Genomic DNA, 106,976 nt, shown 5'->3' with positions numbered 1-106,976 from the left:
TGCCTAGTTGGTGTTCTGTTCTATTATCCTCCTCTTGGTGGAGAAAGGTGAGTCTCTTGTGCCCAATGTCTGTTTGTCCTGAAAGGTGGGAAGAAGTTTTCTTCTCCTGCAGTAAAAATAAAACATTAATGGGCCCTTGCCCCGAGTCTGGGTGAGTTTGGAGATTAAGACATCAGGACTTTTCTTTCAATGGAAGGATACTCAGCACTGAAACAACATTAATATGGGCAATGAAATGGATGAGTCTCAAAAATATTATTCTAAGTGAAATAATCCAGACACACAGAGCACATATATAATTCAATTTAAATGAAGTTGTAAAACAGGCAAAATGAACGGGGTTAAAAATCAAAACAGTGGTTGCCTATGGAGGAATGACTGAAAAGAGGCAGGAGGACGTTTTGACGGGGGGAATAAAAGCATTCTTCATCTTGATTGGGGTGGTGGTTACATGAGTAGGTACACTAGTAAGAGCTCACCAAATTGTATTCTTAAAATCTGGGCATTTTCTTGTAAGATCATTATTCCTTCATTAAGGAAGAAATATTGGAGTAGGAGATGGCAAGCCACTCCAGTATTCTTGCCTGGAAAATTCCATGGACAGAGAAGCCTGGCGGGCTATGGTCCATGGCTCACAGAGTCAGAGACGACTGAACATGCATGCATACAAGGGAAAAGCATTTTAGAACTAAGATTCTTATCGTTTCCTTTTAGTAAGTATTTAAGGGTTTCAAAGGGAAGGTGCTGTCACAACGTCTATTGCACACATTCATGTGAATTCTTATGTAACTAGAGAAACAGAACCATTCCTTTCTCCCTTGCTTCCCTACCAGCCCATGGCAGAGTCTGAATCCTTCTGTGCAGGGCTGTCCTGATAAGTGTTTAAGAACTAGCTTTCTAGGAAAAGAAAAACCCTGATTCATAGCAATTGCTGATAAATGTGGTGTAAATACTCTCATCAGGGCTGATTTCATTGCTGCTGATGTGATGTCAACGAGCGTGGACTTGAGAAGAAATGGGTACAATTGAATTTCGCAAGCCAGTAGGAGCCAGCTCCAGCACACCCCTGCGACAAGCCTTTATTGCAAAACTTCAGGAGAGTCTTGGCAGAGCTGAGAGAGCAGCTGTTAAAAGTGGTGTGAGGCTCTGGGGCAAGCAGTCATTGCCTGTTAGCTTGAATGTGAAGGGTGTCAGGAGGAAGGGACACTGCATTAAAGTGGTGGTGTGAAAGACCACCCACTTGTAAGAGTGGTCAGCCTTGCTAGATATGGTGGTTTAGCAGCCATGTAACTGGGGTTAGCAACCTGTTGGCAGCATCAGGATTTTTAAGTGAAAATATGGATTAATAGATAGCATCACTGACTCAGTGGACATGAATTTGAGCAAATCCAGGAGATCATGAAGGACAAGGAAGCCTGGTGTGCTGCAGTCCATGGGGTCCCAAAGAGTTGAACATGACTGAACAACTGAACAGCAACAACATCCATTAGTTCATTTAAAGTTCCTGAATTCTGATTTCTCTTTGGAAGAGCAGAGAGGAAAATCTGGCACCACGGGGCCTGCATTCCCTCCTGAAAAGAACAGGTCATAACAGAGTGAAAAGCTGCATCTCAGCAACACACCTACTGCAATCCAGGGTTTGCCTGCATGGCTCTGGTTGGCATGTGAGTTTGTAAATCCTGCTTTAGGTTGTGCTGCCTCTGAGAATTGGTTTGGTTTCTGGTAGAACTGTGCGTGTGTAGATAGTTACCTACTGGATGAACTGAAGAATACCCATGCACAGCCACAATTCTCCAGTTGGAGGATCTAGACTTGATGTCTTAGGGCACCCATGTTCACTCTGGGCACTCTTGGGACCCCAAGGGACAGCAGCACCTGGCCAGGGCATTGCCTGGACCCCTCATTCTCTATTCTGGCAGAACATTAGGATCACTGAAGGGAAGTGAAGTCACTCAGTCATGTCAGATTCATTGCGACCCCATGGACTGTAGCCTACCAGGCTATTACTTGGATGGAGAATCACTGAAGGAGTTTAAAAAAGAAAAAAAAAAAGCTCAGCTCTCAGCCCAGACAGTTGCCTAAGAATCTCTGGGGACAGAGTCTGGAAATTTAAATGTTTTAGAGAAGCTCTGCAGACAATCATAATATGTTTTTTCTTTGTTTTGTTTTTAAGGAAGGCACCACTTAAAGGTGCTTTTTCCTTGGACCAAAGGAAGAATCACATGTAGCCTCCAGCTTACATTCTCTTTCCTCCCCAGGTTGTAGTTCCTGTTTCTTCCTCAAAGAGGGACAGGGCAGTAAGGGAGGTGTGGCTTGCTCACCCCACCCCTGCAGGGAACCAGGTAGAAGTTGTATCTTGTACAGAAGAGTAGGGCCAGGGTTCTAGCAGGACCCAGAGGCAGAATGAACTTTGGCTCACAGTGAAGCTAAGTGAGAGTTCAGGAGGGACAGAAAGTAAAAATGTCCCTTGAGTCCTTCAGCCAATATGCATAGAACACATCCTATATGGCAAGCACTGTTGCAGATACTGGAGATACAGCAGAAAGCAAAACAGGCAAAAATGCCTGCCTTCATGGAACTGGCATCCTTATTTATTTTTAATTTTGTCTGTGCTGGGTGTTTGTTGCAGGGCATGGGCTCTTCATTGCTGCTCACAGGCTTTCTGTAGTTGTGACGAGCAGGGGCTACTCTCTAGTTGCAGTGCATAGGCTTCTTGTTGCGGTAGCTTCTTTTTTTTTGCGGAGCATAAAAATTAAAAGATGCTTGCTCCTTGGAAGAAAAGCTCTGACCAACCTAGACAGCATATTAAAAAGCAGAGACATTACTTTGCCAATAGAGGTCCATCCGGTCAAAGCTATGGGTTTTCCAGTGGTCATGCATGGATGTGAGAGTTAGACCATAAAAAAAGCTAAGCACTGAAGAATTGATGCTTTTGAACTATGGTGTTGGAGAAGACTCTTGAGAGTCCCTTTGACTGCAAGGAGATCAAACCAGTCAATCCTAAAGGAAATCAGTCCTGAATATTCATTGGAAGGATTGCTGAAGCTCTAATACTTTGGCCACCTGATGTGAAGAACTGACTCATTGGAAAAGACCCTGATGCTGGGAAAGATTGAACGCAGGAGGAGAAGGGGATGACAGAGGATGAGATGGTTGGATGGCATCACCGACTCAATGGACATGAGTTTGAGCAAGCTCCAGGAGTCAGTGATGGACAGGGAAGCCTGACATGCTGCAGTCCATGGGGTTGCAAAGAGTCAAACACGACTGACTGAATGGGCTCTAGGGTACTTGGGCTCAGTCGTTGTGGCACAGAATGCAGGTTCAGTAGTTGTGGCACATGGGCTTAGTTGCTCCACAACATGTGGGATCTTCTTGGGCCAGGACTCAAGCTTGTGTCCCCTGTATTGGTAGATGGACTTTTTTTTAATTTATTTTTATTAGTTGGAGACTAATTACTTTACAATATTGTAGTGGTTTTTGCCATACATTGACATGAATCAGCCATGGATTTATGGTAGATGGATTTTTAACCACTGGACCACCAGGGAAATCCCAGAGCTGGAATTCTAATGCGGGGGGGGGGGGGGGGGGTGGGGGGTGGGTGGGTGGGCAATAAACATGATTAGAAAATCAGTGTAACAGAAAGCAATAAGTGAGAAAAATAAAGCAAGGGAGGGGACTGGGAACATGTTGTGGTATTGCACTTTGGGGAGTACGCAGGAATGAGGAAAGGCCTTGGTGAGAAGGTAACATGTAAGCAAATACGTGAAGGAGGTGAGAGGGTGAGCCAGATAGGTATATGGCAGAAGAAAGTTCTAGATAGGAAGAACAGTCCAGCAGGTTGGAGGGGAAAGAGGTCACTTGCCTAGAGCAGAGGGAGAGGAGGGAAAACAGTGGAAAGGAGGTCAGGGAGTTGAGCCTTGTAGGCTATTGGCTGTGGGCTTGGCTATGACTCCCCAGGTGGTGCAGAATTTGCTTGTCAATGTAGGAGACTCAAGATCCCTGGGTCAGGAAGATCCCCTGGAGAAGGAAAAGGCAACCCACTCCAGTATTCTTGCCTGGAGAGTCCCATGGACAGAGGAGCCTGGTGGGCTACAGCCCATGGGGTCGCAGAGCTGGACATGACTGAGCCCAGCACAGCAGCAGCAGAGATATACACTGGATATATCCCTAATGTAGACCAGACAAAAGGTGGCCCTTGAAAAGAGTGGGGAAATTGAGGCTAGAGTCATGGGCGTTCAGCTGGCTTTCTTTCTCATTTGCCCTATAGCAATCAGAAGGGTCAGCTGGGACAATATAGGGGGCCGGGACTGTGGTGGTGGCTTGCTGAGCCCTGAGATGGGTGGAAAACTGCAGGATGCATGTATGTGTAACCCTGAAGGGTGGGGCCTGACAGAGGAGGCTGGACAGGGCTGGGGCTTGTTGGAATTCGGTCAAGGAGGAAAGAGGACCCTCTACTGTCCCCAAGTGCTTCCTACGCACTCCAAGCATCCTGCTCCCTATTCAGGAAAGATTTGTGGAGGGCCTGCTCTGTGGCGGGAACTGTGCTACCTTCTGGGGACACAGAGACACAGAAGCCGAGATGCTGTCCCTCTGGGTCTTGTAAAGACTAAAGCCTCTGGCAAGATTTAACAATGCCATTTGCGGGACTTCTCCAGTGGTCCAGAGGTTAAGAATCTGCATGCCGGTGCAGGGCATATGGGTTTGATTCCTGGTCCAGGAAGATCCCACATGCTGCAGAGCCACTAAGCCCATGTGCCACAACTACTGCGTCTGTGCTCTAGAGCCCCATGCTCTGCAACAGGAGAAGCCATTGCGATGAGAAGCCCGCACATCACGCTAGAGAGTAGCCCCTTCTCTTGGCAACTAGAGAAAGCCCAAATGCAGCAGCAAACACCAGCGTAGCCAAGAAGATTTTTTATAGGCGTCATTTGTTGCATTTCCTCACATTCCTAGCACCGTGCCTATTTGTTAAAAGAAAAGAAGGAAGAGAGAATCCTGGTGGGAAGAAAGAAGAAATCACACAGCTCTTTGATGGAAGGAGTGGATTTTAGTGGTTTGTTATGTAACTCTCCGAGTTACAGCTCTCCCAGAAAGATGTAAAACAGGAGCTCTGTGCTGGAGAAGATGAACTGATGGTATATCTCAGATGGAGAATCACTGCTTCTTGGATAGAGGCTGGCGTGGGGTTGTTGCAGGGAGGAAGCCAATTCTGACTCCATGTTGGAAACTGTTTCTTTGACTTGCTTTTCATCGCTTTTATTGCTATAATCATACTCTGTGGCTTGCCTGGAGGGCCCTGCCCCTCTGCTTGACTGTAAACTAAAATGTCTTTGTTCAGCTCATGGAGAGATGGTTTGTCCCTGCCCACTAGTGAATAGAAGAGATTAGCCTACCCCTTCCAAAGGCTGGCCAGTCCCTTGGAGATGCCTTGCAAGACTGAAGACCCTTTCACTTTACTTCCCCACTGCCTTTTGACTTTGGTTCCTCATTGCTTCTTCCTCTCTGATCTATAAAAGAATCTGGCATCCAGACACCAATAAGATGGTTATTTTGAGGCACTAGTCTGCCATCTTCTCGGTCTGTCGGCTCCCCATTTAAAGTCTCTTCCTTGCCTCAACACCTGTCTCTCGGATTCATCGGGCCATTGTGCAGCAAGCTGAGCAAGCTTGGACTTGGTAAACAGGAGAAGATGGGCAGAGTAGCTCAGGCTGGGAAGTGCTCACAGGAGAAAGGTCACTGGGACAGGCAGGGCAGCTGGCTGCGTGCAAACAATCTGTCCTTTCTCCACTTGGAAACCTCCAAGCTGCTCATGTTTCTCCACGAGCTGCTGTGGAGGGCCCTTCAGGCCTCAAGAAAGGCCCAGAGCTGTTTGGAGATAAAAGAGAGCCCGACCTTGGGTGTGAGGCCCCACCTGCTGGCCATGTGCTCGCCCTCTGGGCGCCTGGGAAGGAGCCGCCTGGCACCGTTCCAGGGCTCAGGCCCTGTGTTGCTGGCTCCCATCTGGCGCCTCTCTGCCCAGACCCCTGCCTTGGCTCTGAGGGTGAGGGGTGGGGGGGCTCTCCTCCCTAAGAAACATGATCCCTCCTTCTGCCCCCAGCCGGCCCCCCTCTCCTGGGGGCTGGGGGTGCAGCTCAGCCTCCTGCTTGTTCCCTGTTAGGCCAGGCGCCACCCCCCACCCCACCCTGCTGTTGTTTCACGCAAGGGCCTCCGTCCTCGTTCCCAGGACGCCTCCCTGGGCCCCCCCTCCATCCCCAGGCCAGCCTCTGGTGACCTTGAGGCCTTCTGGAATAAAGAAGGGGCGGGGCCCGAGCCTTGCACAAGCCTGGCTCAGTCCGCGAGAACGCCAGCTTTGAAACTAGATCGTTCACAAGCCAAAGAAGAGCTGTTTACAGTGCTCACTGACGTCCTCCCGGCCACCCGCGTCAGGACGGACACATCTGCTGTCTTGTCTTTCAGAGGGATTCTCCCCCTGCGGAGGGCAGGTGGTTTCCTGCCCTGGGTCCCTCCAGGCGCCAGTCGGCTCTGGGAATAATCACATCCCGCCGACTGACAAGTTAGGAGCACCCGGGGCAGATAGGGGCCAGGGCGCACAGAAGGGGAAATGTGGGGGGTTTCCTGGGACGGTGAAGGGCAGAAGCAGGGCTGCCTGAGCCTGGCACTCACGCCCACTGACAGGCAGCTGGCAGCACCAAGCCCTCCCAGGAGGCGGGAGGATCAATACTGGAGGGACAGGATGGGGAAATCCTGGCTGTTTGGAGGAGGGAACAGGAGAGACTGGTCTGCGAGGGAGGCGAGCTTTCTTCATCCCTCCTCCTCCAAAGCCAGGGGCTGGCGGGGAAGGCCCACCCCTCCACTGGCACCTGCGGTTGGCCTCTGCCTATCACATGACTACCCAGACAGCCCACCCCTCGCTAGAAGACTGCAGGGGGGATGGGGAGGCTGTGAGGGGAGGAGGGGGAAGGGCAGCGTCCACCGCAGGAGCAGGTTTCAGCCAGCTGCCCGAATCACCTCTGGAGCCACGTCAGCCCTCACTCCCAGGCCTGACGGTCACAGGCGACTAAGCTCTTGGCAGGTGCTGTGCTTGACTGAGGCTGCAGGCCGGGTTGAGGGGCAAGGGGGGGTCCCAGGAAACATGCCAGCCTGTCCCCTCCGGGCCTTGGCTCACTGAGAATAAATGCTTCTCCGGAGAGTCCTCACTCGGCCCTGAAAACCCCCCTCACAAACCCCTGGAGATCTCACGGGTATTTCTCTCTCTTACTCTCACACACAAACACATACACACACCATCCAGGTCCCAAATGTTGACATTTCCTCCCTAGCAGCCCCCAAATGCCCTCTGATGCTCCAGGACTGCCCATGAGGAGCCCTTTGGGTGCCCCCGATCTGCACACAAAGCCGCCTTTGCATCCCAGGGCAGAGATTTTTTGCCAGAAAGCCAGTCTGCCTATCATGTGACTGCTCAGCCCTGCAGTGCCTGCTTGGGCACCCCTCCTTCCCTCTTTTCCACTGTGTGGGCTACAGGGAACTAAGTTCTTCCATCTTTCTTATGGCTTGAAAGCAGAACTAAGAAGAGGAAAAAACCATGAAGATTATCCATGCCAAGGACCCCCAAAAGCCCTTAAATAGATGCCCCAGCACTCAGAGGGAGATGTGTTCATGACCATTGGATCAGAGTGTCCTGTGTATAAATAAAATTCTGTATCCACTTCCCTTTGTTTGAAAGAAACACCTTAGCTCAGCAGACAAAGCCTGCCAGGGCCAGGCTCCTGTGGCCCCCTCCTCCCAGGTCCCGCCATTCCCCAGACCCTAGACACCAAACTGTGTGGGACTCCCTGCTCTTTTTCCTGGTCTTGCCCTGGTCTCTCAAGCCCATGTCTCTTCTGCTTTTAATGCCTTTTCCCACCTTGTCAACCTGGGGAGTATACTCATCTTTCAGGCTGCCTCTGCTGGAAGTCTTCCTTGAAGGCACCCTCTGCTCTCTGCAGGCTTCCATGCCCCTTCTCTGAATGTTCACAGGCCCCTGTTTAAAGCATTTCCTACATTATATTTCAGTGGTTAACAGGCCCATCTTCCTCATCAGGCTATGAGCTAAGTGGCAGTTTAATCCATAAGCTCATAGGGCTGATGCACATAGCATATACTGTAGTAAATGCTCAAGATATACTTGCTAACTGAATGCATTAATTTAATGAATGGGGCAGAAGAGACCAAAGTGAACAGAGGAGCACCAGGTCTCTGAGGAGGGAAGGGAATTCCAGCAGTGGATATTAAGGAAGACTTCTTGGAGGAAGTAAACAAGTTATTGACTAGGTGGAGACATTCCAGGCAAAAGGAGCAGATTAATCAAGAGTAGGGGAGTGGGGCGGAGAAGGCAATGGCAACTCACTCCAGTACTCTTGCCTGGAAAATCCCATGGATGGAGGAGCCTGGTAGGCTGCAGTCCATGGGGTGGCGAAGAGTCAGACACGACTGAGCAACTTCACTTTCACTTTTCACTTTCATGCATTGGAGAAGGAAATGGCAACCCACTCTAGTGTCCTTGCCTGGAGAATCCCAGGGACGGGGGAGCCTAGTGGGCTGCCGTCAATGGGGTCGCACAGAGTCGGGCACGACTGAAGCGACTTAGCAGCAGCAGTAGCAGAAGGGGAGTGGGGAAGCCACAGAAGAGGTCTTCTGTCAGGAGTAACATTCACTGAGCACCTCCTCTGTACCAGGCCTTACTCTTAAACCCTTACACCTGGTATTATCTTATTTAATAGTCACAAACAACCACAGGAGATCGGTACTATAAATATCCCCATTTCACAGATGAGGAAAGTGAAGTTTAACTACTGGCCCAAGATATTGAAGTCAGATTTGATGAAAGAAGCAGATCAACCAGAAGTGATCAACAGAATATGGAATTTGACTTTAAACAAGGGGTCAGCTACTTAAATCACTGATGCTGGGACTTCCCTGGTGGTCTAGTGGTTAAGACTTCATGTTCCCAATAGAGGTTGCTCTGGTTTGATCCCTAGTCAGGGAACTAGATCCCACATGCCACAGCTAAGACTCGGCTCAGCCAAATAAATAATTTTTAAAAAAAGAAGAATTGATGCTTCTGAGTCCAAAATCCTCAGGACAAGTAGTGGGGAAGGGAAGATGGATGTGAAGTTGCAGGGAACAAGAAGGAACAACCAGTGAGAAAGGGCTAAGACTCTAGAGGATGAACAGGCAGCCACGCCAAGACAGCAACTTCAGGGACACAGGTGACCTAAAGGAGAAGTTGGCATCCTTTGTCCTGGAGCTAAACACACACACCCAGGCCCGGACTAGACAAGCTGAAGGAGGCTCATAGAGAACCCCCAGATCTCCATCAACATGCGTGAGCTGCAGCAGTGGTGGAGCCCCACGCCGACCACAGGAGTGAGCAAGGTTCTCGTGTCCCGTCCTGCCTCCATGGTCAGCTTCCAGGAAAGGCAATCCTGCGACCGTGGTTCAGCTTAGCTCAGCCGGCACAGCCCAGAACTGCCACTCAGGGTCGCGACCCAGACCTGCGTATAAGGAAGAAATGACTGGGAAGTCAGCCAGAGCCAAACCAGGAGGGTCTTGGCAGCACACCAAGGAGTCCGGGATGTCTTCCGTGTGATCACCATGCTGGTTTTCCAGATTGTGTGTTGAATTAGAAGCGAAGGTGGGACAAGCCCTTGGTGATGTCCTGAAGGTGTCGAGCGTACTCGGGCTGGGGTGGGAGGCAAGAAGAGATGCCCATGGATCCCTGGGATAGATTCTAAATTGGGTGGTAGAGGCTGCATGTAAATGAGGGGACCAGAAGCTGAGCCTCGGGTGGTGCCCGCAGGCAAGAAGCAAGTCAGGCAGAAAGCCTGGCAGAGTGGTATGGGCCGAGGTCAGGGAGGTGGGAGGACCAGGGAAGCAGAGCCCTGGAAAATCTGGGGGAGGCAGGGGCATGTGGGCATCTTGAATCCTCTGTCTTGGGCAGCTCAGGTGGTGCCTGGCCCCGGTTTGGAGTTGGGCCAATTTAGTGTAGCCTCCTGTCAGTGCCCCTGCCCACTCTGCCCCCCCCACCCCCACCCTGGTGTGAAGGGCAGGTTCAGATGTTCAGCCACTGCTCTGGAAGCCCAAGGCTCTGGCAGCTGAAGGGTGAGATAAGCCTCTGGGCTCAGGGTGTGACGTTTGTCCTTCCTGCATGCCTCCCTAGGCTCCACTGTGTGCAAGACACTGGGCTTTGCTGGGGACGGGGCCCTGCCTGTCAGGGGCCTGCAAACAGTCTGGTGGGAGGCAGAGGAGGAAACTGGGCCCTGCTGCGGAGGGGAGAGGAGCACCAAGGAGGGGGGCCTCCCCAAATGTGGGAGGAATTCAGGAAGAAGTGGTATTTACATATGTTTCCCATCAAGCCCCTAGATCTAACCACGGGGACAGGAGATTCAGGGGCCAGCTCTGCAGTCAGCAGACCGTGGGAGCTGTAGGCTCAGCGACCCAGCATCTTCCTAGTCCAATGGTGTGAGAAAACAGAAAGAACGAGGTGAACCTGTGCATGAAAAGAGAGTTGATAGACACAACAGCCCATTGTAACATGTGGACCTTATTAGGATCCTAGTTTTTTTTTTTTTTAAATGATGATCAGTTAGTCTGTTCAGGCTACCATAACAAAATACCACAGACTGAGAAGCTTAAAAACAACAGAAATGTATTTCTCACAGTTCTGGAGGCTTGAAGTCCCAGATCAAGGTCTGGCAGTGTTCTGTTTCTGGTGAGGATTGTTTTTCTAGCTTCAAGACGATCACTTAGTCTCAGGTGGCCTTTCCTGGGAGTGCGCAGGGGTGTGTGTGGGAGTGGGGGAGTGGGGGTGGGGAGAGAGAGAGCTCCTCACCTTCTTAAAAGGCCACCAGTCCCATCAGATTCCAACCTCACTCTTAGGACCTCCTTTAAACTTTGGCGTGTGCTAAGTCGCTTCAGTCATGTCTGACTCTGCGACTGTATGGACTATAGCCCGCCAGGCTCCTCTGTCCATGGGATTCTCCAGGCAAGAATACTGGAGTGGGTTGCCATGCCCTACTCTGGGGATCTTCCCAACCCAGGGATCAAACCTGAGTCTCCTGTGTCTCTTGCATTGGCAGGCATGTTCTTTACTGCTGAGCCACCGGGGAAGCCCCATTTAACCTTAATTACCTGGTAAAGGCCCTCTTTCCAATTTCAGTCACCCGGGAAGTTAGGGCTTCCAAATGTGAATTTAGGGGGGACACAAGTCAGTTCACAGCAGGTGACATTTGTGAGGCATTGGCACTTTGCTGACTAGGCATTTGATTATATTAAGGAACTACTGCAAATTGTCTTCTGGGATGGGCTTCCCAGGTGGCGCTAGTGGTAAAGAACTCACCTGCCAATACAGGACACATGAGAGACCCGGGTTCAGTCCCTGGGTCGGGAAGATCCCTGGAGGAGGGCATGGCAACCCACTCCAATATACTTGCTTAGAGAATCTCATGGACAGAGGAGCCTGGCGGGCTAAGTCCATGGGGTCACAAAGGGTCAGACACGACAGAAGTGACTTAGCACGCAACACATCTCTTGGGATATAATAGTATTAGTGTTTCCTATGTATACATATGCATATACATATGCATGAAGCAAAGTGAAGTCCCTCAGTCATGTCCGACTCTTTGTGACCCCATGGACTGTAGCCCGCCAGGCTCCTCCATCCATGGGATTCTCCAGGCAAGAACACTGGAGTGGGTTACCATTTCCCTCTCCAGGGATACGTGTGCATAACATGCATAAAATATATGTTAAGTGCGTGTGCATGTGTAGTGCAATATTCCCAGTGTATATATTGTGTGTGAGTATATATATTTCCTTACTTTTTATCATAGAAGCACACCGAAATACTTGTGGGTAAAATCCCCTGATTAACTTCAACCTGGTCTGGGAAGGGGCAGGGCGACTGTGGCTGTAGATGGAACAAGGCTGAGCATGAGTTGATGGTTGCTGGGTCTGAGTTATGAGCTCATAGGGGTGTGCTATATTATTCTGTCTCCTTTTGCATATGTTCCAAATTCTCCATAACAGAAAGTGAGGAGAGTTAGTGAGGTTTAGGCATGAGAGGAGAAGGCATCGGCTAGAAGAAATTGCTCAGGTGAAACTCTGAGGGAGGGAAGCTCTTGGGCGTGGAGGGGGGGGGCCCATGTTTCACAGGCGCTGGAGCGTGAAACTGCCAAGGCGCTTCGGGTACCAGAATGACTGAGGCTCAGTCCCTACCCTCCAGGACAAAGACCAGTCTCAGTGGAGGGCCCTGGCTCCGGGCAAGTGAGACCAGAACCCAGTGGGAGAACCCTGAAGGGCCTGTGAGACTTGAATAAGGGGAAGAGAAGCAGAGATCATTGTTCTGGAGGGGCTGGGAGGCCAAGTCATCAAGGAGAGAGGCAGAGACCACCCAGCGGGCTGGGAGCAGGGAAGCCCGCGGATGGAGCAGCAAAATTGGTCATCCATGCTCCCAACCAAATCTGCTGAAATTGTAGGACACTGACCTCTGGTTTAGAAATCTGACTTCTTTTTTTGTGTGTTCTTCCTGGGTAGTCACTTCCTTGGGCAAGTTACTTAACCTCTCTGAGCCTCAGTTTCTTCTATAAAATGGAGGTCGTAATAGGGCCCACCTCATAAGATTGTTGTGGTGTTAAATGAGAAAATAGTTGTACAGCACTAAGAAAGAGCGTGTGTTCGTTATTATTAACATCAGAGTTTCGGGGAGGAAGTTGCCTTCCCCTGGGGCAAGAAAGTGGAGACAGCAGTTATTAAAATGAGAGAAGCGCAGGGAGGCAGGAGGAAGGAACAGCACATTACTTCTCTCTGCCAGCCCCTAATAGGCTTGTAATTTGTTTTTACTTAAAGAAGCTGTTTTCTTACAGCAGTGAACAGGGTCAGATGCAGAGAAGTTGTGGAGAAAGGACCAAATAAAATCCCCCGGGAACCCTGTGAGAGGCAAAGTGTGGCTGGCCAGAGCGGTGAGCATCTCAGGCCAGGAGCCCTGTTCCGGAAGCCACCTCTAGCCCCTTGTTGCCCCCTTGGAGTGGCTTCTGGAACCAGGGGTCTACAGGAGTCAAAGATCAGCATCCGTAGTGGGAAGGAAGGGGCCCAAGCAGGCTCCTCCCTCTGCGGGAGCCCTGGCCTTTCCCCTTCAGGGCTGTGGCTCTGGGACCACTTCCTCTTTCTTCTCTCTGAAGCAGGGAGCAGGTCTGCTGAGCCCTCGGGAGAGACGGGACTCCAAGGATGCTGGAGCCCACCTGTAACCCCAGGTGGGGGTGACTGAGTGTGCTGGCTGGCGACCTCCCGCCCTGCTTCAGGGGGAGCTGAGGGCTGCCCTGGAGGTCTGCAGGATGGAGGGGGCGAGTGAGGAAACTCTGGCATCTGTATCCAGTCTGGTGACTGTGTTTGAGAAGAGCAGGTATGGGCTAATAGAGGTGGGGAGGGTCATCAGGGCTGTCTGGCATCCCTTGGGCCCTTGGAAAACCCAGGTCCTCCCAATCTCCTGGCTGAGGAGCAGGCTTGGGGCCGCCTTGAACCCTGACAGTGAGCAGTGTCCTTGTCCTGGACCCCACCTCCTGTCTGGACAGTGCCCACATCACAGGCTTCTCAGGGTCTGGAAGAGTGTCTGGGGCACCAGGTTTGGGCAGGGATGAGTGTGTGTGTGTTGGTGTGTTGGAGAGAGACCTGACATGTGTAATTAGATATGTGAGTGTGGGTGGACCAGATGCCCTGTTTGGGCTGCAGAACTCCACCTACTATCCCTCCAGCAGAAATAGTAGCTAATACTTATCAAGAGCTTACTCCCTATGAGGAGGAGGATAACCATACCATTTATCATTCAAACCAGGACACAACTGAAACTGAAAGAGGATGCCATTACATCTTTTTGGTAGGAGGGAGGGGACCATAGGAGAGGTTGAGACCATCGCAGGCAAAGCAGATTGTGTGGTCAGCCTATCTATGGCTCAGTGTTCTGAGTGTGTTTGCTACTTATTTCATTTAATCATCTATCAGCCTATTGGGGGTAGGTTCCATCTCTGTTCCTATATTATAGGTGAGAAAGGGGAGGCACAGAGAGGTGGTGGGGGGGGGCGGTTTAAGTGTTTTAAGTTCATGGGCAAGGGGCAAAGCAGGGGCTTCCTTCTGAAAGAAACAGGCTGGAAGTCATTGTGTGTGCCTGATGCTGCTGCTGCTAAGTTGCTTCAGTCGTGTCCGACTCTGTGCACCCCCATAGACAGCAGCCCACCAGGCTCCCCCGTACCTGGGATTCTCCAGGCAAGAACACTGGAGTGGGTTGCCATTTCCTTCTCCAATGCATAAAAGTGAAAAGTGAAAGTGAAGTCTCTCAGTCGTGTCCAACTCTTAGCGACCCCATGGACTGCACCCCACCAGGCTCCTCCGTCCATGGAATTTTCCAGGCAAGAGTACTGGAGTGGGGTGCCATTGCCTTCTCCAGCGTGTGTCTGTGTGTGACATTAATCCACTCTGCAGGCATTTCTTAAGCCCAGGATTGTGTTAGAGGTTGTGACTGTTGTAGGTGGGGTTCTCTGGAAATAGACTCTGGGATAAGAGATTTGCTTCAGGAGGTTTACTGGGGAGGATTTGGGGTCAAGCGAGGCAGCACTGGGCACAAGTAAAAGTTGAACTGCCATGCATTTGCCAGAGGACGTAGCCTGTTCCAGAGAGTTCTGGAGTTAGAGGCCCCTCTGGCTGTTGCAGTCGAGGCAAAGGGCTAGGTCTTTGTACCCCCACATGGACTAGTCATTGGATGTGGACTTGACCTTATATGAGGCCGCTCTCTTGCAGAGAGGGCAGTTCCCAGGGAGGGACCCAGTCAGCAACCTCTCAGCCACCGTGCCCTAGCAGCTAGGGGAAGAGTGCCTCCGTCCTGAGGGGTGTGGGTGGCACAGCACAGCATTGCACGGGACCTGTAGCAGACGCTGGAGCCTAAAGAATGATCCCTGCCCAGAAGACTTCTGTCTTTGGTGCTAAGCTCATGGAATGACCATGATGCCAGGTCATGACCAACAGATATCCTGAGAGGGGCCTAGACACTCTGCTGAGGGCACTCAGAGCAGACAAAGCCTCCTGTGTGGGCTTCATGGTGGAGGCAGCATCAAGCGGACCTAGAAGGGCTGTTCAGCTTTCACAGCAGGTGACCTGACCCCGCCTCTCCCAGAGGCCTCAGCCAGCACATTCTGTTCAGCACCAAGGACAGCTCTAGGTGCCACCTTCCAGGACCACCATCCCCTGGGGTGTGCAGAGATCACACCAGCCCCACTCCACACACCAGGCATGCCCAGTGGAGACCCTCAGCACATGTGCTCTGCCTCGGAAACATCCCTTGCAGGAGGAGGCAGCCCTTGACCACAGTGGGATCAGAGGAGGTCTCGTCAGCAGGGTGAGAGTCACCCCTCACTCTCACGAGAGGGGCTGAGGCCAGCTGCCTTGGCCTGGGCTTTCTTGTGAGGTCTTTCAGTGCCCTAACTGATCTGAAACTGAGGGAGTGAAGAGGAAACAGAAAGTGGTCTGGGGCGCTGGGGGAGAAATGCAGAAGCTGAAACCAAACATAGAACAGAAAGCCTGAGATTCAGCTAACTCCATAAGCTGCAGGCCCAGGGGCTGAGGAACTGGCTGTTGGGGTGCAAGAGCCAGTGAGGAACCACAGGGGACTGGGTCACAATCTTCTCTCTGCCACCAGCCAGTGTGTGATGTGGGGCAAGTCACATTGACTCTCTGCACCTATTTCTCCCTGACTCACATGGGGAAGGGCAGTTTAGGGCTCAGGCTCAGGAGCCAGTGAGCCTGGTCTGAATCCCACCTCTTCCCCCTCCTGCTGCAAGATCCTCTCTTTCTCTAGTTGTGGAATGGGGGTAATGAAGAACTTTGTCACAGAGCTTGGGAGATTTTGTACCTGTCTAGTCCTCCATTTCCCTGTCTGCCTTTCTTATAAGGGTGCCCACCCACCCTGTACTGTCACCACAAGCCTTTCCACACCAAAGGGAATGGGGCACAATGTATGTCATTGGATATATCCCTTGCTGCTGGCCTCTGTTATCTACTCTGCAGATCCAGTAGGTAGGATCAGAAAGCTACACTATGAAAGCTTGTGCCTGGAGGGAGAAGGAAACTGACCCTAGACTGGCTTTTTATCACCGACTTGATGGACACGAATTTGAGCAAGCTCTGGGAGGAGGTGATGGACAGGGAGGCCTGGCGTGCTGTAGTCCATGGGGTCACAAAGAGTCGGACATGACTGAGTGACTGAACTGAACTAAACTGAGAGGTGTGGAGGGCATAGTTCCCACTGAAAGTTCAGTTCAGTTGCTCAGTCTTGTCCAACTCTGTGACCCCATGGACTGCAGCACACCAGGCCTCCCTGTCCATTACCAGCTTCTGGAGTTTACTCAAACTCATGCCCATTAAGTTGGTGATGCCATCCAACCATCTGATCCAACCATCTGATCCAACCATCTGATCCTCTGTTGCCCCCTTCTCCTCTTGCCTTCAATCTTTCCCAGCATCAGAGTCTTCAGATGAGTCAGTTCTTCACATCAGGTGGCCAAAGTATTGGAGTTTCAGCTTCAACATCAGTCCTTCCAATGAACATTCAGAACTGATTTCCTTTAGGATGGACTGGTTGTTCTCCTTGAAGTTCAAGGGACTCACAAGAGCCTTCTCCAACACCACAGTTCAAAAGCATCAATTCTTCGGCGATCAGCTTTCTTTATAGTCCAACTCTCATATCCCTACATGACTACTGGAAAAACCATAGCCTTGACTAGATGGACCTTTGTTGGCAAAGTAATGTCTCTGCTTTTTTTTTTTTTTTATGTCTCTGCTTTTTAATATGCCTTCTAGATTGGTCATAACTTTTCTTCTAAGGAGTAAGTGTCTTTTTATTTCATGACTGCAATCACCATCTGCAGTGATTTTGGAGCCCCAAAAAATAAAGTCTGCCATTGTTTACACTGTTTCTCAATCTATTTTCCATGAAGTGATGGGACCGGATGCCATGAACTTTGTTTTCTGAATGTTAAGCTTTAAGACAACCTTTTCACTCTCCTCTTTCACTTTCATCAAGAGACTCTTTAGTTCTTCTTCACTTTCTGCTATAAGGGTTGTGTCATCTGCATATCTGATGTTATTGATATTTCTCCCAATTGATGTTGATTCCAGCTTGTGCTTCATCCAGGCCAGCTTTTCTCATGATGTACTCCGCACATAAGTTAAATAAGCATGGTGACAATATACGGCCTTGACGTACTCTTTTTCCTCTTTGGAAGCAGTCTGTTGTTCCATGTCCAGTTCTAACTGTTGCTTCCTGACCTGCATATGAATTTCTCAAGAGTCAGGTCAGGTGGTCTGGTATTCCCATCTCTTTCACAATTTTCCACAGTTTATTGTGATCCACACAGTCAAAGGCTTTGGCATAGTCAATAAAGCAGAAATAGATGTTTTTCTGGAACTCTCTTGCTTTTTCTATGATCCAGTGGATGTTGGCAATTTGATCTCTGGTTCTTCTGCCTTTTCTAAAACCAGCTTGAACATCTGGAAGTTCATGGTTCACATATTGTTAAAGTCTGACTGGGAGAATTTTGAGCATTACTTTGCTAGCGTGTGAGATGAGTGCAATTGTGCAGTAGTTTGAGCATTCTTTGGCATTGACTTTCTTTGGGATTGGAATGAAAACTGACCTTTTCCAGTCCTGTGGCCACTGCTGAGTTTCCCAAAATTGCTGGCATCTTGAGTGCAGCACTTTCATAGCATCGTCTTTTAGGATCCCACTGAAAAGTCCCAGCTTTATGAGCTCTACCCTCCCTTTAGAGTGTTCCATGGTTCCTACTCTTCCCTCAATATATCAGTTACTAGGGTTTTAGGGGATTTCCTGCTATAGAGAGACTAAAACCTGGGGTGAGGCCCAGGGTGATCTGGGAGGGTACATAAAATCTTCTATGTGCAACTAAGTGAAGTAAGTCAGACAGAGAAGGAGATATGTTGTATGACACCCCTTATATGCAAAATCTGAAAAGAAATGATACAAATGAACTTATCTACAAAACAGAAACAGATTCACAGAGAATGAATTTATCGTTGCCGGGGGGAAGGGCGAAGGGAAGAGAGAGTTAGGGAGTTTGGGATAGAAATGTACACACCTCTGTATTTATTTATTTTTATTTATTTATTTATTTTTTATTTTATTAGTTGGAGGCTAATTACTTTACAATATTGTAGTGGGTTTTGTCATACATTGACATGAATCAGCTATGGATTTACATGTGTTCCCCATCCCGATCCCCCCTCCCAGCTCCCTCTCCGCCCAATCCCTCTGGTTCTTCCCAGTGCACCAGGTCCAAGCACTTGTCTCATGCATCCAACCTGGGCTGGTGATCTGTTTCACCCTAGATAGTATACATGTTTCGATGCTGTTCTCTTGAAACATCCCACCCTCGCCTTCTCCCACAGAGTCCACAAGTCTGTTCTATACATCTGAGTCTCTTTTTCTGTTTTGCACATAGGCTTATCGTTACCATCTTTCTAAATTCCATATATATGAGTTAGTATACTGTAATGGTCTTTATCTTTCTGGCTTACTTCACTCTGTATAATGGGCTCCAGTTTCATCCATCTCATTAGAACTGATTCAAATGAATTCTTTTTAATGGCTGAGTAATATTCCATGGTGTATATGTACCACAGCTTCCTTATCCATTCGTCTGCTGATGGGCATCTAGGTTGCTTCCATGTCCTGGCTATGATAAACAGTGCTGCGATGAACATTGGGGTGCACGTGTCTCTTTCAGAACTGGTTTCCTTCACACCGCTGTATTTAAAATAGATAACCAACAAAGACCTACTGCATAGCACAAGGAACTCTGCTCAATGTTATGTGGCAGCCTGGATGGAAGGGGAGTTTGGGGGAGAATGGATACATGTCTATGTATGGCTGAGTCCCTTTGCTGTCTACCTGAAATTATCACAACATTGTTCATTGGCTATATGCCAATACAAAATAAAAGGTTAAAAAAAATCCTTTATGTGCAGAAGGAAGGGTTCCTCACTGCATTTTAAACAGGGAAGTGTGTAGTTCCCCGGAAAACAAGACACAGTCTTCACTGACTCATTTTGAAGACTGGGGTTCCCTCCAAGAAAGGTGTTCGGGAGAGAAGTAGACGTCTCTGTCAATTCCTTCTGTGTGCCAGACACTCAGAGGCCAGTGAACATCTCTGATTTGCATTGCTGTTTTTCAGCCACTAAGTCATTTCTGACTCTGCGACCCCGTAGAGTGCAGCATGCCAAGCTTTCCTGTCCTTCACTATCGCCCAGAGTTTGGTCAAACTCCTGTCCATTGAGTCGGTGATGCTATCCAACCATCTCACCGTCTGTCGCCCCCTTCTCCTCCTGCCCTCAATCTTCCCCAGCATCAGGGTCTTTTCCAATGAGTTGGCTCTTCGCATTTGCCTTAATTGCCCCCAAATCCCCACCAGAGAGGTGCAGCTCTTCTCCCTACTCTTGACTGTTCTCTTCTCCTCAGGACGACAGGAGCAGTGCCCAGAGTCCACGGCCTGGAGGCCGGGCATCAGCAGCCTGGGTGCAGGTCTCCTACACCCGCAGGGCCCTGGGAGAAGCCCACCGTGGAGGAGGCCCTGGAGTCCGGGTCCAGGACAGTCAGCAGGAGGTACCTGAGCTCCCTGAAGAACAAGCTGTCCAGCGGGGCCTGGAGGAAGTCTTACCAGCCCGAGACCTGCCCCGGCTCAGGGACACAGGTGCCGGGGGGCTGGGGAAGAAGTGGGGTGCTGGGGGGCCATCCTCTGATCTCCTCCCCACGCATTCTCTCCCAGCCGGAGCCAAGTCTTCCCGTGGGTGGGTGGGGTCTTCTGTGTCCAGAGATCAGCTGAAAGCTAGATTCACACTGCCCCCCCCCCACCCTTAATGGCCTTTGATTAAGTGCCTACTGGGCAACCTGCTGCTGACATTATTTCTCATACCCCTGACTGAGGGAGTCTTTTAAATTTTTAATTATTTATATATTTATTTTTATTATACATTTATTTACTTTTGGCTGTGCTGGGCTTTTGTTGCCATGCGCAGGCTTTCTCTAGTTGCGGAGAAATTAGCACTCTGTTGTGGAGCTCAGGCTCCAGGCACATGGGCTTCAGTAGTTGTGGTGCACAAGCTTAGTTGCTCCAGGCATGTGGAATCTTCCCGGATCAGGGATTGAACCTATGTCCCCTGCATTGGCAGGCGGGTTCTTAACCGCCTGGGAAGTCCTGTAGGAGTCTTTAAGGCATGGAGATTGAAATTCAGACAGCCTAAGGAACTTGTCCAAGAACACTCAGCTCGGGACCTGGTTCCCTCTCAGGTGTGGCCTCAGGTCACCCACTGAAGGAGGCAACACTGCCAGCTAAAAATAGAGGTCAACTGATTCCCGCCCTGAGGCTGGCTCTGGGTAGCTCACCTCCCTTTTCTGGGCTTCAGTTTTCTTGTCTATGGGGTTGAAGAGTTCAGCTGCAGGACGCCCTGCACCCTGGAGCCAGACCACCAGGGTTCACGTCCCAGCCCTTCGGCTCACTGTGTGACCTTGGGCAAGTCTCTGCAACCCTGCTATACTTGTTTCCTCATTGAGAAAATGGAGATGTGATCACAGGGGTACATACTGTGTATACTGGTTATCATTTGCTATGTAACAAACTACCCCAAAATGTAGTGGCCAAACAGCTTGCTGTTTCTGACAGTTTTGTGGGTTGATTGGAATGTTATTGGATAGGTTTTCTGTTGGTCTCACTTGGGATTGGTTTCACTTAGCTCGGGCTGCCGTAACAAAATAGAACAGCCTAGGTGACTTCAGGGCTTCCCTGGTAGCTCAGTTGGTAAAGAATCCACCTGTAATGCAAGAGACCCTGGTTTGATTCCTGGGTTGGGAAGATCCCCTGAAGAAGGGATAGGCTACCCACTTCAGTATTCTTGGGTTTCTTGGTGGCTGAAACGGTAAAGAATGCACCTGCAATGAAGGAGACCTGGGTTCAACCCCTGGGTTGGGAAGATCCCCAGAGTAGGGCATGGCAACCCACTCTAGTATTCTTGCCTGGAGAATTCCCATGGACAGAGGAGCCTGGCAGGCTATAGTCCATGCGGTCACAGAATCGGACACGACTTAGCAACTAAGCATAGCACATAGGTGACTTAAAGAGCTTCCCAGGTGGTGCTGGTGGTAAAGAACCCACCTGCCAATGCAGGAGATGTCAGAGATGTGGGTTCGATCCCTAGGTCGGTAAGATCCCCTGGAGGAGGAAATGGCAACCCTTCTCCAATATTCTTGCCTGGAGAATCCCATGGACAGAGGAGCCTGGTGGGCTACAGTCCATGGGGTCACAAAGAGTCGGACATGACTGAAGCAACTTAGCATGCACAGGTGACTTAAACAACAGAAATACATTCTCCCACAGCTCTGAAGACTGGACATCCAAGGTCAAGGTGCTGGCAGGGTTGATTTCTGGCAAGGCTCCCTTCCTGGCTTGTAGATGGCCATCTCACTGTGTCCTCACTTGACCTTTTCTCCTACACATGCTTTCCTGGTGTCCCTCCCTCTTCTTATAGGGGCACCAGTCCTGATGGATTAGGGCCCCACCCTCTGCATCAGTTAACTTAATTACTAAATATAGTCACATGGGAGGTTAGGGCTTCAACATATTAACTTGGGGACACAATTTAGTCCATAACAAGGGCTCCCACACGTCTGAAGTCAGATCTTGGCTGAGGCAGGAATGCCCATGATAGCTCATCTCCCAAGCCTAGTGCCTGGGCAGGGACAGCTGGAAAGCTTGCTCCTCTGGGATGCTGACATGGCTGGGCCCCTGGCTTCCTGTGCATGAGGTCCCAGGGCCTCTCCTCTCCCTGTGGCCTCTCCCTCAGGGCAGCTAGGCCTCTAGATATGGTAGTTCATGGCTCCCAAGAGAGCGCAGGTGGAAGCTTCCAGGCCTCTTAAAGCTTAGGCACAGCCTCGCTCTGTTCCATTCTCTCAATCCCAGCACCAACTCAGATGCACCTGCAGCATGGGATGAGTCTTGGGAGCTATGCTCACTGGGGTATCTTTGGATACTGCTCCCATCAGAGGAGACCAAAGCCCTCCTTCTCCTCCTCCCCCCAACTTCCCTGCAGGAGCCTGAGGAGAAGAAGATTGTCCGGGAGCTGCTGGAGACTGAGCAGGCCTACGTGGCACGCCTCCACCTGCTGGACCAGGTCAGTGGCCAGGACACCCCCCTCCCACTCCTTGGCACCTGGGTGTCCGCACCCTACCCCTGCTCTCCCTTCTGGCCCACCTCATAAGAGCTGAGAGTTAGGACCTCAGGTCTGATCCTAGGAAGCCTTAGTCCTTTAACTGATGACTGAAGTTCGGGCAGAAACCAGGATACAGCTCATTAGCACTGCTCCTGATTCCACCCTTGGTACCTAGGCTTGTCTCACAGGAGCGGAGACCATGCCAGCAGGTCCTTCCAGGCCCCACACAGCATCCTCATCTATCACCCCAGCTCCCAGCATCCTCACCATTCTTAGCCCTTCACACTGTCTTCAGGAGCTCTAAGGCAAGAAGGTTGAATCACTGAAGTGGGATCTTGAGCCTGGTGAAGTCCAAGGCCTTGACAGACACAAGATGGGCCCATCCCTGGCATTCATCAGCTCCCAGCTTCTGGCCCAGTCATTTGGTTTGCCCACCTGTAAAGTGGCCAGAATAATCCTTGTCTCTCTTCCCAGGGTTTTTTGAGGATGATGGGAGGTTAAGGAGGCGGAAGTGTTCTGGAAGCTGGGAGGGGAGGGATCCCCGAAGCCCCCAGGACTGTGCTTGTCACCCCCGAGCTGGTGTCAGGGGTGGGGGGCTCCTTCTCTGCCACAGGCTCAGTGACCCAGCGGCGGCTACAGGTCTTCTTCCAGGAGCTGCTGAAGGAGGCCCGAGGCAGCAAGGCCTTCCCTGAGGATGTGGTCAGGCTCATCTTCTCCAACATCTCCTCCATCTACCAGTTCCACTCGCAGTTCTTCCTCCCAGAGCTGCAGCGGCGGCTGGATGACTGGTAAGGTCCAGCAGGAGCCCCTGGGGCCCCCTGACTACAGCCCTGGCCAAGTCGAGGTGCAGCCTCCAGGACACTGGGTTTGGCCTGTTAGGTCTCTGCCCTTGTTATGTGGCCATGACTCTACTCCTCTAGGCTTGCTCTGTCTGCATAGTGAAGGGCTTGAATGAGTCATGTGTGTGTGTGTGTGTGTGTGTGTGTGTGTGTGTGTTCTGGAGAAGGGGATGGATCAGGTCCTCACTAGGCTGAGTGACTTAGGAGGCAGCGGAAGCCGCCAGCACTAACTGAAGATTTCCTACTTGCCTTGCCTTGGGTTTCACACCTATTAACTTGCTTAGTCTTCACATTAGCTCACTATGTGCTAATGGCCTTGTGGTTAGGCCAGAAACCCTCTATGCTTTCAGAGATACCCACGAAAGTATTTAGTGGTGAAATTAGTATCTTGCCAAAGAAATGCCATGATGTCTGGCATGTCCTTTAAAATTTCTTGGCAAAAAAGAATCTTTCAGTTCCGTTCAGCTCAGTCATTCAGTCATGTCCAACTCTTTGTGACCCCGTGGACTGCAGCATGCCAGGCCTCCCTGTCCATGACCAACTTCTGGAGTTTACTCAAAATCATTTCCATTGAGTCGGTGATGCCATGCAACTATCTCATCCTCTGTCGTCCCCTCCTCCTCCCACCTTCAATCTTTCCCAGCATCAGGGTCTTTTCAAACGAGTCAGTCCTTCGCATCAGGTGGCCAAAATATTGGAATTTCAGCTTCAGAATCTTAGTAATTGTTAAATCCTGTGATGTATCTATAGTTAGCATTAGATGCTCAGTCGTGTCTGACTCTTTGCAACCCCATGGACTGTCATCCACCAGACTCTTCTGTCCTTGGAATTCTCCAGGCAAGAATACTGGAGTGGGTAGCCATCCTCTTCTCTAGGGGATCTTTCCGACCCAGGGATCGAACCCAGGTCTCTCAAACTGCAGGCAGATTCTTTACCATCTGAGTCCCCACGGAACCTGATGGATCTATAAGGGTTCATTATTATATTCTTTTTACTTTATGATCGATCAACATTTTTTTCAATAATTTTTTCCCAAAAAGACAACCCTGTAAGGTTGCCTACCATCATGCCCAGTTTTTTCAGATGGGAAAGCTGAGGTATAGTGAGGCTAGGTGATTGGCCCAAGAACACGTAGCTGGAGTAAGTGGTGCGGTTGGAAATCAGACTCAGGCGGGCCAGGTCCAGATCACTGACGCTCTACTGTAACAACTCCAGGGTTTAATGACCTTTCCTTACCTCTCTTAGCCTGGATTTCCTCCTCTCTAAGATGGGCCACTGACTGTCTGTCCTTCCTGCCCCGTGCAGGGTCATAAGAATTAAATGAGATGAGGCATGCAGCGTGTCTCGGGCAGTGCTGGGCATGTGGCCCTTGTTATTGTTATGAGAACAAGCATCAGGTGGTTATTGAACACCTGTTGTGGGCCTGAGCCTGTGCTGGGCCTTTAGGGGAATTCTATCCATAGAAGAGGTCAGCATCTGCCCTCTGGGGGCCCACAGTCTAAGGGTGTGCCCAGGTGTGCCCACCCCATCCCATACCTGCGCCCAGGAGTGCCGCAGAAAGGCTGCGTTGCAGGGGTTTGAGGGGAGCCTCACCTCTCCTGACCCTGTGTGGAGTCAAGAGAAGAGGTCCCCAGACCGAGGGCAGTACCTGGTGCCCCTCCGGCAGGACCACCACCCCCTGCATCGGTGATGTGATCCAGAAGCTGGCGCCCTTCCTGAAGATGTACAGTGAGTATGTCAAGAACTTTGAGCGAGCCATCGAGCTGCTGGCCACCTGGACAGACAAATCCGCACCCTTCCAGGAGGTTATCACCCGCATCCAGGTGAGGCTGGGGTGGGCGCGGGGTAGAGCCCTGCCCGGCCGCCCCCAGCCTGCGGTGGCTCCAGTTCCCCAAGCGATTTGGGGCACTTTGCCCTCTCAGCGGCTTCCGCAGCCCTGCCCGCTCCCCCGATCCTCAGGGGCAGCCTGACCCGCCCCTTCCCCCTTTGACGCCCCCTCTTCTCCCCCTTTCCCTCCCCAAGAGCAGCGAGGCCTCAGCTAGCCTGACCCTGCAGCACCACATGCTGGAACCTGTGCAGAGAATCCCACGCTACGAGCTGCTGCTCAAGGAGTATGTCCAGAAGTTGCCAGGCCAGGCCCCAGACCTGGCTGATGCCCAGAGTGAGGACACCCCAGTGAATCGGGGGGCGGGGGGGCTCTGGGAAGGCTGGAGCCACTCCCCTAATTTATGGAGCACCTGCTAAAGATGGTTTTGATGACCATCAACCATCAATGTTGACTGTTGTACTTCATAGACATTGTCTATAGCATTAGTTATTTTTTTTCCTACAGACACTAAGGCCCAGAGAGGTTAAGTGACTTGCTCAAAGTCACACAGTGAAAAAGCAGCAGAGCTAGGATTTGAAACCATGCCCTTACTCCTGGATACGGCAGGCAGTGAAAATCACAGAGGCCAGCCGCCTCAGTCCTGTCTTTCAGGGGCCTCTGGTCTCTTCACCCTGGGTGGGAATCGGCCCCCATCATCCAGACACTGGATGCGCCAGGCTACAGGGGAAGGGCTGCCCCTGGGGTGCTCAGGGCAGGCTCTGAGGCCACTGGGTTAAGTCTCAGGGGCCTCCTGCCTCAGCCACCAGCCCCATACTTTCAGGGGGTAACTCCAACCCTGCCCCCTTTTCAGAAGCCCTTGACATGATCTTCTCTGCTGCTCAGCACTCCAACGCAGCCATCACTGAAATGGTGAGCGCCCCAATCCTCTGAGAAGGAGCTGTGGGCATCCCCAGGGCCCTGTCACCTCCTCCTGCAGCTCTCAGCCCCTGCCAGCCCACCCAGATCTCTGTGTCTGCCTCTCCTCTGATCCTGCCCATGACACCCAGCCCCCTGCCGCCCTCCTCCCCACTCCCCATCTCTGCCCACGCGAGGCCAGCCTTCCAGGAGCAGGCAGGGTCTTGCTTGACCTTGGCTGAGGGTGGCCCTCCTGCACCCAGGAGCGGCTGCAGGAACTGTGGGAAGTGTACCAGCGCCTGGGCCTGGAGGACGACATAGTCGACCCCTCCAACACCCTGCTCCGCGAGGGCCCCGTCCTCAAGATCTCCTTCCGCCGCAGCGGCCCCATGGAGCGCTACCTTTTCTTGGTAGGGCGGTGCTGGGGGGCTGGATCACTCCACACTGGGGAGGGGCATCCATAGGCATGGGCGCTCTGCCCCAGGTCCTGCCTGCCTGGCACCTTCCTGGCTGGCACTGCAGGAGAGCAGGGACAAGCCTGCTTCCCTGTCTTTATGGCTTTGGCGCCGTGGTGACTTGGGACAAATCACATGCTGCCTCCAAGCCTCAGGGATTTCCAGCTAAGGGGGTTCCCAGGCATGTCCTAGGAAGCCACAGAGTCAGAAGCTGAACCCAGTCTGTTTGGCTCCAAAACCTGTGGTATCAATCTGTGCTCTAGAGTGGGCAGGCTGTTGTTGCTGTTGAATCGTTAAGTCATGCCCAACTGTTTCATGACCCCGTGGACTGTGTAGCCCACCAGGCTCCTCTGTCCATGGGATTTTCCAGGCAAGAATACTGGAGTGGGTTGCCATGTCCTTCTCCAGGGGATCTTCCTGACCCAGTGATTGAACTCGCGTCTCCTGTGTTGGCAGGCAGATTCTTTACCACTGTGCCACCAGGGAAGCCGAGAGCGTGCACATCAGGAGGGCATTAGGTTAGCTGCTAGGAAGAACTGCCCCGGTTTGCAGTGAGGAAGCCAAGGGGTCTCCTGGAGATCTGGAGGCTGGTCCCACCTGGAGGTTTGGGGGAGGGAGCTACAATCTCTCATAAGCCTCTGCCACCATTGACCCCCGTGAGAAAGGCCTCGTAGGTCTCCAAAGCCTGCCGTGGTCCCCTGAAGTCCACAGGTCGGGCAGCCCCTCGGTGAGCACCCCAGGTGGAGTGGGGCTAGAGCGCCCCTTGCTCATCACGCTCGTGTTGTCCTGTGAGCCGGCCCAGCGCGTGGTGAGAGGGGAGGGAGGCCCGGGGTCTCAGCCCACGTGCGGCGAAGCCCGCCCGCCTGTCCTTGCCGCCCCTGCCGCTGTGCACACACGCCCACACTCGTGTCTCCCGCAGTTCAACAACATGCTGCTGTATTGCGTGCCCAGGGTCATCCAGGTGGGCGCCCACTTCCAGGTCAGGACCCGCATCGATGTGGCCGGCATGAAGGTGAGAGGGCTTCACCCCCAGGGTCCGACCGAGGGTGGGGAGCAGCAGGAGGGGCCGACCGGCAACTCAGTCCAGGAACCCAGGTGCAGCAGGTCTGGGGCGATGTGAAGGTGAAAGATGGGGCTTAGATCTCTCCCACCCGGGCTCCCAGCCTTCCTGTCCAGGGCCCTTCCCAGCGCCCAGCTTCACTTTGCTTTCCCTACCATCTACACCAGGGCTTTGAAACCTTTATGACTGCATGAATCCCCTGGGAGTCTTGTTAAAATAATGGGTTCTGATTCAGTAGGTCTGGTGTGGGGTCAGAGATTCTGCATTTCTGAGCAGCTCCTGGCAGATGCCAGTATTGCAGCTTTGAGTAGGAAGGGTCTCCACAGCTCAGTGGCCAACTTGGATGTGTCCACATCCAGAGATGTCCACGAATGAGCAGGGACAGCAGCCCATAATGGTGCCTGCTGACTGAGTGGTCCCCATGGGTTAGGCCCTGCATCATCCCATTGGACCCTCATAACAGCCCTGGGATGTAGGGGCTGTTATTATCCCCTGCATTTTTTTAGTTTTTAAAAAAATCTTAAAAAATAATTTTATTACCTAAAAATGTAAATAATACACATTCCAAAATCACACTATATAAAAAATATATGCAACATGTATTGCACATATAGGCACTCCATCCCTGAGTTCTCCTTCCTAGAGGCAGCCTTTGCTCCTTGTGAGGCCTTCCAGAGGTAGTCTATTCATTATGGCATCCTTACTTGTGTTTCACATAAACAGTGAGACTGTTTTTCACATACACTATTCTGTGCTGGACTTTTAAAACTAGCTACTTACTCTGGAGATGGTTAGAAGTCAGTTCGTTTGGAGCTTCCTCATCCTTTTACATAGATGCATAGTGTCCTAGTGTGTGGATGTACCATAATTTGTTCAACCAGTCCACTACTGATGGACGTTTAGATTGTTCTCAGCTGTTTGTGTCTGCAAATGAGCCTGCAGTAAATAACTGTGTACAGTCTGAGGATATCTGTAGTTAATCCCATTTTCAAAAATAAGGAAAGTGATACATCCAGACAGTGAAATATTATTCAGTGATAAGAAGGAGTGAGCTATAAAACCATGAAAAGACATGGAGGAAACTTAAATTCATGTTACTAAGTGAAAGAAGCCAATCTAAAAAGGCTACATGTATACATACGGTGTACATCTACTGTATGATTCCAATGGTATGACATCCTGGAAAAGGCATTCTGTCTCTGCGTGGAGACAGTGAGAGGATCAGTAGTTATTAGGGGTTAGGGGAAGGGAGGGATGAACACAGAGGATTTTAAAGGCAGTGAAACTACTTTGTAGGTGCTATAATGGTTGTTGTTGTTTAGTTGCTAAGTGGTGTCCGGCTCTTTGCGACCCCGTGGACTTCTCTGTCTATGTAATGGTAGATATCAGTTATTATACATTTATCCAAACCTACAGAATGCACAACACCAAGAGTGAAGCCTGATATAAACTATGAATCTTGGGTAATAATGATAGGTTCATTCATTCTAACAAATGTACCATTCTGGTGTGGAAGTGTTATTAATGGAGGAGGTTGTGCATGTATGGGCACAGGGGGTATATGGGAAATCTCTGTACCTTCCTCTCAGTTTTGCTGTGAACCTAAAATCTGATTGAAAAAAAAGAAAAACACAAGACGTAGAAAGGTTAGAGCTTTCCTGATAGCTCAGTTGGTAAACAATCTGCCTGCAATGCAGGAGACCCTGGTTCGATTCCTGGGTCAGGAAATTCTGCTGGAGAAGGGATAGGCTACCCACTGTAGTATTCTTGTGCTTCCTTGTGGCTCAGCTGGTAAAGGCTTACCCACTCCAGTATTCTGGCCTGGAGAATCCCATGGACTGTATAGTCCATAGGGTCGCAAAGAGTTGGACACAACTGAGCAACTTTCACTTTCAGAAAGGTTAAGTAACTTGCTTGGGGACCACTCAGCAAATCCTTGTTTGCATGATCAAGCCCAGGTATAACAGAGTCCGAGCCTCTGTATCTAACCAGCATACTATACTGTCTCCTATTAACGCTTCAACCCAGAGGGATAAAGCATAGGGTGGAATTGTAGGCACAGTGGAGGAAATGGGAAGAAAACCCTCTTGGCCACCCCCTCTCTGATGGCTCCTAAGTCCCGGTGGCCGGGGCTGGAAGAAACAGAAGTCAGATCTGGCCCATCTTAGTACCTTTCCATCTCCCCTTCCCCCTCCTTACCCCCACACGACATCTCCCAGGATTTTCCCCAGGAGGGAGCTGAAGGCAGGACACTTCTGCTCCTGGAGACCTCCTGAGCTCTGAGAGCCCCTGCTCCTGACTCGGCTGGCCTGGCATTTGGGGTGGGGTGTAGCCTGAGGGTGATGGCAGGACATGGGTGGCTTCTGGGGGTTCCCAGCCTATCCCCCATGCCTCAGCGGACTGAGGTCTTTGGGGAATGCAGCCCTCTACTCTGTCTTATCCAGCTTCTCTTACTGCAGTGGCCAGAATGTCCCACAGGCCAGAGCGGGCATGAGCCTGAGCATCTGGGAGCCGCGGTGGGTGAGCCTGAGAAAGGCAGGTTATGGAGAGTTACAGACAGAAATTGGAGACTGGCGGCCCTGTCTTAGGACTGGCAGAGACCCAGGCGTAGAAAAAGAGGCAAAGGTTGACAGGAAAGCCAAGAAATATAGAGACCAAAACAGAGTCATAAAGAGGAAATCCATAAATACATTCCCTAGAGTGTCTGAGCTCAGGATGTGTGCATGGGGTTCCTGGCGTCTGCTAGTCTGGGCGAACACAATCACTGCAGGGCGTGTCTGGTGCTCCGGTGGTCACACAGCGCCCCCTCCTGGGTGGCATGGGCCTGGAGGATGCAGAGCTGTCCACCCAGCTGCGTTTCTACAGGAATCATTTTGAGCCTGAGGTTTGGAGGCAGGTCTGGTCTTTGACCACCGTGATGGCTCCCACTGGCCCATAACCCCCTGGTCCCCCTCCTTCCTGAGTGTCAGGGAGCCCTGGATCTCAGCAGCTGATTCCCACCCCCCAGAGTTTCCGTTCCGTTCAGTCGCTCAGTCATGTGTCGGACTCTGTGACCCCATGGACCGCAGCACACCAGGCCTCCCTGTCCATCACCAACTCCTGGAGTTTACTCAGACTCATGTTCATCGAGTCGGTGATGCCATGCAACCATCTCATCCTCTGTCGTCCCCTTCTCCTCCCGGTCTGCCTGGGTCCTATCTCTGCGCCATTCTGCACAGGGCCAGCCTAGGAAGAAGGAAGGGGCATGGGCCCTTGGGTACTCATGGACCCAAGACAACTGCGTCTCCATGGACAACTGTGCAGGTTGTGCACCGCACGAGCACCCCCCAGCTTAGATGCGCACTCTGCGGCCACAGCAGACAGCACGGGTTGTATGTGGACGGTTCTCATTGTCCAGCAGATGGCAGTCAAGTCTCTGGTTCAGCAAACCAGGCTCTTGACTATTTCACCAGTTTGCCAACAGATGTCAGTAAAGTGTTTTGAGGAAGGGGTGTCTTTTTCTAATTAGCACAAAGGCGCTGCATGGGCTGGCAGGGACCTGACAGCCAAGTCTGGTGGTTGAGCCTGGGCACAGCCCAGCTCAGGGAACTGTCCTCCAGAAACCTGCATCCTGCACCCCTGATGAGGTGGTCCCTCAGGTTAGGGATCTCCCCAGTTCCCCTTTTCTTTGAAAAGCATCATGTTTCTTCCTAGCTCTGGCCTCGAAACCGTAGATTTCTCCCTTCTTGTCCCTCTCCCCTCTCTCTCCCCCAGTCAGGCATGGAGTCTTGCCAGATTCCTGATATAGACCCTTTGAGCCTCCGCATTATCAAGGGTATCAAGAGCAGATCACATCCAGCCCCTTTTGAGGGAACAGACAGGTTCTGTGGGCCCAAGGGGTAGACCAGGCCTCATGTGAGCAAGTCATGCTCTTGCGGGTGTGGTGGGCTGCCTGAAAGGGTGCCAAGGCCTGCTCACCTTGAGGCAGGGAGCTGGCAGAGGGGCCAAGTGTCTGATGGGTTCACGTTCCTCCATGCTAGGCCCTTGGGCTCCAGGCCTGTGTCTTCACTTCCTTTCATGACCCTATCTTCACACGGCCTGGGAGACATCTGTGCTTACTGGGCTCTGGGGTAGGGTAGAAAGAGATGTGTTTTTCCCTTACCCGTGAGGACCAAACCCCTGAGTTTGAATCTTCATTCTGCTCTTTAGATGCTGTGTGCTCTTAAGCAGGTCTCTTGCTCTTTCTGATTTCCATTTCCTCATCTCCCAGATGAGGCTGATAATGTCTGCCTCTCAAGATTTAAGTGAAGATTTTCTTTCACTGTCTATTATGGACATTTTTAAGGGGAGAAAATGGTACCTCATATACTCATCACCTGGTTATGATGATTGTCAACTCAAAACTGGTTTCTTCAGCAACCCCCCTTCTAGTCCCCTTTTCCAATGGATTATTTAAGAGCAAATCTCAGACACATAATCATTTCACCTATAAATACTTCAGTATGTCTCTGTAAGAGACAGTAACTCTTTTTTTTTAAGTTATTTCATTTTATTTTTTGGCCATTCCATGCTGCATGTGGGATGTTAGTTCCCCAGCCAAGGATCAAACCCTTGCCCCCTGCAGTGGAAACTCAGACTGTACTGCCAGTGAAGGCCCAAGAATTCTTTTCTTTTTTTTTTTGTTTTGCCCTAAAAGATGCCAACAGTACCATGATTACATCTAACAAGTTAATGATACTTATTTAATAACAGTAAGATCCCCTGGTTTTCCTTGGCTGTTTCATAATTGCCTTCTCACAGCTAATCTGTGTGAATCATTTGTGATATGCTTCTTACATGCCCTTTTATCTATCATACTTCCCTCTCCTACTTTTCTCTGATTTATTAATTGGAAATCAGATCGTTTCTCTGGCAGAGTGGCTCTCAGTCTGGATTTTGCTGACTGCACCCTAGTGGTATCATTCAGTGAGTCCCACGGTCCCCCATGTTTCCTCGAAACTGGTAGTTGAACACGGGTTCGGCTGTGCCCGAGGACTGCAGCCGGTGACAGGCAGTGCCCTCAGGGATACGTGGTGGCCGTTAAGTGTTAGAACTGATCAGTGGGTTCAGCGGTTGTGCCCATTAAATGAGAACACGTGTGGGTGCTCAGCGAAGCGCTCTGTGACCGGCAGCCTTCACAGTGACCTTGGAACCTGCAGAGTTCTGGGATGAGGATGGTGGAAGACAGGAGATGGGGATCTGTCGGATCTATCGAGCTGGTTGATCAAGTCCTTCGTTCATGATATGGGGCAGAGGGTCTCATCCTAGGCCCTAAGTCTGCTCTTGGAAAAGCCGTGTTCCCAAACCCAGCGTGTGAGCCAGTTTCCATCTTGGTGACCCCTTTGTCCGGAGCTGTCACCCCTGCTTCCCCGGGACAGGCTTATCTGCTGAAGTTCCAGGAGCCTCAGGTCCCATCTCTTCTGTAGATCGAGGCCAGCTCGGGGCACCTTTGCTGGGCTGGATGGAATGGGGAGCCACTGAACAAGCTCCCCATCCTTGTCTCTCTGTTTGAATTGTCCCTGGGGCGTGATTCTCCTCCCTCCCCACCACAGTGCCTGGGGGCGCGGGCGGGATTCTGAGCCTCTCCCTCGGATTCCGAGCAGGTGCGGGAGCTGACTGACGCAGAGTTCCCCCACTCCTTCCTGGTGTCCGGGAAGCAGCGAACCCTGGAGCTTCGAGCCCGGTAGGCAGGGGGCCCAGGGGCGGGGAGAGACGGGAAAACTGGGAGGGGCCGCTCCCCTCAACACCTGTGTTCTCTTTCTGAGCAGGTCCCAGGAGGAAATGATCTCCTGGTTGCAGGTATCAGAACAAAAGCTCCAGGGCCCCTAGGGTTGTGACTGGGGGGGAGGGTGGGGTGCTGAGTGTGTGTGCGCGCGCGCGCGTGGGAGCACACGCACCCACCTGCCCTTCCTCAGCTCTGTAGTAGTTGTAGGTGTCAGACAGGTTCAAATCTTGCCGCTGAATGGCCTGGGACAAGTCGTTTATCATCTCTGAGCCTCAGTTTTCACATCTGTTGTATGTTCAGCTGCTCAGTCGTGTCTGACTCTTTGCAACCCCATGGGCTGCTGCACACCAGGCCTCCCTGCCCCTCACTATCTCCCAGAGTTTACTCAAACTCATGTCCAACGGGTCAGTGATGCCATCCAACCATCTCACCCTCTGTCGTCCCCTTCTCCTTCTGTCTTCAATCTTTCCCAGCATCAGGGTCTTTTCCAATGAGTTGGCTGTTTGCATCAGGTGACCAAATAGTTTCTCCTCCCTTTAATCAGACACTGTATGCTTGGAATGTTGTGCCCAGCACCCAACAGGCTTTTAGCAGTGCTTGTTGAATGTGTGGATGGATTCACAGATGAGCAAGGCCCTTCTGCCTACCCCTCAACCACCTCCTTTTGCCCTGCACCCCCCACACCCACCCCGCACCAGGCCTGCCAAGCTGCCATTGACCAAATCGAGAAGCGGAATGAAACCTTCAAGGCTGCAGTCCAGAGCCCTGAGGCAGACCCCCAGGAGCAGGAGGTAAATGCAGACTCTGTAGTTCTACCCACTCCACCCCCGACACCCCACTTGGAGCCTCCAACCTCACACAGGACTGATTCCCTCTCTTGGCTCTACCTAGGCAGCTTGGAGGGCGGGGGCATGTCACCCATCACAAATGATCCGGAGGGATCAGGGGAAGCCCCACACCCCAGCATCGCCCTACTCATAGAAACTCAGTGCCAAAGACTCCCTCATTAGCAAGAAAGTCCTATGGGAGCCTCTTTGTGCAGCTGCTCCCAGGAAGGATTTCAGGTCTATAAGTATAACTCTGCCTGTGGGGGGTGGGGTGTGTGTGTGTGCGCGCGCGTGCAGGTTGGGGTTCTGAAAGTGCCTGAAAAACGCTAGACCAAGGGAAAGTGGAAGGCAGGTGGGGTGGCAGTTATGGAGAGCGTCTCTGACTATTTCAGCTCTGAGCTCTGAACGTGGCCTGATGGGTAATCTTTACTGGGTTCTTTGACCTCTCTGGCCTCAGTTTCCTCACTTGTAACGCAGGATGTGGAGAGACTGACCGCCCCCAAGTGTGGTCTTCATCCGTTTGTTCCCCTTCATGTGGGAGCCGCTGGGAAACACAGCCTGCAGGCCCTCTGCACGAGTCAGTGGGCACAGGGCCCAGGGCCGCGGGGAGGTGGGCAGGGGGTCCTGAAGTGCCCACCCTGCTGCCCCACAGCTGCAGTCCGTGGAGCTGGGCCTCCGGGCGCCCCAGTGGGTGCGGGACAAGATGGTGACCATGTGCATGCGCTGCCAGGAGCCCTTCAACGCCCTGACGCGCCGCCGCCACCACTGCCGGGCCTGTGGCTACGTGAGTACCCACCGGCCCCCATCTGCCAGCCCGGGCCCTGCCCTCCCCTCCCTGCCCACCCTGCCCGCTTCAGCGGGTGCAGAAGCGCTGGGCACTAACCCGGCCAGACGTGTGCATTACCTCGTTCGGACCTCACATGTCCATTTGTGAAGCAGGTCTCCCCCAACCCCTAATCCCCTTTCTGCAGTTGGGTCTTGAGGCTCAGGCAGGTTAAAGCCACCAGTTCAAGACATTCCCCAGAGCCGACCCTATTCATTCACCTGCTTCCTTACCACCGTTTCCCAAGACCCCAGGGCCCAGGACCAGGGAACAGTCTCCAGTGTCAGACTCTTCAGCCCCTTGCAGGCCTTGAACCCACCTGCTCATCAGCCCCAGGCCTGTTACACAACCCCCCCTCCCACCCCATCCACTCTTCTTGACCTACCTCAGCTAACTGTCCCCTCCTCTTCTTGGGCGGATCCTCAGCACTCACTCCAGCACCTACTCATTCTGGAGCTAACTCTGCCTGCCATGTTCAGGCCTCAGTTTCCTCACCTGTAGAATGGGAATCAAGAATACATGGGCGGTAGTGAGACCTCAAAGGAAGGTTCACCCCTTCCCTCTCCTGGTCCTCCTTCCCTTCCCCTTCCTCAGTTGCCGGGGCAGCACCATTCAGAGGAGCAGCCGCCAGCTGATGGAGGAAGGAACCAGGCCACTCCTCCGTCTTCTCATCGGCTCAGGCCGTTATCAGAGGCACATCTTGCTTTGCTTTTTAAGCACCTGCTGCACTTGAGCTGTTCTCTGTTGACATTACAACCTTCTCCATTCACTCCGCAAACACGGGGAGCCCTTTAATGACCTCGGGGGGAGGGGGAAACAGGAGGAGAACAGCTGGGCAGGTTGGGGCCAGTCAGGGAGGTGTCCCCAGAATGTGTTAAGCTGCAAAGAGGACAAAAGTAAATTTCCAGGACTGGGACACACCTGTGTTCAGATGTGAGTTCCATCCCAGAGCCAAACAGACAGGATCTGGGAGATGAACTTCCCTTCTGGGTGAGTCACATCAGTAAATGAGTCAAGTTCGCTCACACTTGTAACTTTGTAAGTCATTTCTTAAAAGCTATTTACAATAGTTAAGAAATACCGAGAGGCCGAAAGAACGATATAGCGACACCCGTGTACCTGCCTTCCAGGTATGAGGAAGAAATAAAGTATTCTGAGAACTGAATGAAATACATGATCCTTGATTGAATCCTGGATGGGAAAAGGCAGAACCAGATACAGGAGTCGTTGTTGGGACCATTGAGGGATATTTGCTTATGAAGCACATATTGTTAATAAGACTGTGTTGATATTAAATTTCCTGAGTATGATCGTGACGTTGTGGCTAGGGAGAATGTCCTTGTTCTTAGGAGCTACAAGATACATATTTAAGAGTGACAAGACACACGATGATTGTAACCTCAACGGTTCAGAAAGAAATATAGAGTGAGGCAGAGAGATAGGGAGAGAAGGAGACATCAAACGTGGCAATACACGTTCACAGTCCCTGAATCTGGTGGTGGGGGTATCACTGTATTATTCTTTCAACTTGTCTTCAGGTTTGAAATTTTTGAAAATAAAAAGTTGGTAGAGGAGACAGAAGAAAATAAAAAGTTTCCAATAATGTTTTAAAAAAATTAAATCTCAATTTAAAAAAAAAATCAAGTTAAATATTCCCAAGGCAGCTGAAGCCCTGTGTGTAGAGCTTTGTGAGACACCCTTGGCCCGATTCTGGGGTTTCTCGTGCCCGTGCAAACCTTTGTACTCTGTGAGTCATCCTTTCGGTGGTTGGGTGCCCAGTTTCTGCCTCCCCGCCTGCCAGACGGGAATCCTGGTGAGGGTGGGGCAAGCCCAGGCCCTCTCCTACGGGTCCCTCCCAGGCCACATGCTGTGCTGGGCATCCAGGCGGGCTCCCTGATGAGTTACCCTTCCTCCTAGGCTTGCTCTCTTACCCCCATTTCCAGTCCCACTTCCTGGACTCACTGTGACACCCCAGTCTTCCTGGAAGTTGCATCCTGCCATGCCTGTGTTTCTCCCCAGGTTTTCTCATGCCTCTTTCATGCGGTCACCCCAGATCTGCTGCGGCCTTCTTGGGGGTGACTCGGTGGTGGGCTGGGGGACGGGCCCCCCTCCACAGACTTCACATGTCAGGTCTTCCCGGCAAAAAACTGCCAGCCCACCATTTTTGTATCAAAACATGCTTGACTCTAAGATTGAGTGTATTGCAAAGCCTGGACTGCAAAGGCACGTTCCATGTGAGGAGGGCTGGCTGCTACCCGTGAGCGGTGTGGCCCTTGCCAAGTCACTGCCCCCTCATTGCAAAGTGAGGGTAAAAGTCCCAAGACTGGTCCCTTGCTGGGGGCACAGGAAGTCAGGTGGGATGGCAGAAGGGAAAGAGAGAGTATTCAGAGAAGTGATGAGACGCAAGGGGTGAGTGCTGGTCAAGCCCCCGGGATCAGGAGCTGCCCCCACAAAGGGGACCGTGCAGAGAGAGGCTGAGCTCCTTTAGAGGGGCCCATGTCTCAAGACCCCCAGCTGGGGGCCCTGGAGCCTGAGCGCACCCCACCTACCCCCGCCAGGTGGCTGTGAGGACAGGGGAGGCCCCGCTCTGTCTCCATCTTTCCCCTGAAGCCTGTTCTTCCCGGGTCCCTGGGGCTCTCACGTCCCCAGCTCCCGGGCCAAGGCACAAACTGCATCTAAGCCCCTCCTGCCTGTCCTCCCCAGGTGGTGTGTGCCAGGTGCTCAGACTACCGGGCAGAGCTCAAGTACGATGCCAACAGGCCCAACCGAGTCTGCTTGGACTGCTACACCTTCCTCACGGGAAATGTGCTCCCTGAGGAAAAGGAGGACAAGAGACGGGGCATCCTGGAGGTGAGGGTCGGCTGCCTCCGCTCAGCAAACGTGTGCAGGGCCTCCCCAGAGCTGGCGTTGCCCTCGGCGCTGAAGAACTAGCCCCCTCCTTCTTTCTGCCCAGGGACACCCCCCAACACACCCGCTAACATCCCCTACCCCCGCCAAATAAAGCAGAGCCGGGCCTGTCACCAAATGGAAGCAACTTCTGGCTCCAGGCTGTCACCCGGGCTCCCTGCCCCTCCCCTGCCTCCCCATCCAGTGAGCACTCCTGTTCTCAGCCCCATGCCCCAGCAGTCCCAGGAGGTGAAGAGAGCTGCTGCTGCTGATCCCATTTTACAGATGGGGAGATTGAGGCTCAGGGTCCCACTGCAGGGAAGAGGCAGACTGGAGACCCCATTCTAGTTGGAAGGGACTTCAGGGACAGGCTGATTCTATCCCAGGGAGACCCAGGCCCAGAGAAGTGACTCACCCAAGGTCACATGGTGACTTAGGAGCCAGGTCTCTGATCTGTGCCACGGGTAGTGTCTGCTGCCTTTGGGGCTCCCCAGGCTGCTCCCACCTCTGGGGCACTAGCTGTATCCAGCTTCATGCTACACATACAGTGGTCCCCAGTCCAGCCACTGGTCACCACCACCGCCCTCTGCACCGCCCCACCTCATTAAAGCCAGGTTGACATCCCACTGTCCTTGAGAGATGGGAGAAGACCCCAGCCTATTCCACCTGAATTCAGCTCCCAGGTTCAAGTGATCCTTTCCACCACATCTGCCTGCTTTCTGACCCTCCCCCATTCTTTTAGGCCCAGACCCTGCCCACACCTTCCCTGACCGTTGGTCCACATAGCTTTCCCCCCTTAAGGAGGAATGGTCTCTGCCCCGTGCCAGGCTCCTGATCTGCTTCCTGGGGGTGACTTGCAGGGGATACGCCCTCCAGCCCCTGCCCCAAGCTCAGGCTGGCTGGGGTTTGACTGCAGCTCTGCCACCGGCCAGCCGTGTGACTACAAGTCTCTGATGGGACCTCTCGGAGCCTCAGGGACAAATAGCATCTCCTTTGGTGGGGTTGCCGTTAAGGTTTAGAAACAGTGCTTTCTGATGGCCGACATCAGGTAGTGGAAGCCGTGCTCCCTGACGGTCCCTCTCTCTGGTTTCAGAAAGGAGCCGTGGCGGGGTCTGAGCAGAGCCTCATATGCAGCTTTCTGCAGCTCCTGGGGGACAAGTGGGGCAAGAGCGGGTCCCGGGGCTGGTGTGCCATCCCCCGGGATGACCCTCTTGTGCTCTACGTCTATGCTGCCCCTCAGGTAATGCCACTCCCTGCCCCTCCTCGCAGCACGTGTGTCTGTCGGCAGGGGGGTGGGGGTGAGTCCTGCTGGCCCCATAAGTCAGATGAGGAAACTGAGGCTCCGTGAGGCCCTGGTTCCCTTGAGACACAGGGTCAGCAGCTTTCAGAGCTGGGCCCAGACTCCAAGCCATGATGGTTTTGGCTCAGGAGACGACCAGTCTTCTTTGAGGCCCCTCCTGCCAGCCCACCCCACTGCGTGGGGGTTTGGGGGGGCAAGAGGCGGGTGTGTGGCTGGAACCCTCCAAAGGGCTGTCTGTGGCAGCGGTCACAGCAGCCCCTCCCTCCCTCGTCTCCACCCCCAGGACATGCGGGCCCACACCTCCATCCCCCTGCTGGGCTACCAGGTGACCGCTGGGCCCCAGGCGGACGCCCGGGTCTTCCAACTGCAGCAGTCAGGCCAGCTCTACACCTTCAAAGCCGAAAGCGAGGAGCTGAAGGGCCGCTGGGTGAAGGCCATGGAGCGGGCGGCCAGCGGCTGGAGCCCTGGGGAGTCTGGTGACAAGGACCTGTCTGACTGAGCCACGTGCCAGCCCCTCTCCTCCACAGAGCCCCACTCCTGCCTGCGGGCTGAGGCTGCGGCTGACCCGCCGCCCCCAGCTGAGCTTTCAAAGAATCAATCTGCAGTCTTCTGTCTTCAGCCCGTGTGCCCTGATTTGAGATTCCGAAAACATGGGTCCGTTCCTCTGGGGAGGGGGTGAAGAAGCATATCCCGGCTTAACCAGGGCCGAGGGGGTTCCTGGGATGTGGGACTGTCAGTTCTAAAACTAGGAAAGTCCCAGGTAACCCATGACTGTTGGTCACCAAGGTGATTCTCAGCCCAGGCTGTGCATGAACGGACAGAAAAATAAAGATAAAAATAAGTTAAAAATTCAAAAAATACCAGTGCCGATATCCTTCGCCAAAGATTTCTGACTTGACTGGTCTGGGATGGGGAGGCATGTGGATGTTTTAGGAAGTCCCCCGTGAGTCCGATGTACGGCCTGGGGTTGCCTGGATAAAGGAGAAAGCGAGCGAACTGCTGAGTGCCAGGCATGAGAGTAATAATGCTGATGAATATCAAACACCTACTGAGGCAGGTACCGTTCTCATTGCTTTATGTGGATCATCTCACTTTACTCTCAGGACATACAATCCCCATTTTCCAGATGAGGACACTGCGTCTTAGAGAGAGTTAGTCAGTGCTCAAGGTCCCCCCAGCTGGTGGATGTAGGAGCCAGGTTTTAACACAGTGCACTAAGGTGAAAGCTCCATCCATCAGGTAGCAGAGCAGTTGGCCGAGCAGAGAAGTGGGGAAAAAAGTGAAGAAAATGGGGGGGGACAGTAATAGGAGCTGGAGGGGAAGTCAGGGGAGCATCTCCAGCCCTCTAGAGGGTGGGATAGGCTCCTTTTTCCTAAGAGACCACCATAGGGTGGCAGTGACCAGCAACCCGCATCCAGGGGCCCCAGCCTGGGCCCTGACACAAGAAGCAGACCAGTCATAGATCTTTGCCCAGCAATTTGCTCCTGGCCTCCCTCCACAATCTGAGGCCCCTTCCCTTCTGTAGGGTATTTTTAAATTTTCTTGGTTGAGTCACATGGCACATGGGATCTTAGTTCCCCAACCAGGACTCAAACTCACAGCCCCTGTTGAGGAAGCATGGAATTTTAACTCCTGGACTACCAGGGAAGTCCCTTTAGGGTATTTTTTAAAGCCCAAGAAAACCTACTTGGCACCATCTCTCTGGGGACCAGCCTGGCCTGGCTGTAAGTTTATTCCTTCATTCAACAAGTATTTGTTGAGCATCTTTTTGAGCCAGTGCATTCCTATACCAGGGTACAGCAATGAAGGAGACAAAATTTCTGCCTTCATGGAGTTTATGTTCTTATTCAACAAAACAAGTACATATTAATAAAATGTAGAACATAATAGATGTAACGAGTGACAAACCATCCAGACTTGCCTAGTTTTAAAACTGAAAACCTTAAGTCTCAGGAAACCTCTCAGTTCCAGGCAAACTAGGATGGTTAGTCATTCTGGTGAGAGAACAAAAGGAGTAAGGAAAGGATCGGGGGGGACCGGGATGCATGTGTGTCCATTTTCAAAGGAAAATCAAGGGAGGCTTCACTGAGAAGTCAGTGTCTGAAAAACAAACTCAAGGAAAGAAGAAAATGTGAGCAGCACACAGGTAGCGGGGGGAGAGCATTCTAGGTGGAGGGAACAGCAAGTGCAAAGGTCCTGTGGTGAGAGCCTGCCTGGTGCTTGCAGAGAACAGTGGGGAGGTCAGTGTGGCCGGAGCGGAGTGGGCAGGAAGGCGATCAGAGCAGAAGGCGTCAGGTCATCACTAAAGTGAGGGTCAGGTCGGGGAGCAGGGCTGAATAAGATGAGGAGTCTTGAGGGGAATATGATTTGTTTTAACGGACTCTGTCCTGCTGCTTGCTGAAATAGACTGAAAGGGATGAAGGCAGAAGCAGGTGAGAGGCAGTCACAGTTGTATCAGTGAGAGGGGACATGGCTTATGTTAGGGTTGGAACAGGAAAAGTGGGGAGAAGGGATCGAATTCTGGGTTCATTTTGAAGGTAGAGTGGAAACTCACCAACACAGTGACTGTGGTGGGAGAGAGAGGGACCCAGAGGTGACTCTATGGCCTCTGACCTGAGGGCCGTAGTGGGGTGGAGTGGCCACTGAGATGAGGAGGCCTCGGGAGGGGCAGGTTGGGGCGTGCACAAGTTACCGGCCAGCAGTCAGGCATCTGAGCCCAGGCACTGGGTCTGAGCTGGGGGTGTAACATGAGAGCGGACATCCATAGATGGGATTTAAAGAGTGTGTGAAACAGAAGGAAGGGGTCCACGGACTGAGCCCCGGGCACCCCAGGTGTTAGCACCCTGACGTCCTGACTGCACACACATTCTAACCCTTTTACCTGCAGTGACAATTCTGAGAATTTACCTCAAGGAGGCAGGTCAGCGCCACAAGACTTAAGCACATTGTGTATGGTGGTCCCCCAAACTGGAAACTATGTAAATATCCATCCAAAGGAGACTCAGCAAGTAAACTTATGCCCATGGAGAGGGAACTCCTGGCAAATCACTGTGTCCACACAGTGGAGAACCGTGTGGCTCTTCAGTGAGAAGCTTCCGTCTTAACAAGCTCATCTGGGAAGATGCCCACGAGGTGTTAGGTGGACAATAGCTACAGAAGGACCTAATATCTTAAAGCACTCACTGTATGTCAGGCACTGAGTTAAGGCCTTGGTGGAGATTATTGTGCTTAATTCTTTATTTAAAAAATTATTTATTTTTTATCTGGATTTTTAAAAAATAAATTTATTTCTTGGTTTCACTGGGTTTCACTGCACACACTTTCTCTAGTTGCAAAGGATGGGGTCTACTCCTGAGTTGTGATGTGCAGGCTTCTCACTGCGGTGGCTTCTCCCACAGAGCCACAGGCTCTAGGTGTGGGCTCAGTACTTGTAGCACACAGGCTTACTTGCTCCACGGCTTATGGGATCTTCCTGGACCAGGGATCAAACCTGTGTCCCCTGCATTGTTAGGTGGATTCCCGTCCATTGTGCCACCAAGAAGTCCTGCAGCTTCTATTGTGAAGGTAGTTTTATGAGTATATAAAAGGCCTTTGAATATATTTGCTGTAAAAATGTCAAAGGTAATAGTAGCTATTTAAGTGGAAGGAAAATGAAAGTGTCAATCACTCAGTCATGTCTGACTCTTTGCAACCCCATGGACTGTAGCCCACCAGACTCCTCTATCCATGGGATTTCCCAGGCAAGAATACTGGAGTAGGTTGCCATTTCCTTCGCCAATTAAAAAATTATTATTATTATTATTATTTGGCTGCTGGGTTTTCATTGCTGTGTGCAGTCTTTCTCCAGTTTTGGCAAGTGAGGACTGCTCTTCGTAGCAGTCCTCGGGCTTCTCATGGCTTGAGGTGGCTTCCGCCTCTCGTTGCCGGGCACGGGCTCTGGGACACATGGGCTTGGGAGCTCAGGCTCGGGCGCTCGAGCACAGGCTCAATAGTTGTGGTGCATCGGTTTAGCTGTTCCTCAGATGTGGAATCTTCCTGGATCAGGGATCAAACCGATGTCCATGCAACAGCAGGCAGATTCTTATCCAGTGTACCACTAGAGAAGTCCCACTTAATTCTTAATAACCTTAGAAGTAGATACTATATCCAAATCCTCATTTTACAGGTGAGGAAACTGAAGCGTCAGTGATTGAGTAGAACTTGCTTGTGGTCACATAACAGTGGGTGGAAGTGGCAACTTTCCAAATCACTCACTGTGGAATGTTCCGGTCCTGCTTGGGTGAAGATATTTTACATCTGCACCGACTGAAGGGTACACAACGCACTTTACAAGTGATTGTTCTGCTGTCTTTTTCAGCTGCGTCTGCAGTGTTTGAATTTTTTTTTCAACTTGAGATATTATTCTATAATCACAAGAACAAAAGTGGCTTTCCTGTGTTAAGGGGAAAATAAGGGAAGGACTAAAAGAAGACTCACCCGCCCTGCCCTCCTTGCTGGGAGGGTACCTGATCTGCCACTGCTTGGGGTTACTTGGCGTCAGTGCCAGAACCCAGAGGCTGTGTGCCCCACTGAGTGCTTCAGTGGCCCCAGTAGCCACTAGGAAGTGCAAGGGGAAGTACCCGACTGGAATGGAGTCACTCATTATTCCATGAATGAGTGTGATGTGGAAATGTGTGCAGTGATCAGGAAGTAGGAGAGAGCTGGGAGCTGGGAGAACTGAGTCCCACCAGAAAGCCAGGGACACCAAGGCTCATCTCTGAGAGCTCAGAGAAGCCCTTATGACATAGAGGGAGCCCCTGACCTTCCTGGGCTGAGCTCACTCTGGCTTCTGTCACCCGTTGACCCTCTTTGTCCCAGACTCACGGGCTGCGTCAGGCAGGGATGACTCTAAGGGATTCAGATTTTCACCCTTGAAGCTCCCTGCTTCTAAAAGGCTGGAGGCTTGCCTAGCAGTCTGGTGGCTCAAAGTACCCATGCACCCTGATGTGGGAAGGGGATCTAGGGTGGAAAGGGCGGGAAGGCTGGCAGAGGCCAGGGCAGGGGCATCTCTGGGGGTCCTAGGGGGCCCTGAGTCAATGGAAGACGTTGTCTCTGCCTGCCTTCCCTCCTGGGGAATCCTCCTTCCTCTAGCACCCGGGGCTGACTCCAGGGCTCTGGGAATGGCATCAACTCATTCATTCACTCATTGCTTCTCACATTCATTATTGCTCAACTTACTATTTACTATACAGTGAGTCCTATGCACACATCATTTCATTCATTCAGAAACAGCCTTTTGGCATCAGTTCAGCTGTCCACATTTTACAGATGAGGACGGTGGCCAAGGCTCAATAACTTGTCCGTGGTCACCCGGCCTGTAAGTAATGAACTCAGACTCAAAGTCTCCTCCTAGCCAACACTGGGGGGCAGTATGCCCCGTGGTTAGTGGGCCTAGGCCTCCACACAGCTCTGCCACTTATTGGCTGTCTTGTCTTGGGTGAGACTTCATTACTCTGGGCTGGGTAAAGCGGGGGTGACCATGATCCTACCTCCCTGGGGAGCTCGGGGGAGCCAGCTGAATGACTATGTGTCCAATACTCAGAGCAGTGGTGGCCACACGTGGTTATTACAGGCTTTCACGGTGTCACACTGTGCTGTCTGCTTCTTTGTGCCGCAGTGCACGTATTTATGAAGAATCTGGGAATACAAAGTTGAATAACTCGTAATCCCTACTCTTAGGGAGCTCAGTGTCTAGGTCATTTAAATCATATGGGAAGCTTTTAAAAAACTCCCAGTGCCCAGACTGCACCCCAAGGCCGTTAAATGAGAATCCCCTGATTTAGACTGGGCTGTGACATCAGCATTTTAAAGTTCATCAGTGGTTCTGATGAAGAGTCCCTTCAGAAAGGGCAGGACCGGTTCTTGAGCTTGGGAGCCCTGACTCTGGTCCCCAAGGGTTCCCAGCAACGGTGAATCTGAGTGGGGTGTGTGGGAAGTGGTCCTACTGTGGCACTACGTGAGTTAGGATATATTGAACTGTAATTTACATACAGTAAATCCACCCTGTACAAAACAGCTCTACGAGTTTTGGCAAAAGGTACAGTCATGAAACCACTACCACAATCAAGACTTATTAATAGGATAGGGACTTCCCTGACAGTTCAGTGGTTAAGATGACACACTCCCAATGCAGGGGGTGTGGGTTTGATCCCTGGTTGGGGAACTAAGATCCCTCAAGTCACATGACATGGCCTTTAAAAAAAATGACATTAAAAAAAAACATTAAAAAAAATGACATAGAACAACTCTATCTCCTGAGAAGTTTCCCTGTGCTGTGGCTTTGTAGTCACCCCCTCCCCTCTCCCTCTGGCCCTGGCAACCACTGTTCTGTTCCCTGACCTATAGTTTTGTCTTTTCCAGAAAGTCATATAGATGGAATCACACAGTATGGAGACTTCTGAGTCTGGCTTCTTTTACTCAGCCTCATGCATCTGAGACTCATCCATGTTGTTCATGGACCAGGACTTTGCTCCTTTCCATTGCTGAGTAGAATCTCCCGTGTGGATATATACAGTTTGTTTACCTTTACCAGCTGAAGGAAATTTGGGTTATTTTCAGTTTGGGACAATTATGAATAGTGTTGCTATGAACTATAAACATTCATGTTCTTTTTTTGTGACCATGCATTTTCATTTCTCTAGGGTAAATACCTAGAATTGGATCACAGGGTCATATGGTAAGTGTATGATTAACTCTCAGAAACTGCTAAGCTGGGACTTCCCTGGTGGTCCAGCGATTAAGAATCCACCTGCCAATGCAGGGGACCCAGGTTCAAGCCCTGCTCTGGGAAGATTCCACGTACCGCAGAGCAGCTAAGCAGCAATTACCGAAGCCTAGGTGCCTGGGGGCCTGTGCTCTGTGACAAGAGATGCCACCGCAATACGAAGCCCATGCACTGCAATGAATAGCCTCCGATCGCCACAGCTAGAGAAAGCCCACACACAGCAAGAAAGACCCAGTGTGGCCAAAAAATTAATTAATTTTAAAAATATATTTAAAAAAAAGAGTATTAAAAGGAAGAAAGAAACTGCCAAGCTGTCTTCCAGGGTGGCTGTACCATTTTGCACCCCCATCATCAACAACGAGACTTCCATTGCTCACATTTTCACCAGTTCTTGGCACAGTCAGGGTTTTTGTTTTTGTTTGTTTATAATTTTAATTATTCTGGTGGGTGTGTAGTGTTTACAACTCTTTTTTTTTAAGTTTACAAATGTATCAAAAACATCATGCTGTACATCTTTAACCTATACAATTTTTTATTTGTCAATTATACCTCAATAAAGCTGGCGGAAGTTTATAAATGTAATGAAATAAGGGCCTGTAATAGTAAATATTTTGCAAACATAATCATTTAAGTGTCTATTATGTGCCAGAGAGTATTCTAATCCTTCCAAAGTCCTAGGGGCAGTTGGGAAGGGCACCATGACAGTCTAAAAGGCCCAGATACCAGCTCCGTGGTGGGTTTGCTGTGGGACTTTAGGCACATCACTCTCTGAGCTTCCATTATTTATGTAAATAGGTTGAGCAATGCCCCCTTGCAGTCTTGGTGTGAAAACCAAAGATGATGCAGGGAAACCCCTGGTCCACAGGAGGAGTTCAATAGATGGGAGTTGCCATTAAACTTTCCTGGTGGCTCAGATGGTAAAGCGTCTGCCTACAATGCGGGAGACCCGGGTTCAATCCCTCGGTCGGGAAGATCTCCTGGGGAAGGAAATGGCAACCCACTCCAGTACTCTTGCCTGGAAAATCCCATGGATGGAGGAGCCTAGTAGGTTACAGTCCACGGGGTCCCAAAGAGTCGGACACGACTGAGCGATTTCACTTTCACTTTTCACTTTCATGCTCTTTGTGTGGGCTTCCCAGGTGGCAGAGCAGTAAAGAATCCATCTGCTAATGCATGTGACGTGGGTTTGACCCCTGGGCCGGGAAGATCCCCTGGAGGAGGAAACGGCAACCCACTCCAGTATTCTTGCTGGGAAAATCCCATGGACAGAGGAGCCTAGCGGGCTACAGTTCATGGGGTCGAAAAGAGTCAGACACGACTGAGTAAACATGCCCGCTCAGTAGCTACATTCCTGGGAGAATCTGTTCTGTTCACAAGTCTAGTTACTTCTGCCTTCAGTGTTTGTCGCTCAGTCGTGTCCAACTCTTTTCGACCCCATGGACTGTAGCCTACCAGGCTCCACTGTCCGTGGGATTTTCCCAGCAAAAACACTGGAGTGGGTTGCTATTTCCTCCCCCAGGGGATCTTGCCAACCCAGGCATCGAACCTGAATCCGTTACGTCTCCAGCATTGGCAGGAGGGTTCTTTACCACTAGTGCCGCCTGGGAAGCGCCTTGGTGGTCGTGCTCCAAACACCAGACATAGGAGTTCTTTCCCACCTGAAACTCCAATCCAGGGTCCTGGTCCCAACCCTCCAGAGGTGGCATCATGGTTAGAAGTCCATGTGATGCCTCCCTCCTGCAGTCCCCCAGGCCTTTTTTGATCTGGGCCCTGGCTACCTCTCAGAGCTCGTTCATTCATCTCTGTCTCCCGGAACTTAGCACATAGTAAATGCCCAAGAAATACCTTCTGGCCAGGATTCACTAGTGCTGTCAGGTCACCAACATGGTTTATTTAGCCGTTTAGAGGTGTGAGTCCTCTTCCACTGAGGTGAGTGGAGGTCAGAGAGGTGCAATGGGTGTGTGCAAGGTCATGTGGCACTTCTGCGGACGCTCCCAGGGACCAGGACAAGGTCTCCTAACCCTGACCGCGGCCTCCTACCTTTGTCTGTTCTTCCTGGCTGCCTGTCCCTTCCCCGTGACTGGACCCCAAGGCCCTACTCCTTCTTGCAATCGGCCATGGTGGGAGTGTTCACACCATGGAAATTGGCAAATCAGTCCCTCTCTTACTCCTCATCTCTCAACAAAGATCTGGTTGCTACTTTTTGCCAGCATACCACTGTCCACAGGGTCTGGCATCCTGAATTGGCTGAACAAAGCCACCTTGCTCACCTGCCCAAGCCTCAAAGTGGCCCAGATGCCATCTCTTCTCTCCTCTGGCCTCACGCTCTGTCCTGGGCCAGTTGCTAGCTGGCCTTAGACCTATACAAACAACGAGCTTCTGCACGTCGAAGGCCAAGGTAGAGGTGAGGGCACCTAGCTACTGATGTTCCTGGCCTGACCCTGACCTCCACCTGGTCTCGCCCTTCCTGTTCTTACTGCCTGAGTCACTGACATGCTGGAGCCATTTGTCACTGTCATACTGGAGCCATTTCTGCCTCTGACTTTTTTCTCCTCACCCTCTTCTCTCCGTGATTCTCTTATTTCTCATTTTTGGCACTTTAATTGTGTCTCTCTTTATCTCCAGGAACAAAAACAAGGGCTAAATTTTAATGAACACTTATCATATGATTTCAGAGTGCCGGTGCATTTAATCTGCAAACCTGCTCCATTGTACAGATGGGAATAGGGAGGTGTAGATTCAGCAGTTCACCCCAAATCACACTGCCGGTAAGTGGGGGAAGCCGGAACTGACTCCGGATGCTCTGTGACCTTTCTGGGAAGCGGCAGTATGTCACATCGGACTTAGAATTGTAAAAACACGGGTTTGAGTTCTGACTCTGGTGCCTCCATGTGACTTCGCTTTCTGTGCCTTGGCTTCCTTCCTCCTTCGTAAAACGGGATGACCAACATGTGCCCTGTCCATTCATAGAGCTGTTTCGGGGTCAAATGAAATAATGGGTGTCAAAGGACTTTGCAAATGTTAACATGCTGAGCATATGGGTGGATTATTCATATGTGGTTTTGTTTTCCAGTTTTTATTTTCTCTCTTGCCTCTCAGAAGAGGTCTTTGTCTGCCTTGGTTGTGCCAGGGCGTGTAGGGCCCAGATGCAGAGGCTCTCAGTTAATAACCTTTTCCTCTGCTCTCTGCTGGGCTACTGTTTCTCAGGCCTTTCAGGGAGACTCATCACCTTTCCCTCTCTCACAATCATCAAGCCCAGACTCAGAGGTTGGGGAGTTTACCACAGCAGGATTCCAATGCTCAGATCAAGACCAGCACCACAGTACATCCACAAGCACATCTCAGACATTATCATGGAAGCCAATTGGAATTTATGCTTCACTTTATAGAAACGGGCTTAAGTAAACTTTCAGAAACATACCTACTTTTGTGGAGCAAGGCAAGGTCTGACTTTATTTTTTGGCAGCTGGCCTGGTCTGGCTTTATTTTTCTTCCTAAAAAATTATTTTGGGGACTTCCCTGGTGGTCCAGTAGTTAAGACTCTGTGCCTCCATTGCCGGGGGCGCGGGTTTGACCCTTGGTTGGAGAACTAAGATCCCACATGCCATGTTGTGTGCCCTGCCAAAAAAACACAAAGTAAAAAATTATTTGTAATATATTTAATTTTTTTCATTGATAGACATCACTTTCTTGGAAGTATAACATAATAAAGTGCATTGATTTTAAGTGTACTGATTGACAACTTTTTGTGTGTGTTCATCCATATAGCCACCACTCACATCAAGAACCAGAATATTTCCAGCACCCTAGAGAACTCCCTTGTGTCCCCTCCCAGGTGATATCTGCTCCCACAGTTTTGGTTTAATTTGGTACAAAATTCAAAAGGAACAAAGATAAATAGAAAAATCCTCCTTCTACCCTGCTGTCACACACCCAGTTTTTTTTCTCCTAAGAGTCAATATTACTGGTTTCTTATAGATATTTCCAAAGAAAGGAGATACACACACATTATATTATGTTTTATGTTTTGTTGTATAGATTCTCCCCCTTTTTACAATAAATGTATCTGTTTTCACTAAAGTTGCAATTGTTGTACACCTTGTTTCTTTGAAACACTAAAATCATTTTAACAACCAGCAAATTAATATCTTTACCAAAAGGCTTCCCCTTACAAAAAATCTAAACTTTGATTACTAACTAATTCTATGCTCTGTCTTACAGCCCTCTGAGGGTCCTTAGGCAACAAGTCCAGCTACTACATCAAAATATATGATTCAATTAGGAAAATGTGATTCATGTTAACTTCTTGGTCCAAACAATAAACCATTTTGTGAGAGTATCTTATTGGTATTATCTTTTCCTTTTATAGCTCTTATCAAATAACATCATGGGTTTATATTCTCAGTAACTCATGAGTTCTAAAGGACAAAAAAAAAGACTAAAATGTGGAGCATAAAGCATGGAATTTCTCAATGGTCTGAATTACTGGAGCTTATTTGGCTGGGGCGAATGAAAGACACATACTGTACTTTCAGATGTATTAAGCAGTTTTCTCGGGAAATTGGTCAAGAAGAATCCACTGGAGGTGTATGAACTTTCCCAGCGGGGAGGCAGACCAGACCCTGCCAGAGGACAGCTGACAGGGTGGGGTGGTGAGTTCCAGGAAGCAGAGTGGAGGCCAGGCTGAGCGGGAAGGCTGGCAGGTAACCTGAATCAAAGTCCGCACATGCATGAGCAAGGCCAAAGGGCATAAACAGGGCCCCAAACCAGAGACACAGCCTGTATTCAGGCAGATCTTCTGAGCTGGACTGGCTGAGAAGGGAGTGAGGAGCAAGCTGGGAGGGAGCAGGTTGTTGCCAAGAGTGAGGACAAAGTTCGCAGATCTCTGGGTGCACGCGTGGGGTGTGCTGACCCAGTGTAAGAACTTTGTGCACCATCCCTAGGGAGTATTGTTACAATAATGGCCCCCCAGAGGATTACCCCCACCTCTGTGTTCATGCCTCTTTGCAACTGGACTTTGCTGCTTCTGCTACCACGAGATGGAATCTATTTCACCTCTTCTTTCTTTTCTTTTTTTTTTTTTTTTTGGGCTTGCAGGATCTTAGGTCCCCAGCCGGGGATTGAACCTGTGCCCCTTACAAACAATGAACATGTAGAGTCTTAATCACTGGATAGAATTTCCTATTTCAGCTCCTCTTGAATCTAGGTTGACCTGGTGACTTGCTTCAACCAACAAGACACGGCAGCAGTGATGTTGTGATATCTTTGTGGAGACGTCCATGTGGAGAGGCACTGAGGCACCCAGCCTACACATGGCACTAACTTGCCAGCTATACAAGTGAGTAACCTTAGGAAGGATCCTCCAGTCCCAGGTGAGTCAGCTGATGACTTCGGCCTCAGTCAACACCTGACTATAGCCTCCTGGGAGACCCCAAATGCGAAGTGCCCACCTGAGTCCTTCACTAATTTCTGCCAGAAAGAAAGCATAAGAGAAAATAAATTTTTGTTGTAGTTTTATGTCAATATATTTTGGGGGTAATTTGTTATTATATATATAATTCATATATAATTAGTAAACAATATATATAATTAGTAAATAATCTATATGTCCATCAATAGGGAATTATTTAAATATATTACAGTACATACATATAATGACATACCTTGCAGATGCTCAAAACAATGAGGAAGTTCTTTATGTTCTGATATGGGACAGCCCTCCAAGATGATTCAAGTGAGAAATGCAAAGTGCAAAACAGTATACAGAGGATATTACCATTTGTGAAAAAAATCACACATATACATATATGTACATGTAGAGAGGGTTTCCTTGGTGGCTCAGACAGTAAAGAATCTGCCTGCAATGCAGGAGACCTGGGTTTGATACATATGCATATTATTTTATGTGTGTGTATACACATAAACACATACTGTATACATGTGTATGTATATATATATGCAAAATATCTCTGGAAAGAACATAAGACATTGGTAACAGCAATTGCCTCTTAGCAGGGGAACTGGTTGACTTCAGAATAGAGATGGGGATACACCTTTTAAACTTGGATATAATACTATATCCTTGTGAATATACTATCTATTAACAAATAAAGTTGAAATTTTTAAACAGTGCTCTCTCTTTGACTCAAAAATTTCACCTCTAGGAATTTATTCATAGTGGATAATCATGGCAAAGATTTAACTACAAAGATGTTGTTGCAGCTTCATTCAATATCATAAAAATGGTAAAATAACCCAATTATTCAACAATAGGAAATTTTTTCAGTAGCTTATGGCGTGTATCTGCCACGATAGAAAATAGCATTTTAGAAAACAATTCAATGCCTAGTGAGGTGATCATGATACAGTAATGGATAAGAAGTTATGAAATGGCACAGCTTACTCTTATCTTTAAAGTAAATTCAGCTATATAAATGTAGATGAAGATAGAGATTCATAAGACACATCAATAGATACAGATAGATATAGAAACCCAAATGTTAACGGTGATTATCTCTGGGAGGCCCGATTACTGATTATCGTTAATTTTTCCTTCTTTTTTGTCTGTTTTTAGTGATAAACATGTACTGCTTATGTAAAAGGGCTTCCCAGGTGGCTCAGTGGTAAAGAATCCACCTGCCAAGCAGGAGACTTGGGTTCATTCCTTCCCTGGGTGGGGGAGATACCCTGGAGAAAGAAATGGCAACTTACTCCTGTATTCTTGCCTGGGAAATCCCATGGACAGAGGAGCCTGGTTGGCCACAGTCCATGGGGTCACAAAGGCTCAGATATGACTTAGCGATTAAAAAACAACTTTTGTGAAAACACAAGCACTGAGAGTTCCTCTCTTTTTTTAAGAGACTCTTGAACGATCCTATAAATAGCAGCTCAGGGCAGAGAGTTTGAAACTTTGTTTTTAAAGACCACATCTGTTCAAGCACAATGATTTCCAGACCTTTATCATAGAGTAGGGAGCTGCTCACCCTATTCTAAGTCCCAGCATTTTGGTTGCAACACTGACCCCTCCCAGTCTACTGGCCAGTGGGGGCCACATCCAGAAGCTGCATCTCCAAACTACCAGGATCAAAACTGTGTAGGCTTGTAAAAAACAACAACAACAACAGGGCAGGCAGGGGAGGCTCCAGAGTGTCTAAGGAAAGCTGGTCATCTCTGAGGACTGGTCTTGGAGCCAATCTCCAACCTGCATTTCCAAAGCCAGCACACTGCCTTCACTTCCAATTTTAGTTAAAAATCACCAAGTGTTGTTGGCTGAATTGTGTCCTCCCCAAACTTGTATGTTGAAGTTTTTCTGATCTCCAGTTCCTCAAACTGACTGTATTTGGATATTGGGTCTGCAAAGAGATAATTAGTGTAAAATGGGAACTTCCCAGGTGGTGCTAGCGGTAAAGAACCCACCTGCCAATGCAGGAGACACAGAGATGGACAGGAGTTTGATTCCTGGTTTGGGAAGATCCCCTGGAGGAGGAAATGGCAATCCACTCCAGCATTCTTGCCTGGAAAATTCCATGGGCAAAGGAGCCTGGTGGGCTACAGTCCAGGGGGCCTTGAAGAATCGGACACAACGGAGCAACTGAGCAAAACACAAGCTAAAATGAAGTCAACAGGTGAGCCCTACTCTTATATGACTGGTGTCCCTATCAGAAGAAGAGATTAGAAAGAGAGAAAAAGCCCTTTGTCTAGGGAATTCCCTGGCGGTCCAGTGGTTAGGACTCCACGCTTTTGACTGCTGAGGATGCAGGTTCAATTCCTGGTTGGGGCACTAAGATCCCAAAAGCTATGGAGTGGTCAAAAAAGTAAAAAGCCAAAAGAAAGAAAGAAGAGGAGACTAGGACCTAGGCAGGGGGAAGGCCACAAGAAGACAAAAAGGAAAAGAGGGACTTAAAAGAAATCAACCCTGCTGACACTTTGATTTCAGATGTCTAACCTCCAGGATTGTGAGAAAATTAATTTCTGTTGTTGAAGACTCCCCAGCAGGAGTCCTGTGCTTCGGTGGCCTGAACAAACTAATTCACCAAGTTTCCTAAAGATACACTTTTAGGCAAGATTGAGAAAACAAGCATTGTCCACAGTAAAGACTATTACCTCTGGTGGTGGCTCTGAGAGATGGAGCTGATGATGACCAGGGGACCTGGGGTAACCCCAGCCCTTAGGTGCCACCACTGCAGGCTACATGTGAGCATCCCTGGCCTTTCTGGCAGACAAAGATCAGGAAATAATTCCAGCGCTCATCCCCCCTGGGAAGCACCCAGGGCTTGCCCCCAAGATGTGACCTCCAGTTACCCGTCAAGACTGTAGCCCTACTGGGAGATGTAGCCTGGCCCCGAGGCCCCTGCTGGGTCTCAGTGACCCCTTATCTGGGACCGGTGGGACCTTCTCTGAAGGGGCTTCCCCAACTCCCAGACCTGCCTTCCCTCATCTCTATCTCCAAAGATTCACCTTTACACTGCCATCAGACCCTGGAATACAGTTGGTGGTCTGGAGGAATTTGCTGTTTCCACATCTCTGGAACGGCTCTATGTGGAGCTTCAAAGCCCTGGGCATCTTACTTTCAGAGATTACATCGCTGGCAGACTCTTGAGAGTCCCTTGGCCGGCAAGGAGATCAAACCAGTCAATCCTAAAGGAAATCAGCCCTACATATTCATTGGAAGGGCTGATGGGGAAGCTGAAACTCCAATACTTTGGCCACCTGATACGAAGAACTGACTCATTGGAAAAGACCCCGATGCTGGGAAGGATTAAGGGCAGGAGGAGAAGGGGGCGACAGAGGATGAGATGGTTAGATAGCACTACTGGCTGAATGGATATGAATTTGAGCAAACTCTGGGAGATAGTGAAGGACAGGGAAGCCTGGAGTGCTGTAGTCAGCGGAGTCACAAGGAGTTGGACACGGCTGAGCAACTGAACAAGAACAACATCCCTCAACTGTATTCAAATGGACCCACGGGCCACAGCACATTTACTTTACATAAAGTACAGGAGCTGAGTTACAATCGCGCAGTTAACATTTTGTAGACCATTTAGCCATCCTTAAAATATACTTTTCTAATTTGGGAGCTAGCAATGATCCCAGACACCTGTGGCTCAGATGTTGCCATGAGTGTTTGAAAAGCTGGGTGGCCTGACCCCAGAGGATCCCTCCAGGCACCCAGGGTCCGGTCACAGCGCCCCAGTCTCCTTGGGTGCTGTAGCATAGGAGGAACTGCACTTTTCCAAGCAGCGCTGTCTCTTCCTTGTCTCTAAACCTGTTCTTTGGCTACTTCCCACCTCTTCTTGCTTCTAGCAGATTTTCAACGGGGCCAGAAAAGCCAAGGCCTAGGAGGTCCTTGGGATTTCCAAGGTGGTGCCAGTGTTAAAAAAATAAGTAAATAAACAAAAAAACCCCGCCTGCCAATGCAGGAGATGTAAGAGACACTGGTTCAGTCCCTGGTTTGGGTTACAATCCATGGGGTCGCAAAGAGTCAGACTCGACTGGGCAACTAACACACACTTTCACTTCAGATAAACAAGTTTTTTTTTTTTTTTTTTTTTTAGTATCAGGGCATCCCAAATGTTGTAGTTGATCTGAAACTCATATGTAACTGGGTGTCCTGTATTTTTATTTACCGAACTGCTCACCCTCTGAGAGCCCCCTTCCGTTTGGGTCCGGCCCCTCCGCCCTGCAGCTGTGAGTTTTCTTGACACCTCAACAGCGTGAGTCACACAGTTGTGGACTTCTAGGCAAATGTTTTTGAGCAGAACAGCATCATGGTTTGGGGGAATCCCCACACTGTCCCCATAACGCATGTGTTGGCAAAGCAGAAACCCTAACACGATGCCTGTAAGAGGAAAGTAGAAGAGGAAACAGGAGTTTGTGATGTCCCGGGAAGACCCCCAGCCATGGCCGTGCTGCGAAGCCCGAGGTAACTAGATTGCTGGCTCGTCACCACTCAGAGCTTGCTTTGAGGATCGGTGATATTGGAGATCACACCTTCCCAGCCAGCTCCTTTGAGGGCCTGATAGTCTTTCTTCTCCGCCTTTCTGAGAAGAGGTCTACTGGGAAGAACGGGCTTCTGGGCCGGGTGAATGGGCAGGTTGCTTGACTTCAGGAGTAACGATGGTGTCTTCGTCATGGGATTGCCCCCGGCAGGGGGGTGGTTACAGGAGGATATTCATGTAAAATCCTGGCACACGGTAGGTGCTTAGCCTCAGTGGTGGCTCTCGTTTATAATCACATCAGGACTTCTGCTTTGCCACCAAGCCAGGCCTTCTTAAAAATAAAGGCGGGCCCTCAGTTCTTGGGGCTTCCACAGTGTGTCCTCTAAGAAGTTTGGAGGTCTTCCGTGGCCCAGCATCGGCAAGAAGCGGGTGTCACCTGTTGGGCCTTGGTCTGGGTCAGATGTTGAGTCTCCCAGCAGAGCCCTGAGGAAGCAGGGCTCCCAGGACGTTGGCTGGGAGGGCTGAGGAAATAAATTTCCACCTGGCGGGTCCCTGACGGAGGGCAGGCCACATTCTGTGCACATGCTCCACGTGTTGGTGGGGGCAGGGAGGGGCGCAGGGGGGTGTGTCCAGAGGGCAAGAAAGGAGGGGGGCACAGGAAAGGACCTGCAAAACCCGGGCCCGCTTTCCTCTTCTGGAAGGTCCACCTGTGGACCCGAGGTGGGAAAGCCCCTGACGTGGGACCTCCCTGCCCTTAACACCTGGCTCTGCACTGCGTGGTTGGGACCCTCCAGCTTCTTAGAAAGAAACTGAAAGCCCTTAGGAGAAACTCCCCCACTTCCCCTTCCTGAAGAGGAACTTGGAGTTGCCCTGACAGGAAAGTCTTGGTGGGGTTTCTCGGAAGCTGCCGCCGCTGCTCTACTGAGGAAAACCGCAGGCCCGGGGCCAGGCCAGGGGCCCGGTCGGTGGAGAGCTGGCCATTGACAAAGCCGTGGCCCAGCTGAATTGGGATGCCGCCAAGGTTTTCTCTTCAACTCCACCTGCCTCCTCCTCTCCGGGGAGTCCTCACGCTGCTCCCCTTCCCTCAGCCGCCCCGGAGTCCCCTTCCGGCCGCCCTCCGTCTCTCTACCCCAGACCCCTGCTTGTGTCAGAGCGCCAGCGTCCCCCACTGTAAATGTGTTCTCCACCCATCACGATGCAGCCATCCAGTTAGCATCCGTGCAGAGAGGCGCTGACCCTCTAGTAGGGGGAGCTGGGGGCGCCCGAGGGGGTGCAGGGAGCTATGCTGTAGAATAGGGCTCACCCTCTGAGCTGTCTTGAGCGGCCTGGTGAGTGGAAAATGGGCATCTTCTGGGCACATAGGGCTTCCTGCCTTAACGGTGGCTGCTGTTTGCTTCATTTCTAGAGTGGACACAGGCTTCTCTCTGGAGACTGCAGGGGGACAGGGTGGTCTCCCCTTCCCAGACACATCCAAGGGCTGCTGCTGCAGAGAGAAGAGGCGGTACCCAGGGACAAAGCTCATGTAAGGCCCCCAGCCCTAGGAGGGGCTGAGAGACCCTCAGGGCCTATGTTTTGATACAGATGTGTCAGAAGCTATGGCGCCGGAATCTGGCTGGGCCCTTCCCTGGCTGGAAGCTTTCCATGGCTCCCCACTGCCTGCGGGGATGAAGTCCAGACTCTGTGGCCTGTGTGTAAGGCCCTGTGCCCAGGGTCTCAGCTCTCCCCTCCAGCTCCTCCTCTGGGCTTTGCTCTATTTGACCTCCGCCTCCTTCACCCAGCCATCTCCCGCTCACACGCTTTGACCCAGCAGGGCCTGGATCTCTTGGGCAACTTGTCCCTGCCCCCAGTTCCAGTCTAGATGGGTTAGGGGCTGCCTCTGCGACCTCACCGGGCGCATCTCTCCTGGGACCCTTACCTACATCGCCTAGTTACCACCTGGTCTCTTGATCATCACCCAGCCAGGGACAGCAACTGTGGGCTTGGCATATCCAAAAGAACGTTTGGTAAAGGAAGAAATGAGTACATGAGTGAATTCAGTGCTATCTGCCAGGCCGTGTGGCAGAGAGCCCCACATGCCCACAGGCCCAGACATCCACGTGTGGCTGTGTCCGCCCCCACGCAGTGGGAAGAGACACGTGCTTGCTTGTCATGGTGTCCCTGTTGTGCGTGTATGTGTGGGTCCCTGCGTTAATCAGCCAGCATCACTGCTGATGTCCTTCTGGCCAGCAGGTGGCAATGCGCCCCTCCACGGCAGCGTGTGTCCATCCTGACTGCCACCGGCTGTCATCACCGGAGGGAGCCTGCCTCCCTTATCCTACAGGGGACCAGCCCACTGGGTCTCCTGGGGACTCAGTCTTGGTCCTCCGATTGAGCAGCCGAGGCTCTGATGCCACCGTGTGCAAACTCCGGTTCAACCCATGTCCGTGACATGCTGAACGCCCAGCGCCAACCTGGACCCCACGGGAGAGCCTGAAGTCCAGGCAGCTGTGGAGCACAAAGGTTGAAATAAAAGTATGAGCTCAAAAAAATAAAAATAAAGTCTAGTCTCAGAGTCCCAGCTCTTAAGTGGAAATCATGGCAATGTGTAAAGATGACACAATTGAGGTAAACCAAGGACCACGGTGGGGCTGTGTCATACTCTCAAACTGTAGCCCTGGCGGGCTTGTTAAAACACAGATTCCTGGGCTTCACCTGCCAGAGTCTCAGATTCAGAGGGTCCGGGGCTGGGCCTGTGAATCTGTATTTCTAAAAAGATCCTGGGCAGGTTCTGATGCCGCTGGAATGGGGACCACATTTTGAGGACCCCCGGGTACATATTTAGGGGAGACACAAGGTTATAAATGCAGCAGGCTTCTGGTGAGATGTGATGGAAGCAGAGATGATGGAGGGGCAAACTCCAGCTGCTGCAGGGCCAAGGAAAGGGGACAGACCCCCTGGCCTGGGCAGTAGGAAGGGTGTGGACCCGGCTGTGCTCACTCCCACCACCGTTTTCAGCTCTATCCTGGGCAGTCGCGCTGGAGGAAGTGAGCCCAGCGGCTGTCCGGCTGGCGGGGCACCAGGCTTGCTTCACTCCACGTGGCTGCTGCCTTTCCCCGAAAGGGATGGGCCAGTTGGTTCTCTGCTCCGGGCCTGGCCTCTGCTGTGCTTCCTCAGCTTCTGGGAACTCACATTTCCTTTCTGTTTCTTTTTTTAATACTGCTTTCAAATCCAATTATCATGAAGGCAAAGCATGTCCATCTTAGAACATCCATACAAAGCAGAAAAGTGTAAAGAAGAAAGCAAAGTTTCTTCTTCAATGGAAGTTCATGTCATTCAGAGGTAATCACCGTCTACTTCCTTCCTTGCACAGGTGTCTCCTGCACAATGTTCTGTCCGCTTGATATTGTAGCATGAGTGTTGTCCTTTGACGTGGACATCCTTGCTACTGCTAAGTCACTTCAGTCATGTCCAACTCTGTGCGACTCCATCCCTGGGATTCTCCAGGCAGGAACACTGGAGTGGGTTGCCATTTCCTTCTCCAATGCATAAAAGTGAAAAGTGAAAGTGAAGTCGCTCAGTCGTGTCCGACTCTTAGCGATCCCATGCACTGCAGCCTACCAGGCTCCTCTGTCCATGGGATTTTCCAGGCAAGAGTACTGGAGTGGGGTGCCATTGCCTTCTCTGGTGAACCTCCTTAGGAAACATGAATTTAAGGGCAGCACAAGTGCACAGGTGAAGCTCTTGATGTAGTAACCGCGGCCAGCATTTCAGGTGACTTCTCCAGGGGAACCTCCCAGAAAGGGACTCACTGGGTCAAAGGGCATGAAAATTTTAAGACTCTTGATACATATGAACCACGTGCTTCCCAAAAATATTGTGCAGGTTGGTGGCCTGGCCCCGGGCGGAAGGGGAATGATAGCTGCTGGGCCCAGTTCACAGTGTTTGAAATGAAATGAAGAGGCCCGTGTGGCCACATGGTGGGACAGAAGAAGGGCCTGGCACTGTCCAGCCTCCACAGCTGCCTGGGTGGTGCCATGCCCCATGTCATGCTTCCGGTGGACGGTGTGGCACCCTCTGATGAGAACTGGCCTGGGCAGAGCTGCCCTCCTGTCCTGGAGCCAGTGTGGGACTAGTTTCAGAATATCAGAAATGACCATTTCTGGGACTTCCTTGGTGGTCCAGGAGTTAAGACTCTGCTCCAAGTGCATGGGGCCCAGGTTCAATCACTGGTCAGGGAGCTAGATCCCACATGCTGCATGGCTTGACCTAAAAACAGAAACAAATGACCACTTCCCACTTCACCACCACCAACCTGGCCCATCTCCACCCGGATGGTCTTCATAGCCCCTCATTGTCTCCCTGTCCCCATCCGTCCCTTGCCACATTAGTCTGTATCCATAGCAGCCAGAGAGATCCCTTTAAAATCTAAGTCAAGTTGGGTCACTCTTCAGCTCAAAGTCCTCCAATGGCTCCCATCTCACTCAGGGTTAAAAGCAAAGACCTCACTATGACCTCCAAGGCCTTTAGGATCGGTGCCTCCCCTACTCCCATTAGCTCTCTGACCTTGCTTCCCACCGCTCCCTCCCTTACCTGCTCAGCTGCCCGATGCTCCTCAGAACAACCCAGCACGTTCCCGCCTCAGGGCCTTTGCACTGCCATTCCCCCTGCCTCAGCTAATCACACTTCCTCAGCTATCCACAGGCCTCCTCTACTCAAATGTCATTTCATAAATAGCCACAGGCAAGTATGACCTATTCTGGAAAGTCCCTCCCTACCCACTGTGTTAGTTCCCTCACCCTGTGTGATGCTCCTTCAGGGCACTGCTCACTCACCTGACTGCTTTCCTACTGAAGGGAGACCCTTTGCCCATTTTGTTCTGTCTGGTTTTCTGTGAACCTGTTGAACAGGCTTTTTTTTTTAAAGTGGGAAGGCGTAGGAAACTCCCCCAACCAGGGATTGAACCCGTGCTCCCTGCAGTGGAAGCATGGAACCTTAACCACTAGATCACCAGAGCAATCCTAAATGGACAACTGACTGAAAGGTTTCAGCAGCTGGGTACATGTGTGGTTTCTCCCCTAGATGGTACCTTGCCACTTTTAAGTTGCCAGCTTGTGGACAGCACCCGGCCCATACCAAGCACCCGTGTAGTGTTTATGTACAGATGAACTCATGATGGAGGAGAACTCGAGGCAAGACACAGGAGACCGCTGCACCGAGACTGGAAAACTGGGACTCCAGATGAGTCCCTGCCACTCATAATCACACAGGCCTTGGGCAAGTCCCCTCACCTCTTTGAAACTTGGTTTTGTCATCCATAAAATGGGTATGATGATACCTGTGCTGCCAGCATCACAGGGCTGTGGTGAGGATTAAATGGCAAATGTAGGTCAGCAAAGCCCAAGGACAGCCCAGCTCAAGCTGCAGCTCCTCTCCGAGGCTCTGCCCAACACCCCCTCACCCCACCAGCCACTCCCTGCTCGGAGTGCCTGCGGAGCCCTGTGTGGGTATGTGGGTGTCCGAGTGCCCTGCTGGTGTACTTACTAAGACTGTGCACCCTTGAGACGGGGCCAGACCTCACCATCTCTGCATCCATCGGCAGGGCACTGGCAACTGGGCACTGCCCCTTGGACATCTGATGGCTGGCCAATAAATATATTCATTGAAAGCGATAGACAAGTTACTGTGATATGAATAAATAAGGGTGGGGATTTCAGACCCAGACAGAGGGCTGGGGTGAGGCCACCCAGCTAGGGGATCTCTGGGTTCTGGGCAGAGGGCCCACAGGGACACCAAGAGCCCCGACTGAAGAGGAAATGTGGGAGGGACCAGACTCGGTGACACTGGGAGACGGCCTGGCCAGCGTCCTCCCCAGACATCTGCCGCATCTAGAGCATCTTCTGGGCTTCAGGGCAGAGGCCTGGCTTCCCACCTGCATTCCTTGCTCTGTGTGTACCCATGATCTCATGCTGGCCTTGCGGGCTGCCCACGGGCTAGAAGGCTTTGCCCATCTCTGCAGATGAAGAAACCGAGGCTCATGGAACTCAATGCCCCGACTTGGGGCAGGGAGTCATCTCACCTGGGTTCAGGGAGGCACCCTGGTGGAATTCAGTCAGGGAGACCACACCACACTATTCAGTCAGGTTTTAAAAGCTGCATTGATCCTATGCCCCGACTCAATAAACTCTGGTCAACTGACTCTCCCTAGGGCTGCCCAGGGGGGGTCCTGGGGTTTTCCAGGCCCAGCTGCCTTCCCTTTGCAGACTGGATGACCCAGACAGACTTAGCTGACAAACAGGCCCTACCCCGGAGGGGCGTGGGATGCAGCGAGCGAAACTCCTTTTAGGAAGGAAATCTCAAAGCCAAGGTTGAGAAACCAGTGTCTCGCCAAGGCCTGGGGGGTGGGTGGGGGGGAGCCCAGGTGAGCCGACTCAGTCCTCTGGAATGGGTGGGGTCTCGAGGGTTGGCGGGCAGTTCCTCCCACCCCAGCCAGGGTCTTGTTCAATCCTTATTGAGGAGTTTCCTGGCGACAGGTAGTGACCTGTCGGCCGCCCGTGTGAGAAGCAGCTTGGCGTGGCCCTCACCATCTCATTAGCCGTGATTCACCCAGGACTCACCTGCTGTCAGGGACCTGTCCCACTGCCCGCCAGAACCAGCCTGGCCGGCACCCTTGAGAAGCCCAGATCCCGTTCCTGCAGCAGTCCAGCCTCCGTGGCATCGGGGCCAAGCCTACCTGGCACACAGTCACAACTCAGAATTCATTTATTCAACCAACAAATATTTACTCATTTGCACACCTACTGTATGCCAGGCACTGTTGCTAGTGCTGAGGATACTAAGTGAACCAGGCAGACACAAATCCTTGCCCCCCTGGAGCTCACTTCTCATGGGAAAAGACAGACAGTAAACAAATAAGTGAATCATACAAGCTCTTGAATATGGTGAGTGCTGCGGAGAAAAAGGAGGGAAGAGCATGATACGAGTTGCAATTTTAAATAGTGTATTAGGATGTGCCGCTCTGAGAGGCGATATCTGAGCAAAATCTGGTGAAGATGAAGATGTTCAAATAAGGAAGGGGAAAGCTGTACCAGAAACAGCAAGTGCAAAGGATGTGGGGCAGGGATGCAGGATGGGGGCCGTGTTTGAGGACCAACAAGGAGACAGGGGTAGCTGAAACAGAGCTGGCAAAGAGAAGACAGTGGAAGACGGGGTTCAAGGCTGGGGTGGGGGTGGGGGGGCGGGTCGCCCAATCTGTGCAGGGTCTCACAGGCCTTTGTAAGAGCTTTGGCTTTTACTCAACTGAATTTTGTTAAAAATTCTCCAAAATCCAACCCCCTCCCCGCCCCGCACACGCTTTGAGCCCAAGACAAGTTTTCCAGGCTTTTGCCTGGCTCAAGAGGCCAGGTGTCAGGGTTATTTTCACCAGGGAGGGTCTGGAAGGATGAGTTTGCTGATCAGAATGTCACTGTCTGTGAAGGATGGAGGAAGAGAAAGATGTCTGTCTGGGGATCGAATATCTACTGCAGAGAGATAAGTGGGGAGAGGAAAAGGGAGCAGAGGCTGAAAAGGAAAGGTGTTGGCAGTTAGAGACAGCCTTGCCCAGCCACTCCAAGCCTAACCCTCTAGACTCACCTGGGACACACCCCACTGATACTCTGCTCCAGCCTCCTTGTCAGCTCTGGCCCACTGTACCTGCTGTTCCCTCTGCCTGGGAATCCTCGCTGCTCTTTGCCTGATGAACTCCCACTCAACCTCCATGTGGGGGTCGCTGAGTCCCCAGAGCAGGTGCTCCTCCCACCAGCCCAGCACTTCACTCCCACCCCTGGACGCATTTTCACAGGGAGTCAGACCTGCCTACTGTGGAGTCTCACTTCTCCGTGAGACCGTGGCTTCTGACCACGCTGTGGGTTGCTCACCTTTCCATCCTCTGAGCCGGGCACAGAGTAGGTGCTGAAACAGCTAAACGAGTGAGGAATCGCTTGCTAGGATTTGGATCTCTCTGAGGTTTTGGAACAGCGACAAGACCAGATTTACATTTTAAGAAGATGACTGTCTCAGTGTGTGTGTCTGTGTGTGTGGAGGTGTGGGGGAAAGATCGGAGGAGGGTGACAGCTAAGAGGCTGCTGCAGAAGTCCAAGCAAGGGCAAGAGAGAGCCAAGGAAGGACAGAACCAGGGAGCCAGCTGCTGGGAGTGAGAGGGGGAGCAGATTTTAGAAGGGGCATCAACACTGGCCCTGGGGGCAAGAGGAAGAGGGAGCAGAGGGTGGGGTCCAACTTTCCCTCTTGTGTTTTTTGTCCTTCCTTCTGTCCTGCCGGGGGATAGACAGAAACCACTTCTCAGACACAATGCAGCACAGTGGTTAGGGGCCCAGGTTTTGAAGCCTGAATCTGGCTTCGTATCCCATTTCCACCACACAGTCGCTCTGTGGCATCAGGCAGGTTTACTCAACCTCTCTGTTCCTTGGTAAGGCTGTAAGGCAAGGATGACAACTGAGAATCAGTTACTGCATTTCATTGATTCCAACGCTCCTGTTTTAACATTTCTGAAGGCCAAGTGAGTCTTAAAATCAATGGCATGCCATGGGTTAATTGGCAGTATTCTTTAGTGGTACATCATACATGGCATATCTGAAGACTGATGGAGCCTCAGATTTGATGAACCACAAAAATTACACAGAGAGATGGGTACCTGGCATGCCATAAGGGCTGAATAAATGTTAGCTATTATTACTGTCATTACTTGCTTTCGGGAGTACTGTTCGTCATACAAGGTAACAGATGCCGCATCAGAATAAAGAGACAAATATAATCTGGAGCTAAAAGAGAAGAGGAGCTAATTCACAAATAGCTACAAAGGTGAAAGAAATCTTAGTAATTTCCCCTCCAGAAAAACACCCAAAGCGTAATGCTTCCTCTGAAAGATCCCACAGGATTCTGCCAAAGTTCCAGAGAAAACTTCAGAAATTCCTCCTTTACAATGGGAGACCAGAACTCCTGGCTCCCTGACCGGCAGGGGGAACCAGGGCCTGTCCCCAGATGACTTCGGGGGTGTTCGCTGTGTCCTTTCGAATTTCCCTGAGTCACCATTACTCACGGCCCACAATCAGGGCTCTGCCACCTTCCGACCAGGAGGCCGATGCCCTAGGATCAAGGGGCACCCTCAGACAGAAGTGTGATTGTGGAATGCTCAGCACGGGCCGTCACCCGCGCCAGGCTCAGAAGAGCAGGGTGACCCTCGCCGCCGTCTTATTTTTGGCCTCTCGAGTTGTGTTCCTGCCTACTGACTTGGCAAATCCTGGGCGACTCGCCTTGTTTTCTCTCCTCACTTAAATACATGTCTGGAAAAAGCCTCCGCCCCCACAGACCCTGCTGTGTGTGGAAATGGTGACAGGCCCAGAGGAGGAGGAGGAGACGCTGGGCGGCTGGTTCACGGAGCCTCCCCCTGGATGAGGCGGGGAAGCGGGGGGTGAGGGGGGGGAGTTGGCCCAGGCTGGCGCCCTGAGGCCCAGCTGCTCAGGTCAGCGTCGCTCCCAGGGACGGTCCCATGTCCCTTCAGGCTCAGCCAGGGCCCCCACCCACCCCAGCTCTAATCCTCTCCTGCTCTGTCTGTAACGACAAGAGACCATCTCAGCCCCCTTCCCCCGTGTGAGGCTCACTCAAAAGTCCCCAGTGACAGGGACTGGTTTGCACCTGGGGTTTGGAAGCAGTGGGCATGAAGACTCAGGAATCTGGCCACAGGCAGGCAGTGTGCACGTGCTAGACAGCGAGGGGGTGCTGGGTGGAGGTAGCTCTGTAGCCCGCAGCCGGGGCCAGCTCTCAGCCGGCAGGCAGGCAAGGACAAAGGTGGCTGGGACACTCTACCAGGGGGAATGAGGGACTGAGCACTCAGCAGTGGGTTCATTGGGAGACCCGCCCCTTTAAACAGGACAACTGTCCTTTCTCCTGGCCCCTGGACATCAGGTCAACATTCTTGCAGTGTCACAGTCTGATGGCATCTTCATTCCAGAACATGCAATCTCCTACAGATCGTTCCAATCACGAGTTCCACCGAGTCTCTTCTCTGGGCTGGAGTAAACACCAGGATGGTTTCAAAGCCTCAGGACACCCCATCCCACCCCCTCCCATTTGCACGGGGAGGATGGAACTGACAAAGGCATGTTATTGAATAAAGGCACTGTGTGATACCTGGGGAGACAAGCATTGTCATTCCCATTTATCATCCCCATTTTAAAGATGAACAGGGCGAGGCCCTGGGAAGTTAACAGTCTTGCCTGGGTTCCCACAGTTAGCAAGTAGGAGGTCTGGGCTTTTAACCAAGCTCTATCAGTTCCCAAGAGCCTTCACCCTTGACCTCTGTATCACACTGCGTGCTTAGAAGGTACTTGACAAAGCCCCTGGCATAAAGGGTGGTGGTGGGGTCGGGGGCTTAATAAACAGTAGCTACTGGGACAAATAATACCGATCTCATAATAACTCACTGAGATCCTTTCTTGTTCCCATTTTACAGATGAAACTGAGGCTCAGAGAGGCTTCATAACTTGCTCAAGACCACACAGTATATGGTGGAGCCAAGTTGAGTTCAAACCGCAGGCTCCTCTGACTTCACAAGCCATGGTCTAGCCAGTGCACTCACTGTCTCTTGGGGAAGCACCAGCATCCTTACTTAGCTGCACCCCTCATAGACTGAGGTTCTCTCTCTGCAGGGAACTGTGGCTGGAATCTCCTCTTGGTCATCTCCCTCTCCTGCGCCTCACCTGGGCTTCTGATGTAGCTTCCCAAGTGTGGGCACCTCTTTCATCTGTGCAGCTCCCCATGTAAGCTACCTCTCTACTTGTCTCTGTTAGTAACTCAAGGCACCGCCCCCGAAGCTCATCAGATAGAGCCAGAAAGCCCTGGCTTTGAACTTCTCAACAAGAATGTCTCCATTAAAGGGAATCTCGGGAGACATGTCAGGAGCAAGATAACAGTAGTGAGAGGTCACTGAGAAGGATGACAAGGGCCGCACAAAGGGATCTGGCCCCCGGGAGGGTCACTTGTTTCCTTGATGGCATCTTTGGAGCCAAAACAAACACAGTAGTAGACTTAGCCAGACTTTGCAGTATGTGTGTGCACACATCCCCCCCTACTGCCCCCCGCCAACCCCGCCCAAGTCACAGGCTACGGTGGACAGCTCTCAGCAGGTTGAAAGTACTGGCATTCCTGCCCCGTTTGGCTTGCTTCTCCGAGAGAAACCACACTCCTTTGACTAAGCGCTGGGTCAACCCTGCAATCAGACTCATTTGCAGAATTGCTGGACTGATAAGAAGAAATGATAATTTTGCAAAGAGGGACCCTGTTTACTTCATACCCATTAGGATGGCTACTTAAAATATATATATATATATATAAAAGACCACAGGTAATGGCAAGGATGCGAAGAAATTGGAAGCATTGTATACCATTGTTGGGATTTTGAAATGATACATCTGCTATGGAAAGTAGTATGTAACTTCCTCAAAAAATAAAATTACCTTATGATCCAGCAATCCCACTTTGGGTGTATACACATCCAAAAGAATTGAATGCAGGGTCTCAAAGAGATATTTGCACAGCCTTGTTCATTGTAGTGTTGTCCACAATTCCACCAGGGGGTGGAAGCAACCCAATGTCCCTTGAGGATAAATGGATTAAACAAAACGTGCTATATACTTACCATGGAATATTACTCAGCTTTGAAAAGGTAGGAACTCCTGTCACATGCCACAACATGGATGACACGCAAAGACATTATGAGAAATAAAGTAAGCCAGACACAAAAGGACAAAAAGTCCGTTATTCCACTTCTGGGAGGTATTTAAAGTGGTTAAGCTCATAGAAACAGAAAGTAGAATGGTGATTACCAGGCACAAGGCAAAGGGGGAAATGGGGAATTGTTGTTTAATGGATATGGAGTTTCAGTTTTGCAAGGTTAAAAAGTTCTAGAACTTGCACACACAGCAATGTGGATATACTTCTCCCCACTGAACTGTAGGATTAAAAATGGTTAAGATGATATGTGCCTTTTTACAATAATTAAAAACAAATTTTAAAAGGAAGGGATGGACTTCTCAGCCGTCCAGTGGTTAGGAATCCACGCTTTCACGCTTCAGGCCCTGGTCGGGGAACTGAGATTCCACAAAGTTCGCAGCGCAGCCAAATAAATAAACAAATAAAAGGAGGGGGACCTTGTTGATTTCCTCACTTTGGAGGGATTTGTAACATTGTCCAAGATAAGCGCTTTATGCCTATCGCTTTCTTTTGCTCTCACCACAACTTAATCAGGGTAGACATCACCATTCCTTGTTTATAGCCTGGGAAATTGATGCCCAGTGAAAGAAACTGAGTCACCCACAGTCTCAGGGAACTCAGGGAGGGCAGGAGCCCCCGTCTGCACTCAGACTCGTCCCCCTCCAAATTGGGGATCTTGCCCTTGCCCTAATCTCCCTGTGGGCTGGCTCTTCTCCTTATTCGAGCTCCCAGTCATTGGCAGAAAGAAAGCAAACCTCTAACATTCAGCGTTTCATTGCCCCAAACCGAGCACAAGGTCCTCGGTGAGGAGACTTCTATTTCTTGACTTGCCAGGTGGATTAAGCCGAGTGCTAAGCACACGTAGTTAATGAGGGAATAAAACACTTGAGAACGAGTGGATTTTGTTAAACTTCTCCAAGGGCTAGATAAATGGACAAGGACACGCTGAGCCGTTAGTGAGAGACCGTTAGCGCGAAACTTAGCGGACAACCGTTAGTACTCGCAGCGACCGTTAGCGCAAGTGACCGTTAGCTCGTGACCATTAGCATTGCGGTTAGGGGTCCCGCTTGGTCGGTGGTCAGCCTCAACGTGGTCCTCTGGGCAGAGAGTGCAGTAAAAGGTGGACGGTGACCTTCTCCCCAGGGCCCTCCAGGCCCGCCGTCCTCGGGCTGGCTGGTGAGTCAGGGGGCTGCAGGCTGTGTCCTGCTGAGCTCCGGGGCCCTCGCCGCGGCCGCCCACTGGCCTGGCCTCGGCCTTGAAGCAGCAGTGAACCTTTTTTCTCACCCGCAGCACAAGGCTGTGTGGAGCAGAGAAACATCCAGAGCTGTGGTCACATCCGGTGTCACTCGGGGTGAGTCACTCTAGCTTGCTTGGGCTGGGAATCCTCTCTACTCCAATTGGGTTGCTTCCCTTGTGAGCAGTAGACCACTTTGGGCCCATTCTCTTCTGAAAGCTGGGCCACTCGGAGTGGAGGTCTCTGTCTGGGAGTGAAAGTGGAATTGCAGACTACACTTCCTCTGATTGTCTGTCAGTGCGGCCTGTAGTATCTGTTATTTGTGTTTTTGAGTGCATCATTTGGGGGTAAGCTTTTAAAAAAAATTTTTTTTTAATGTTTATTTATCTGACTGTATTGGGTCTTAGTTGCAGCATGCAGGATCTTCCTTGGATCATGAAGGATCTCTCCACCCGCTCTCTCGTTGTGGCTCTTGGGCTCAGTAGTTGCAGGCTTAGTTGCCCCCCACCATGTGGGATCCTGGTTCCCTAACCAAGGATCAAATCCACATCCTCTGCTTTGCAAGGTGGATTCTTAACCACAGGACCATCAGGGAAGTCCCTGGGGTGAGCTTGTGACCCCACAGGTTTGTGCTTCTGTCTATGGGACTAGGCTAGTTATCTGTATGCTGTATGTGTGTGGATCAGTACTTGCATTGGCTAGCTGAGACATCTTTGGTGGCAAATGGGGCTTGAGCTCACGTGTAATGACACCAGGTATCCTTACCTATTTGTGTCAGGTTTCACCTGTGGTAGAGCACTGGTTGGGATTTTTCCTTTGCAATGGTTCCCTTTGCAAAGCTCCCTTTTTGGTGCTAGGGAAATGTGATCCTTTGAGACATTTTTTGTGCATTGATTGGTTGATATTTGACGACACCTGCCGTGATAATCAGACCTCTTTCCATCTGATAGTTCTTCTAGTATGTATTTTGCAAAACTAGATCTTTAGTGTGATACTAGAGAGAGAGAGATTTGTTTTTTGTTTTTAATGGAGAGAGGAAGAAGGGTTTTTGTTTTTTTTTTTTAATGTGGATCATTTAATTTGTTTGTTTAAGGTCTTTATTGAATTTGTTACAATATTGCTTCAGTTTTATGTTTTGGTTTTTTAACAGTGAGGTGTGTGGGATCTCAGCTCCCCGACCAGGGCTAGAACCCATACTCTCTGCATTGGGAGGTGATGTCCCAAACTCTGGACCACCAGGGGAGTCTCAGGAAGATTTGCTGAGATACTGCCTGGTTGCTGTATTCTTTAGACTCTGGAGGAAAATTAGTTAAGATGAAACTCCTTCAAAATTCCCAAACTGGTTCTTTTCACATATGCAGTTAGAGAGAGCTGGCTTGATGGAATACTTTTTTCAGAATTCTGACCCTGAGAAAATAGAAATATTTCTAGGAGAAATCTTGAAGTTAGCTAAGTAAATTTAACTTATTTCAACTGTTACTTTTGGTTTTGCATTTGCCAGGTGAATGGCCATGACACATGCGGTCATGATTCCCTATCTTTTCATTTGCGTGTTGTTTGTTGTTTTAAAAGAAGGATACTTGTTTGAAAAAGTTGACAAAATTGTTAGACTTTACCTTTCTCTTTTTTGTCCTGCAGGAATTAGATTCTGTTCTTTGTGTGTATGTCTGCCTTTGTCTTATCTGCAAGTGTGCTGGGCTATGGGAAACTCAAATTTGTTTCCCAAGTACAGCCCCTTGAGGTCCTTTCTTCAAACTGGACTACTTTCTGTTGCAATCTTGCTGAGTTAACTTGTAAATGAGCTCTATTTGATTGACTTAAAAGTACGTGCTTACAAATTAAAGACTTCCTGATATTTACAAAACGGGCCAAAATGAGTTTCAGGTCCTCATGATTCTGGAAGTATTCAGTACTGAATTGATATCTGCTTTTGGAGTTAGCTTAAGCTTGGTTTGTTAGTGTAATACTTCTGCTGCACCTAGGTATTAGTTCAGTCACTCAGTCCTGTCTGACTCTTTGCGACTCCATGGACTGCAACGTGCCCGGCCTCCCTGTCCATCACCAACTCCCAGAGCTTACTCAGATTCATGTCCATCGAGTAGGTGATGCTATCCAACCATTGCATCTTCTGTTGCTGCCTTCTCCTCCCGCCTTCAATCTTTCCCACCATCAGGGTCTTTTCAAATGAGTCAGCTCTTCCCATCAGGTGGCCAAAGTATTGGAGTTTCAGCTTCAGCATCAGTCCTTCCGATGAATATTCAGGACTGATTTCCTTTAGGATTGACTGGTTGGATCTCCTTGCTGTCCAAGGGACTTTGAAGAGTATTCTCCAACACCATAGTTCAAAAGCATCAATTCTTTGGCACTCATCTTTCTTTATAGTTCAACTCTCACATCCATACGTGACTACTGGAAAAATCATAGCTTTGACTAGACAGACTTTTGTCAGTAAAGTAATGTCTCTGCTTTTTAATATGCTATCTAGGGTGGTCATAGCTTTTCTTCCAAGGAGCAAGTGTCTTTTAATTTCATAGCTGCGGTCACCATCTGCAATGATTTTAGAGCTCAAGAAAATAAAGTCTGTTACTGTTTCCATAGTTTCCTCATCTATTTGCCATGAAGTGATGGGACCGGATGCCATGATCTTAGTTTTTTGAATGATGAGCTTTAAGCCAGTTTTTTCACTCTCCTCTTACACCTTCATCAAGAGGCTCTTTAGTTCCTCTTTGCTTTCTGCCATAAGGATGGCGTCATCTGCATATCTGAGGGTATTGATATTTCTCCCGGCAGTCTTGTGTATTAGAGATCAACTCAGACTTTATATGTGTTGCAAATTAGTCAGCAAGGAAAAATAACTTGATATGATAAAACTTTATATTTACCTAAAATAGCCTGTCCAGATTTTGGTAAGTTGAAACTGAGCTAAGTTAAACGGCAGGAATTCAGTGACTATCTGGGTCATTTCAAATAGAAAAAGGGAATTCCCTGACAGTCCAAGGGTTAGGACTCTGCTCTTCCAGGGCAGGGAGCACAAGTTTGATCTCTGCTCAAAAAATTAAGATCCTTCATGTTGCATGGCACAGCCGAAAAAAAAAAAAATCAAATAGGATAAAATATTGGAACATTGGTTGCTGGACAAATCTAAGTTTACCAACCTCTGCCTTCTTAAGGAGAGGAAAACTAAAGCATAAGTTTCCAATCAGAAAATACTGGTATGACAAACAGTTATTTATATGTTTTAAGTTTAAAAAAGAGTTTTATGAATGGTCAGGCTGAGATTAGATTAAATTTTGGTAAATGGATTTTGTTATTAAAACTAGGTAGTACAAGGCTAGATTTGGTTCCTCTCTGCTAAGAGAACAAGTTTACTTAGAATGCTACATTTGATAACAGATTGTATGAACTTCCTTACCTTTAAGTATTCTGTATTTGTTTTTGAGATCTCTTCTCACTTTGGATAAGAAATAAATATTGTCTTACAGTGACCTATGATCTTATTTGACCAAGTGTTTTGAAACTTTTTGACAACTATTCCAAATATCAAATTTTAATTATATTTCTTTTAACTTCCAGCTGACTTTGGGATGCTTTAGAGGACCCCTGAGGCATCTCAGAGAGGAATATTTAACTTGTATTATTTGGCATGGTGAATTACATGGGAAGCATTGTCAAATGAGTGATAAATCTCACATAATATGCCATGGATAAATTCTACTACTATAGATAGTCTAGAAATTACATAAAGTTTCTGAAATACAGATATGTCATGGTATAATCTATCAGCCATAATTCTGGTTAAATCACAGGTACTTGATTAAGCTTCTTTGTCAACACATTGTAATCTTTAGTTTGCCTTTTTAAGTCTTTGTGCACGTGTGCATGCGGTTGCTTTAGTCATATCCGACTCTGTGGGAAGCTATGGACTGCCAGGCTCCTCTGTCCATGGGATTCTCCAGGCAGGAATTACTGCAGAGGGTTGCCATTCCCTGCTCTAGGGAATCTTCCCAACCCAGGGATGGAACCCATGTCTGTTAGTCTCCTGCACCGGCAGGTGGTTTCTTTACCACCTGGAAAGCCTTTTTAAGTCTTTAAGAGACAGTCAGTCTGATGCTTTGCAAAAATACTTCATCTTTAAGACGTTTCATAGGAAGGACTTTTTGTCAAGTACAGGTCTCTAATAAATTTCAGACTATACCATTGAACTGGGTAAGAAATTGAAATTCCTAATGGAAAACGTAATGACTTCATAAAACGCTGACAAAAGGATTGGTTACTGAGTAAACTATTGAATATGGTTACAATGTTTATGAGTTTTGTCTGGCGTGTCACTGATTTTGATCTATGTTTTCCAGATATAGGGAAGCCCTTCCCCTCAAGTTACTCATGACTTACAGCAATTTGGTAAATTATACCTCTGTGAGTAAAATGAAAATATTTTTTCTTTTCTCTCTGGCTGCTGCCTCCAGAAACTGGAGACTCCTGGGTTCTGAGCAGGTTTATCAGGTGAATTGGAGAGACTTTCCTAGCATGTGCAGGAATCTTGATTTTTGGGGGGCAAGAATTCCACTAAGAGAATCTGACGGCAGGCCTTTGGCATGGATTTCCTGGCCTTAAGAAGCCTTTGGGGAATTGTCTGAGACTCCTGAGGTATTTCACTGAAACCATTTTGGAGGGGTCTAGTGATCAATTGACCAGGCTTACTTTACAAGCAAATTAGTCTTTATTTGGCATATATGTGAAGAACACATCCTGCTTTAACTATCTTGCTAAAAGCACATGATTGTGTTACAGTTGGAAATAAGTGACAAAATGTATGACATACAAAATGTTTCCCCATTAGCATAGCTCTGAGCCTGTTCACAATATCTGATCAGTTTTCCCCGATGTGAATATCTAGGCAAATATCAATATAAAGGAGGCCTAGCACCAAGGGACATGATCTAGACCCTTAGCTGGGCAAGCAGCTAAGTCACCCCAACATCAAGGGACATGTTTTGGTCCATTGAAGAATTTGCAATTAAAAATGGAGATGACAGGGAATTCCCTGGTAGTCCAGTGGTTAGGTCTTGACCCTTTCATTGCCAGGGTCCAGATTTAATCCCTAGTGGGAGAACTAAAGTCCCACAAGCCATGTGGCACAGCCAAAAAAAAAAAAAAAAGATATAGGGAAATGATGGAAAAATCTGCATATATTTTGAGGTATGGAAAGTCATTCTGGCTGATACATGATCTAACTTGAACTTTACTGAGCAGAGCAGCCTGTTTATGGCCTTTCGGACATGCATTGTACATCTGCCTTGGCCATCGAGGAGGGGAGTACATTTGAAAGTCAAAAATGGAATAGCTGTGGTTCAGACATCCAAGGTAAAACTGGGGAGCCATAGTGGATGTGATTTTAGACTCGTGCCCATATTGCTGAGAACCTGAATTTCCCAAGCTATATCATGCTTGGGATGCTACCAACCATTCGCAAAGCAGTATCTGCTGGCAGATGGGAGGTGCAACTTTATGACCTCAAGGTTGCCTCTGGTAACATTAGCAGGAAAAAGGAGACATGTGTAGTGGCCAATAGCTCCCTTTATGTACACCTTAATACCACATGAGAGGCTAAAATCACTCCAAAATCACTGTGGATGGTTATTGCAGCCATGAAATTAAAAGACACTTGTTCCTTGAAAGAAAAGCTATAACAAACCTAGACAGTATATTAACAAGCAGAGACATTACTTTGCCAACAAAGGTCTGTGTAGTCAAACCTATGGTTTTTCCAGTAGTCATGTAGGGATGTGCCAAGGTTGAGTGTTGAAGAATTGATGCTTTCAAATTGGAATGCTGTAGAAGACTCTCGAGAGTCCCTTGGGCTGCAAGGACATCAAACCAGTCCATCCTAGAGGAAATCAAGCCTGAATATTCATTGGAAGGACTGATGTTGAAGCTGAAGCTCCAATACTTTGGCCAACTGATGTAGAGAGTCAACTCATTGGAAAATACCCTGATGCTGGGAAAGAGCGAGGGCAGGAGGAGAAGGTGGCAACAGAGGATGAGATGGTTAGATAGCATCACCAACTCAATGGACATGAGTTTGAGCAAGCTCTGGGAAATAGAGAACGACAGGGAAGCCTGGCGTGTTGCAGTCCATGGGGTTGCAAAGAGTCGAATATGACTTAGTGGCTGAACAACAAGAGGTTTAAAACCTCCTTAGATAAAAGTGTTATACAAGGCTCGGATCAGGACTTGGAACTCAGGAATATTTCCAACTAGGTATCCATTCCCCAAATCAAGGTAAGATAGCACCCCATTTCGGTAGGAAGCAGCCAGAGCGGTCATCACTCCATTTCTTGAAAGATTTGTGGAAGGATGAAACAGGATTGGAGGCTGAAACTGAGTCTCCCTAAAACCAAGTTCCTCTTCTAAGTTTATGATTAACCTCTCTATCGAAAACATTATACTCATGTGTTCTCCTCAAGATTGAGGAATATCAGAGAAAAGGGGGGAATTGTAATAGGGGTGGGGCAGGTGCATGATTGCTGACACGGGGCCGTTAGTGCAAGACCTTTAGCGTGAGACTGTCAGCGAGGTGGTCGGAGATCCCACTGCAGCAACAGGCAGCCTCACAGCAGTGCTCACAGCAGAGAATGAGGTGAAGTAACATCTTCATAGAAAGTACCATTGAAGGACTTCCCTGGTGGTCCAGTGGTTAAGAATCTGCCTGACAATGCAGGCCACACACGTTCAATCCCTGGTCCGGGAAGATTCCACATGCTTCTCAGGGTCACTGAGCCCATGAACCACGACTACTGAGCCCACGGGCCCTAGAGCCTGTGCTCCGCGACAAGAGAGTAGCCCCTACTCGCCGCAGCTAGAGAAAGCCTGCGCACAGCAGTGAAGACCCAGCACAGCCAAAAATAAATAAATAAATAGTAAAAATATAAAAATAAAGTTGTTGTTGCTTTTTTTAAATACCATTTAAGCACTTTCGGCTCACAAAGCATTTTCACATACATTAAGGTATTTGCTCGTGATGGAATCCCTGGATAAAAGAGATCATTATCATTTGCATTTCAGACAGGGAAGCGTAACTCAGAGATATGTTCAAAGTCCCCCACCTGGAATTATAATCACTGGAGGCACGACTGGTCATGTGTCTCAGGCCCCCACATCCTGCAATGCTTTTGCAGGTGGCCTCATGAATTACAGCCAGTCTCCCCGTCTCACTCAGCCTTCTCTGTCCGTCTTGTGCTATGCTCACCTGCTGACCGAGAGGGTGAGCCTTGATCTCCAAGGCCAAATAAATTGCAGACAGTCTTCGTGAAGGCCGGAGATGCCTTTCTTGAGACTGTAGTTTTAGCATCGAATACCCAGCCAAGTACTGTAACCCTGTGCCAGTGAGTGAAACGCTGGGGCATTCCCAGGCCCGGGAAAGGGCTGGTCAGAAGGGGCTGGGCTGGAGTCCAGCTAAGCAGGGAGGCCTGGCAGCTGGCACAGGGCAGGGAGGCACAGACAGGGTCAGGCTTGGGGCCGTAGCTAAGGCAGTGACGTTGATACGAGCCGACCTGGTCTGCTGCCCAGGGGTCAGAGGCTTGCTCAGACAGGCCAGAGGGGGGCAGAGGGGAGGAAAACAAGGCTGCTTGCTCTCTGACCCATCTCCCACCCCCCCAACCCTGCCCCACCCCTGCCAAGGGTGGGCAGCTGCAAGCCTGAAGATGCTGGCCCTAGAGTGAGTGAGGGTGGTCGCGGCCTGCAGGTGGGAGCAGCAGGATGCCCACCCAGTGGCCAACCACATCTGTTCGGTCCTTTCATTATAACATTTTTTCCTCTGATTACTAAAGTACCTTGTGTTCACAATAAAAAAAAAAATTGAAGGCTACAAAAAAAAAAAAAAACCCACATAAGCACAAAATAAAAAGCACCCATAATGCTCTTTTTTTAACTGTATAAAGGACAAAAGGTAAAAAGTAAATACCCTCATCTCCCTGCTCCTAACTGTCCCCTCCCCCACACACCCAGGGGTCATCACTGATGGCAGGCTGATAATGTTTGGCAAGGCTCCTTCTCTTCTCTTTCTTTTGGAGAGAAGCGGGTAGTGATTTTCCCAAGAAGTGAAACAAAAACTTAGTTACTGTTTTGACCGACAACATAAACATTTGATTTTAATTCCTTTGAAATATGTTGGCGATAAGGGCCTCTTTCTGGGAAGTGTCCTGGCTCTGTCCACCCTGGACACCTGCGCCCCCTGCTCACCTCTGGCCGCTTCTACCACCTCCCTGCGAGGAAACCAGGAAAGAAGTCCTCTGGGGGCGGATTTCAAGGCAACTAGGAGTCTTCCTGCCTCCAAATACTTCTCTATTAAGTCACTGATACTCGAAATTCCACCATTAGGACATTATACCTTTAACAGAAAGCTTCATTTTCCCCGAAAATACAACTCCCTCATGAGAGCTGCGAATCCTTTAAGAGTATGGAATACAAAATGAGTTTTAAATTTCTTTCCTGAGGACAGAGTTTTGCTTTTGTTTTTAGTTTTAAAGATATTAACATTTCTTCCCCCACTCCTTGATAATAAAAGTAACACATTTGTTGTGGAAAATGTGCAAAAAGAGAAAAGCGTAAATGAGAAAACAAAACAAAATTTGCTCTAGAATATCACACAGAGATAACGAGGCTAACATTTTTATATAAAAATCTTCTGCTCTTTTAAAATTTTATTTTTGGCCGCATCACAAGGCTTGTGGGGTTTAGTTCCCCAACCAGGGATCGAACCCTCTCCCCTTGCAGTGGAAGCATGGAGTCCTAACCACTGGACTGACAGGGTCTTTTTCTATGTGATTTATACATGTGTAGATAAACGTACACAAACACATTCCCACACACACATACAAATAATGCCAGATGGGCACTTTCTTTTAATATTACACCACGTCATTAAATTTTCTTTGACACCGTAATCTAACATATACAGGCACACTGTCATATCAATATACCCAAATAGGGAACTAGTTCCCCCACTGCTAGACAATAAACTGGGGCTAATTTTTTCTCTATGCTATCCAACACCGCAGTGACCATTCTTGTGCAGAAATGCTGCAGGCAGTTTTTAATCATGGGATTAGGGCACACACAGACATGCCCGTGTCTGGGGGAAGAGGCCACTGAGAAGAGAGTGTCGTCCACTGAAAACCTGTGGAAGGTGGAGACCGAGGACACCACAATCTTTCACAGGCTGCGCGGTGTGTCCTGAGGCCGGCCCTCCCCGAGGGGCCCACGAGATGTGGGCAGGAAGGTGCTGCTTGCTGGCCGGATTAACAACCTCAGCGCTGTGCTCTCGCCATAAAAATAGCTCGCGTTGTGCGATGGACAGTCCGCGCTACCCTCTCTGAGGGCAAGCCGTGCCCACAGCCCCCACAGGCGCTACCTGGCACCGCTGGGGTATAGGAGCCCACACCCCGGCCACAGCGGCCCAGGCCAAGGTTCGGCCTGACACAAAGGCTGCCCTTCACAGGCTGGGTATGCAGGAGGGCCGGACCAGAGGGCCCTCCCAGCATTAAAACTCTGCCCAGTGGGGACCGTCTCTGTTGGACAGTGGCTCACCAAGCCAGCGTGCTCACCAGGACGCTGGGAAACCAGACCAGCGCTAAGTGGTCAGAAGGTGAGGGATCTGTGGGGAGAAGGGAGCAGGCAGGGACCAGGAGACAGAGACGAGCTCATCGTCGGGTTTGGCACACAGGCACCCGAGGACTCCAGAATGAGGACTCGGTTGTCCCTGAGGGCTGCTGTTTGTCTGCTGAGACCCCTCCTGGGCTACCACACAGCCTGACCGTCAAGGCTGGAAGTAACCAGAGTTGGTCTGTGTCCCCTGCAGGCTGCAGGAGTCTTACCCCACCCATATGTGGTATTCTACAGCTTACAGGACACTTCCCTAGGCTTTCTCTTGTCACAACAATTGTGGGAGGGAGAGTAGCTTATTCCCATTTCATAGATGAGGAAATTGATATTCAGAGAGGATCTGAGTCTAATGGCAGGTCAGGGAGCTCAGAGAGAGCTCTGCTGACTCCATATCCACGCTGTTCTCTCCACACCAAGTGGCCTCCTGCTCCCTCCCCAGGGATGGCCTCACTGCACTGCAGTGCTGCAGTCTCGAGTCCTCTCTCTGAAGGTGAACGAGCCTGAGTTGGTGCCTTGTGTTTCAACTTGTCTATTCGACTCATTGTAATGCATGACAACTGGGTTTGCAGGTTTTCTTGTCCATAGTGCTCAGCACTTGCGAGGATACAGTAGGTGCTCAATATGTGCTGATGGTTCCAAATGCAGTTTTTCAAAATGCAGAGGCCCACATCCCTCCTCAGAGTACAAAACAGGACTCTGGGCAGCTCTAAAAATTCCCCTGGAAGTCTGATCACATTCCAGGTTGAATATCAGGTATAGAAGATGTTTAATCAGCCCCCTCAACCCTCAGAAAAACAACCATGACCCAGGTAATAAGCAAAACTATGTAAGTGAGCAATCAAACTGAATCTCATAAATGTTATGCACAAAAGATGAAACATATTTATCTTAAAAAAAACCTGCTCTAGCCTCACTCTGCACCTCCAGACCCTTACTTTACACATTCTTCTAACAAGGTTGGTCACTTGGTTTCTCAGCCCACGGTTTATTGGAAGCACACACAGAAATAGCTGTGAGAAATAAAGCTGTGGCAAACATCAGTAATTCTAATAGTGGTCTTGAGTTATCAAGAAAAGGTCAACTTACAGCAGGAAGATGTACAATCCATTTTAGAAAGATCTTCTAAAGAAAATCAGTTTCGATGTTTAAAGGGGAGGGTTTCAGTTACCCTGAAAATTGACCATGTGCCAGAAAGGAGCCTGACCCTCCCCTCTCATATTGTCAATCCTGCCTGCAATGATTGTCTCATCACACCACACTGACAGGGTCCAGCTCTCCAGGTTGTACGTTGTGTAGTAGCTAACAGCGTGAACTCTGGAGACAGGCTCATTGGGTTCAAATTCTGACTCTGCAACTTAGGAGCTGTGTGACCTTAGGCAAGTTACCTAATCTCTCCATGTTTGTTTCTTCATCTGTCAAATGAGGATAATTATAGCACCCACCTCTGGATCAGGTACATAGAAAACTCTTCTACAATGGGAGCAATAACAGCAGCAATTGAATCTCTTTTTTAAAATCAATTCACTAATCATTTACTTATTTATTTGGCCGCGTCGGGTCTCAGCTGAAGCACGTGGGATCTTCGTTGCGTCATGCGGGTTTTTTGTTATGGCAAGTGGGCTCTCCAGTCGCAGTTCGTGGGCTTAGGTGCTCTGTGGCATGTGGAATCTTAGTTCCCCAACCAGGGATCGAACTTGAGCTCCCTGCTTTGCAAGACAGATCCTTAAGCACTGGACCACCAGGGAGGTCCTGCTGGGATTGCATATTATTTAACTCTGTGTCCCCACCTCTCCCTAAGCCCCCTACTCTTCAAAGTGGGCTCTGACAGCAACTGGGAGTTGGATAGGAATGTTGACTATCGCATGCAGACCTATTCAGAGTCAGCATCCTAAGATTTCATGTGCACATCAAAGTGTGAGAAGCCCTGGATGAATCCTGTCGGATGACTGAAACTAGGCATTAGTATATGCAGAAAGTCCAGGAGCGTCAGAAAGACAGAAACAGGGAGCGGAGGCAGTGGTCGGGGGACTAGCTCCTGAGGAAACCGAGGAACTAGACGCAAAGGAGAAAGCGTGGGCAGCCACTCTCCCAGCTGGATGACCTTGGGTCTCAGTACCCTCATGCGGGAGACGGAGGACCGCCCGCCTTACAGGGCTCTGACCAGGATGAGAGATGGACACACAGGTTAAGCGCTTGCATACAGCGGGTTGTCATTACTGCAGGCTCACGGCTCCTCACCCGAAGCCCTGGGGCCAGACGCCTGTGGGTTTTCGGAGCTTTCCTGATTTCAGAAAGGTCACATGACACGGGTGCTGACGCTACAGAACACCCAGCAGGGTCTGGACAGCACCCTCAATTAAACACAGCAAAGCTTTTGCGGCAAGATGTGTGAGCAGTAAGAGACATAATAAAGACTTTAAATAGCCTCACATCAGGGCAGACCAGCTTCGTAGCCAAATCAGTTTATATCAAACCTATTTTCTTTTAAGGTCTGATTTTCAGAGCTTTTGGATTCCAGAATTGTAGACAAGGGAGTGTGAGCCGGAATGACAGAGGAGGGGGGCAGCCCTGGGCCAGGCTCGGAGGAGAAGGGGCTGAGTGGCTGTTTAACGCAGCAGTGAGCCCACAGGCAGGAGAGGGCAGAAAGCAAGACGTCAAAGGTCTTGGAGACAAGAGGGACACTGACACATGGATGGTAGGAAGTCGCCAAGGTTAGGGCCTGAGCAGGAGTGTGACTTAAATCAAAGACAGAGCAACAAGTTGGTCAGGCTTGCAAGCAGATGGGAACAGGGCATCTTGGCTCCGGGGAAGTTCCCAGCACAGAAGCAAGAGTAGGTTCACCCCTACTCCCCATCCACCACGCTCTCCCAACCACCCAAAAACACAGAGGAGAGGTTTTCATAATTCTATCACACTGTCAGGGCAGCCCGTAGGGTCTTATCAATTACATAGGCACAATTAAAATGATCACCATATGAACAAAAGTAAACATAATAAGAGCTCCAGTGTGTTGCTTGCAATGAAACTATTGTCTCCAGTTCTTATAGTAGCTTTCTGAGGCATTAGTTATTGTTCTATTTTACAGAGGAGAACACTGAGGCTCAGGTAGCCCTAGAAAGTCCAGGGTCACGTGGTTGGTTCATCTAATACCAGTACCTGAGTGCCTTCTACTACACCACATGCTCACAGGATGACTGAGGCCAAGGCAAGAAAGGGACCAGCTAGGAGGATGAAATCTGGGAGAGAGGGCAGTTCCTACAGCCTCAGAGGTCTTTGATGTAGACTTAGGCTCTGCCCTCTACCTTTCTTAATCCTTATTTATGCCTTGGATGTATCTCTTGTAAACCCCAGAGAGTCAGGCTCTGTCCTCTACCCACTCTGACAACCTTTATCTTTTAACAGGAACATTTCATCCATTTGTATTTAATGTAATTGTAAATATGTGTTCATATGTGTGTGCTCAGTCATTCAGTTGTGTCTGACTCTTTTCAACCCTATGGACTGTAGCCCACCAGGCTCCTCTGTCCATGGGATTCTCCAGGCAAGAATACTGGAGAGGGTTGCCATTTCCTCCTCCGGGGGATCTTCCCAACCCAGGGATCAAACGCACATATCCTGTGTCTCCTGCATTGGCAGGTGGATTCTTTACCACTGCGCTACCTGGCAAGATCCAGTTGTGAATATATTTAGGATTAAATCTATTTTTCTAGTGGTTCCATCAGTCCTGTATTCTTTTTTCCCTCTTTATATATATTGCCATTGAATGCTTCCTTCTATTATTTTGGAAGTTATTCTACTTTCTCAGTTTGGCCCTCCTTTCAATATTTCAAGGGTTACATGATATATGCATATTTTGTACCATTAGTCCAATAGCTTGAGATGATCTTCTAAAAACAAGATAAGACTTAGGCCTGGGTTAGAATCCTGGCTTTAGAACTTTTTAACTGTGTGCTCCTTTCCAGCTGCTTTTCCGTAAATCTCGGTTTGTGAAATGCGGGTTGATGGAACTCATCATTCAGCTTATTGCGTCACTTCAGTGAACTGAGGGGTGCCAAAAGCCCTCCCCAGGGCTTGGCACAGAGAAAGGGCCCAGTGTTCAGCTCTCCACTCTGGACTTTGCCTCTCTGCATCCCAGAGGAACTGGCCCCGGATGGAGGCTGCTCAAGAGCCTGGTTGCACAGCTGGGCTTGACCGTAGAAAGCCTTCCCGGAAGGAATCCCTCTGGAATAAGATGTTCCCAGGGTGCAGCCAGTCTGCAGCATCATCAGTGGACAGCACCACCTCAGTCTGGGAAGTGGGAGGCTGTTGGGAAATTCTGCTGAAACAGGGCGGGGGACGGGTTGCCCTGATCAGTGTCCCAGGGGAGCCCAGGGAAGGGAGGGGGGCTCCCCAACAGTGTGTGTCTCTCTAATCCGGCCAGGGAAGCAGGGGGCTGACCGGCAAGCAGCAGCTTCCCCTCCTGGGAGGCAGGTGTGTCCTCTCAGAGAGCAGAGCCATGACTCACCAGACTGCCACGGCTTGTTATAAATATCCCCCGAGACACCTAACTCCCTCGGCCCTATTCTATATTAGCACAAGTGTCGCTCCATAATTCCATAATTAATTAGGTTTCCTAGGCACCTCGAGACTGGGAGAGGGTGTCCCAATCTGTGGACACAAATATTAAGAACTACAATGGCAGGTCCCCTGCCCAAAATGTGAATTGAAAAATAAGTCTTTTTCTGTCGTATCTATTTCTTTGTTGACCAATTAGCAGTGGGTGAATTTTGAGAAGTGAGGGCGGCCACATGTCGCCTGCACAAATAATTCTTTTTTGTTGTTGTTTTTTGGCAGTACTGCATGGCTTGTGGAATCTTAGTTCCCCAAGCAGGCGTTGCACCCAGGCTCTAGGCAGTGAGAGCACAGAGTCCTAAGTAGTGGACCATCAGGGAATCCCCTGAAATAATTCTAAAATGTTCTAGGTGGATCCAGTAACCCAAACCAACCTCCCTCTCATTTACTTAACCCATTTGGGGAAACTGAGGCCCAGAGAGGAAAATGAGCAGCCAGATCTGGAAACAAAGGGAGGAGGAGCTGGGCGGGAACTCAGGGCTCCTCTTTTGAGTCAACCCACAGAATCTTGATTTCCTCACATGTGAACATAGGTATCAGTACCTAGTACCTACTCTGAAGACTGTCAGGAGCACTGAACGTAAGACGGGTGATGGGGCTAGTGTGCAAGAACCCAGAACACTGAGGGGCGGGGGGATGGGGTCCCACTACCTGATCCCTCTATCTCTCTCTGCTTCCTTGAATTACACTCGGCAGATGGACACATGGTCTTGATGACATGATTAGAAGGTGGATTTTAGTGGCTTCCCTGGTGGTCCAGTAGTTAAGAGTCTGCCTTGCAATGCAAGGGACACCGGTTCAATCCCTGGTCTGGGAAGATCCCACATGCTGTCGAGCAACTAAACTTGTGGGCCACAACTACTAAGCCTGAGCTCTAGAAACTGCCACAGTGAGAAGCCCTAAGACCACAGCAAAGAGCAGTCCCTGCTCTCTGCACCTAGAAAAAGCCCAAGTGCAGCAACAAAGACCCACCGCAGTCAAAAAACAAATAAAACAAATAAATCTTTTTAAAAATTGGATTTTACCTTTAGACACTCTAGGTAAAATCCAATATAATAACAAAGACGCTATTTACAAAATACCTACTATGTGCTAGACACCAGTCTTCATATATTATCATTTTATTTCTTTAAATCTGAGCTGTCCAGCATTGAAGTCACTAGCCATACATGACTATTGAGCACTTGAAAAGTGGCTAGCGCAATTAAGGAACTAAATTTTTATTTTAACTCAGTTTTAATTCAGTTATCAGAAAACTTTCAAGTATGTTTGGAGCAACTTTGGTATGTGAATGTACTGTTTCAACTATATGTTTTGTGGAAGTCTTACTACACAGCAAGCAAAAAAATTTTCTCTAAGTTGAAATGTGCTATAAGATCCACACTGACTTCAAAGATTTAGTATTTTTAAAATGTCAACTATCTCACTCATAATGTCTTTTATATTGATTAATGCTGCTATGACAATATTTTGGATACACTGGCCTAAAATACATTATTAAAATTAACTTTACCTGCTTTTTTAATTTAATTTTTAATTTGAATTTTTATTTATTCATTGATTTTTTTATCTTGACATGAGGCTTGTGGGAACCCAGATCCCCTGCAGTGGAGGCGAGCAGCCCTAACCACTGTACCACCAGAGAATTCCCTGACTTGTTTTCTTTTTTTTAATGTAGCTAGTAGAAAGTGTAAAATTACATTTGATTCAGAAAACTAGTAGAATCTGAATAAAGTTGATATGCCATTGTTAATTTCTTAGTTTTGGCAAATGTATCATGGTTATGCAAGATGTTGACCTTAGGAGAAGCTGGGTGAAGAGTTTACTGGAACTCCCTGTATAATTTTTGCAACTTTCCTATAAATCTAAAATGCTTCCAAAATGAAAGTGTAAAATACCCTCTCCCATGACATGTGTGTTGACGTTATATTTCTATTGGAGAAATATGCAATAGAATTATATTTCTATCACAGAGCTTAAAACACTTCTCAGGGCTTCTCTGGTGGCTCAGTGGTAAAGAATCCGCCTGCAAATGCGGAAGACGTGGGTTCAACCCCCGATCTGGGAAGATCCCACATACTGTGGAGCACCTGAGCCTGGGCACCACAACTATTGAGCCTGTATTCTAGAGCCCGGGAGCTGCAACTACTGAGCCCACGCGCCCGGAGCCCGCGCTCCGCAAGAAGCCCCTGCAGTGAGAAGCCCACACACTGCAGCTAAAGAGGAGTCCCCACTCACGGCAGCTAGAGAAAAGCCTGAGCCGAAAAGAAAACCCAGCACAGCCAAAAATAAATAAATAAAATTTGAGACAAATAGTTCTCTAAAAGATACTATCCTCATCCCACGGCTGAAAAAAAACCCAGCGCTCAGAGAGGTTAGTCAGCAGGAGCTGGGACCGTGTCTGTTGGGTCTGAAGCCCTTGAACTTTCTGCTGTTCTCCTTGGCTTCCACTCCTACACCTGGCACCCACTAGGGCTTTCTGAGGATTCCTCCGAGGGCACTCGTGCGGGCACGTGGATCCATGGGTAAGCCACTCTCTGCGGTGGGCAGGGGCTGGTGGGTGAGAGGCGGCGGAGAGAGGGAGAGCAGAAGCAGAATTCGGGGGTTCCTGGGGCGAAGGGACTGTCCAGGTGGGAGCCAAGATCCGGGGCCCTAGGACAAAGGGGAGGAGTTACAACTGACCTGATAGATCTTCTGTTTCATTGACTGGCTGTTTTCTTTGATCTCTGCCTTGTTTTGGAAAGGACACCAGGAGTCTCTGCCTCTGTCTCAAGGGAAGAACAAGCAAGGCTGCTCAAGACTTGGCTGAGCTGGCCCCAAAGGGGCAAGTAATGGCACACAGGGGCAGAGCCAGGTACCTGGGCGTGTCCTGGACAAGGCAATGGGGGTGCTGTTTCCATCTTGTCTCCCTGCACCCCCCTCCCTTCTCATACAGTCCTGATGTAGAAGACCCTGCCTCCGGACCTGCGACCCCAAGGCTCAGCCACTGAGAGCCTAGGCAGTCCCCATTCCTATCCATTTCTGCTTTGCAGTGGGGTCTGAAGCTGCCCTGGCAAGCTCCCCTGGGGAACCCAGCCCCAGGCCGCGCAAGGGCAGCCTGCCCGGATTAGAGCCCCCGCCTGTCCTCTAGGCCTGTCCGGCTCAGTCTGGGGGGTCACAGGGGCCCCCTGGCTCTACCAGCGCCGGCGGGGGCGGGGCGCGGCGCGGGCCACCAGCCCGCAGTGTACTGTACTGTCTGCGGCCAGCCGCCCACCACCTTCCCACGTCCAGATGCGCTCCGGGCGGCCCTGTCCTGACGTGCCCCTTCCCCTCTGCTGCCCTGACGCGCACTCCGCCGCGCGGCGGCCAGATGTGCGGGCTTTGGTGCCGGCGGCTCCTAATGAGGTCCAGATGTTTGGCCTGGCCCGGGCCGGCGGCGGCGGCGGCTACCAAAGGCGAGGGAGGCCCTGGGAGGGAGGAGCCGGGCTGCAGCTGGACGCGCGCGGTGCTGGAGGAGGAATGCGCCGGGAAGAATCCCCGCTGGAATGCGGGCTCGGGTGGCTGTGCCTAAATAAGGACCTGGCCTCGCCGCCAGCCGCCAGCCAAGCTGGACGCTCAGCTCCTCCAGGTGGGGCAGCGCCCTGCACCGGCCTTCAGCCATCACTCCGTCTTCTTAACAATTTTTTTTCTTTTGTAACTCATTATAAAAACTACACACAGCAAAGAAAGGCAGTTTAGAAAACCCAAATCAATGAACAGATGAAGATTGAAATCACCAATAATCTCGCCACCCCAACCACCCTTGCCTTTCTGGGATGTGTCCAGCTAGACTTTTTCTATCTGTATAGAGACCATCAGTTGGTTTGTGAGATTGAATCATCCTGCAGAAACTCTCAGAACCTGCATTTTTCAGCCAGCTCTTCCCATGCGAGTCTGCTATAACCAGCGTTCCCCAAACTGGTCTCACAGAGCACCATGGCCATTTTGCTTTCCATAGGTGTGTCTTTCCCTGTTTGGGACGCACTGGCTCACGCCAGTTTAAATGGGCTTCTTTCCTGGAGGACTTCTCAAGAGTCTTTAATTTACTAATGTGTATTCTGAATCATCAGGAGGAGACTGGCGTTTCTTAGACATATTTCACTGTGAAGTCCCTTGAGGGATCCTCCTGGGGCTCGGGTCTGTGGAGCCTCAGATAGGAAGTACTGTTCTGTGACATTCTTCGTCATGGCTGCACGGAAGCCAGCTTCGCGTGGACACCATCATTTATCCCAGCATCCGTCACGGGGTGGGCATTATGGTTGCTGTCAACTGCTATTAAAAATAACTCCGCGATGACCATCTTCATACTTTCCCACTTTGTTGTAAAGAAACATTCCAAAAAGCAGGACTGTTGTCCATGTGAAAGACCATTTCTAACTCTCAGGTTCTAGGGTGCTGCTGGCTCTTGCCCGAGCCCCTCATCCAGCCCTTATATGGTGGGGAAGGGTTTTACCCCACTCCCACAACAGTGGGCATCTGAGAGGATGAGGGTGGGATCTGCAGATCTTATTTATTTATTTAAAATATTTATTTATTTGGCTGCCCTGGATCTTAATTGTGGCATGCTGGATCTAGTTCCCTGACCAGGGATTGAACCCCGGGCCCCCTGCATTGGCAGCACAGAGTCTTAGCCACTGGACCACCAGGGAAGTCCCTGTAAATCTTTAGCTTAAGCAATTCTTGAGCACTTGTAGGCATTGAGCCTTGGGGACTATAATGAAAAATAACTTTTCTTGGGCTATTATCAACATCTGTTAACAAGCAACTATTTTCCAAAGAGCTATTGCAACCAGAGAGTAAAACCACATTTAGGGGTGCAGAGAACACGTTAGTGGATCACCCATGAGGCCATACAGCCCCGGAGCACCCCTGGGTGCCTAGCAGGTAGAATGACAACCCCTAACATACTGCTACTTAAGGTGCTGAGTGCGGGCTGCCTGTGAGATGGGGAACACAGTACGCACGTTGTGAGCATAATCCAGATCTGTGCAAGCCTGGCCACTGACATCTTCCTCCATACTATTCCCTTTAATCCTCACAACATCCTGTAAAGTAGGGAGTAAGAGACCTAGTGAGTCATTCTACAAATGAGGAAGCTGAGACTCAGGGCAGAGCACTGGTCCAAGGTCGCACAACTAAGTGGTGGGGGAGATGGGACTTCCCTGGTGGTCCAGTGGTTACAACTCTGAGCTTCCACTGTGGGGGGCACAGGTTCAGGCCCCGGCCAGGGAACTAAGACCCCCCCATGCCATATGGCATGGCCAAAAAAAAGCGGGGGATATTGGCCAGCAATGCCACTCCACACCTCTGAGCAACACATCACCTTAGTGGCTGCACGCCACTGTCAGCCAAGAAAGCCTTCCTTCCTTTCGATTGGTCTTTATCAACATGGGACCTAGGACTCGAGCATTCTGATAGGAAGGTAGGGGAAAGCCCAAAAGGTTTAGAGCCTGAGGCCTGCATTGTGAGGTCACTCCTGGGGTATGTGTGTGTGTTTCCTTCAGTGGTGGAGAGTGGAGGAATGGGGAACCCCTCAGAGGGGTACAATGTAGCTCCCACAGGCTTATAGGCAGGGAGAAGTTCTTACTCGTCTTTGCACCCTCAGCCCTGGACAGAAAGTAAATGTTCCATGTAGGCTCCTAAACTCAAGACATAACCCCCAACCCCAGGGAGAAACTCTCCTGGGCTCAGACCCACACAGTATACACAGGGGCGGGAGGGATCCTGTGTGTATTTTCTTCTTGGCTCCCCTCGCACTCATCCCTAACTCCAACCCTAAATTCTCCTCCTTCCCCCTCCTTCTCCGCACCTCCACCTCTGTGTATGTTTGCCCCCTCTCACACCTCACCTGATAGTCGCTGAGAGCCTGTCATCAGAGACGCAGTCTGTTAGACGGCCAGCTCCAGGCAGAGGAGCTCTAACTAAGCACCACTTTGACCCTCAAGGGCACCCTCTAACTGAGCTCTAAGCCTTATTTGTGTAGATTTCTTTTGAGAATCTAAGCAAAGACAGAGATCTCAGAAAAATACCCAAGACACACGCTTCTTCAGCGTCGGAAGCTCATGTGTGGACACTCCAACAGCCCTAGCCAAGAAAGTCTGCTTCTGATGGACCTGGCTTGGTGCACACTTCCAGGGGCTGGGAGAGGCTGCTTTCTCTAACCTTCTATCAGCCCTGGAACCAGGTGCTTGCCTCCCACAGAGCCAATGGCTCATCGGGAACTAACAGGTTCACTATTCTTTTTTTCTGTTCAAAAACCCCAAACCCCTGAAGACGTTTTATCATAAGGCATTTGACTGCAAAGCCTGACCCGATGTGAACTTCTTTGGCTGAAAAGCCAACCTCAACTGAGGTGGGGGGCTATTTACAGCATTTATTTACACTACTTAGTGTGTGAATATTCATAGACTTTGCTCAGAAATGTTTGTATGCTTACCCAGTGCTGCCTTAGACCCTGCTGGGGACATTTTATAATATATACAGTGTAAGTGATCTCATCAAGCCACCTTTCTAAACTATGAAAAATCCCACATTTCCGAAACCTATCAGGCCCCAGTGGTGTTAGACAAAGGATTGTGGATCTGTATTTATAAAATTTTCCTTAAAAAGTTCATGGACTTATGAGTGAAAGAAGCCAGACATGGACCATATGTACTATATGATCCCATTTGTATGAAGTTCAGGAACAGGCTAGGACTTCCTTGGTGGGGCAGTAGATAAGAATCTGCCTGCCAATATGACAGACATGAGTTTCCATCCCTGGTCTGGGAAGATTCCACATGCCGAGGAGCAACCAAGCCCGAGAGCCACAACTACGGAACCTGCATGCTACAACTACTGAAGCCTGTGTGCCGAGAGCCCGTGCCCTGAAACCAAGAGCATCCCCTGCTAGCCGCAACTAGAGAAAGCCCGAGCACAGCAACAAAGCCCCAGTGCAGCCCAAAATAATAACTAAATAAAAAAAGAGCAGGCTAAACTGACCACTGTAAAAATCAGAATAGAAATTACCTCTGGGAAGGGGAATTGACCAGGAGGAAGTGTGAGAGAACTCTCTAGGGTATTGGAAGTGTTCTGAATCTTGTTCTGGGTGGAGGCTACGCAGGTACATACATATGCAGAAATTCAATTCACCAAGCTCTACATTAAAGATGAGCGCTTTTTGCTGTAAGTCTGTTACACCTCAAAATAAAAGTAAAAAATTAAATCTATGGGAATATATTATCTCAAATTAAGCAGTAAGAAGCTGCTTGCCTTGGCACCCCATCTTGCCCTGTGATGTCTTTGAACTTTCCAACAAAGCTTAAATTAAAATCATCTTAATATATGTTTGGCTTGTCTTAATCCCAAGAAATGAGTTTAACACAAAAGTCAAATCGAGCGAACATTTTTTTTTTTTCTTGAGCTCTTGATTTGCCCTCAAAAAGAATCCATCCCCCTAAAGGGTGTCTTTGCTTTGAAAGTGCCACAGGAAAACACTCAAGGCCTGGCCCCCTTCTGCGAGAACCTTCCACTCACATCACTCCGAGAAGGATGTCTCCGGGCCCTGCCGCCTCTGGGACTGCTGCTCCAACACAACAGCCAGGCGGTGAGCACAAATTCAGGCATCCTACCCAGCGTACTGCCAGTCAGAACTTGCACCCAGCCAGCCATATCCTGTAATTGCCTCTGATTAGCTGGAATTTGGAATTTGCATCTGAGAACAGAAGGGCATCGGGGACTCCTTGATTAAACAAGTGAGATAACCATATATTGCTAAGAGGAACAGAGATCTTTCCCCTTGGTCTCACATTGCTCAACATCTGACTGCTCACGGCCTTGTCCTTTGACACTCACTCCCACAACATCCCCACCTCCGCCTTCCCTCCCACTTCCGATCTGGGCCCCGGAGCTCAGCTCACGGGGGCCTCTTCTCTTTGCTACTCCACTCGTGACCCAGTTCAGCCCACACGCCAGCCTTCCCATCTCCAGCCAGAGGGCACTAGGCTCAGGGCCACGGGCCGTCCTCAGCTGCTTCAGATCCTTTCAGGAACCAGTCAGGGTATAAACAAAACAGATCAACCTACTTGGGCTTTTCCCTCATCTTTCTAGAGCAGGCAGCTCAATGGAAAAGTCCGTGCTGTTGGAAGTACTCTCTGCTACGTGGGCCAGAGTGGTAGCCACTAGCTGCATGTGGCTATTGAATGCCTCTTGTGCTTGACTTAGGAACTGAGTTTTTTTAATTTTTTTTGAAATTTAAATTTAAATACCACATGTGACAGGTAGCCACCATACTGGTCAGTGCAGCTCTAAAGAAGAGGGAGGGTTTGGGGGCCTACCATTCCTTTGACCTCACCCCTAGTGGCCTGAAATCTCAGAAAGTGTTCTGCTCTTTGAAAATACCCAGCCCTTGTCTCTTCAACTCTCAGGTCTGTCTTCTCCCAAAATAACTGGGAGCATTTGTGGAACCCCTACAACGCACTGGGTGTTTTGCAAATGTAAACCAGATATAATGAGTCACCTCAAGTCCTAGAACAGTGTTCAAAAGAAGCTCAGAGGGGCTTCCTTGGTGGTTCAGGGGTTAAGACTCTGTGCTTCCAATGTAGGGGGCCCAGGTTCTATCCCCAGTCAGGGAACTAAGACTCTGCATGCTACACAGTGTGGCCCCTCAAATTTTTTTAATTAAATTAAATTTTAAAAATAAAATGTTTTAAAAGAAGCTCAGAATTCCAAGACAGCTTAAAAATTAACACAATAGGTCTTTTCTGAAAACCTCCCGAGGAAGCACATGCACCGTGGGGAAAGCATATCTACGAGACGGGGGTCTTCTTATCTCCCCCAGTGCCACTCCTGAGCCCATCACCGCTGCCTCTCTCCTCCCACAGGCCCAAATGAGGAATGGTTCTGTGAGTCTCTACTTCCCCCCTCCCGCTTCATTCTTACTTATTGATGAATGGCCCCATGGACTGTAGGCGGTCAGGTTCCTCTGTCCATGGGAGTCTCCAGGCAAGAATACTGGAGTGGGTAGCCATTGCCTCCTCAGGGGTATCTTACCGAACTAGGGATCGAACCCAGGTCTCCTTCATTGCAATCAGATTCTTAACCATCTGAGCCACCAGGGAAGCCCCATTCTTACTTATTTAAAGAAATTTGACCCACTCTAGGCTGTGCCCTGTCTCCCTTCCTCTGAAATAGCATGCCAACAGGCCAGCCTTCTTCCTTGGAAGGAGAAGACAAAAGTGGCAGACTCTTCACATGGACCTTTTTTCTTTTTATCCCTGACCCACAAGGTTATATTGTCCCCAGGTTACAGATGAGGAAACTGAGGCACAAAACAGTTAACAGCACATTCCTCCTACCCTAAATGGAGGAATTGCAATATAAGAGCTATGACAGTCCTGGACAATGAGGGGGTATCTTTCTGCTCAAGACTTGCCCATCGAGAGGACTGCACAACCTGTCCCCACTCTGACCATAAACCCACCACTGGTGGCTGGCTTGCAAACCCATCTGCATTAATTTGATATGCCCCTGTAGAGTCCCTGGGTTAACTCACCCCCAGGAAAGTGTTCATTTTAACCAGGAGGCAAAGGTTTGACTCCAAGGAGTGACTCAGTGAGGATCTCAAGTCCCAGTTTCTCAGCTGGACTTCAGGGTTCACTAGGGCATGCTGACCTCCTCTCCTGTCTCCTCCCAGTTCTGGCCAGGCCAACCCCCACTGTAGCTCATCCCAGCTCTGCTGTCTCTCCAGCTCATGGGCCAGGCTTTCCCCACCACTGAACAGCCTGCTACTCCACTTTATTTTTAAATTGTGGTAAAATAAGGACTTCCCTGGTGATCTAGTGGTTAAGACTTTGAGCTTCCACTGCATGGAGTGTGGGTTTGGTCCCTGGTTGGGGAACTAAGATCCCACATGCCTCACTGCATGGCCAAAAATGAGAAAGAAAATAAATAACAAGAAAAAAGGTGGAAAAATAAACGTAACATAAAATTTACTGTTTTAACCACTTCCAGATACACAGTTCTGTAGCATTAAGTACTTTCATATTGTTGTGCAACCATCAATCTCCAGAACTCTCATTTTCTCAACTTGAATGATACCCATTAGATGATAACTCCTTATTCCTCTCTCCTCAGCCCCTACCAACGAACCATTTTACTTTCTATCTCTATGAATTTGACTGCTCTACAGACCCCATATAAGTAGAACCATACAATGTCTTCCTCTTATGTCTGGCTTATGTCACTTAGCATGTCTTTAAGGTTCATCCATGTTGCAGCATGCAGAACTTCATTCTTTCTATGACTTAATAATATTCCACTATAGGTTTAGGTCATCTTTTCCTTATCCATTCATCTGTCAGTAGACACTTGGGCTTCTCCCACCTTTTGGCTACTGTGATTTTTGGCTACAAACTTGGACATACATACATCTGTTAGATTCCCTGCTTTCAATTCGTTCAGGTATATGCCCAAAAGTGGGATTGTTAGATTTTATGATAATTCTACATTTGATTTTTGAGTCGCTGCGATTCTATTTTATGCTGCTCTACTTTGACTCTCATGCCACAGTCCTCTAACAGCTCCTACATTAGCCAGCATATTAGCCACCACACTTTAAAATGTAGGGCTACCCTCATCACTTCCAACCCAAGGAGCGCAGATCAGTCTGGAGAAACTCAGTGGTGGTATGTCATGAGACTGGTTTTGACCTGGCCCATTTCAATGTTCATATTAGAAAGTCTGATAAAGGTGTGTGCATGCTAAGTCGCTTCATTCGTGTCCAACTCTTTGTGACCCTATGGACTGTAGCCCACCAGGTTCCTCTGCCCTTGGGATTCTCCAGGCAAGAATACTGGAGTGGGTTGCCATGCCCTCCTCCGGGGGATCTTATCTTCCTGAGCCAGGGATCGAACCCATATCTCTTACGTCTCCTGCATTGGCAGGTGGGTTCTTCATCACTAGTGCCTCCTGGAAGGACCTTAAAGGTGTGTAGGTCAGCTAATTAGATACCGAGATGCTACAAAGGTGAGAAGTCTTACATACACAGAATGAAGATTTTAAAATACTGTGATGGGCAGGGTGATGAAGCTATAACGGGCCTCGAACCCACAATCTGCCAGCTTAAACTGTTCACCTGGCCTCGGGACTTAACAAAGCTCAGGTTCTTTCTGTCTCAGTGCAGAAGGAATTCAGTGAAAGTCAGAGTGACACATAAGAAGTAGGTTTATTTAGGGAGCTACGCATCCCATAGGCAGAACACCGTCTGTCTCAAAAGGCGAGAGTGGCTCTTGGAGATGCACACTCTAGAGAGAGTGTGAGCCATCTCAGAAGATGAGAAGCCCTGAAATATGGGGTGGTTCATTTTTATGGGCTGGGTAATATCGTAGGGTAATGAGTAGAAGGGTTATTCCAACTATTTTGGGGAAGGGGCAGGTATTTCCAGGAATTGGACCACCGCTCACTTTTTGGTCTTATACGGCCCACCTAGGAACTGTCCTGGCACCTGGGGAGGGGGTGTGATTTAGCTAATGTATTACAATGGGTGTATGATGCTCAAGGTCTACTGAAAGGCCAATCTTCTGCCATTTGAACCTAGTCTGTTCTAGTCAGTTTTTGCCCTATCTTCAATGACTGTTTTCTTTCTTTTAAAGGTTGTGCCCTGCCCTCCTCCCTGCTATCTCAAAGCTATAAAATTAGCTTCTCTTCACTGAGTGCCCTGATGGACCAAGTACTAAGTTCATTTCCTTCAGAGGTGTCCTTTGATCGTCACACCTCTGCGAGATCACAAATACTGACTCACTTTACAAATAAGGACACTGAGTCTCAGAGAAGCTCAGTAACATATCCACCCTGAACATCTCGTCAAAGGAATCTGACCCCAAAGTCCATATACTTTCCACTGTTCCATGCCATCTCTTATTCTATTAGGAAAAAAAAATGAAATGAACATCGAATGGGATAATTGACACAATTCACATTAAAATTGGAGGAGACCATATGTAAAATAGATAGCCAACAGGAATTTACTGTGTGGCTCAGGAAACTCAAACAGGGGCTCTGTATCAACCTAGAGGGGTGGGATGGGGAGGGAGATGGGAGGGAGGTTCAAAAGGGACGGGATATATGTATGGCTGATTCATGCTGAGGCTTGACAGAAACAGCAAAATTCTGTAAAGCAATTATCCTTCAATAAAAAATAAATTAATTTAAAAAATTGGAGGAGAGTTGGCTTGTCAGCATTGATGACGTCAATGTCTTATAAGTTTTGCTGAACTTAAAGGACAGTGGTAGCACTCCTAAAACTCACATATGGACTTCCCTGGTGGTCCAGTGGTTAAGAATTCACCTGTCAATGCAGAGAACATGGGTTCGATCCCTGGTCCGGGAAGATTCCACATGCTGAGGGGCAACAAAGGCTGTGGATCACAGCTACTGAGCCCGTACCGTACAGCTGCTGAGTCTGAGTGCTGCAACTGCTGAAGCCTGCGAGACCTAGAGCCCACGCTCTGCAATAAGAGAAGCCACCACGATGAAAAAACTAAGTACCCACACTAGAGAGTAGCCCCTGCTCGCTGCACCTGGAGAGAGCCCCCACCCAGCAGTGAAGACCCAGTGCAGCCATAAATAACAAAAATTTGGAAAAAAAAAAAATCACATAAACTTGGGCTTCATCAGCAGAATATAGTGACAAAATCAAAGGAGCTAGCTGTCCTACTGTGCACCACATCAATCAGTGTCAATGAGGGGATGTGGCCAATTCCAAACATTAATTTTCGGTTGCACTACAGGGCTCATGGAATCTTAGTTTCTCAGCCAGGGACTGAAGCAGGTCACTGCAGTGAAAGCATCAAGTCCAAACCACTGGACCACCAGGGGATTCCTTAGGCTTTTTTTTTTAAACAGCGTTCTCGTGGTATCATTGAATTACAATAAACTGCACATGTTTAAAATATACAATCTGATAATTTTGACAGGTGTATAAACCATCACTAAAATCAAGTAAACATAACCATCACTACACAGAGTTTCCTTGTGCCCTTCATAATCCTTCCTCTTGCTCCTCCCCACCTCCACATCCCCGAGCAACCACTAAGGTGCTTTCTATCACTATCAGTTGGATTTTTTAGAATTTTAAATAAATGAAATCACCTAGCACTCACTCTTATTATTTTTCATCTAGCTTATTTTACTCAGTATAATTATTCTGAGATTCATCATTGTTGTTAAGTATGTCAATCTATTCGCCTTTTAATTCAGTCTTTTTGTTGAGTAGTATTCTACCCCGTGGACAGAGGAGCCTGGTGGGCTACAGTCCAAAGGCTCACAAAGAGCTAGACACACACTCTATCATAGGCTTCCCTGGTGGCTCAGTGGTAAAGAATCTGCCTGCCAAAGCAGGAGACTCGGGTTTGATCCCTGGGTTGGGAAGATCTCCTGAAGAAATAAATGGCAATCCACTCCAGTGTTCTTGCCTGGGAAATTCCATGGAGAGAAGAGCCTGGAGGGCTATAATCCATGGGGTCACAAAAGAGTTAGACACACTTAATGACTAAATAACAACAACAAATTCTAATAAGTGTATAGTGATCACACATCATTTTTTTTAAGGGTTATATTATAAGCCAAAAAATGTATGGAAGAAATTACTGGAAGGAGAAGGGTTTGGAAGCAGGACCCACAGAGAAGGTGAGAGGTTTGGAGAAAGATCTTAAATATATCTGGAAGAACCATTAAATTTCTGTGTTGTATTATTAACAGAAGAAACATACTTTGCTTCTGATACAGTCTCTCAAAGGCAGAATGTACTTTTGAGGAAGTGAGATCTCTGTCACTAGAGGTATTCAAGAAGCAGAATGTGGAGGGTTTCCCTATCAGGGATGATCAGTTCAATTTCATTCACATCCATTGAGCACCTACTCTGTTGGAACACAGGGTGAGAGACTACAAAAGGAAATGTTATGCCTTTCCCTTAACAATATCATGTGATTAGAGTTCTGGCAAAGGTACGTGCCAGGATGATGGGAGAAGGAGGTGGAGCTCCCCAGAGGAGGCAACACTGACCTGTCTCAGAAGTGGAGTAGGATTCTATGAAAGAATTTCTAAGCTAGGACTGAATAACCTCCCAAGTTCTAAGGCTCTAAGATTAAGCTACATTAAAACAAAAGTGCTCAAAGTACATTGGTGGGGCATGGCAATATAAACGAAGGTTCAAGTGATAAAGAACCTGGCTGCCAGTACAGGAGAAGTAAGAGACATGGGTTCGGTCCCTGGATTGGGAAGATCCCCTGGAGGAGGGTATGGCAACCCATTCCAATATTCTTGCCTGGAGAACCCCCATGGACTGAGAAGCCTGGTGGGCTTATAATTCATAGGATCACAAAGAGTTGGACACGACTGAAGCGACTTAGCACGTATCCTGAGAGTAGAATAATATTCAGCTGAAATATAATCTAGGATGTTCTTTACATATTGATATAGGATGAGCTCCAAAATATATTAAGTACGGGAATTCACTGGTGGTCTAGTGGTTAGGATTCAGCATTTTCAGTGCCTTGGCCAGATTCAGTCCCTGGTTGGGGAACTGAGATCCTGGAAGCCAGATGGAGCGGCCAAAATTCTTTTAAAAGATTAAAAAAAATTTTAAAAGATATACTGGGACTTCCTTGGCAGTCCATTGGTTAAGACTCCATGCTTCCAAGGCAGGGCGCGAGGGCTAGATACCTGGTAGGGGAACTAAGATCTCTCATGCTACGTCGTGAGGCCAAAAAATAAAAATAAATATATAAATAATTTTTTAAAGATAATTTTAGAAAGCAAGGTCTAGGCACTATTGTCATCTACCATTTGAATTTTTAAAAAAAGAATCTGATGATTAAGAACACACACATACACATGCACAAGCGTGCACATGTGCTTTTATTGCATAATATCTCATATCTCTAGACTAGTAACAGAGGTTACCTTTGAGGGGAAGTGGCTGGGACGTAAGTGTGGGAAAGAAACTGTGTCTGTCATACCCTTCTGCACCTTAGAATTTTAACTGTGTAAGTGAATTGCCTAGTAAAAATGAAGTTGAAACCAAAAATCATTCAAGGCAACTACCTATTTCTGTGTGTTTTCCTAGAGGGCCTTTCTTAGCCTTTTGCTGTGTCCAACCCCCACCCTCATTGAACAGATCTGAGAGGGTATCTGCCCCTCAGAGGAGGTCTCCCCAGGGAGTATCTACTTCCTTCTCTCCTTCCTGCCTCCTCAGGACATGCAGCATCTAGAACAAGGCTTCCCAAACACTCACATGCCACCTTGGTATCTTGTAACACTTCACATTCGGATTCAGTATCCTAGGGTGGGTCCTGAGATCCTACCTTTCCAATTAGCTCCTAAGTGAGGCCAGGACTGCTAGTCACAGACCCCAAGTTAAGTAGAGAGTTCATGGGTTAAACATCAACAGGGCTTGAGACACTGCCCTGCTCAGAGAAGAGGAAGGGATGTGGAGGTGAGGATTTGACGGACAGCGAGGAACGTCCACCCCAGGGACCTGGTCCGGACCTCTTGGCGCTGCCAAGAGAGTGGGGCTGCTGACCAGCATCCCTGGTTTCCATCCCCACCTACTGCAGCCTTGGCTGGAGCACAGACTGACTCCCCCAGCTGTTTCCACTGCCTGGAGCCCCCAGACAGCGGGTGGGGAACACAGTGGCACTCTTGAGGGGACTGGAAGGCAGATGCACTGGGCTACGGCACTATACGCTGTGCTCAGCCAGCTGGCCTCGACTTCAGAGAAACGCTTCTCTTATTTCTGATGGGCTTGCGGTGGCTACGGCCCACCCCCTCTCACACCCTCCCTGAAAATTCAGAAGCCAAACCAAACCTCCTTACAGAAAATGAAACCAGACAGCGTTTGGCACCGTCTTTCTCCCTGGGCGAAAAGCAGATGTCTCGGATCCAGGTGTGGAGGGACCACCTGCTCTGGCAGAATGTGGACGGCCCACTACCCCGGGGATGGGAACTGACCTGCGAACCTGGAAGTCAAGCTGCTAAACGCCCCCCATCCCCGCCCGCTGCACCCCCTGCCCCAGGGGACAGGGTAGCTTTCCAGGCCACACACGAGGGTTTCCCTGATGAAGCGTTTTTCTGTATGACAAAATCCTACTCTTGGCCAGTGCCAGACAGAGACAAGTGTGATGTGAGTTCTGGAGGGAAAGCAAAGGGCACGTCCATCCCCTCAAGGCCAACACCCCCGCCCCAGCCGGAGCAGCCCCCGCCCAAAACCAGTGACCACTGGATGAATGCCAGGAGAGGTGCTCCTCCCCTCCCTATAGCTTCCCCCCTCACCTGTGACCGTGCCTGAAGTTGCAACAGGCACATTCATTCTTTGGGGATGAGAAATTACATCTCTTAAAATTGTCCCACCCACAGGAGAGGTAATACATTAAGCTGTTATCAGTCATCTACACCTCAGTGTGAATTAGTCGAACAGTCCTGGAAGATTACACCTGAAATGGGGGCCTAGACCAACCCTTCCTTTTAAAAAAAAAAAAGAAAGAAAATTAATTTATTTAATTGGAGGCTAATTACAATATTGTGCTGGTTTTTGCCATACATTGACATGAATCAGCCACGGGTGGACACGTTTCCTCCCCCGTCCTGAACCCCCCTCCCACCTCCCTCCCCATCTCACCCCTCTGGGTTGACCCAGTGCACTGGCTTTGAGTGCCCGGGTTCATGCATCAGACTTGGACTGGTCATCTATTTCACATATGGTAATATATATGTTTGGAGAAGGAAATGGCAACACACTCCAGTATTCTTGCCTGGAGAATCCTATGGACAGATGAGCCTACAGTCCATAGTGTCAAAATAATTTGACACGACTTAGCAACTAAACCACCAATATACATGTTTCAACGCTATTCTCTCAGATCATTCCACCCTCAGGGAAAATTGCAGCCCAGAGCAGAGGCAACTGCCTCAGGATCAGACATCAAGGTGGTGGCCAAGTGGGAAGGATTGCAAACAGGTGACTGGGGTGATGTGGAAAGCCCCAATACAATCAAAGGGAGCAGGGGGCATCCTCAGGTTTTCATTTTATAGACTAACTCAGAGTTGTACCAAGTTTCTCCCCTAGAACAGGTGGGGGCAGAGCTGGAAGCAGCTTCCCATCCCGCCCCACCCTTGAGCATGTTTTTGAAGTCTCCAGTTTTATCTTCAAGTTCATTCAAATACAACATTCTACTATAATACATTCCAGTTTGTTTTCACATAAATACAATAGTGAGATTTATTTAGTGAGACACCACTTTCCACTTACCAGAGAGTCTGAGATCAAAGTTTGTGTTTCTGGGGAGCCAACTCAGGTGGTTGTTTTTGTTCTTTGTCCTCAACCCATGACTTGAGGGATCCTACTTCTCAGACCAGGGATCAAATCGTCACTGGTGGCAGTGAAAGCACGAAGTCCTAACCACTGGACAGGAAATCCCCTGTGTGCTCCTGTATGCCCCTTTGTACCTCTTTGAATTTTGTGCATCTTGCAAATATTAGAAAGGCAGAAATTAATAAGATTTACACTTAAAAATATGGGTGCACTGGGCTATGAGGAAGCAGGCTCTCTTGTTCTGATGGGAAGGAATGCAAACAGAAACATCTGTGTGCTGGACAGTTGTGATATTTATCCAAAAGCTAAATCCACACACTTTTTACCCAACAATGTCTGGTCTAGGGATCTAGCCCACACCCAGGGAGAATGACGCTCAAGTGTATTCACAGCTACATGATTTGTGCTGACCATAAGAACCTGCCCTGAGTTTCTGACCATCTTCGAAGGCCTTTTCAACTCTAAACAAAATCCAGGAGCTAGATTTTTTCTCATGATCTTCTTGCACCACCTCGGGATATAATTAGTAAAATAATAATAACAGCTGATGCCGAAAAGGGTTTGATTTGCGCCTGGCTTGGCATAGTCTCAACTCCTTCAGTTCTCACAACCACCTCAAGAACTAGCTGCTGTCCTCATCAGCCACCTGTGAGGGGTGAGGACGGCAGGGCAGGTAAGTACCAACCTTGCCCAAACTCAGCCTGTGGCAGAGAGAGGACTTGAACCGGGGTCCACACATGGAACCTCTGCCCTCCACTGCCTGTGTGTACATGGCACACGTGACAGTGCACAGTGCACACATAGGTACCAGTTGCCATGTATTCAGCAACTTCTAAGTGCTAAGCCACCGTGCTAGTCACTTCAGTGTTTTAACGAGGTCATCTCCATAGTCCTGTGTTGAGGGCAGGAGATAGAGGCTGGGGCGGGGGTGGGGGGGAGCGTCACTGAGGGAACTGAAGATAAAAACAGAAGACACTGCCCCTGCCTTTAAGAAGCTGACAGTATGTGTGAGAAGATGACAACAGTCCTTACATTTGTGCAACACATCAGCTTTCAAAGCCCTTTCATTATCTCATTTAATCTTCTTGTCAATCCTGCCAAATAATTTCTATGATCTCTGCCCCAGGATGAGGAAACCAAAGCTCTGCAAGTCACATGGGCTGCCCCCAAGATCAGCCAGCCAGCCAGGGGAGGGGCTGGAACCTGACCTCAGGTCTCATGACTCCCACTCTGTTAAAGGGGAAATGACATGCGGTCTTGATAGCCTAGCTCATGGATTTCCAACTTGCTCCAACACGAGGACTCCTTTTTCCCATCAGAAATTATTGTGATCCTGCGCATGAGGAGAGTTGTTATTTTGGGCTTTAGTCAACTGGGGAAAACTCATAGAAGGAAAACAACCAAAGCTTCAGTATAGTTGGAAAGGGCAGCACAGTTATATCCCAGACATTGCTTATACAGTCAGCAGACAATATTTGGAGCACAAATAGGGACTTCCAGCAATAATTCTGCAGCTCATGGGCAGGTAATAACTTGCTGAGACCATACTGCCACAGCAGGTCAGAGGAGGACACATTTCCGAAGTCCATCTTCTCTATCAGGGTATGGGAGAAAAGAGCCCCTAAATTCTATGGGGTTGGCGGAGAGTAGAGTGCAGGCATCATCGGGAGCAAAGAATCTTGGTTGCAGGAGGCAAGCCCATGGGAAGCCCAAAAGGTGTGTGGATGGATGTGTATTTTGGTTGGAACGAATGGTTGATTCTGGATGCCAAGGACCATTTGAGCAATCAGGATTAAGAAGTAGATCAGAAGTAGAGAGAGCGTTTCAGAGGAAAGCTGATGCCCAATCCGAACCCCCTATCTGGTGTCTTTGGGGTCAGATGTGCTTTGTAAATCAGTGTTTTTGGTTTTAATTTTAGAAAAGCAACACGGTGTCTGTAGTATATATTTTGTAATGCCTCTAGCAGGATGTGGGCTATATTCTTTTTTTTTTTTTTTTTTTTTGTGGGCTATATTCTATGTTCAAATACATTGATATTTCTGTAATAAAGTGTATCGATCATGGATCAATATACTAGGTACAATTGCACTTCCCTTTCTGAAAATGCAAATGATACTTGGTGCAACTAAAGACTTAACCTTTGCACTAGTTCAGGAAAGGTTTTGTTGCCAAATGTGTTTCCTTTTCAGAGCTCTTTAGGTTTTGGAGCTGTAGATAAGGGATTGGAATTTAGATTCCATTTTTGGCCAGCTTGCTACATGCTAGGCAGTAGTTCTAAACTGATCTACATGCATTATCTCATTTAATCTTACGTCAGCACTGAGATGATTATCATCAGTTAACAGTCAAGAATAGTGAGGTTGAGAGATGTTGAGTGACTTGCTCAAAGTCACTCAGCCAGTCAGCTGCAGGGCTGGGACTGGATCCCAAGTCCCTGTGACTCCAAAGCCAGGGGTCCCCCCAATCCCAGTCCTGAGGAGGAGAAGCCCATTCTGCCAACCTCACAATTTTGTTTAGGTTGCCACTCTTCAGCACTGCAATTAACCAGTGCAATTAACCATCAAGAAACAAAGGGAACAGCCGAAGTTCAAGACTGCGGCAGCGAGTTCTCACCCATTACTGAGTGGCCATCCCTGCACTTCACCATTCTCCTGTGCACCTATGTCCCACCTGAGCAGAACAGCAGAACAGACATGAGCCACTCTGTGCCCTGTCCTGTGTAGAAAGCCACCATGCTTAGCGATTACTTACTCCCCTTTCCAGAATTCATTCAGGGCAGTACAACACAACAGTTACACTCATTGTTAGAGCAAAGAGCCCTAGGTGCACAGATTGGCCCTGCAGCTCACCAGCATGCAAACTTCTAAGATATTAAACCTCTCGAGGCTTTAGTTTCCTCACCTGCAAAATGGGGGTAATAATAGCACTTGCCTTGAATTGTAAGGATTAAGTGAATGAGCATAGGTCAAGTACTATACTGAGGACAGAGCTGTCCTGGAGAGAGCACTTGATATTATTCCTATGGAAAAGTTTTCCTTCTGTCCTCAACCGAACACTCTCTTCTCTACCTTGCACACTTACCTATCTGAACTCTTCTATCACTTTTTTCCCTGTTTATTTACCAATATATCTGTTTCTTGCTATTAAATTGTGAACACCTTAAGAAGAGGATTTATGCCTTATTAAATTTCCAGCACAAAGCACAGTGCTTGGCACATGATAGTTACTTACTATGTGCTGAATGAATGAACAAATGAAGGAAGGAAGGAAGGAAAAGGCCTCTGTCTGCAAAAGCTTATAATTTTGCTATGGTGAAGTCATCAAAGTGAAAAGAAACCATATGATTCTCACCTCTATAGACATATCATAAAATCCTTCATCCTGCAAACCTGTGCAAAAATCACATTAATTGCAGTCTCAGCCTCTGCAGAGCTGAGTCTGTGCTGGGCGACTGGATGTGCCCATGTGAAAAAGAGCTGCAGAGCAAGGTCGTGGTACTTGCCAGCCAAGGGACAGGCAGTGCTGCCGGGAGTCCTGAGCGGGGAGAGGGCAGAACAACATGAGATGAGTCACAAATGTGCTTGTCATCCTTGCTCATGGTAAAATGGGATTGTTGGGTAACAATAGGAACAATGTCACAAGGCAGGATGAGCCAAGTGCATGCCTCTGAGTGGTGGGCACAGACTTTGGTGTGGGGTTCAGAAGGGGGAAGAAAGAGAAAGCAGGCTCTTTGCTGGTGGTCAGGGCAGGCTGGCTGAGACGGCGGGATCTGAGTCCAAAGTCATGGCATCTCCAGAGCTCATCCTGGGTTGGAACACCCAGTGTTCAGACTTGGCTTCCACGTTCACTGTGCTGATCTGCACTGCACTGGACTTTGAGCTTGCCTAGGTCTGGGTTTCTGATAGCTTTTTTATTATTATACTGGTAACATTATTCCATTGTTTAAAAGAAGAAGAAGAAACTAAGAAGAGAACCAGAGAGAGAAAAATAGCCTATAATCTCTTCTCCCCCAGAAAAATCACTCAATATTTTGGTGCCCACCCACCCTTCACCCACACTTCCACCCACCTACTAATCCATCAGTCCAACCATCTGTCACAGAGATCTTAGTTGCAAACCACAGAATCCACTTTAACAGAAAAGGAACTTACTTAAAAAGATTAAGAGGCTCACAGAATCCATAAGGGATGATTGCTACAAAGGTCCAGTATTCAGAGATGACAGCCAGACCATCCAGAGGTACTCTTCCAGCAAAGCTACCATAGCAGCTGTCAATCAGCATGAATTCTACAACCCATCCCCTTCAACTGGGTGGATCTCCAAACATCTCCTCTGTTACTCTAAAGGCCAGGTGCCTTCCCTGCCCCCTTTTCTAGGTCCCTGCTTCCTCAGTCGCTCTCTTCCAAATCAGTCTCACATTGTTGCATCTGATTGGTGGAATGTAGGTCACACATCTATATCTTAGCTGCAAGGGAGTCTAAGAAAACACATTTCTGGCCTTTACTTTGAGAAGTGGGATTTATGATCTGGGGAAAACCCACAAACATAGGAAAGATGGGCTTCCCTGGTGGCTCAGCAGTAAAAAATTTGCCTACAATACAGGAGACATGGGTCAGGAAGATCCCCTGGAGAAGGAAATGGCAATCCACTCCAGTATTCCTGCCTAGGAAACCCCATGGACAGAGGAGCCTGGTGGGCTACAGTCCACGGGGTTGCAAAGAGTCGGACACGACTGACTCTTTCTTTCTTTCTTATTCAGTATTTTCCAATACTGGCTAAGAGTCAGACAGAACTGAGCAACTAATCAACAACAAGCATTCTCTGAAAACAATCTAAAACAGTTACTGCAAAGGCAACCTTAGAGGACTCTCAGGATGATAAAGATCACTGGCACTTAAATTCAAAGGGATCTGTTAAAATCTATCTTGTTCTTCACAGTCAAGGTGTAGCATTGCAGAATTACATGGATTCTGCCTTTCAGAAGCTTATGTGTTGTGCTGCGCTTAGTCGCTCAGTCCTGTCCAACTCTTTGTTACCCCATGGACTGTAACCCACCAGGCTCCTCTGTCCATGGGATTCTCCAGGCAAGAATACTGTAGTAGGTTGCCATGCCCTCCTCCAGGGGATCTTCCCAACCCAGGGATTGATCCCAGGTCTCCCGCACTGCAGGTGAGTCCTTTCCCATCTGAGCCACCAGGGAAGCCCCTCTTAGAGATTTATACTATAGTTCAACTGATAAGAGGCAAGAAACACACTTAAGTGAGAAGAAGGTCTCTTAGTGACAAATGAGATAGGAAAGTCACTGCTCCCAGGTTCAGAATGGCATATCAGCATAGGACGGGTCAGATGAGAGAAGCCTGCTGAGAAAGGGTGTGAGAAAGCTACTACTTAGTAGTAGCTAAGGTAGCAGCCTTGCAGCAGCAGCAAACCTGCATCCCATCTGACTGCTTCACCGCAGGTCAGATCACCATCCTGAATTCTGAGAGCATCAGGCACCCCTCTTTACCATGGCTGGATTCCACTTTGGATTCTCGGATCCACGCCTACATCCTCCACTACACGAAGAGCTTGCCATTGTGCCCCAGAAAGGCTCTGGGTGGGCAGAGGCTGGTGAGGACCAGGTCAGGGTGTGGCAGCTGGGAGGGTGAGGCTGAGACCTGTCATCACAAAGACAGTCTGCAGCCTACCCCCCCCACCCCCGTCCCCCACCCCGCAACCCCCACCCGTTTCCCCCAGGGAGGTGCAGCTGATGTGTTTCTGGAGTGTTCCAATCCAATTAACGCCCTCCCCTAGCTCCAAGGAGAGGCCCAAGCCACCACTCCCTTCCCTGAGGTAGAGACTCAGTGGGGAGGGGGTGCCGCAGAGGTCTGATCACCCTGACCCAGCTCCTCCCGGCAGCGCGGCTGGCTGGCCTCTAGACAGGCTGCTACGACAGCGCCCGTTTCTAGGCGACTGTTCTGGGGAATGGTCTGTTTTGGCAACCGGAGTCCCCCTGGGTGAGGGGAGCTCCCCCCAACCTCCTTGGCGCCGCCTTATTTGCATGGCAACCACTTCCCCGGCCCGAGCTGCGCTGCTGCTCTGCGGCCGTCCGGCGGCGGCCGGGAGGCTCCAGCCCCTGCCCTGCACCCAGCCAGCCCCCAGCCCCAGGCCCGCCAGCCACCGCCTTATTGTCCCAGTCCTACCTCCCCTGGATGTGGAGGCTGCCCGCTGGGCGAGGGCATTTCCGGAAAGGAGGGTGCCCTAGGGAAGTGGGGAAATGATGCTTAGGGAATGGGGGAGGGGGAATGAAATATAATCTTTTTCAAACAAGTCCAAGTCACATGGTTTGGAAGCATCAAAACGCATTCTGGATAACAAGGTTGGCTCACAAGATGTTTGTTTAGGTGACCTCTCAGCTCAACCCTAGGAGGTACTCAGAAGATGTCTTTTGGATCATTAAATTGCCAAGTGTTTGTGTGAATTTGGAAGTGGGTAGGTCTGAAAAAAAAATTTCGTACCTAGAACAATCAGGCAGTGATATTCTTAGAAAATATTTTCAAATAGTTGCAAGAGGGACTTGGTGACATAGGATTATCAGATGATTAATTTGTTGGAAGAAACAGAAAGAGGAAATAAATAGATAGGCTGATAACTCTTGGAGGCTCCCTCAGTCCTGCGTATGCCCACCCCACCCCACCACACCCACCAGCTTGAGTCCTTG

The 106,976-nt window shown here is 49.4% G+C and overlaps 1 protein-coding gene, 3 long non-coding RNA genes and 1 other non-coding gene across 9 annotated transcripts; 2 read left to right on the top strand and 3 right to left on the bottom strand.

The window, feature by feature from the left end:
- The first annotated feature begins 13,193 nt into the window (after nt 1–13,193).
- Nucleotides 13,194–39,818, top strand: FGD2 (FYVE, RhoGEF and PH domain containing 2). Of its 3 annotated transcripts, XM_020885772.2 has the most exons (16): nt 13,195–13,444; nt 19,562–19,793; nt 22,186–22,266; nt 22,945–23,093; nt 24,811–24,967; nt 25,167–25,305; nt 25,823–25,881; nt 26,130–26,276; nt 27,241–27,333; nt 33,003–33,082; nt 33,168–33,198; nt 33,823–33,915; nt 34,604–34,735; nt 37,478–37,624; nt 38,754–38,900; nt 39,244–39,818. In XM_020885772.2, the coding sequence occupies exons 1-16, from the start codon at nt 13,377–13,379 to the stop codon at nt 39,457–39,459; spliced, it is 1,971 nt and encodes a 656-aa protein (XP_020741431.2). In that variant the 5' UTR covers nt 13,195–13,376; the 3' UTR covers nt 39,460–39,818. The 3 variants fall into 3 exon arrangements, with proteins under 3 accessions (XP_070312623.1, XP_020741431.2, XP_020741432.2); XM_020885773.2 differs by lacking the exon at nt 26,130–26,276; XM_070456522.1 differs by lacking the exons at nt 37,478–37,624; nt 38,754–38,900; nt 39,244–39,818 and adding an exon at nt 35,369–36,193 and having other exon boundaries at nt 13,194–13,444.
- Nucleotides 35,142–106,585, bottom strand: LOC139031449 (uncharacterized). Of its 2 annotated transcripts, XR_011483940.1 has the most exons (4): nt 106,459–106,585; nt 49,145–49,341; nt 39,822–39,931; nt 35,142–35,269 (listed from the first exon to the last, which is right to left on the bottom strand). It is a non-coding gene; the product is annotated as an uncharacterized lncRNA (long non-coding RNA). The 2 variants fall into 2 exon arrangements; XR_011483941.1 differs by lacking the exons at nt 35,142–35,269; nt 39,822–39,931 and adding an exon at nt 48,308–48,695 and having other exon boundaries at nt 106,459–106,574.
- Nucleotides 55,464–61,297, top strand: LOC139031448 (uncharacterized). Of its 2 annotated transcripts, XR_011483938.1 has the most exons (4): nt 55,464–55,645; nt 57,067–57,183; nt 57,891–58,979; nt 60,720–61,297. It is a non-coding gene; the product is annotated as an uncharacterized lncRNA (long non-coding RNA). The 2 variants fall into 2 exon arrangements; XR_011483939.1 differs by lacking the exon at nt 60,720–61,297 and having other exon boundaries at nt 57,888–58,219.
- On the bottom strand, nt 87,505–87,578 carry TRNAG-GCC (transfer RNA glycine (anticodon GCC)). The gene has a single exon. It is a non-coding gene; the product is annotated as a tRNA-Gly (tRNA).
- LOC110132395 (uncharacterized) lies at nt 105,532–105,908 on the bottom strand. The gene is made up of 2 exons (XR_002312464.2): nt 105,783–105,908; nt 105,532–105,636 (listed from the first exon to the last, which is right to left on the bottom strand). It is a non-coding gene; the product is annotated as an uncharacterized lncRNA (long non-coding RNA).
- Nucleotides 106,586–106,976: the final 391 nt, after the last annotated feature.

This window comes from Odocoileus virginianus, chromosome 27, assembly GCF_023699985.2.
Source record: "Odocoileus virginianus isolate 20LAN1187 ecotype Illinois chromosome 27, Ovbor_1.2, whole genome shotgun sequence".
Classification (NCBI taxonomy): Eukaryota; Metazoa; Chordata; class Mammalia; order Artiodactyla; family Cervidae; genus Odocoileus; species Odocoileus virginianus.
Note: the sequence above shows the minus strand (reverse complement) of the source record. Positions and strands in the feature narration are given on the sequence as shown.

Excerpts from the sequence above, each read along its gene's own strand:
- FGD2 (XM_020885772.2), top strand. The coding sequence starts at position 13,377 with ATGGAGGGGGCGAGTGAGGAAACTCTGGCATCTGTATCCAGTCTGGTG. Across the intron at positions 22,267-22,944 it reads GCCTCCACCTGCTGGACCAG|GTCTTCTTCCAGGAGCTGCT; the intron begins GTCAGTGGCCAG and ends CGGCGGCTACAG. Across the intron at positions 25,306-25,822 it reads AGACCTGGCTGATGCCCAGA|AAGCCCTTGACATGATCTTC; the intron begins GTGAGGACACCC and ends CCCCCTTTTCAG.